This window comes from Cyprinodon tularosa, unplaced genomic scaffold (genome assembly GCF_016077235.1).
Source record: "Cyprinodon tularosa strain WSP-4 unplaced genomic scaffold, ASM1607723v1 ctg128, whole genome shotgun sequence".
In the NCBI taxonomy this organism is placed as follows: Eukaryota; Metazoa; Chordata; class Actinopteri; order Cyprinodontiformes; family Cyprinodontidae; genus Cyprinodon; species Cyprinodon tularosa.
In genome coordinates this window covers 57,182-201,360 of record NW_024038092.1, presented here as the reverse complement: position 1 = coordinate 201,360, position 144,179 = coordinate 57,182, and the positions used below count along the sequence as shown (strand labels likewise).

The 144,179-nt window shown below is 42.1% G+C and overlaps 1 protein-coding gene across 1 annotated transcript; it reads right to left on the bottom strand.

The window, feature by feature from the left end:
* Window positions 1-27,353: 27,353 nt before the first annotated feature.
* vegfc (vascular endothelial growth factor c) lies at window positions 27,354-124,568 on the bottom strand. The gene is made up of 7 exons (XM_038276829.1): window positions 124,250-124,568; window positions 79,208-79,448; window positions 77,687-77,877; window positions 54,835-54,974; window positions 40,148-40,290; window positions 29,770-30,085; window positions 27,354-27,949 (listed from the first exon to the last, which is right to left on the bottom strand). Exons 1-7 carry the CDS (start codon window positions 124,367-124,369, stop codon window positions 27,841-27,843), a joined length of 1,260 nt encoding a protein of 419 aa, XP_038132757.1. The 5' UTR covers window positions 124,370-124,568; the 3' UTR covers window positions 27,354-27,840.
* Window positions 124,569-144,179: the final 19,611 nt, after the last annotated feature.

Genomic DNA, 144,179 nt, shown 5'->3' with positions numbered 1-144,179 from the left:
TTTAATTTAACTTCAAACGTGATTGTTGCTTTTCCAAGAATGTTTTGTGGACTGGAAGACATCTTACATCAGCGTGCCGTCATGTTTTTCAAAGGCCGATCAGAGGGAAGGTGATGAAACCCGAAAGAGAAGGTAAGAAAACGATGTGTGCTCCTGTCAAAAACCTCAAAGATTTACTAAATGAAAGAGATAGACTGAGAAGCTGGGGAAGAAGAAACAAGATGACTGCACTCCTCTCTGTGTGTTTGTGTGCGCGCAGACATGCATCTGTGGGTGGCTGGTAATGTGGGGGAACTAAATATTCTGTCGGTTATTCTCCCGTAGGGGAAAGTTAAGTCTGTGAAGTGTGTAAGGTGCTGGAAGTGTGTGTCTGTGTGAGCGAGCTGGTCGTGATTGACGGGCCATGACGAGGTGCTTCTCATTCACATCTGCACACGGAGCCTCCAATCCGACAGCCCTCCAGATCAATCAAACTCTTCTGGGATGGGAACGTTGAAGGAGCAAGAAAACATGACTTGCTTTCTTGGTTTTACACCAAGCCAGACAGACGGTGAGATCGATCCGTGGCCTCATCTTCACAGCTTAAAAAATGACAATTGAACAAGTCTCCAGGGCTGAATCTCACAGAGCAACTACAGTAATAGTATCTGACAAGACTGATTGTTTTACTGTTGTTTCTTAATGGACTCATAGTCGCCCAATGTCACTTTACCTAATCCTGCTAGTTCAGGGGTCGGCAAAACATGGCTGCATGCAGCTCTTTAGCGCCCCCTTAGCGTCCTGGAACTGTTTGTTTTAATAAGGTGTGCAGGAGGTCAAAAAAACATTCATTATGTTTTCCAGTGCTGCAAAATTAGTTTAATAACTTTAAACAATAAATGTAAACATTTATTTCAACTTAAATTTGCATCATAGCCATAGAGATCATCGGTCATAACCTGCAGCAGGTTTCAGCGCGGCGCGGTGGCAGGCAGGTGGCTGCTGTAAACAAAGCGGTGGGGGGGTCTCAGGCCATGGATCCTAAAGAGGAAAAAAGGAAGATAGCTGATGAGAACAGATGATTCAAAGAAGAATGGTTGCTTTCATTACCAATGAGGAAGGATTGCCTGCATGTTTGCTTTGGAATGAGAAGTTTGTCAATTAATAAAAAGAGTCACTAGAAAAGACATTTCCAGGGAAGGTTGCTAAATATGCAGCTGATCACCAAGCTGGGAGGGAGAGAAAAAGTGTGATTACAGGATAAATTAGAGGAGAGCAAAGATAGATTTAAGAAGTGGATTGCATCTCCAAACTACTGCTGCTGCTAGTTTGGCTGCAAGCATAGAAAACCGTTCATAGATCCAACAGGTGGCGCTCTGATGCAGGGATGGGAGCTCTGCTCTGATGGATGTCAGTTCCTGCTTGGTTCCTCATGACTCCATCAGCTCCTCCCAGCAGAAACACGTCCTCCATAGAAAGATTCCTTTATCCTGTTTCTATCTGTTCATCAGTGAAACTAAACCTAAACCGCGTGCTGAAGGGCGGTGAAGCGGCGCGGTGAGAGCGTTCCCTGCTTCTCCATCAAATCATGCTACTATGTAACATTTGCTCCAGGATAAACATTTAATCATAGATGATTATTATATATCTAAGCCCACCTAGTCCTTTTCTATAGCGGGATAATACTCTTAGAGGCCGTGTTCCAATATGAGGCTGACAGAAGACTTTTACATTTTTTCAGCTCCAAAAATATTTGTTTTTTGTTTGTTTTGTCCAATATGGCTCTTTGAGCAGTTTGGATTACTGACCTCTGTGCTATTTTATATCCTGAATCTTGTACTATATAAACTTTTACTGAATTAGTTTTCATTCAATAGTTCCTGGACTGATATGAAAAGTGAAAATGAAAATCACTGCCTCTCTCATCAGTCTAGTAACGCTCATTTTTTCATTCCAACTGACTGATGTAGTTGTTCCATTGACAAAATAATCCACAGTGACCTGTTTCTGGGCAAAACGGTCCAGAAATGTTTTGCTTGGGAGAACAATCCTAGAATGATGACAGACATTAGATGTTTTGTCAAACTGCAGGCCTGGTGTCTCTCTCTCTCTCTTCTCTGCAGGGTGTGACGGGTATCTGTGGTTCATCTCTGTTCATTTGGAGCCTACTTAAGGAGCTGGAACCAGGAGGAGGGCGTCAGTTCTTTCTGGCTACCAGCATGGTATATGACCTACCAACTTGCTACTAGATACTTCTTAGCCAGCTCTAATTCTGTGTCTCTTTTACCTCCTAGTTCACCATCCAAGCCAACTGAAGCTCCAAGCCTGGACCTTCCTCATCTGTTGGATCTCTCAGGTCACATTCTGCCGCAGCCCTCATCCAGGAGCCCACCTGCCTGTCCACCATCCTACACACCATCACCTGAAAGAGAGTCTCAATCTGCACCTGGACCCAGGACACCATCCTTCCAAGCCTAAGACAACCTCAAACCCTGTGAGTTCAGCATTATCCACCTTCCCACCACCTCTGACCAGTTATTCACCATCACCCTAATCTTTTCCCCAAGCAGAACCCAGGAAGATCCTGCTAGACACTGTTTCCTGTTTACTATTGAATAAAGCTTTTCCTTAACCTAACTGACTGTCTCCGTGTTTGTCCTGATTCAGAGTCGTTCTTCTCTAATTATGACATGTTTAAGATCTGCTTGATTTTGAGGCAGCGTTGTTTAGGGGGGTTTCTGTAGGAGATGGCTGTACACTGGTTCCTCTTCTTTTTACATGTGGAACATCTTACAACTTATTAATAGTGGGTATAAGGAAATCACTTTTGGACCAATTTGGATTAACTTCTGGTTACTGCTGATTATCCGTTTAGTCTTTATTGACTTAGTACTTTAGTGCTTTGAATCTCAGTCAGCCTCGACAGACTCACACTGGGCCTGGTTCTGTTCTACTGGAGGTTTCCTCCTCACTGCAAAAAACTGAAATTAAGCAAGTTATTTTTTCTTAAAATAACTTCCTTTTTTGTTGAATTGAGGAGGTAGTGAGACACTTTGCCAATGGAAGAGGATAATTTACATCTAGAGTAAGAAAGGACAATTGCATTGTTTTATATCAAGTGCATATTATCTAATTAACTTATTAAAATACTATAAAAATACTAAATTCATTGGAAAAACATTACCTAGAAAAATTAAGGTTAAATACTTAATTTAAGACACTTATTTCTAGATTGCTTTTGCAGTGCTGTTCAAGGGAGTTTTTCCTCTCCACTGTCGCTACAAGCATGCTTAGTGTGAGGGATTGCCTTCAACTCAATGAGTCGATTTAATCAGCTGGTTTTCCTTAAATAGAAAACTTTGAACCAATCTGACTGGATGATCTGGTTGAATTGTCTCTGTAAAGTGCCTTGAGATGACATGTGCTGTGAATTGGCACTATAGAAATAAACTAAAATGGGGATCAAATTATCAAACTGTCTCTTCCAATTCAATCCAGTTCAGATTATTTATCAATGCACATCATTTTGATAATCTTTACAGAAGAAATTAAATCTAATCCAGACAGATTAGTTAAACATTTTCTTTCTAGAGATGTCCAGCTGATTGCATAGAGTCATTTACCTTGGAGGATTCATTTCTGCTGGACAAACAGTTAGGAGGGTGAATGTTTACTTGCATTGTGTCACTAAGCAAAGATCTATAATTACTGTTGCACCAAACAGACTAATCATTTATTATAATCCATCAGACTCTCTGATAGAGGTTTATATACTCAGACCTCCTAGAAATATCTGAGCTTTATCTACAATCAGCTGTCAAAGATGGTTCAGACCTGAGCTAAACAACCATACTCAGTGGATGGACATTGTAGAGAAAATATCCACTATGAAAAGAAAAGCTCAATTTAAAGAAAAATCGGTATCCTATAAATCTTCTTCGGAAACTGTCTGACCTTTTAATCATGACAACCGGTTGCTGTCTTAGGTTTGAGGGTTCATTTTATCTGTGAGGTTTTAGTCCGTGAGGCAGACACCCTGTCTACTTTTAACTTTCCTTTTTGATAAAGCTTATAGTTAGAGTGACTCAGGTTATCCTGAGCTATCTCTATAGTTATGCTGCTATAGGCTTAGACTGCTGGAGGACATAGGGACCCCTTTTTCATCATTCTGCTTCATTCTATCTCTATTCTCCCACTCTGCAGAATCTGTTAGTTCAATCTCTAACGTTCTGCTCTCTCTGCTTTTTCTCATAGTAGCTTCATCTGGTCTGTTCCTGTTTGGCTGTGACTCCATCCTGGAGAGAAATATCAGCTGTGCTGCTGCCATCAACACCTTTGTTTATAGATGTTGGAGATCGGCCTGTTTTCCAGTGTAGTCCTGTTTCTCTGACTGTGACTAACTGGATGTGCTCTCTTCATCCTCTGACATGGGAGCTGGCTCGGAGCTCGTCTGCCTGGCTGTGTGTTTCCCGGACAGGGCCGCCTGTGGAGCTGGTTGACAGTTGCCTTTTGTATCTATGCTTCTTTTTCTATCTCTGCTTCTGTCTCCTTGAACCCCAGTCGGCCTCAGCAGATGGCCGCTCACACTGAGCCTGGTTCTGCTGGAGGTTTCTTCCTATTAAAAGGGAGTTTTTCCTCTCCACTGTCGCTACAAGCATGCTTAGTGTAAGATATTGCCTTCAAGTCAATGAGTCGATGCAATCAACTAGTTTTCCTTAAATAGAAAAATTTTAATTAATCTGGCTGGATGATCTGGTGAACTGTAAAGTGTATTGAGATGACAGGTGTTGTGAATTGGTGCTATAGAAATAAACTGAATTGAATTGAAAATGTTCAGAAGGCTGAGATCAGCATATTGTATCTTCTTTTGTCAAAAACAGTAAACATAGAAGTGGAAAAAAGAGGCTGATGGCTCATTTTAATCCGTTTGCCACTCAGTAGAACAATTCTATACCATAAATGAAAGTCGGTTCTATGCAGTATATAGAGAATAATGTTCCCAAAGGTAAGGATTGGGGTCAATACTAGTTAAATGTGTCTTTATTGTTTCCTTATAAACTTGTCTCTGCATTTGGGTCCTCAAACACCTCCACCCAACCCTGACACTTATTCAATATTTACACATTTGTTCATGTATTTTGTGATAGAAAAGTAGTGCAACCCTTCAAGATGATTCATGGGAAATATTTTTACTAGAAGTTGGGAGGGAGTTTGATCCAGTCAAATGTCATGTTTTCATTCTAGGCTGGTATCAACATGTACTCTGACCTGGCCATCCATTTCACTAATGCTCACCATTATTGGCACTCAATCGCCTCCTCAGGAATGAAGCATTTGGGATGATCCCGTTCTCAGGTCAGCAGACTCTCAGCTAGATGCTGCGTGGAGCAGATGCTAGTCAGACTCCTGACAGCAAAGTGTTTAGGAGCTACTTCAGAGCTCCTGAGTGGCTGTGAGTGTGGCCATCACTGGTTGTATTATGTGCTTTTAGCTGCTTCAGTAAAACCTTCTCATGTGGCACTTACTCCCCACAGCTTCCAGCAAACACCACACACCAACAAACCTGCCTCTGTTAATTACCCCGGCAGGTCAGATGAAAAACATGTTAGCACATAAATAAATGTTGTGATACCTCCTGCTGCTTAACAGCAGACGCAGCCCTAGAAGGCCAGGGCCTCCCACACAGTATTACCTCTCATCTGCTTACATTTAGGAGGTTAATGATAAGGGTTAGATGCTCAGCTTAATGGTTCGTATTAACGTATCTGACGCAGCTGGAGCAAAATCTCCAAAACTATTATGCTATTGGAAGCAGATCATCATAAAACTGCTTATTAAACCAAAAACACTGCATATAAGCCCCATGTTAGTGAATAAATGGCTACATGGTTGTAAAGTCCATAAGTTTGCTGTTGATGAAGATACCTACTGATGTAGACTGGATAGTAAAATTTTAATCATTTTAATAATAATAATTTTAATGTCTAATGTCACGAACCAAGGACAGATGGACCCAGTATTCAAGGAGAGACAGTCAGTAGGAAAGTTCAAATCGTTTATTTAATAAACAAACAAAACAAAAGCGGAGCTGTGGCTCGCGGACACTGCAGGCGGGGGGGCGGGGCACCGCCCAATCTCAGACACTCTGTAGTGGGAAAAACACAGGTGAGTGACCACGATCATTTGACAGAAGATTATCTGAGTTTGTCACTTACCTGGTTTAACAGTCCAGACCAAGAATGTCAACAAGTGCTGCAGTCCCAGAGGACATGTTGGAAGCCGATCCTGGTCACGGATCCAGAACAGACAGGAACAGAAACAGGTGTCAGGATCTGGACCTCCAGGCATCCACAGGCTCCCAGGAGGGTTCAGAGTCTGACTGGGACCAGAAGCATGACCAGGTGGTCACGCACAGGAGCAGACAGGATCAGGTGCAGACGGGCAGGCTCAGTGGAAGAGGGTAGCCGAGACAGGACGTAGGAACCGGAACTTAAGCAAGACTTTAATCTGGTCTCCTCCCTGGAGCCAGGCTTACTTTGATAAAAACTGAACCTCCCCACATATAGAGCCAAAAACCCAGAGGGGGATGAACAGTGGACAGAGATGATATTGTACAGTAGGTACAGATAAGTACTTCAATCTGCTGGTTTTTTATTGGAGGAATCCTGGCTTCTCTTCATTGGCTTCCTGTTAAATCCAGAATAGAATTTAAAATCCTCCTTCTCACATATAAAGCCTTAAATGGCCAAGCTCCATCTGATATCAGAGATCTGATTGTTCCTTATGTTCCTAACAGAGCACTTCGCTCTCAATCTGCAGGTTTACTAGTGGTTCCTAGAATTTCTAAAAGAAGAATGGGAGGCAGATCTTTTAGTTATCAGGCTCCTCTCCTGTGGAACCAACTACCAGTTTTAGTCCGTGAGGCAGACACCCTGTCTACTTTTAAGGCTAGGCTTAAAACTTCCCGTTTTGATAAAGCTTATAGTTAGAGTGGCTCAGGTTATCCTGAGCTATCTCTATAGTTATGCTGCTATAGGCTTAGACTGCTGGAGGACATAGGGACCCCTTTTTCATCATTCTGCTTCATTCTATCTCTATTCTCCCACTCTGCAGAATCTATTAGTTCAATCTCTAACATTCTGCTCTCTCTGCTTTTTCTCATAGTAGCTTCATCTGGTCTGTTCCTGTTTGGCTGTGACTCCATCCTGGAGAGAAATATCAGCTGTGCTGCTGACATCAACACCTTTGTTTATAGATGTTGGAGCTTGGCCTGTTGTCAAGTAAAAGTATAAGTACCTCTCCAAAATATGACTTTGGTAAAAGTCCAAGTCACTGACTGAAATGTTACTTGAGTAAAAGTCTTAAAGTATCTGAAATGGCTTGTACTTAAGTATAAGAATTACTGTAAAAATAGATGTACTCAAGTAATGTAGTGAAAAGTATAAGTAAAAAGCAGTGCAGTTTAAATGACTTTTTTTTTTTTTACATTTTGGTTAACTGTGAAGGTTGACTTCACTTAAAATAATATAAATAACAAGGTATACTGTAGGATAAATTTAGACTGGCTTTGCCAAACAGGCGTATCCTATTGGTGTTGATGAACAAGCCCAGGCGAGACCCGAATTTGTAGTCAGTAGGTTGGGTCAAAACACTTGCGTTTCTCTCGCTCGTTTTTTTTTTTTTTTTTTACTTAGTAACTTAGCCAAACATTGAAAATGTTTAGGAGTAAAAGTATGCAATCAAGTTCATAAATGTAGTGAAGTAAAAGTATAAGTTCTCAAAAAAATGTATACTCTTGGAAAGTATAAAATACAGTAGTGAAGTATTTTTACTTCATTACTATACAACACTGACACTGAGCCTGGTTCTGCTGGAGGTTTCTTCCTGTTCAAAGGGAGTTTTTCCTCTCCACTGTCGCTACAAGCATGCTTAGTGTGAGGGATTGCTGAAGAGTCAATGAGTCGATGCAATCAGCTGGTTTTCCTTAGATAGAAAACTTTGAATCAATCTGACTGGATGATCTGGTGAACTGGAAAGTGCCTTGAGATGACATGATGTGAATTGGAGCTATAGAAATAAACTGAATAGAATTGCACCTCAGCCCAGAGGGGAGAAAAATGAACTCATTTAAAAGGGGTCAGATGTTGGCTGTAGTGTCTTTATTCAGAGGGAATCCAGCCCTGTGCCAAACAGGCCAGTTTACAGGTGAAGTAGCTGTAATCTATGTTTCTCTGTTTTCCTTTTCTATACTTGTTAGTGAAATGGGTCATTTTAACATGCCAGCCTTTTTCTTTGTAATCTGGATTAAACGGTAGCTTTATTCTATATGTACAGGGCACTTTCAATTACATTGAAACTTCATTAAAAAGTTGAAGTGAGACATATTTAACAGTATAAATTAATAACACATAATTATGTTTTAAAGCTCTTTTTGTTCTGTTTTAAGATAATGAAAACTTAAGTCTAATAATTTATATTTTATATTACATCAGACCAGAGATGGGAAGTAACGAAGTACAAATACTTTGTTACTGTACTCAAGTAGATTTTTCTGATATTTTTACTTTACTTTACTACTTATTTTTATGGCGACTTTTTACTTCTACTCCTTACATTTTTACACAAATATCTGTACTTTCTACTCCTTACATTTTTAAAAATTGGCTCGTTACTTTAGTTTTGAATCATTTCAATGGAGTTACCGTTATTATTTTTCACGTCATCAATACCAAATTCAATCTAACTGGATGGGAATCTACGTTGCATTTGACGCACCACTACAAGATGAATCGACAGATTTGGCGGTATTCATTCACGGCAAATCATTGCAGCTTGGTGGCGGTGGCGTTAGCATAGTAGCATGGACGACGAGATGATTGAAAATGAACACAACGGAGATCTAGTCCTATTGGCAGACATCCATTTAAAATGTAGGCAACGGCATGAAAAAAGTGGTTTCTACTTTTACTTTTATACTTTAAGTAAATTTACAAGCCTGTACTTTGTTACTTTTACTTGAGTAAAGAAGTTTAATCAGTACTTTCACTTTTACCAGAGTATTTTTTAATACAAGTATCTGTACTTTTACTCAATTACGGAAAGTGAGTACTTTTGCCATCTCTGCATCAGACCAAGACATGATATGTTTGATCAGAAATATTGTCTAAATTTAAAATATGTTTTCTTCTTCCTGAAAAGTTATTTTCTTACAACCTTTAAGCTTTAATCTGATAGAGAAACCTTATAAGAAATATTATACTTTATTGAAAATGACGGCATACAAGGCTAAAGGTTTTGGTTTGTGGTGACATCCTGTGAGGTCAGATGCTCAACGGTTCTTTGAACCTAAGTAGGTGGAGTTTACAGATGAAAACACCTTTTCAAACTACATTTTTACCTAGATATTAATTACTAGGGTTTTTTTTATATATATATTTTCGAATACTTTAACAATATCTTCAGCATATTAATTGTTATTAATACATAAGGGTTTTTTGCACTGTACAAAATATAAATCTAAATAAGTAATTTTCCTTAAAATAAGTGCATTTGTTCTTAACTTGTGGGCCTACAGTAAGTAAGACACTTTATCAATTGAACAAGATAGTTTATATTTAAAATAAGATAAAACATTTGCATTGTCTTATTAAAAGTGCATATTATCTAATTGTCTTATTTAACGTCAAAAATACTCATTCCATTGGTAGATCATCTTATTAGCCTGCTCCAATTAAGGATGAATACACTTAATTTAAGACATTTTTACTAATTTCTATATCGTTTCTGCAGTGTGTAGTTATGAATACCTCAACAAAAAGAGCATGGTTGATCTAAATGGCAGAAACCACCTGATGGACATTGCAGCCAAAGGAGCAGCTTTCCTGATTATCATCAACTGAAAGACAAGCGATGAAAATATTAATTTTGTTTTACAATCGGCAGGATGCTATGAGCGCATCTGTACCCAGAGTAAAGCAAAGTCATAGAATTGTGGCCTGTCTGCCTGAGGAAATGTTTAAAGGGAGCCTGGCTGTCTCAAAGGGAAAACCTGCAGAAGTCGCTCTCTTAGATGTTTGGTCTTCCATATTGTTTGTGACTGCTGGTAAATCCAATCGTCTGGTGGAAAAGATTTTAGGCCTACCGCTGTTCTTTGTGACTTTTTCCCAATCTGTCCAAAATACAGTAAAAAATAGAAAAGTTCAAGAGGAACTTCTTGCAGCTAACTTGAGTCCAGGCTTAATTTGTAACTATAGATGTCTCAGTAAGGTGGAGGTTTTTGAAGACCCAAATGCAGAGATCAGGAGGCAGAGGTGAGTTCTGCAGATTTAATAGGCAACTGATGTAGAAATCTAAAAATCCACAATATTGACAACCAAAAAAAAAGATTACATTGGGGGATTCCTAAAAAGTTAAAAGATAACAATCAATTGGACTTTGCCTCCAAGTTTGAAGACGTTTCTCTTCCCATCCAGGAAGCCTTTTTCAATAAGCCTTCAATGCCCCATACCTGTCTATGTATCTGAAAGGGGGTTGTTCAAGGGAATTGTTGGCGACCACCTGTTAACTGTTAACGACCCCCCTTTCAGAAACATAGACATGTATGGGTTATTACAGTCTAACAAAAGAAACCAAACGACCCACATTCCAAAGGGGTGGACCTGCTCTTCCGTTTCCATTTGCATGTTTTCTAAGCAAAAACAAGGTTCTGTTGGGCTACTATATAAAACCTGGAGGTCCAAGCTATTTCTGACATTTCGATTTGAAAAAGCTTCCTGGGTGGGAAGAGAAACAACTTCAAGCTTGGAAACAAAGTCCAGTGGATTTTTTTTTTTTTTTTTTACTTTTTAGGAATGACTACGACCTGGATTAACCAGCACATTACACCAGGGATAAACTCATAAAGGAGCAACAAACCAGCACTGAGTGACTGCAGAGGTGCTGTGTATATATGGGGGGATTACACAAAAAAAGGCTAATCAGCAGATTAGGAGCAGGTGTGGGCAGCATCAACTAGGAAGAAGCCAAGGGGAAAGGAAACAAGCACAAGGGGGCAACAGAGTGTAACTAAGGAACTCAGCACTTAAGAAATCAACAACAAAGACACAGAACACACAAAAAAACTAAAAATAAACTCAAGCAGAGGGCAGAACCCTGACAACAGATGGAGCCCAGTGTCACAGGGCCAAAGTAATCACAAACGGCTTTAATGAACCTTAACATCTGCAACTAGGAAGCTTCCTGGATCCTTAACATCTGCAACTAGGAAGCTTCCTGGATCCTTAACATCTGCAACTAGGAAGCTTCCTGGATCCTTAACATCTGCAACTAGGAAGCTTCCTGGATCCTTAACATCTGCAACTAGGAAGCTTCCTGGATCCTTAACATCTGCAACTAGGAAGCTTCCTGGATCCTTAACATCTGCAACTAGGAAGCTTCCTGGATCCTTTATCTGACCACTGCATCATGACCACACCAGGCGCAGTGAACACAACAGCTGTCATTGTTTTCTGTGAGGAGCTGATGTGTCATCTGTTGTCATTTTGGTTATTCTGTGAGATAAGGTGATTTATTTTTTCCTGTTTATCACCGCAGCCAGTTTTTCTGCAGTGACCTTATGTCTCAGGACTTCATTATAACCGTATGATCATTCTTCATGCAGACATGTTTATATGATCAGTGAGCATGGGGTCACAGAGAGCAGCAGCAGGTTTACAGCAGAGTCTGAAACTCTGTTGCTCATTTCTTCACATTTAAAACTAATCAACTGAGATAATGATCGATGCTTTGAGTCAGTAATTAGACTGAATTTAGCTATGGTGAACAACTTCACATGTTGATATTTGCCAACTTAGAGCAAAGAAAACAGAACTGCTGTCAGTCAGAGGTGGGTAGAGAAACAAAAAATGACTTGATTAGTGATTCCACGACTTTATTTCAATATCAACTCAATAATATTGCATTTTTTTCACATTCAGTAAGATAGGTTAAGTTTTCTAAGTTCTCGGCTCCTGTATGAGCAGGTATATAAAATAGATATTCGCTTGCATTGTGTCATACTGCGACAGTGGAGAGGAAAAACTCCTGATTGACATGAAGCAACTTCTAGTCGAAACAGAACCAGGCTTAGTGTGAGCTGCCTTCTGCTGAGGGTGACTGGGGGTTCAAGGAGACAGAAGAAGACACACAAAAGGAGCATAGAAACACTGATAGATTAACACCTTCTATGGGAAAAAAGAAAATGGTAATCTATCTCCACATAAGGCTCTGCTTAAGAAAGAAACAGCTAAGCAGATCAGCTCTGAGTCAGTTATCATATCACAAGGAATGAAAGAGCACATCCAGTTTGTCACAATAAAGGCTGAGCCTATAGCTACATCTAGAGGAGAAACAGGAATAACCACTGAAAAACAGGCCAAACATTATCATCTACAATCTAAGGCGCTGATGGCAGCAGCACAGCTGATGTTTCTCTCCAGGATGGAGTCACAGCCAAACAGGAACAGACCAGATGAAGCTACTCTGAGAAAAAGCAGAGAGAGCAGAACGTTAGAGATTGGACTAACAGATTCTGCAGAGTGGGAGAATAGAGACAGAAAGATGAACTAGGGGTCCCTATGTCCTCCGGCAGTCTAAGCCTATAGCAGCGTAACTATAGAGATAGATCAGGATAACCTGAGCCACTCTAACTATAAGCTTTATCAAAAATGAAAGTTTTAAGCCTAGCCTTAAAAGTAGACAGGGTGTCTGCTTCACGGACTAAAACTGGTAGTTGGTTCCACAGGAGAGGAGCCTGATAACTAAAAGATCTGCCTCCCATTCTTCTTTTAGAAATTCTAGGAACCACTAGTAAACCTGCAGATTGAGAGCGAAGTGCTCTGTTAGGAACATAAGGAACAATCAGATCTCTGATATCAGATGGAGCTTGGCCATTTAAGGCTTTATATGTAAGATGGAGGATTTTAAATTCTATTCTGGATTTAACAGGAAGCCAATGAAGAGAAGCCAGGATAGGAGAGATATGATCTCTCTTTTTCATTTTCATTAGAACTCTGGCTGCAGCATTTTGGATCAGCTGAAGGCTTTTAACTACAGTTTGTGGACTTCCTGATAGTAAAGAATTACAATAGTCCAGCCTTGAAGTAACAAATGCATGGACTAGTTTCTCAGCATCACCCCTGGACAGGAGATTTCTCATTTTTGCAATATTCTGTTATGCTGCTATAGGCTTAGACTTTTGGAGGACATAGGGACCCCCATTTCATCATTCTGCTTCATTCTCTCTCTGTTCTCCTATTCTGCAGAATCTGTTAGATCAATCTCTAACCTTCTGCTCTCTCTGCTTTTCCTCAGAGTAGCTTTGCCTCGTCTGTTCCTGTTTGGCTGTGACGTCATCCTGGAAAGAAACATCAGCTGTGCTGCTTCCATCAACACCTTTGTTTATAGATGTTGGAGATCGGCCTGTTTTCCAGTGTGGTCCTGTTTCTCTGACCGTGACTGAGTGGATGTGCTCTCTTCGTCCTCTGGAATGGGAGCTGGCTCGGAGCTTGTCTGCCTGGCTGTGTGTTTCCTGGACGGGGCCGCCTTTTACAGCTGCTTTTTGTGTCTCTGCTTCCGTCTCCTTGAACCCCAGTGGGCCTCGGCAGATGGCCGCTCACACTGAGCCTGGTTCTGCTGGAGGTTTCTTCCTGTTAAAAGGGAGTTTTTCCTCTCCACTGTCGCTACAAGCATGCTTAGTGTGAGGGATTGTATTTTAGTCAATGAGTCAATGCAATCAACTGGTTTTCCTTAGACAGAAAACTTTGAATCAATCTGACTGGATGATCTGGTTGAACTGTAAAGTGCCTTGAGATGACATGTGTTGTGAATTTGGCGCTATAGAAATAAACTGAATTGAATTGAATTGAATTGAATTCTGCAGATGAAAGAAGGACGGTCTAGTAACATGTTTAAATCATGATCAAAAATAACAACTAAATTGTAATCTGAATCATTTTAGTGCCACCCAGATGAAGTGACCGACTGATCAGCTTTAGACAATAACTTCTCCTTTTACTGCACTCTTGTTAAAGTAAAAGGTAAAAAGGAAGTCCTTTAGTTGGCATAAAATATTTGGTGAGAATGTTGCTGAGTAATCAATAATAACAATTTATTTACATATAAAAATATATATATGTCAGTAAAATTGTGTGCAAATTCTATTATTTTAAAGCCTAAAATGAAGAAATTAAAAAACACTACTTTGCAATAGTTAGGCAGATATAAATGATGTAAATTGTTTCTATATTTGTTTCTGAAATGGGCCATTTTAACATGCTGGTCTTTTTCTTTGTAATCTGGTTTAAACGGTAGCTTTATTCTACATGTACAGGGCACTTTCAGTTACATTGGAAATCTATTAAAAAGTTCAATTATTTAAGTAACTCAATTCACAAAGTGAGACAAATTTAACAGTATCAATTAATTACACAACATTATGTTTTAAACCTCTTATTGTTCCTTTTAAAGATAATGAAAACTTAACTGTAATAAGTTTATATTACGTCAGACCAATAAAAGATATGATTGATCAGAAATATTGGTTAAATTTAAAATGTGCTTGATTCTTCACACACATATACCGGTAGTTATAAACCTAATTAAAGCAACAGCTATAGTAGGTATGGTACCTTCAATGTCAGCTGTTGGCTACAGACTCAGCAGAAAGTAACATTAAAAGAAGAAATAGGAAAGCTCATTGGTTGGTTATATCTGTGCTGTCAAAACAAACTTGTTCCTTATTCTCTCTGGGTAGAGTAAAAAGTATGATGCAGTAACTAATTCAAAAGGTTACTTAATAAATGTAACAGAGTAAATGGATATAACCAAACCTTGGTATTAGTTCATTGCTTCTCATTTTTCTGCTTGATGTTTAACTGGATGTTTACAGGAAGTTGTAAGTGACAGGTTTTAGATTCATCCAACTGTGTTGTAGCTCTTTACTTTGGCCACTGGATGGAGCCATTTAGCCAGACATGAGAGACATTCCATTTAAGGCAGATGAGCAGATGTTACCATGTTTGAGTTTTTGTGTCCAAAACCGTGAGATGATCATCCTGGGAAGGATTTGTAGTTCATTTTTGAATCAATGAGAACAGTGAACCAATCCTAATAATTCAGAAATGCATGAAGGAAATCTGTCAAACTAGTCTCAGACATCTCAGGGAGTCTGGAAACATTTTAAGGTTGCTGTCCTGATGGTTCTACAGTAATCTGGTGATGGACCTCCAAGAGGTGATCACAGTAATAAAGTAACCAATGTTCTTTATGGTTTCTTGATTCTTGGACAAACTCTCTATAGAACGACCCTCTCGCTGCTTTATCTGACACTGATGTTGAATAGTTTTTAGTGTTTTGAGATCATTGGTGTTACTTGCAGACCATCTGTTTGGTAGATGTTCCTATTGCTTTCTGCAAGTCTTTCGATTCTTGAATATAACCTACTGTGGACCGTTGGTTGCTTCCTTCCTTTCAGGAGGGGATGTGAAATTAAAGCAGGGACTAGGAGGACATTTATCACAGCAGCCTTTTCAGATAAATAGACGCATTTTAGACTTGAGTTTTGATTAAAATGCTCAGTTTTAATAGAAGCACAACTTTAAATAATTATATTTCAGTTGTAATTATTGTGTTATTCCAGTAACTCCTTCCACATTCAACACTGAATCATTCCAGTGTACATTTAACACTGTTTATATTTAAATATAATTTTCTGTCATTTAAAGAGTAAAGGGACATTCTTAAGACTTACCTTCTAAAAAAATCTGTAACCACTAATAATGCATGTAGAGGGGTTAATATTTTCCTAATTTTTCTATTTTCTGGTGTCATCTCAAGGCACCTTACAGTTCACCAGATCAAAGGCTTTCAAGTGAAGCAATACCTGCACTGCAAAATATTGAAATCTAAATAGGTAGTTTTCACTTAAAATAAGTGCATTTCCTATTGAATTGAAGAGGGAAGTGAAACACTCTTAGACTTAGACCGATTTTATTTGTCATTTTATTTAAATAAGTGTAAAACAAAAAGAAATTTCATTTGGAAATAGCTCTCTGGACAATTTCATCTTTTAAAAGTGCTGCCTTGAAAAATTCTAAAAATGACTGTAAATTTACAGTTCTAACAAATGTTTTGGTGATTTTTTTATTTTTTAATGTATGAATAAATAATGATAAAATATAATAATAAAATACAATAAAATAACCCATTTCTACAAAACGTTCATCAGTCTGATGGCAGTGGGGAAGAAGCTGTTGCAGAACCTGCTGGTCCTGCATTGAATGCTGTGAAGCCTCTTCCCAGAGGGCAGCAGGGAGAACAGTCCATGGTGGGGGGGTGAGGGGTCATTGATGATGTCATGGGCTCGGGACACGCAGCGCTGGGATGAAATGTCTTTAATGGAGGGAAGAGGAGCCCCCATGATCCTCTCTGCTGTTCTCACCTTCTTCCAGTCTGAGGCGCTGCAGCCTCCACACCACACAGTGAGACAGCTGGTCAGAACGCTCTCTATGGTGCTTCTGGAGAAGGTGGGGAGGATGAGGGGGGCAGGTGGGCTCTCCTCATCCTCCACAGGAAGTCCAAGCGCTTCTGTTCCCTTCTGACCAGTGAGGTGGTGTTTCCAGTCCAGGTGAGGGTGTCTGTGATGAATTTGGTGCTGCTGACCACCTCTACAGCTGAGCTGTTGATGAGCAGTGGAGCGTGGTTAGGACGGTTCTTCCTGAAGTCCACCATGATCTCCTTCATCTTCTCCACCTTCAGGATCAGGCTGTTATCTCTGCTCCACCAGCTGCTCCACCTCCTCTCTGTAGTCCAGGTCGTTGTCGTCTCTGATGAGGCCCACCATCGTGGTGTCGTCTGCAAACTTCACCATGTGATTGGTGGTGAACCTGGGGACGCAGTCATGTGTCATCAGGGTGAGGGGAGCCTGTGCTTAGACTGATGACATCAGAGGTGTTCTGTCCGACCCGGACTGACTGAGGTCTGTTGGTGAGGAAGTCTAGCAGCCAATAGCAGAGGGGTGTATTGAATCCCAGCTGTTCCAGTTTGCCCATCAGATGCTGTGGGATGATGGTGTTGAAAGCTGAACTGAAGTCCAGGAACAGCATCCGCACCTGGGTGTTCTTCTCCTCCAGGTGTGCCAGCCTCAGGTGGAGAGCAGCAGAGATGACGTCTTTAAAGGAGCACTTTTGAACGGGATGAATGTTGGCGGCAGACTGGAGATGATGTGCTCTTTAACCAGCCTTTGGAAGCTCTTCATCGTGGTTGGAGTCTGTCATTCTGCCAATAAAACAAGACTATTTACATTTAAAATAAGAATAAATAATTACTTTGTCTTATTTCAAGTGCATAACATCATATTATAATATTTTAAGAGTTAAAAATACTCATTCCATTGGCAAATCATCTTGCTGACCTGCTCAAATTTAGGGTAAACATGCTTCATTTAAGATTTATTTACTTATTTCTGGATAATTTTTGCAGTGTGTTTACATTTCATCTCAGGATGTTCTGTCTTTTGGAAAACTTTGCAACTCTGGTTAGAAAATAAATCAAGTTGAAAACCAGAGGCTGTCTTTAAGATAATAAAAATGACTCTCTTTACATAACGCATTAACTTAGGCCATATTTACTGGGTCTAGAAATTATTGAATAATCATTTAACACTAGTTAAGATCTTTTTATGACTATTTTAGTAAATATGAGTTAATTCTAGGTCTTAAATAAACATAACATGGCTGTGGTTTTTCACTCTACATTTTTCTATCCTACACAGAGGGCTCCCCTTCCTTACTTGAGGATCAGTTTTAAATGTGTGCATTACTGTATTTTTATTTTCATTTGTTGAAAATATTGACAGCACAACTGAATAAAGCTTTCTAAATAAATAAAAAAATAGATGTAAAAACAAACAAACAGAAAAATATTGGTTTTGAATGACATTGGTTGTTTGTCCATCCTACCTTGTATATAAAAGGAAATATTTTTTCTAACTTTGAGTTGATCAAATGGTGCAAGCTCTACACTGCAAAAAATATAAATCTCAATAAGTTATTTTTTCTTAAAATAAGTGTGTTTTTCCTTGATTTGAGGAGGTAAGTAAGACACTTTGCCAATGGAACAAGACAATTTCCTTTTAAAATAAGAAAAAACTATTTTATCGTCTTATTTCAAGTAAATATTATCTAACTATCTTATTTTAAGAGTGAAAATACTCATTCCATTGGCAAATCATCTTATTTACCTGCTCAAATTAAGGCTAAATATACTTAATTTAAGCCATTTTTTACTTATTTCTGGATTGTTTTTGCAGTGTAGTTCACCGAGGGAACAGTTAAACTTTATACTTTCACTTTATTCCCAGTGAGGGATAAAGTTTCATCAAAAGTCCTGAGTTTGGATCTAACCACAGGTCTCTCTTTGGACCTTACATTTCCTTTAAATATTGAGCTTCTGAATAGAACCTGTAACTGAGGCTAATATGAGGCTAATGTTGGCTCTACCCTGTGTGTTGAGCAGCTGATTGGTTGCAGCTATCAGGTTTGGTCGTCCAGAAATAAGAATATTTAACCTTTTATAGGACAATTTACTGTTTTTGTTCACTTGCATACCCCTCACAAATGGAGTCTAGAAGCACAAGATCTATATCCAGCCATTCAGCAAAGGTACTGCTACATGGCTGTACATCTGCTTTTGGCATTTGACCAATTAGATGAGCCTTTGAATGATATATTACCTACTGGAAATTAAGCTGAAAAAAAAAGTTAACAGGAAAAAAGGTAAAAAGCTCATTGAAAAGCAAAGTTAATAAGCTAAGTTTAAAAGGTAAAAAATGTAAGTGCTTGTATCAGCATTAAAGTCTTAGGGAAGCAACCAGCCGTTGCATTTCCGAATTTTCCCAAGTGGTGCACGACTTTACACGAGCGAATAAAGTGAATGTGATTGGTCGTTTATCAAGGGGGCGGGATTGTTGTAGCAGAAGGTTCACAAGTAAGTTTGATTGTGACCGGTTTGTCGGAAGCATTGTTGCTAACCAGTTAGCATCTTAGTGCTAGTAGGTTCCCAATGGGAAATTCCATTGGGACCAAGTAGCACTAAATTGGTGACTTAGAAACGACGATGTCAAGGAACGCTATGGACAGAGGAAACATGCAAGAGGAGGAGAGTTTAGTGTCGGAGGTCGTGGATGAGTCTGGAAGAGGACGCCAGGGCGGCAGAAGCTGCCAGTTCTGTTAGCTCTACGCCTGCTGAAGACACAGGCCTAACTAACTGGCCTGCATAAGATAATGGAAAAAACAAAACCCTCCACAGATTTTAAGACAGGATTTTTTTTTATTTTATAAATTTTGGGACAATATCGTCTGATATGAGTACATTTATACAAATGTTTCGTCCAGAATGATTTGATATTTAAATATGATTTCCCATGACTTTAAATCTTTAAGGTTATGCTGTAGCTAAAATAAAATGTATTTCTTTCACTTACTAATATATTCGAGCATGTTGGCTTTCCTGTTATTACATTGACCTTAATATTTGCCATCAAAATATTAATATTTTTTAATGTAATTGTCCTCCAATAAGACTATTGGCTCTAAATTTTGATTTTCAAAGTATTTCCATGAGTTCCCTAGAAAGGTTTAAAGATATAGCTGTCAGGGTTCCTGTGAGTGAGTGAGTGAGTGAGTGAGTGAGTGAGTGAGTGAGTGAGTGAGTGAGTGAGTGAGTGAGTGAGTGAGTGAGTGAGTGAGTGAGTGAGTGAGTGAGTGAGTGAGTGAGTGAGTGAGTGAGTGAGTGAGCGAGACGATCTTGGTGGAGTACCTGGGCAGCCTACACAGGTGGAGCTCATCAGTCTCATCGAGTGCTGGGATTAAAAGTAGAGCAGAGCTTTCACTCAGATGATTGACGTTTACTGGTAGTCTCTCTGGCCGTCTCATGTTGTAACTTCAGTAGTTGTTTGCTATCTCCTGTGGTTTTGCCAGAAGTAGCTCAGTCCTTGAGGTTGGTGTCTCTAGGTTCCTCTGATTCCTCTCCTGTGGATTTACCTGCAAGTTCAATCTAAAAAACTCAGAAAGAAAGAAAAGACAATTAGAAGAATATTGTGATACAATTCATTTTGTCTTTGGCGCTCAGACCTCGGCAGGAAGGTCAGGGACCTGAAGAAGAGAGTCAAGCTTGGAAAACACAGGTTTCATGAACCTGTCCATAATGAGCAAGCATGAATCGACAGTGGAGAGAGAAAACTCCCCGTTGGGAAGAAACCTCTGGCAGAACCAGGCTCAACACGGCCATCTCCTTCCGGACCGGTTGAGATGAGACAGGGAACGCAGTAAGAGTCCGAGAGGAATGATGCTCTGATGAAGCTTTAGCTACGATGGTGGGGGAGGGGATGGAGGTCCACATCTCAGTCTGCTGAGACTTGGAGACTTTTTAAGGTGAACTGTGGATGCTGATTGGCTTTCATGGAGGTATGGTTGAAAGCTGAAAGCCTGTAACAGAGACGGATAAGGCTAATTAATCATTTCTTCAGTTGAACTTCCACATAGGCTCCATTTACCTGCCTGCCCGCTCCACCGTTAATCATTTCCTGCCCGGCTCCATCAGACTCCTGGTTTTCTGTCTTACCACCAACCTCACACTATCGGAGGAATAATCATCCATCTTTTCCCACACAGGACCCTGGCCATCTTCCCTCCACGCCTCACTCAGAGTCGTTCAGAAGTAAGTTCTCTTTTATTAATCCCAAATCAAACGTTTCTGGTCACCATTAACTCCACACTCACTCCGGACTCCATCGATTAGGGAACCTCTTCCACACTTCTGAAGGATAGAGAATTTTCTCCTGCTCTCTTACTATAAATAAACCCTTTTCCCAATTTGATCTGAGTTGATTCTGCATGTGGGTCAGAAAGTTATATCGAAACATGTCAAGAGCCAAACTGAAATCAAAGCAGATTGAATTTTTTCCCTTTTGTGTGCTTTATTTATGTTTTTCCCTTCTTGGCAAGGAATAAATTCACATTGTCACGTTGTTCTGCAGTCGTGTTCTTTAAAGCTTTAGTTCATTACTTCACTGACAGCCATAATACTCCACTAAGCTCATAGCAATGAAAGTGAATCAAGATGTCAAACATGTGATACAGCAACCTCCCTGGGTCTGGACATCCCCTGAACTTCAGCAGACCCCTCTGAAAACATTATTGCAACGATGTGAGAGCTGCTCTGCTATAAATACAGCCTCATGTACATGAAGAAGCATGTCCCTCGTGAGGTTAGGAGGCAGAAACAACAACCTATACACAATGTTTTTTTTTAACAACGTAATATTAGCTAGATCAAGTGTCTGCCAATGCTGGCATCTACCATGTTTTCATTACCAGAGGAGAGGAGCTGTAACTCTGCCTTTCAATATAGTCTCTCTTGCAGCAGCCAAAACACACACCAACATGCACACATTATGTCCCACTAAAGTTCCTATAAGTCCCCACAGTTTAGCATTTCCGTGGAAATTTGGCTTAACATTGGTCATATTTGGCCACACACACACACACACACACACACACACACACACACAGTGCTACATAAAAAGAAAAAAAAAGAAAAGAGGTTTGCTGATGGAAATCACCTGTGACGGCCATCCTGAGGGTAAGTGGGGGCTCCATCCAGTGGAGTTTTACCCCAACAGGGTCAGACACCTACTGAACCAGTTCCACCCAGAGCTCCTACTCATTTAAAAAGTCTGCTGCTGCAGAGAGATCAGATCCATGATTTGATGCAGTATTTTATGTAGTAGATATATTTTTTCCTTCGTTAGATTACCTTGCGGGTTCAAAATGGTTACTTTTTAAGGAATAGTTTTTTTTTTCCTGTTCCAGGTGCAGAGTTACCATTTGGCAGAACTAGATGGGTAGGGCCCCAAGTTCCTCAGAGCCTCATAGACATTCCTCATACTCATGAGGTTAACACAGTTTTTACTTCCATCCATCCATTTTCTGTCACACTTATCCCAGCCGGTGTCTATCTCCAGCTGTCTACGGGCGAGAGGCGGGTCCACCCTTGACAGTTCGCCAGTTCATCGCAGGGCAACACAGAGCCAGTTACCCTAACAGTCATGTTTTTGGACTGTGGGAGGAAGCAGGAGTACCCGGAGAGAACCCACATATGCTCAGGGAGAACATGCTAACTCCATGCAGAAAGACCCTGAGAATCAAACCCGGAACCTTCTTGCTGCAAGGCTGCAGTGCTACCCACTGCTCCACTGAGCAACCCCAGTTTTTACTTATCTGCACAAATGAATTATGTTTTGTGTATATTTTTGATGAGATCCTTTGTCTAAAATGACATAAGAAAGTGTTTCTTCAGTCTCCAATACTTTGGTTCCGTCCCTCTTACTACATGTATGTCAGAAAAATGGTCTGTCATGTGGAGGTGAACTACAGTAGCAGCCTTTCAAAATGGCCCTTCCCAGTCAAACGAAAGGCAGCCCACTTTCCTGCAACTCTCAGCAAAATCCCCTCCAACTTCCAGCCATTGGCCTTCTCCTGGGCATTGCATATTTTTTTCTCCAACTCCAGCCTTTCACTGAATTACAGGGTCTGTCCAGGAGGTGGTGCTTCTCTTTAGATCTTAATGTCCACAAATCATGACAGAAAGAATATTTTAGTACAAAGATTGATGCTTAAAAAGGAATTGTAGGGGACCAGTCAAGGAACAGTCAAGGAACAGCCAAGGACAATCAAGGAAAGTAGGGAAATTTTGAATGGCTACTACTGTAGTAGTGAAGATCGAAACTGTTGAAGGGGAGATCCCCCCCATGTGATAAGTGTTTACTGAACCATTAAAGACAGGGAGGGTTGATGGGTCATTTTGAAGTAAGCTTCTTTTTTTTCCTATGAAGGATGACTAAAAGGTAGCGCTATAGGGAACCGCCTCACCTTTGGGCCCTTGGCAGACATAAGTACGCGCCAAAGGCAGCTTTTGTCAAGACTCAGAAACAAGATTTTACTGAGAAAATGGACAAAAAGGTACCAAAAAAATGGGGGAAAAGGAAATAAAAGTGGAGTAAAATGGACAGAAGAAAAAACAACAACGACAAAAAAGTGGGAAATATAAAAATTGAGAAAAGGGAACATAGTGAGAACAGGAAAAAACAAGAGGAAAAAGTAAGCAGATGTGCTGCTGCTGCATGAACTGCAGGATGATCCAAGTTTAAAGGACTAATTAAATCCAATCTTGTGTGGAACTAATAGAAAAAGTGCAGCATGTGACTTTATGTTGTTTAATAGTCTGTCATTTAAAAAATGAGTCACTGTGGCTGATGACATGCTGTGTTGGAGATGGTATTTTTTTAGCTGCTAGTAAGAACTACGTTTTGCCAAATGGTTCTCATAATGGTACATGATAGAAATTGGTAATTTTGGAGTGGAGGAAAGACTACTTGAAGATTTGGAAATCCTTCAAGGTTATTTTTCTAATTCCATTCATGTTTGGTCGGAGCAAATGGGGTGACAGGTAGGTAACAGTACAGAAGCTGCAGAAAGGTGTGATAAGTTATGATTAAACATCCAGGTTTGGACTCTTGGCTGTCAGAGTTTTGGAAGACAGATACATTTGGCCAGATCTTTAGAAAGAAGAGCTGCACCATCCAAGGTGGGATGAGTGTCGTCTCACTGAATCAGACATGATCATTTAACCAAAACTGCTTAAAACAATAATAATTTTGTTTAAGTAATTCAAGCAATTGATTAAAAATGTATTTTATATATATATTTGTTGTTATTGTTTTAATTGCATCTAGGTATTAGGTAGAAAACTGAATCCAGAATAAAATGACACTTTATTGTAGAAACTAAACCTACATTTCAAATTTGCAGTCAAAATAAACAGCACTAAAAACATCCTTGGAGTCTGATTTATTCCCAATGGAAATTGTTAAGAAGCCATTTCCTTTGTAAACGCACACAATCTGTGTGTTTCATTGTATTGTTATCTAAGCAACTGGCTCTCCCAGTGCCCCCCCACTTCCTTCCAACATGGTCGTATTTTGCATGAACATTTGCTTTCTCCTTCTCATGGGCACACACACACACACACACACACACACACACACTTTCACCCCACCTACCCCCCCACACACACATAGGTCATAAGTCAAAAGGATTTGAATGGCAGGAAGGGAGTTGGGTTGTTCATAGAGAGCTTTATTGAAGTGCATGGTGTGAATTTGTTTCTGTTGTACTAAACTTTCTAATCACCTTGTTCTTCATCGTTATCAGTTCAAATGTTGCACAACATTCATTCAACTTATTCTAAATGTAGTGTTGCTAAAGCTCCTGTGCAAATTCAGCAAATTAAAAACATGTGAAGCCCCAGAGAACAATTTAAAGTTATTTAAAAGTATGAAACTGTTGTGTAAGTATCACAAACAATCACATGAATTGAAGACAATATAGGGGGGGACACAATTTGGGTAATTATGTTATTTCAAGCAAAAAACGATGTAGCCCCCTCAAACGAGTCTGATGAAAATAATTTGTGGGGACTTGGACATCTTAAAGCTTTTAGAATAAATCAACCATTAAATCAGTTTGTGAGTTTTGTTCCCTGAGCATTGATGCACTTGCCCCTCCTTTAACCTCCTAAAAAAATCGTAAACTCTACCTAATACCCTTAGTAGGGGACTAAAAATATAAGGGTAGACATAATCCTCGAAAACCTGTGACGTCAGCCAGTGTTTCAGTCACATACTGTCCAGTCTACAGCTAAACCCGAGAGTGCAAGACCAAAACTATCAGGTTGGGAGGCGGTTTTAAGGACCCAAATGCAGAGATGAGTTCTGACGATTTAATTGATATTCCAAAGGAAATAGAGGCAAAAAAATAAAAAAAATACTGAGAACTAAAAAATCCAAATGGAAAACACACGTTGGGAGCAAGAGACGAGGAAGCAAAAAAACAGCACTAAGTGAAGGCTGTGCTGCTCTTTTAAACCCAGAACTCTCATGAGATGCCTCACAAAATCTGTCTTAGCTGCACAGGTTTACTTAAAGCCTTTACCTCATTTTAAGTGTTCCAGATCCTCAGTTTTTTTAGACGGATGTTGGACAGAAGGATGCTCCTCTCATAACATTTGGGTTTGATTACATGAGTGGTTGTTCAAATACGGTGGAGGTGAAGATATTGCATGACACAGAGGTATCTGGGTCCATATTGGAGTCTGCTTTGCTACTTTCTGCATATTTATTCAGGTCATAGTGAGCAGGGGTGTACTTGACTCCTTTTTTTGACCAAAGCCAAACAGGTTCAGAAGCTCTCCACATAGTGACAGGGATACTGTTGGTCCAGTTGACCAAGTCCTAGTGACATTTAGGAATCTGGTCCTAAGAACTGCTCATGAAGAAAATTCTAGCCATCTAGATGTAAATAAAACTTATTAAGGAGTATTGTGTTATTTTTAGTCACTTACATCTACAATAGGGTGGCACTTATTTGTCACTCTTGACAGGTTTTAGGATTGCACTGCAAGACCAATCTAGAAATAAGTCAACATTTCTTAATTTCAGTGTATTTACCTTTAATTTGAGCAGGTAAATAAGATGATCTGCCAATGGAATGAACATTTTTACTCTTAAAATAATATAATTACATAATATGCACTTGAAATAAGACAATGCAATTGTTTTTTCTTATGTTAAATGTAAATTGTCTTGTTCCATTGATAAAGAGTCTCACTTAACTCCTCAGTTCAAGAATAAATTCACTTATTTTAAGAAAAGATGACTTAGAAAGATTTTGATTTTTTTTCAGTGACAATATCTGCTGGAGCAGAGACACATTTAAAGCATGCAGGATGGAGGGTCCAGAGGACCAAATATGGTCTAAAGACAAACTTGTTTCAGCTGAAAACATATTTCTGCTTTAGCCACAAACTAGGAAAGGATTCTGATATGGACAATTGGAGTAAAGATACTGATCAACTCCGCCCCACTGCAAAAAACTGAAATCTAAGTTAGTCAATTCTTCTTAAAATAAGTGCATTTCTTTTCTTGAATTAAGCAGGGAAGTAAGACACTTTACCAATGGATTAAGGCAATATGTATTTAGAATAAGAAAAAACAACAGCAATTACTTATTTAAAGTGCATAATATAAAATTAATTTATTTTAAAGATAAAAATACAAATTCAACTGGCAGATAATCTTATTTAGTATATCAAATGAAAACGCAAAAGCATTTATTTTAAGAAACTTTTACAATTTTTAGATCTTTTTTGCAGTGCCCCCGTTCTGCACTATAGGGTCATTCTGCAGTATCTAAATGCTGTCTTGTAAATGAATAACTGCTGGCGTAAGTATTAACCTTTGTGGAACATTTTAAATTGCTGCTTTCAGGCATCCTCCAGAATCCTTTCTAGAAAAGGTGACGCCAAAACACAAAACCTTTTACATGAAATATTGGAGCGCCTTGGAGAAATGTTTTAAAAATGAGGAAAGAAGAACAGATAGAACAGTTCACTATAATGATTAATGAAAGCAAAGACCTTAACAAAATTTAAATGTCATTGGACATCAGAAATTAGTGAAGAGGTGCCTGAAATATCGCTAGCGGCATAGTTCAAGCAGAGCTGCTGGAAAACATGGGCTGAAATATCCAAACCAGCAGGTTGATCCATGCTACAATGATATATATGATGTCATCTGTGGCATCTCCAAGGTAATATGGCTCACTGCTAATTAAAATCAATATAGTTGATTTAGCCCCTTAGATATACAAATATTCCCTAAACTACTTGCCCTTGTTTTAAAGAGGTAAGAGTAGTTTATGAAAACTCCACCTTCAAGCTCAAGATTTAGATCAACAACACACAGGAAACCCTCCATAAAAGTTTTTTTTTTAAATCCGCTGGACTTTGTTTCCAAGTTTGAAGACGTTTCTCTTCCCATCCAGGAAGCTTTTTCAATTCAAAATGTCAGAAATAGCGTTGAGTTCCAGGTTTTATACAGTAGCCCAAAGAAGCCTTGTTTTTGTTTAGAAAACATGCAAATTGAAACTTATGAATGGGTCCATCCCTTTGGAATTGAGGTAGTTAAGCTTCAATGTTAGCCTGTAATGCCCCATACCTGTCTATGTCTCTGAAAGGGGGGTCTTTAGAGGGAATTGTTCAATTTGCAGCAATCATTCTTCAGGTGCAATTTGCATATTGTCTAAGCAAAAACAAGGTTTTGTTGGGCTACTGTATAAAGCTTCCTAGATGGGAAGAGGAACGTCTTCAAACTTGGGAACTAAGTTTAGACCTGGATGACTGAGAATCTTCACCAACACACAGAAAACAGTAGAGAACATCCAAGATACTTTATTTTACACACATATACTTGACATACATGATACAAAAATAATGATCACAGTGTATTTTTATAAAAAAATACGGAAAAAAATGCAATACACGAAGGATGAAATACCATTTAATAAATAATATAATGAATTATTCACATCAGAATACTAAGACATCAATAATTTCCAAATATTTTAAAACACATTATTAGACAAAAAGTTGAGCCTTTACTCTTTTTATCCTGCAATTTTCCCTCCTGTCTGTTCATTTATCCTCCAATTTATGTCCTTAGAAGAAAATCAGTGCATTTCTCACGTCTTCATGTCCAATTTTCCATGTTTTATTCCAATCCTAAAGGTTTCCCCAACTCCATCAGGATCCACTCACTTAGCTGCCACCATGGCTGATAAGAATCCTGTTGCGCAGCAGGTCTATATGTGATAGTTGATGTAATTGATTCTTTAAGTCTGCCTTTGATGATCACCTTTAAGAAGGGAATTAGTCCAACCGCCTCCAATGGGAAGGGACGCAGCGACAGACCTCCTCACTGAAGAAGAAACCTGCTTCACACTTCCGTCGCCTCACCTCACATGGAGGCCTTAGACAACTGGAAGTGAAAAGAAACAGCATGAACAAATTTCAAAATGAATCAGTAAACAAAGAACAAAGATAAAAAAAAAATAGTTTTGAGGTAATGTAATCTCTGATCTTAAAGGTCGGGTCCTCTGCAAAATGGGAATCGTCTCCCCCTAGTGGTCTAGAACACTTGTTGTTCTAGGTTTGTACGCAACTTTTTTAAACTCAAAGTTGTCTTTGTTCCATTCAGCATTTTTAAAGTGCACATGTTTTTATGTTAGCTTTTTAATGTACTTGCAGTGCATTTACATTTTGCAGTTCATCTGTACTTAGCGGTCATTTAAAGTACTAAAATAGAGCAACGCACAGAAAATCAGCTACTTTGTTTTGCGTTTTCACATTGCATGTGTTGTGTGTTTATGTGCTGCTCTTATTTTATTGTATATCATCAACTTGTATTTGCAGTATGTTTTACATTTGCTGCATATTTATGTATTTCCAGTGCATTTGAAACTCTTGACCATCATATATAAACTCTTTCCTATTAAACCTATTTAAAAGTTAGTTAACAAGGGAACATGTAATTCAGAAGATTTGCTTATAAAGTTTCTTTTTGATAAAGCTTCTAGTTAGAGTGGCTCAGGTTATCCTGAGCTATCTCTATAGTTCTGCTGCTATAGGCTTAGACTGCTGGAGGACATAGGGACCCCTAGTTCATCATTCTGCTTCATTCTATCTCTATTCTCCCACTCTGCAGAATCTGTTAGTTCAATCTCTAACTTTATGCTTTTTCTCATAGTAGCTTCATCTGGTCTGTTCCTGTTTGGCTGTGACTCCATCCTGGAGAGAAATATCAGCTGTGCTGCTGCCATCAACATATTTGCCTTTTGTATCTATGCTTCTTTTTCTATGTCTGCTTCTGTTTCCTTGAACCCCAGTCGGCCTCAGCAGATGGCCGCTCACACTGAGCCTGGTTCTTCTGGAGGTTTCTTCCTGTTAAAGGGAGTTTTTCCTCTCCACTGTTGCTACAAGCATGCTTGCCTTTAAGTCAATGAGTCGATGCAATCAACTGGTTTTCCTTAAATAGAAAACTTTAAATCAATCTGACTGGATGATCTGGTGAACTTTAAAGTGCCTTGAGATGACATGTGTTGTGAATTTGGCGCTATAGAAATAAATCAAATTGAATTGCTTTTCATTTATATTGCCAGGGTATTTCCGTACCTCACCAGAAGACAATGCTAGTGAATGAAGCCTGAGAATGAAATCTAAATGGAATGAGCACTGATGCTAAAAATACCTTGGATGAAAAACTAAAATGCTTCTTTTTTTTCTCACCCATAAAATACAACTGTCAGGTTTTCCTTGCATAGCTTGTTTGAATTTTAAATAACTTCAACAGCACTTTAAGCTGATAACATTATTTAGAAGAATCTAATTGAACAAGCACCTTTTTGTCCAACACAGGTTTTAAACCCCACCAGCATGTGCCAGGTTCCAAACATTGCTACGTTCTACTCATAAATCACTCTCTAACAGGGTCACACGGGGTCAGAATTGGACAGGATGGATGGATGTAGGTGTATGTGTGTGTACTTCCCCCTCTGTGGGGAGCGGAAATAGCTAAGTGACAGCTTTGGGAGGTCATTAGCACGCTACAATCTTATATTTCACATTGAGCTCAAGGCACATTACTTTATGCTGCCCGATCATTGATTTTTTTTAGATTTACATCGAATTAATCTGAGTGTAAACTTGCATGTGTATACATTGAAGACTCAGAACGTGTGCTGCTAAGCTGATCGGAAAAGCCTTGGTAGGGGGATTAAATATCATCATTTCCCTCCTTACCTGCATGTTGCTTGGTGAAACCGCCTTCCTCTCAGGAAACACTTGTTTGGGGATTCATTACATTCACAGGAGCACTTTGTCTTGTTCAGGGGCTGGTGCCTCGGACATGTCTTATTACATGTGCACTGACAGGTCTCTTTGTTGAAGACGTGGTTCAGGGGGCAAGATGGAGCCCGCAACATGTTGCAAACGCATTTGCAAGTGTTTCTGTCCAGGTGTCGGTTAGGGCCACAGTCCTTTTTAAGGCGACATACGCATTGACAGCTTTCCACATCCAGCTCTTTATCTGCGCCACAGAAGTCTGATGAGAAGATGTCTGCCGAGATGCAAAGAGAGACACAAACAATAGCATAAGGTTCTGTTTCTCATTTATTACTGCTAATATTCACATTCTAAACTTAAAAGCATGGAAAAATAGCTGACATTTTAAAGGTAATGTGAGAAAAACGTTTTTTAAAGGGGCCCAGTAATGTAGTATGTCTTGAAGTTTCTACACCAGTTGGTTACTCTGGTGTCATAAGAGACTTTCTGCTTTAAATAGGGTGCTCTTAGGATGTATTCTATTTCATTCCTGTGTTTTACACTTTCTTTTGCTCCATAAACAGAGCAAAGTTTATTAGACTGAAGCTCTGCTGTCTAATCAAGCAGTCAGCAGCACCGAAGCACCACAGGGGGCGGTACTCTCTCCATTCCTTTTTCCCTCTATCACCTCTGACTCCCAGGACCAGACAGAGTCCTGTCATCTGCAGAAATAATGGGATGACTCTGCAGTCATTGGGAGCATCAAAGATGGAGCAGAAGCTAAGCACAGAGAGATGGAGGTCTACTTGGTGGAATGGTGTGGAAACAATCATCTGATCCTGGATGTCAACAGAACAAGGAGATGATTGGAGGTTTAAGAATAATCAGGAACAAGTTGAATCCTGTTAACATCCTGGGAGAAGAAGTGGAGGAGGAGTAGAAATACTCTGATGTTCACCTGGACAACAAACTAGACTAGAGACACAACTGTGAAGCTGTCTACAAGAAGGACAGAGCAGACTGGACTTCTAGAGGACGCATAGGTCCTTCAGATGCTGCAGATCTTCCATCAGTCTGTTGGGAGAGTCTCATCTCTTCCTCCTGGGGTTTCAGCATCAGAGCAAAAGACTGAAAGAAGCTCAACCAGCTGATAAAGAAGGTTCTCTGTTCTAGGAACAAAGAAGGATTCTTCATAAAGTTAAGAAAATCATGGACCAGTGAGCATCCTAAAAAATCTCTAGAAGATTTTTAAACAACCACAAAGTGTTTTGAGTCAGAGGCATCTCTAGATCAGCTGCAAGACAGACCTCTACAGAAGATCATTCTTACCTACAGCTATCAACAACTATAAAATAAGCTACCAGTTACTGCAACATTTATTTTTCCTTTGGGATTAATATCATATTATAGGATTTAATTGAATTTTTTAGTAGAAAAAAGATTGTTGTGCATTTTTACCGTTAGTATTGCATGTGATACGAAAAGTTGATGACTAAAGTCAGCAAAGCTCATTAAAGGAAAAGTCTGAGATAAAAAAAAAAAAGAATGCAAAGAGAGAAAAGACCTGAAAGACACTCAGAATTTGACCTGATGGATGCATGAGTAAATACTGCCAGCAGACGATGATGCTGTTCAAAGATGTTTCAGTGATCAAGACCAGAGCTGAAATTCTGTTCAGGCTCAAAAAGGACACAACAAACACCTGACGTATACTGCTTTCATTTAATAAGAATCTCTGGTTTTATGAAAGTTTTTGATAGTCATAGATTAGCCCCCATTCAAAGTCACTGATTTACATCCCTCATTTAGGCTTCTTCAAAACAGGGAGTAAAACACATTCGCTGAAGGAAATGTTTGGTTTCCATAAAAGGTGCACAAACTAGCTGCATGTTTGCAGTTCAATTTATGATTTTTGTGGATTTAATTCACAAAGAATGCTGAAAAATGTTGGTCTTGCATTGACCAAATTCAACTGACTAATGGGAGAGACCAAATTCCACAGTTTCTTTTCTTCCACCCACTACTAAACTTTCACTTAGAAAGCACTAACCTCGGTTCATCATAGCATCATTCTATTCTGAAAAAGATTGTTCCTTTACACATTCAAAGCTTCACTTTCTATAAAAATCCAATAGAGCTTCATTTTTCTTGTACACCTGATATTTCTTGGTGTTCAAGAAATTGACTAATCTGTGTAGTTTTCTTCAGACAAAGATGTCAGCAACACATAACCAACCTGATGATCAGATCATGCCAGGCTGTTGTTTGTATGACCCTGTTATACCTTTTTATATATGGCAGGTTTCTAGACCCTCTCCATCAGTTTTAGCGCTGCTGCGGTCAACAAAACATTTTCTGTTTGTTTTTGGTTGTTTGGGGGTGGGGGGATTCAGACCAGTATGCCAGGAAGTAAGTTGAAACCAAAACACAAGTAAAACTAACTGAAAATAAATGTAAAATAAAGTTAATTAATAACAAAAAGTAGAACTTTGTATACTAGTGTGTCTACTACAGTAGCAGCCATTCAAAATGGCCCTTCCCAGTCAAACGGCAGCCGGATGGCAACCAACTTTCAGCCACTGGAGTGACCCCCTCCTTATCCTAGGCTGCATATTTGTTTACTCTGACTGAATTACAGGGTCTGACCAGGAGATGGCGCTTCTCTGTAGATCTTAATGTCCACAAAACATGACAGAAGAATATTTTAGTACAAAGATCGATTGGAATCTTAGCGGACCAGCCAAGGGCCCATCAAGGAAGAGGGGAAATTTTGAATGGCTACTACTATATTTAAAGCCTCTTTCCCACTGAAAATATCAGGTTAACGAGCGTTTTTCAAACATGCGTCGACTTGCTAAACTCGACATTTGGCTCCTTTCTCACTGGCAAAAAAACTGGATCTAACTCCTCGCTGGCAGCTGTGTGGCCTGACGCCATCACACTGGGTTAGCGTTGATAATGTCACCAGTGCGACAGAAATCAGGAAAGTAAACAACGGAGAGCAACATGTTACGAAGCCAGGGCGTAGTCAGTGGCTCTATTGATTTGCACTTTTATCCCTCTCAATCTCTCCCAGCAGCGTTTTGCTGTGTTTATCGAATGTAAGCAGGGTTTCAGCTTGTTTGATCAGACGTTATTTAAGCGGTGTGTTGATGTCCATATGTTGCGCTCCACGCTATCAAACAAAATTAGTGGTCTGCGGTTCCCATTGTATGCTAATCCAGACCGGCAAAGTCGTTTCACCCAGGTTGACGCGTGTCAGTGCACTGTTCCCGCTGCAACTAAAAGCCGATTGTTTGTGGGTTTAAATGGGTTTTTCGGCCTGTGGAGAAGAGGTTAAAGATTAAGATACCTGAGAGCTGCTGGCTGCTTAGCTCTGAGTTAAGCATTCAGAATGAGCGCTCCAGTTGGGCCATGTTTATAGATAATATAGAGCTGGTATATCTCAGACACTGCTTTCTAACCGCTTAGACACAGCAGTAAAACAACAAACAGCAGAGTGAACGCTGCCCAAGACTTAATTCGAGGACACCAGGGGTCCTATTAAATGTCTTTACCAGGTGTAACGACATTTAGACGTTAAACAGCAGTGTTTGTTTAACCCGGTATGAGGCTACCACACTTCAGTTGATTCAGTTGAACACTCTGTATAATCCTTATCAATCTACCAATGCAGATGATGCCATCTACTCTATATATCAGACATCTGTTAATACTCACATGTTGTTTCTGAGTGTACGGTCCACAATGAAAGTTTATAAAAATGATTGGGTTTGTTGAATGCTGATTGCAGATGTAAATGTTGTTCACGCTCTCTCTAGCTAGTGGCTATCATCCACCGCTGCAGCAAGGAGGTCCAGTGTTAAGATTAATGGCATTTTGTCTGTGTAGAATTTGCATGTTCTCCCTGTTTATGTCTGGGTTCTCTCCAGGTACTCTGCCTTCCTTCTAGTCCCAAAATGTAATGGTTTGGATAACTGGCATCTCTTCTCTGATTGGGTGTGTTGTTTGCATGGCTTCATGTCTCTGCGATGGACTGGGGACCTGTACAGATTGTATCCCGCCGTTTGTCTACTAATCGCTGGAAAAAGGCTCCGGAAGAAGATGGATGGATTATTTTCATATTGCTATGAAGTATTACTTGGATCTTAAATGTATTTCTATTAGCAGAAAAATCATAACAATTAACAGCAATCAACTTCAATCTTTGTGTAATGAATCTATAGATCTTCACTGCGTAAAAAAAAAAAACATAAATGTAAGTATTTCTTAATGGGTTTGTATGTTGGTTACTGAGAAAACACTTCCTGGTTTGACCTCTGACCTTTGCTATGTGTCCTCCTCTCTCTCTCTACCAACCCGTTTCCTTACGGATTACAGTGAATGAAGCTGACTAACACTACTTTATCTTTTAAAAAGAAACTATCTGAGTTATTCAGTACTGTTTGAAAACAAACACTGCTAATCTTTGATTATGATTAACAAAGGGACAAACATTAACAAACAAGGAAATTCCTGCAGCCTACTTGGATAATTGGTTTCCATCTGGCTCGATTTCACAAACAGCAGATTATCTTCTAAACAAAAGAAAATAAGAAGTACATCAAAATATGGAGAAAAGAATGGCCAACAGATCTTTAATCTGTTTAAAACACAAAGAAACAATAAATGTGGGAATATTTGTGTTTCTAAATATAAAAAAAAACATGAACTAAACAGAAACACTATCTGCTGACAAAGAGCTACATATTCCACTCCCTGTTGGCTCTGAATCCCTCTCCCTGCACTGACGTTCAGTGGAGTAAAAGTCTGTCAGACTGAGAACAACACCCCCACCTCCACATATTGAGAAGTGAAAGGCATATTGACTCATTGACTCCCAACACTGGGGTGAGGGTTAATGAGAGGGATAGATCCCTGCAATTGGAGCTGTTGGTTCCTTATGTTCCTCTCGCCAGAGGCTGATGAACCACTGAGCAAGACATTTTTCCCAACGTTATAGTTTGCAACCTTAGTACACTGGAGAGAAAAACAACTAATTTAATCTGAAAAAGCATTGTCTCCAGTAGTACAGTAGTAGCCATTCAAAATGTCCCCACTGTGCTTTGCTGGCCCTCGGCTGGTCCTCGGCTGGTCCTTGGTTGGCTCTTGGCTGGTCCTTGGCTGGTCCTTCGTTGGCTCTTGGCTGGTCCTTGGTTGGCTCTTGGCTGGTCCTTGGCTGGTCCTTCGTTGGCTCTTGGCTGGTCCTTGGTTGGCTCTTGGCTGGTCCTTGGTTGGCCCTTGATTGGTCCTTAGCTGGTCCTTAGCTGGTCCTTGGCTGGCCCTTGGCTGGCCCTTGGCTGGTCCTTGGCTGGCCCTTGGCTGGTCCTTGGTTGGCCCTTGGTTGGTCCTTGGCTGGCCCTTGGTTGGTCCTTGGCTGGCCCTTGGCTGGTCCTTGGTTGGCCCTTGGTTGGTCGTTGGCTGGCCCTTGGCTGGTCCTTGGCTGGTCCTTGGCTTGTCCTTGGTTGGCCCTTGGTTGGTCCTTGGTTGTACTCAACTTTGTACTAAAATATCCTTTTGGTCATGATTTGTGGACATTAAGATCTAAAGAGAAGCACCATCTTCTGGTCAGACCCTGTAATTCAGTGAAGGGTGGAGTCAGAGTAAAAAAATATCCATGCCCAGGAGAAGGCCAGTGGCTGGAAGTTAGAGGGGATTTTGCTGGGAATCGCAGGGGAGTGGGCTGCCATTTGGGTGGAGTTTGACTGGGAAGGGCCTTGAATGGCTGCTACTGTATGAAAGACCCTCTTCTATCTATCTAGAGCCCCATAATTTATTTCATGACAGAAGAGAATAGGAACAACCCAGGTTTCTATTAGATACAGCTGCCAAACAGCTGCCAACAGAATTGTATCTCTGTTGGCCTAGTGCTCTGTTCAGCTTTGACACCATCCTGGAGCGAGGGGTCAGCCTGCCCATGACCTCATTATTTGACTCAGGTGAGTAGAACTAGCGACGTGCCTAAAAGGGCACAAGGGCCTTTAACCCCATTACAGATTACAGAACTGGGCCTGTTTTCCAGTGTTTAGTCCAGTTCGTAGCCATTGGCTGGTTTTTTAATGTGACATGGTTGGTTTATGCTTTGCAAATCTACATTCTGCACAAACTGAGACACACGGTTCAGGCCACTCACACTCGGTCTGGTTCTGTTGGAGGTTTTTCTTCCCCACTGTAGCCACATGCATGTTCAGTGTGACAGATTGCTCCAGAATCAACAACACAATGCAAAGGGATGTCTACTGTCCATCTGCTCACCCAGGAGGACACAATCCTGCAAGTCAATGACTGAATGCAATCAGGTGGTTTAACTTAGATAGAAAACATTGAAGTAATCTGACTGGAGGATCTGGTTGAAATGTCTGTGTAAAAGTGCTTTAAAATGCTGTGATGCGAGTATAAATACAATGAATTATGTTGATTATGAAATGAAAATGGGGGCCTGGGATGCTGCCTCTAAGCAAAAAGAACCTGGGTTAGGATCCGGGTCCGGTTCTCACTATGCGTAGTTTGCATGTTCCCCCTTAGTGTGAGCATCAAGTTCACTTCCAGGAAGTGATAATTATAATATTGGACATAATTGTAGATTAGAACAATATTCATCACTTTCATGTAAGTCATCCCCTTGGTTAGCAGTTAGCAGCAATTGTGAAGCACCCAGGAAGCATTGTGGGGATAAGAATTTGAACCGTTATTTAAATGCTATGCACACTTACCATAGAATGCAGAATGATTGTAGCTCCTCCATCTGATGGCAGAAAGAGTTGATTTTGCACAAAATGTTTAAACTAATGTAAGAAAGGTCTTGAAACAGCCCATCATACATTGCCAAACAAGAAACAATGTGACAGCAGCTCTGAATGTGATCTTTTCTGTAAACATCTGATTCCCTCCAATAATTATTTTTCCAATCAATCTGTGAGTCAGACTCTGTGTGTTCTTTGTTGGATGTGGTCACTGAAGTCTCTGCATTCCTCTGCTTTTATTTGTTTAAATGGGGTCCACACACAGTCTTATCAGGGCCAAACATGAAGTAAAATGAGGATCCTGTAGACACTCATAAAGACATCTCTCACTATCGCTGTGAGGCTTTTCCATTGACTTGCATTAATTTCTACATTAATTCATTTCTTGATGTTTAAAAAGGAATTCTAGGGGACAATCCAAGGACCATCCAAGGATCAGCCAAGGGCCCTTTAAAGAAAGTGGGGAACTTTTAAATGGCTACTACTGTAGAAATATATATACTATTTATTTTGTATAATATTAGCAAATATTTATATAAAACTCTGTGTTTATTATTTTACTATTTAATTGCAAAATATTTAACTGTATGTATATTTTTCATCCAGTTTGATTTCTGTTTAAAGAGTTTTTAATCTGAATGAATTTGTAATATTTGTTTTGGTCTTTAAAGGGTTAATATTGAAGTTAGTGCTTCAATATTATCCTCAACTTCTCTTCCATGTGATTAAAACAAGATCTGAGGCTCCTCCTATTCATTCTGACAGCAGCTGTCGGAACTGTGGTCTGACCCAAGATGGCCGTCCCAAAAGACACGTCGGCCTCACTGCTGAAAGCATCCAATGAGGCGTCTACGTAGTAATATCATGGATCTGACCCTCTGAAGTTACATAGGAGGGTTCTGATGAGAACATTCCTCACAGAGCACTGATGTGGACCAGGGAATCACTTATATGACAAACATCATTTAGAAGATGGCCGCTAAAGTGAATGAACAAATTCCTACACAGGCAACAAAAACAAACTCTTTGTTTTACCTTCATAATCAAACTATAACCTTGGATTCAGTGAAGGGATGGAAGATTCTAGTCATCATGGGACATGTGTCCTGAATGTTTTTACTTTTCTCTGCATCAAAGCGATGAAATGAATTGATCAACAGAAGACAAACTGAGGAAACAGGTGAGCTGTTTGACTGCTGGATGGTTGGACACATGTCTGTGGTCTACTTAGACGTCTAAAACAAAGAGGGAGGAGGAATTTCTGAAAACATAAACCTAAATCTCTAAGAAGAAAAACAATGAAATTGGTGCCAAATCTATGGTATGACAAAGAGCCTCAACAAGCGGAGGCAGTATTCAGTAATTATCAGCACAAAGTTTAACAGGCTAAAACTTTCACACAAAAAACATCTGCAGATCCCATAAAACAATAAGAACCCCTTCCCTCCCAATCTTACTGCTTTAAGCCATGATACTTCACCTCAGCTGCAACTGATCGCCTCGTCAGTCCAGCAAGCGAGCAGCGTCATCTTGAACTGACATTTAGAGCCAAACAACATTTCAAGGAAACTAGGTGCAGATGGACTTTAAGTTTCACTGACACGACATCCTCAAAGTTTCTTCAACGTCTAAGCAGCTGCATCAGTTACTGCTCAGTTAATGCTGGTGAAAAACCGTAACAAACACTGATTATGAGGATTAAGGTGAGTCAGAAAGCCACAGCAGTGGGCAGATTTGAACAGGATAATGATCTCACACATCCATGAGTGTTTTAGAAGAATATGAAAAAAAAAAAAAACAGGAATCCCTACAGGGTCTGTTTATCAGGTTTCTAGACTAAAACTTCTGTTTTTCTTTCTCACAGCAAACATCAGTGTTTTAATCTCCACTTTAATCTGTTTTATGTTAAATTGACTGAACCTTGTTTCCAATGTGTTAGCTGGCAGCTCAGGTAGAGTGCCATGTTAAAGGTCTGTTTGACAGGTAAGGCAGCCAGAATTAAACTTGCAACTTTACAACAGTAAGACATTCTTCCCAATAAACACCAAGCTGAGAATTTAGCTAGCCCTACTTTTGTCTCAGGACACCAACATGTTTGTTTTGAGCCCAAAAACATCTTTTTTTCTACTTACAAAGGAGATCTGGAGGTGGAAATTGTGCTTGATTCAGTTTAACTTAATTAATTCAGATGTCACCAATTCCCAACATGTTATCAAGGATTTTTACAGACACAACTGAATCAAATCCTCCAGACAGATTGGTTGAAAGTTTTCAATCTAAGGACATCCAGCTGACTGTCTTATAGGAATGGATCCTCCTGGGTGAGCAGCTAGCAACAGTCAACAGTTACTTGCATTGTGCCGTTGACCCCTCGGGCAATCCCTAACACAAAGCATGCATGCAGCGAGCGTGGAGAGAAAAAACCCTTTTAAACTCTCTTTTGAGAGATTGAATTGAATCAGGGTTGCCTCCAGCATAAAAGGTCTCTGCTCCCTGTCAGTAGGTTTGCTATGGAGATTAGGAAGCTAAATTTGAATATCATCGCCAGATATGGCCCACATATACAGTAATGACTTGTATATGGGTGCCTCTGATTGAAGCCTGTTTTCTGATGCTGACATAATGCCACCTTTGTAGAATGGAATATGCTGGTAAAGATTCTCTGTCATCCAGGTCATAGTAATTCCAAAAAGTTAAATATAAAAACAATCCACTGGACTTTGTTTCCAAGTTTGAAGACGTTTCTCTTCCATCCAGGAAGCTTTTTCAATTCAGAACGTCAGAAAGAGCGTTGAGTTCCAGATTTTATACAGCACCCCAACAAAGCCTTGTTTTTGTTTAGAAAACACGTAAATTGAACTGGACGAACGGGTCCACCCCTTTGGAATGTGGGTCGATTGGCTTCTTAGCCTGCAATGGCCCATACCTGCCTGTGGCTTTTAAAAGGCGGGACGTTACAGGCAATTGTTGGCCTGGATGAACAGGCGAGGTCTTCTGTCCCCTGCAAAGGAGTTGGGGTTGTGATGATAGTAGGAATTAATCAACCCAATTGCTTCATTTTAGGTTTTTAAAAGCTGACCTCCTCGGCACAAGACTCGGTGGTACAGCTACACCTTATGGACGAAAGACATTCGTTTGAGGACCAGAATGTTCACATTTTGGACAAAGAAAATAGGTGGTATGAGAGGGGCGTGAAGGAAGCCATCTATGTTAAGAAAAACCAACTAAACAGAGGGGGTGGAATCAGATTTCAGCTTTCCTTTCTGCCCATCATCACAACCCAAACCCCTTTACAGGCGAACAGAACACCCCCCCTATTCAGTCAGGCTAACAATTCCCTCTAACAACCCCCCTTTCAGAGACATAGACAGGTATGGGGCATTTCAGGCTATCAAAAGAAGCCCAATACCAATATTTTAACTTTTTTGGAATTAGAATGGAATGACAATATTTTGAAGGTGTCCCAGCCAGAGTCCAGACTTTAATCTGACCAAGGAACAACGGTTAGCATGATTTTATAGATCGAAAAAACGAGCAATATAAGTTGAACCTAACTTTAAAACAGTAACACCTACCATGGTGCTGCTGCGGTGGTCTTAGAGGAGGCAGCGGTGGAGGAGAGGACTTAGTTTGTCCAACGGAAGCCATGCTGACACACTGACACTGCTTGATGTTCCACGTCTGACCAGGAGGACACGTCCTGTTGACTATTGGACATCTGCAGAAAAAAAAATGTTCTTACTGCAAAAATGTCAAAAGAGGCAAAGGTTTGCGTTTACCTGAAGAGCTCTCCACACCAACTGTGGTAATCAAGACTATAACACCAGACAGAGCAGAACATTCGTTGATTTTCTTCTCTGGTCTCAAATATTTGCTTTTTTTTAAGCTTAGATTCATATATAAATGGTCTGTATCGGCTAACTCATCTACTATATCAGCAATAAACAGAAGAAGCAGTGCATTAGACGACTGCTGCCAATGAAATGTCTGGCTTCTGCATTTCCTCCATCAGAGAACTGTATTTCTGACTAATTAATGCATTCTTTCTAGATATTATAACTTCAAGCTTTGAGATCAAATCTCTCTTGCACAGCTTAGGAACTGTCTATTATTTAGCTGCAGATTTGATGGTACCTTTCAAAATAGCCAACATTAATCATCTTTGCTGGCTGTAAGAATTTGATTTGGTGAAAAAGTATTCATGTGTTTGTGTGAGGACAGCTTGCCCAGTGTCAGACCATGATGACACAAACTCTTTCATTAGGGGAGGGGTCCCTGTGTTGGCAAAAACATTAGCTCTGCAGAAGCAGAAGCAGACTAACTAGGGAGAGGAAGGTCTTAGGTGACAATCTTGGACGTGTTTTCTTTGAGCTACACAAATAAATAAAAACGTGCTCACTCGCTGAAAATCAAATTGTTGATATGGTAGGGTGACCAGACATCCTCTTTTTCCCGGACATGTCCTACTTTTCATACCTAAATCTACCTCTATTCATGTTCTTGGGCCAGTGAACCAGTGGGCTGGTCTCTATGTCAATTTGATGGCATGACAAAAGTCCAGGCCAGAACCAAATAAGGCAATGTGATGGCGTTTGAACTTCTCTGTGCGTCCATTTCACCCACTGAACTATCGTTATTCATCTATGACAATGGAAATTGCATTTTATCACTCATTTAAATCTTAGTCTTTTGGCTGAGTCATATGAGTATCTTAGTAATGTTTTATCCTGTTTACTAAAAATACACAACTGACTGGGATGCAAGCTCTGCTCCATTAGCCTCTTACACCCTAAGGGGGTATAAATAAATTTCTGCCTGACAAAAACACACAAAAGTAAATAACTTATAGCCTCAAAGCTATTAGATTTAAGAAGAAACTTTTGGTACGTCTGTAAAGGTAAGATGTCATAGAATGGTTTTCTGGTGTCAGCACCATTGTAGCTTTGACCCTGCCTGAAATATTAGGGACAAAATACAAAATATTTTGCATTTTTTGAACCTCGCCAAAATTTTCTTTGAAATAAACATTGCAAAACACTACCAAAATATTATTTATAGTACAAAAAAGTAGTACAGACTTTTAAATCTAAATGTTGTGTAAAAATATACCAAATTTGGACTCAATCAGATGAATCATATTTATTTTAGAATGGTATTAGTGAGAAATTTCTTAGGTGGAGGGGCCATTTTGGCTCATTTATCCATAAATGTCACCAAACTGTGCCAAATATGTTTTTTACATCAATACTGGGGGTTTGGTAAAATTACGAGGTCACGTAGCAGCTGGACCCGCCGGTGGGTCCGTAGAGTTCTAGGGGTTAGACTGAAGGTCATTGTGTTCCTGTCTTATATCAATCCTATAACATAATGATGATTTGTCTCCAGTTTAGAAACTGGAAAATGAACATATTTAGAGTAGATGATTTGACCCAAAGTATCTATGAGCAGAAAAATGCAGAGTAATATGGTAAAAGCAGTAATTTGTTTTCTGAAAGCTGCATTAATACCAGAGTAAAAGTCAAGGTTCCTCTTCCTGCAGCTTTTTAATCATCCCTCGCCCTGCGCTAGACTGGCCACCTGTCCAGGGCGTACCCTGCCTCTCGCCCGTAGACAGCTGGTGATAGGCACCAGCACCCTTTGCCACCACAGCAGGGATAAAGCGTGACAGGAAATGGATGGATGGATACTGTATCTTCTAAAAGCCATGTTTTATCATGTCTGGTTTATCTTTACCACTTCTGCCAAATACAGATAAGATCTTCAAACTGTCTAATCTGAACAATTGATGTCTGACAGCAAACTGTTGTTGTTGATAAAAATAATGATGGTGATGATGATGATAATGATGATACTGACAGTGATGATGATGGTGATGATGATAGTGATGATGTAGGATGGTGATGATGATGTAGGATGATGGAAGAAAGCTGGATTAACCTCAACGTTTAGAATTACTTGTGGTTTATGCAGTTTTTTTTCATCTGTGAGTCTGTGTGTTGCGAGTGGAGGCACTAGGGTTGGAAGACGTGATTGAGACTTTTTTTTTTGGCTTATTCCTGGCGGCTGGTTCGCGGGACCTGGGCCCACGAGGCCCGGTTGGGGATGACCACGGGGGGCGGGGCTTCAGCATTGCGATGGATGGGGGAACTCTTCGGGGCCATCTCTCCTCCTCCCTTGGTGGGGGTGCAGATTTCCTGGGTTGGCCCCTCCTGGGCGCCTTTGCTCTGGGCCCCCCTTTGGGCATCTGGGGTTTTGGGTGCCCCAGCACTTGCCTCTGTGCTCTGGAGGGGTGCGTCTTTGGCTCTTCACAACCACTATTGAGCATTTTTCATTTGGACAAACTTTACAATGCACAAGTGCACTTTAACAAACAACTACAGGTGTTTGGTTCCAGGTACATAAAGACTTCCATACAGAAAGCCCCTATTCTTATCTTCAGGTAACACAGAATACATGCCATATTAAATAATACTTCTTATACATCAGCAATATTATCAATATGCTACTTTATTGTATCTCTTATCCTATATCCATTGGTTGTGCTGTTCTTTTATGAATCAGACAGAAGGCGTTTTATCATTGTCTCCCTTTTATCTCCTCTTTCTTTCATCTTTTCTCCTCTTTCCTGTTTTTTCTTTCCTCTTCTACTTCAACACTGCATTGTCCATATAATCTGTAATACTCTCTGCATAATCATAATAAAGCTATTTATATGGATAAATCAAGTGGAACACTAGGGCGATACACGTACTGCTTCACTTGTGAAATAAAAATCTGTTGGGGTCTTCTTTGGCATCAAAACAATTATTGTTATTGCCACATTGCCAGACAGGACACTAAAATAAATAAATAAAGATAGATAGATAGATAGATAGATAGATAGATAGATAGATAGATAGATAGATAGATAGATAGATAGATAGATAGATAGATAGATAGATAGATAGATAGATAGATAGATAGATAGATAGATAGATAGATAGATAGATAGATAGATAGATAGATAGATAGATAGATAGATAGATAGATAGATAGATAGATAGATAGATAGATAGATAGATAGATAGATAGATAGATAGATAGATAGATAGATAGATAGATAGATAGATAGATAGATAGATAGATAGATAGATAGATAGATAGATAGATAGATAGATAGATAGATAGATAGATAGATAGATAGATAGATAGATAGATAGATAGATAGATAGATAGATAGATAGATAGATAGATAGATAGATAGATAGATAGATAGATAGATAGATAGATAGATAGATAGATAGATAGATAGATAGATAGATAGATAGATAGATAGATAGATATAGAATTGCTCATTGTGTTGGAGCAAACAGAAATGAAGGTGTAACAGTGTCACATGGACCAGAACCAGGAGGGACCTGTTTTGTTTGTGTAACCTTATTAAAGCTTTGAATGAAACAAATCAGATGATGACAGCAACAGCATTAAGGACACAGTCATCGGCTCTGCACCTCCACAGAGCTTAAGGTTCATCAGGGGTTTCCATTGTAATTTTTATTTTCTGGTGTGTCCCTTCTTTTCTCTCAAACTAGCGATTATTCTGTTTCCCATTTTGGCTCCTGTGGTACCACGTTACTGCCCCCCACATGACAACTACTCTATAAAGCCAAAATAAGTCGGCCTTAAGCTTGAAAGGTTCAGTTTAGGCAGCTGGACGGGAAGTTTTCTAGAATATGCTTCTCCTCTCATTTAAGAGGCTCTGACGGTTGGGAGGACAAAGATTAATATAGTGTAGGTCTAACAAAGAATAGGGGGGGGAAAAGGTGGCTCTGATCCCTCCTTCTGGATTGACCACGGAGGTCACCTGGGGGGTGTGTTAATGGCCGTAATGGGGTTCTGAAGGGTCGTTAACTCCCTCATCAGAGTGGTTTCAGTCACGTGCCTCATTGAAGTGTGAGTCAGGTAAGGGCGGGTGAGAGCTGAATCTTCTGGGTATTGTTCCTAAAAGTGCTTTGAAACTAGGTCGTCTGCGTAGGTGTCGCAGTGGACGCAAAGACATCCCCGCCCCCTCTGAAGACACTCTGCTGCACCTCTCCCAAATTGTAGGTGAGTGCAGACAGTGTTGTTTTGCTTTTTATGACCGCAATCGCGGAAAACAGCTGGTGAAGTTGGACCTGCTAGAAGAGCGAGGTTTGCAAGAATGCTGGGACCCTTTTCCCGCCTGGATCCCCGCTCTTTTTCACCCTCATGTCCCTCAGTTGTCGGACAAACTTGCCCCAACTTCCTCTCCACCTCGGCCGTATCTAGACCCACAGCGTGTAGCACAGACCACACTCAAAATTGAGCATAAATCAAAAATGTCTGTGTCAAGCTCACTGTAACACACTGCTGCAGGAGGATAACCAGCCCTTAAGACCGCCTCCTCTGTTGAGAGAAGGTTTTTCCAGGTTAACAAAGATGGCTTCCTTAACCCCTCTTTGATCCTTCTTCCTTTGCCAGAATAAGGACCTTGTTGTCCACAAACAAGTGTCCTTTAACCTTCAGGTGTAGGTGAACCGCTGAGACCTGTTCTGAGGAATCAGCCCTCCTGTGTTGAGCCAACTCTTCCAGACAGGACTCAGCTGTTCACCTACACTGAAGGCTACAGGACGCTCGTTGAGGACCCGCTGCAGGGGTCGATTCCACTAAGTATGAACGAAGCAGGAATTAGTCCTTTAATCCTTGAGATGTTGTTCAGCCGATAGAAGGCCAACTTTGTTCCTGACTCTATGAGCCTCTGAGGGTTCAGATCTGAATCCATCACTACACCCAGATTAAGAGCCTGATGCTGAACTGAAGCTGTGGGCTAACTTTGGATAAGCTCTTCCTTTAGTCCGAAAATCATTACTTCAGTTTTGTTTAGGTTCAACTAAAGTACATATTTCCCCATCATAATTTGATTTCTTCTATTCGTTTGTGTCTATTTTTAAATCTCTGCCATGGTTCTCTTCCTATAAACCATGTATTTGTATTTACCAAATTATATAATCATTTATGCAAGTAGGGCTTGTTCTTGCCTTTGTGTAGCACCTTTTCACCAAACCAATATAGTTAAGCTACTCTCAGCCTGATTTGGATAAATGGTCTAAGGCCTTTATTATTAATGAAAACAGAGAACAGAAGTCTAAAGATTATTTTTTTTGTTTTGGTAAAACCCATCCTTGGGCTTTCAGTGAAAAAAGGATTTTTTTGCTAAAACTTCTGTTCAAAGCTGGTATTATCTCCAAATCACAGCATTTCCAAACATCTCCTCCAAAGCAGAGGTTCCTAAACGTTTAGCTTCTGGTACCAGAATCAACTTATGACCCAAACTACTACAATTCTACAGCATCAGCTAACAACAGGCAATAATTTTACAAACAGCAATACTCAGCTGAAGTAGCTTTGTAATTTTTTTGCATGACAATTTTGTATCTTTACGTATTTCAACCAAATGCTTTTTTGGTGTAATCTTTGTGGTGGATCTGAGGACCCCATACTGGTTGATAAAGGATCACAAGTGGGTCACTAAACCACATTGAATGTTGACTGATTTATGTTGCTTCAATGGTTGAACTGATTTTAAAAGCAGACAGACTGAGATAGTCAATCACTGGCCCTCGTTTTCAGACTGCTGCTCAGTCAGGCTGGTTCACAGGATGAAAGGTCACTCCTCCTGCACATAACCTTAATTGCTTTATCAGTCATTATCTTATAACCTACAATGAATCGTGAAAATAAACATTAGAAATACAGGGAAAAAAACACGCAGAACCAAAAATAAACTTAAACACAGTCGTGAAGTTGTTCATAAATCAGATAGCATGTTTGGATTTTAAAGAATGCCAAGAAAAATACTTTTCCCAAAAACACAACAGACACTGTTACACACAGACAGTCAGTTATACTAACCACCACAAAGTGAAAATAGCCTGTCTGTGTAGCAACATGTAGTGAACTGTTGACTTGGCCACAGTCACAGACAGCAGGGAGCGTGTTTGCAGACAGACAAATAGTTGAAACTTTTGAAAGCGTCTGGCGATCAAAAGAAACACAAGGTGGTTTCAATTAGAGCCGCGTAGCCTTAGACATACACAGAGAGGGGAAAGAAAAGGAGAAAAGGGAAAGTTAAATGTTGGCCGGTGGGGGAGGTTTTTCACTTCCCTTAATGTAAAACATACGCCTGCTTAAGTGTCCATCTTTACATGCCGACTGATTTGTTGGTGTGAAAATGTCTCCAAGATGTTTTCTTGCAGCTACAGTCTGATCAACTTCTCCTGCTCTCTGTGGATTAATGCTGGTTGAAGTGTGAATGGATTTTACAGTACAAACACCCACATGAAAAAAACCAACGTCGTTATTTACAGTTATCATTTCAATGGAAGCATTTTTAGCATTTTTCTAGTCTGAGATTTTAATATCCAATGGCTGTGTTTCTGTTTCTGTTATTCAAGTTTGTTTCAAACAATACTGTACATTTCCAGAGTTGCTACCTTCTGAGGTAAATCTACATATCATCCTGGTCACATTTGCTGTAAATCTTGTATACACACATTGTAAACAATCCCAAATTATTTCTAAGATACAGTTTTGTTTTTCTTTGTTTGTATTTTTTTAATGACAAAATCTTCTGAAATGATAACAGTCCTCCGGTGGGGGAGTTTTGGTCCGGATAAACGTTTCTCCTTGGCTCTACCTTGGCCATAATCTGGCTCTACCTTTCTTATACCTCATCCAAAATATTCGGGTCATCCTGAGCTATTTTCCACATTTGTGCTGCTATAACCTTAGACTGCTGGAGGACATAGGGACCCCTTTTCATCATTCTATCTCTATTCCCCCATTCTGAAGTATCTGTTAGGCATCTCTAACGTTCTGCTCTCTTTCTAATCATTTCTAATCATAGTAGCTTCATCTGGTATGTTCCTGATTGGCTGTGACTCCTGAAACTTGGGGACAAAACGCTCTGGATTTAGCCTTCTCTACCATTAAAGATGCATTCAGAGCCCCCCCCCCCCCCCCCCTCCGCTCCCACCTCGGCTTGTCCAGTCACCTTTCTGTCATGCTAATTCCTGCATACAGGCCCCAGCTAATCAGGGCAAAACAGTGAGGGAGGGCAGGGTGTGGACTAAGGCAGTCGTGGAGAAACTCCAGGACTGAGTTTTGAATGCTCTTAGTGAAACATCAAAGCTGCAGTAAGCTATGACAATGAGATAAATATAGATGAGCATGCCATGACTGCCAGCCTACATCAACAAAGGCATTGAGGATGTTTGCACCAAAAACAATATCACTACCTGGGCAAACCAATTACCCTGGATGAATGGGGACTGGCAGGTTCAGAAATCCTAGTGGTCTGGCCTAGTGGTTAGAGCAGTGTCTGTCTGTCTCGGAGAAGGTTGCAAGTACCCGGTTCAATCCCAACAGCCTCCACTCTGGGTTCCCGGGCAAAACCTTAACCCCACACTGCTCCTCTGGTGCCACACAATGGCAGCCCAGAGCTCCCCAAGGGGAAGTGTTCAATGCAGAGAGTGAATGGGACAATAAAGGGATTTACATTACATACAAATCACTAAATGCACGAAACTCAGCTTTCCAACCTGGTGATAGAGTAATAAAGAGGCAATGAGAACAGCGCACGCCGTTTTGAACCGTGCCATCAGATCAGTGAAGCAGAACCACAGCCAGAAGATCCAGGATCTCTTCCATGATGCCAGATACACCAGGTGAATGTGGCAAAGCATACAGGCGATTATTGACTACAACCCTCCCCCCGCTGGGTGCAGCTGATGCTGACTTCCTAAATGAACTAAAAAACTTCTTTGGAAGGTTTGTGGGACTAAACTGCTCATCAACAGCTCAGCTGTAGAGGTGGTCAACAGCACCAAATTCATCACAGACACCCTCACCTGGACTGGAAACACCATCTCACTGGTCCAAAAGGCACAGAAGCAGTTGGACTTCCTGTGGAGGATGAGGAGAGCCCACCCCTTTATGGAATGGAAATTTCACTGCGAAGCTGCTGATCATTTACTGCCTGAAAGCTGTACAAAATGAAATTTTGTCTAAGTCTAAATATTAAAAGGTCTAATTTAAAGTCAGACAATGGAGAAAAGCGTAGAATGTATGGAATAACCTGGTCTCATCTGTAGGTCCTCAAGTTGTCCATCAACTGGAGCTTAATGACGTTTTACTAAAACTATATAGGAAGAAAAGTCTGCTCCTTCAAATCGCCCCATAAACTAAACAGAGCAAAGACAGCTACCCAGATTCCACATCCTCTACCTGTCAGTTTCACTGAAGACCGTATCCAAAGCAAAGCCAACAATATCCGCAACATATACCTAGTTCTATGAAGGCTGAGGAGAGCATGATGAGAGGTGGAGCCAGGCGGGTCAGAAAGGAACAGGACTTTTTCAAAAATTTGACAGTGAAAGATGGAGAGAAAGTCCATGGATGGTGAGGTTGAGTCCAGAAGGAGTATGTGGAACCATTCTGATTAATTAACATAACGGCATTGATCTGTCAGGCAGGCCTGAGAAGATGTGAGCAGAGAGGAACAAAGTAGGAGGATGTTAAATCTGAGCTTTAATCCATTCAGATCAGAACATGAACCTGTTATCTTTCCTAAGCTATCAGCTCCTCATTAGATCCAATTAAAGGACAACTCACTTCAAAAATCACCTGTTTTTCCATGGATGTTTTATGGTGCTGTCTAGATGATCCAGGCATCATTGGACTTGTTTGTTGCAGTTTTAGTTTCTAAAACGACCTGTTTGGCGCCCTCCGCAGGCTTAATGATTTGACTACATCTGATTTTAATCAGTATTGGTGTTTTAAAAATCCCCCCCTTCCTCTCTTCCCACCAATATCTCTGCACTGTCATCTCTCTCCATGAGTACTCCGCTGTCAATCCATGACCAATCAAAGTAGAGTTTTGACTACGGTGATGAAATGTTGAACTACACTGCATAAAACATCTAGAAATAACAACATTTCTTAAATTAAGTTTATTTAGCCTGAATTTAAGCAGGTAAATAAGATGGTTTTCCAATGGAATGAATACTTTTACTCATCAAATAAGAAATTAGAGTAAATGGCTGCTTAGTGGAACAGTGGTCAGCACTGCTGCCTTGCAGAAAGAAGGTTGCGGGTTTGGTTCCCGGCCCGGGGTCTTTCTGCATGGAGTTTGCATGTTCTCCCTGAGCATGCATGGGTTCTCTCCGGGTACTCTGGCTTCCTCCCACAGTCCAAAAACATGACTGTTAGGTTAATTGGCTTCTCTAAATTCTCCTTAGGTGTGTGTGTGAATGGTTGTTTGTCTCTGTGATGGACTAGTGACCGGTCCAGGGTTGGACCCTGCCTCTCATCCATAGACAGGTGGAGATAGACAGCAGCACCCCTCACCACCCCAGCTGGGATAAAGCATGTCAGAAAAAAAGGAATGGATAGATAAAATGCACTTGAAATAAGAAAATGCAATAATTTTTTCTTAGTTTAAATGTAAATCGCCTTGTTCCATTGGAAAATTAATTATTTAGATTTAAAAAAATTTACAGTTTGTTGCACATACAACAGAAACATGTCAACTTTATCTAAACCCAAACCATATGTTGTGCTCATCCAGAGCGACTATCCCTCACTAAGGCACATTAGTGCTTAAATAGTGAATGGCCTGTACTTATATAGCACTTTGGTCAAGTCAGAGGACTTGACCAAAGTGCTTCAAACAACATTCAGTCATTCACACACTCATGGTGAGCTACATTGTAGCCACAGCTGCACTGGTGCTCACTGACAGAATCGAGACTGCCATACACTGGTGGCACCAGTCCCTCTGACCACCATCAGTAGGCAATGCAAGTGAAGTGTCTTTTCCAAGGAAACAACGCCACTGCCGCTAGGTTGTTGATCACAACCTAGAGTCTGAATGAAAGATTCAAACAGTTTCACAGCGCTACCATTAAAGTCTTGGGAAGCGGCTGTTCCAACCGTTGCATTTCCGAATTCTCCTGAGTGGTGCCCGACTTTACACGAGTGAATAAGATGAATGTGATTGGTCGATTATCAAGGGGGCGGGATTGTTTGGCGGAAGGTTTGCAGGCTAGTTTGATTGTGGCCGGTTAGTCTGAAGCATCTTGCTAACCAGTTAGCAACTTAGTGCTAGCAGGTTCCCAATGGGAAATTCCATTGGGACCAAGTAGCACTAAATTGGTGACTTAGAAACAACGCTGTCAAGGAACGCTATGGACAGAGGAAACACGCAAGAGGAGGAGAGTTTAGTGTCGGGGGTCGTGGATGAGTCTCCTCCGTCATCCATTTTTTATTTAGAGGAGGAAAGCGGGGACGAAGATGTTGTGGAAGAGGACGCCAGGGCGGCAGAAGCTTGGTTTGGTGTAGAAGGCTTCCAGCCGTCCATGTTTGAGCCCTTGCCTCGCAACGCTGCCAGTTCTGTTAGCTCTACGCCTGCTGAAGACACAGACGTCCATCCCCGTGAACACTGGGACGCAACTCACTGGGAAACGAAAGGATTCTGATTTCAACCGTTGCGTATATTAGCTGCGACATATCAATCAAGATGCTATGACTGAAAAAATTTGATTGACAGATGACCCATTGGCCGAATTTAGGTGTTCAAGCTGATGTATAACTAACTGACCTGCATAAGACAATGAAAAAAAAAACACGGATTTTAAGACGGGATTTTTTTTTTTTTTATAGAAATGTTCTAAATTTTGGGACAATATTGTCTGATAAAGAGTACATTTATATACATGTTTAAGGCAGAAGACATTTAAATATGACTTCCCTATGACTTTAAACAAATGACCAAACACTTCTTTAGATCAACTCCAAACCACTCACCCCATTATCATTCCATCATGCTAATTACAACATGGGTTCAGATAAAATACTCCAGAGGTGAGGCGGGTAATGTCGTATGAGAGGGATGGATGCTTCATGCATGCTGCAGGTTAAGTCCACTGAAGCCACACTAGAAGGAACTGTTGATTTTCCATTACATAGAGAGAGTCTTTACCAGAGGCAGAGGTCCCAGAGGGATCCGCTGTCACTGATTCATTCCTACCCCACACTGCTCCACTGCTCCCCGAAGGGGATGGGTTAAATGCAGTGAGTGGATTTCATTGCTCTGTAGTTGTGACAGTGGAATGATAACAAAATGCTGGGGAAAAAATGAATGAGTATTTTTACTCTTAAAACAAGATAACTGGATAATATGCATTTGAAATGAGACAATGGAATAGTTTTTTCTCATTTTTTATGTAAACTCTGTTGTTCCAAGTGTCTCACTCACCTCCTCTATTCAAGAAAAAATTCACTTATTTATGTTTGTGTTTTTTGCCTTGCGACAGTAACACTGGAGACCACCTAAATGCTGTTTTGGTTTGGTTTTTAATTACTGAACCAAATGTTATTTCTGTATACAGACATCTAGACATTTGTGCAGCCCTGCTCTGTTTTAATCCAGTCAATTAAACGCAGCCATTGTTCTGTTTTCAGAGGACTGCAGCCAAAAACTACATTAGAGAGCAGCCCCTGATGGGATCCTGACTGTTAGCCCGTCATTAATCACAGCATGCCCTGCCTAGCTACGCACACAGGAACACACACATTTCACAGAGCTGTGAAGTTAATCGAGAGATAATGTGAAACGTGTTTCCTTAAGTAACACCCACAGTGTGCGCAGAGTTAAAAGGAAGCCATCAAAGGAACAATAGCTTTTAAGACGCTGCATTTTTACATGTGTGCTGCCAGTAGGAACACCTCCGGTAGAGACGGAGGAGTCTGCCCCGACCCTGAAGGGACCGAGTGGCTCAGAGGCCACAAAGGATCCCGTTTTAGTCTAAAGACTGTTACAATAAACTTCATGCCTGAATTCAGGTGTGTTTTCATCATAAGAACTTCTTCCAGAAACAAGGCTAGTTTTCTGAGATCCACTCCCACCTCGCCCCCACCCTCTCTGTGCTTTTTCTGCATTGACCAGTTAGAAGTAATGACTGGTGTAGAAGTTTACTGCAGACAAAGAACCTGACAGGGAGGCGCAACATTTCATCCAGGAACGCTGGGATGAGGGAGGATTCTAACATTTCAAACATTATGATTTAGTTGATATAACTTATAGATTTTTAGCTTTCAGTTGTTAAAGGTAAGCTCTGTTTTTACACCTCGAAGCTTTCTCACCTAACCCTTTAAATAACACTTCATAATGATTATGTATTAAATAACCAGGAGACATGAAAACAGATTCTGATAAAAATTCTAATGTTGCTTAAAAGTCAGCTGCTTATCAACTGGGCTCACGTCTCGTGAAGTGACCCCGAATCGCAAGTTAAGAAGCATTTTATGCAACGCCACATCATCACATCATACATGTTTGTAAATGAGGAGACATCCATGGCTCCAGCCTTACCGAAATATTCCACTTTGTTCTTAGATCAAGGACGCGGCTCTCATTCCATCTCCAAATCTTTGCCACTTGCATAAGGAAGGTGATAACTGTATAGAGACAGTTCCCCTGTCTCTATACAGTTTATAGAGAGTCTATCTAGTGTCTAACTAGATAAACTACTGGGGAAACATCAGTTCTGACATGCAACAAGCAGCTAATATTAGGGTTTAACACGCTCACAGGAAGTCAGATTGACTTCATGTGACTCCGCCTCCGATGTGACCCTCTGCTGAAATGTCTGTCTCATGTTACGCGTTTTTCTTGTGCTGAGGTTTTTTTTTATATTTCAAACTATCCTGTCAAGGATAAAGAGTCAAATATTCTTTTTTTCTTGTCTCTCTCCCCAGTGTGGCTCCTATCTTTCCACAGAGATAAAGGCAGCGCTATAGGGACGCCATACGAATGCGCCAAAGGCAGCGTTCTGCGGCACGCATGGCCTCAGTAGAACCATCCCCCCTCTCAGCCCCCCCCCCCCATCCCACCCCAATGCATGTGATGAACGGTTTGTACTGAAACTGAAATCTCAATTGCAATGTAAATTGTAGTTGACAATAAAGTTGATTGATTCAACACTCCCCCATCATAATCCTAATGCAGTGAAACAGAGTTTACTAAATTTAGCCACCAGTAACAGAGAACTTCATTCTTCTTTCAAAGCACTACTATGATTAAAGCATTTGTTTAATTAAGGCCCAAAGTATGGAGCTTAAAGCCTCCTCTGGTTGTGAATGTATCATAAAATGGGACAGATAGACCCAGTATTCAAGGTGAGACAGCCAGTAAGAAAGTTCAAAATGTTTATTAATATAACAGAACTGGACAGGACAAAGGCGCGGGGCTGAGAGCTGAAGGCTCACGGCGACTGCAGGAGGGGGGCAGGTTGTCTCAGGTTGTGGGAGAAACACAGGTCAGTGACCACGATCATCTGACAGGAGATGATTATCAGAGTGAGTCACTTACGTGGTTTAACAATTCAGTCCAAACCCTGAAAGAGGTGCAATCCAGCCGCTGGACTGCCAACTGAAGCGGCGCGCATCACATAGAGTGTCGCCAGTGCTGCAGCATCGGAGGACTTGCAGGAAGCTTATCACAGCAGGCAGGAATAGTGCATGAAACCCTGATGATCTCTGCACGATCAAAGGTTCCGACCCAAACAGGAAGAGAGTCATCTGGGCTTCCAAGAATCCTCAGAGCGCTCGGGCAGGTTCAGAATCCAGAGTCAGATGGAGTCCAGAGGCGTGACCAGACAGACACGAACAGATGCAGAACAGACTCAGATGCACACGGGCAGGCTCAGTGGTCAGGGTAACAGAGACAGGACGTCAAAACCAGGATGAGCAGGACTGTAAACTGGTCTCCTCCTTGGAGCCAGGCTTACGGGGATAAAACTGATCCTCCCTGCATTCTGAGCCAAAACGCTGAGGACTCCGCGGGGAAGGATCAGGACACGATCAGGAGATGAGCTAGACACAAAACCCACTTTCCTCTGGCCGCCAGGAACCAGGATGTAAACAAGGAATAACTAGAACACACTGGACAGACTAATAGAAAACAAATAATGATCGCTCGGGCTGAACCGAATATCAGACAACAGACGCAGGTGGATAAGATGAGTGATTATTAGAAAATCTGGCAGTTAGGCAGGTGAGTGAAATGAACAATTAATGTGAGCAATCGGGCCAGATCATGACAAAATGGTCTTTCTTTAAGAACAAAGAGGTTTAAAGTTAAAATAATGTAAATTCATGAAGACATTGATTGTACTGCATGCCATGGTGAAAGAGGGATGCTTACTCTGGCAGGGATCGTCTGATGATGCTGTGGACTTGTCTGTAAATGTCCAGTTTGGACAGACAGCTGCACTGGGTGTGGTTGGCCACGCTGATGGTGACAGGTTTGGTGCCCTGGGTCAGCGGCACTGTGATCTCAAAAAGCTGCAGAGAAGCAAAGAGACGGGACAGAGATCAGCGAGGTGAAAAAGGGCTGAACAGGACTGGATGAAGGTCATCACTGCTGCTATCATTTCAACTTTGAACTAGCATTGGGTGGCCATTTCAGGGCTGTAGAGAGCTGCACCACTAGTCAAACATCGACAGAATTAAAAAAGAAAGAGTGAAAAATAACTAATAAATGTTAGGAATTTAGATGTGCAAGAAAAACACACTTTAGTGGTTACAAGCAGTATTACAACAAAATAAACACAATATTGTCAACATTGAGAAATCCCACCATTCAGAGAGTGTTTATTATAGCTTGTTCTTGGGTGATAAAAGTCTGAAAATAACAGATAGACCAATGTGTTTCGGTCTGTTTCAGTCTAACCTAAGGTTTTTGACAAGCTATTTAAAAATAACCCCAGGGAAGTTAGGTTTGATGTTGTTAGGTGTTGAGGAGAATCAGCAACAATTACAGAAAATGGTGTAACACCAGACGCTTGATCACCTGAAATAACCTAAAATAACTTAAAATAAGGACACGTGATGTGGATTTGTAATGGTTATAAAAGTTTTATTCTTAAAGGTAGGAGTACTGGGGCTGTGGCTTTAAGCAAGCACGATGACATGGGAGGTCTCCAGCATGCAGCCATCTTCCATTAGACAACAGACAGGGGTCCGTTTCATGAAGCAGGTTTAACAAAACCAGATTCAAATCTACAACTGTAAAATGATTTAGCCAAAATTCAGGAACTTTGAGTATTTCAGTTTCACAATGACTGCTATGAATTAGTTCAATCAACTCTAATTAGGTCAGTTCAGAGTTTAACACGTCAGTAGCAAATATGAAAAGCCATTATCAGTGGAGTCCCGAATCTACAAGTCACCATGACAACAGGCAACAGGAATTGCTTATTTCACCTCAATGGAACTGGAAATTTGAATGAAATTAAAAAATGTGTTTAAAGGGCAGAGAAACAGCGCTACAGCTGCAGAGGAGAGGAATATGGCGAATGAGAAGATTGTTGCTCCAATTAATACGTAAGTTTATATGAAGTTAACTATGGCAGGCTGATTTGACATTTATTAAAAGCACTCTCCTATGTTGTTCCATTTGTAGAACACTAAAATGAGATTATTCCTGATCAAAATCACACTCCTAGACTGACCTGGAATAACATATTTTCTAAATTACTTTTTTTGCAGCAGAAACTAAATTTCAGAAAGTAAAACCCCAGAAAATGATTCTTGTAAGAATTAGGCTTTATATACCTAGAAAGCAAGAATGAGAAATCTCCTGTCCAGGGGTGATGCTGAGAAACTAGTCCATGCATTTGTTACTTCAAGGCTGGACTATTGTAATTCTTTACTATCAGGAAGTCCACAAACTGTAGTTAAAAGCCTTCAGCTGATCCAAAATGCTGCAGCCAGAGTTCTGATGAAAATGAAAAAGAGAGATCATATCTCTCCTATCCTGGCTTCTCTTCATTGGCTTCCTGTTAAATCCAGAATAGAATTTAAAATCCTCCTTCTCACATATAAAGCCTTAAATGGCCAAGCTCCATCTGATATCAGAGATCTGATTGTTCCTTATGTTCCTAACAGAGCACTTGGCTCTCAATCTGCAGGTTTACTAGTGGTTCCTAGAATTTCTGAAAGTAGAATGGGAGGCAGATAACCTGAGCCACTCTTCTAGTTAGAGTGGCTCAGGTTATCCTGAGCTATCTCTATAGTTATACTGCTATGGGCTTAGACTGCTGGAGGACATAGGGACCCCTATTTCATCATTCTATCTCCAGTCTCCCACTCTGCAGAATCATTTGTCAATCTATTCTATCCAGAATCTTCAAGTGGAAAAGTTGAGTTTCACCTGGTTTGAATTCTCTGAAATATCTTATTGAAGGAACCTAACCAATCAATTAATAATATGATCATTAATCGATTAATCAAAACAATAATAAACAGTTAGCAAAATAGTGGTAAGTTGCAGACCTAATTATGACATATGTATGATACATTTTTAAATATGTTGTGTGTGGAAATGTTCTTAAATTAGTACGATCTTATATGGTCGGCTGTGTAGGTTTTTCTATCACTGCAGTGAAAGGACCTGAGAAGCAGACAGACAGAGACAGCGCTCGAGGAGCTGGGGAGGGCAGTGGATACGCTTGAACAACTTGGATAACTGTTCAAAACAGGAGATTTTATTAAGAAATAGGAGTTTTTCCAAATGTTTTGGTTTGAATCATTTCCTTTTGTACACTAGTTCTCCAGCCTGTAAGAAGACCCGCCCACTCAAGACACCAGCTGAGTCTCAGGTAGACGAGGGGCTGTTATTGTTCCTCACCTATAAATACATTACGGAACAGTGGAAGGTACAGTTTTAGACAACCCAATTTATTAACTGTAAAATATGCTGGATGTATTCCATCTTATTTCAGGGTTCCCACCAGGATTAATGAGAGGTGGATAAAGATTTTTTTTTCTTTTTACTTATAAACAGAAACACAAAAACTATGCTGGGCAGCTCAGATGAGTGGTATTAAATATCGGCAAATACAGAAATGTGATCAATTAAAAATAAGCTTCCTTCATTTTTTTCTGGCTCTGGTGGCAGATAGCCATCTATGGCTGAACTAATCATCTGATTTGCTCTCAGTGTAGTTCTATAAAATGAAAGAAGTGAGAAACATGGTGGGACATATTGTAATGGGTTCCATTTGTTGTTTTGACCCCATGAAGCGCTACTATGATGTTCTGATGGCTTCAATAAAACCAACAGCTGAAAGGTTTCATACCCTAACAGAAGATGTCTTGTTTGATACATGGGATCAGACCTAAAACAGCTGCAGGTTTAGTAAAGAGCATAAAGATACCGACGTGACAGACCACTCTACTTGAGGTCTATGTAATCCAGATGTAAAAAGCTGTTTGCCAGGTTTGTTCCTGAGATAAAATGCTTTGTTAAGCTTTTATCATCAGCCCAGAAAAATTACCATGCAAGAAAGACTGAGATGTTTATCATTCTTCTCTTTATTTCAAGTTTTAATATAAGGTTTTGATGCAGCCTATTTCAGTTAACAGCCACAAAGTGATGATAGATTAATGAGACGATTTCGGACAATTAAAAAAAGAAACAATAAAAACCCAATAATCTCCATAAAAATGTGTTTCTTCTTAATTGTTGAGATACATACTAAAGCAATATACTAGAATAAACAAATCATTGACAATGAGGGTGGTAGGACCAAGACGAGCACGGCTGATCAGAGGTCAGGGTAAATACTGAGTATTGTAGATATGCATGCCTCCCTTTAAAACTCTTTTGGAATATCACCACATGAATGTATTCAGATCTGGGACCAGATTATTATTTTCTAAGCATGTGAGGATTGCTGAAAACCTAACTGTGACTAGCGACACTGAACGCTCCAAAGACAACGACTGATGCAGGCTGTTTACCCCAGTATAAATCCTGCTGTTTAAAAACACTTTTCTAGAAGTTAGTGAATCAACTTCAGCTTTTTACTCCAGTAAAAGTCCAATTTTTAAAACTACTAACTTAAAAGTCAAAGTAATGCAGGATAATGTTAAGGCCAGAAGTTTTACTGCACTACCCTATCAAAGGAACAATTGTCTACAATTCTGGATAATAACTTCCTTATATGTCATTTTTTTTGCCCAGTTTTATAACTAATGGGAGCAGTGTCAAAGTTAACTTTGCATCATCTTGAAAAACTATTCATTTTGGTATTTGGTGAGCAACAAGTTGGGGCAGCACTGAACCCAAACAAAGAAATTAATTGTCTGGACTAAACTAATTATTTTGATGGTATTATTTTTCTTAAACACCAACAGGCCATAATGAAAATGAGGTTAAAAGAAAAAAAACTAATGTTAGGAATCCAGTGTGTGGACTGTTTGTTTTTTGTGTTCTCTCTGTCCAACACCAGGCGGCGCCCTGTTCTCGTTGGTCCTCCCACACACCTGCGGCTGGTTGTGCCCATTACTGAGGATTATTTAGCGGTGGACTGCCACTACCTCGACGCCAGAGTGTTTGCCAGTTTTAGGTACTCTGGCCAAGCTGAGTTTAGCTGAGTCAAACTGAGTCTTTGTCTCTCTGAGTTCTAACCTTGTTTTTGTCTTTGCCTTTTCAGCAGAAAGTCATCCCGCAAACTGGATTTTTGGCCTTCTCCCCCTGGAAGGATTGTTTTGAGCTTCACACTGAGCAGGGGATTAATCTCCACACGACCCGTTCAAGTTCTCCTGGAAATCTAAGTGGCAGTCCGCTCCATTGCTCCTCAAGGAACCAATAAAACCAAAAACCTGTCTGCCCTCCAACGAGCCCCCCAATCTCTAGATAAACCCACAGCGACTGGATTCTGGGAAGAGAACCTTTTTCTGGTAACGTGAGTCCCGTTCATCTCTGATTTTTGCAAGACGTTGTTCAAAGTTCCCACGGACCCTGAACTAACCTCTGAACTTCCCTTCTTGCTTCCATTTCGCCAGCTCTCTGACTTACCCTGGATCAACCTTATTGATTATTTTAATAAACCTGTTAAACTTTTACTCTGGTTCTCTGAGTGGTTTCCTGCTTGTGGGTCAGATCTCTTAAAAACATCATGGCAACTAATGCGTGTATTTTTAAAATATAAGAAGTAGAATGTAAAGATAATTGTAAAAAAAATGTTAGGAGTACAAGTAAAAATTTAAAATCACTCCAGTAAAGTACAGATTGCCAACATTTCTACCAAAGAAAGGTAAAGAAGTATTTGTACTTTGTTACTTGACACCGCTGCTTCTTTTTGGCCCATTGACTGCAGAGTTTTGTGGAAAGAGAGAGATGCAGCTCGCTCAAAGATCCATGCCAGCATATGGAAGTCAGCACTTTTTCACACAAAGGTTACAGCAAAGTCCCGCAGAAATGGACTCCAGAAACACAAGCTTCCAAGGCCAGGAAAAAAGCTAAATACTATGGCAAAACATTTATATTATTGTAGTGCAAATAAAATCGCAATATTGGTTTGATCCATCCATCCATTTTCTTCCTCTTACCCAGAGACGGGTCACTGAGGCAGCAGTCTAAGAAGAGATGCCCAGACTTCCTGATCCACACACACCTCCTTCAGCTGCTCTGGGGGGCCCTGAGGGGACACCAGGCCAGCTCAGGGACATAGTCCCTCCAGCGTGTCCTGGGCCTTCCACCAGGCCTCCTCCCAATGGGACATGCCAGGAACACCTCCAGATGCCCGAGCCACATCAGCTGGCTCCTTTTGACGTGGAGGAGCAGGGAATCTACTCTGAGCTCCTCCTGAGTAACTGAGCTCCTCTCCTTTATTGATTTAATATAGTTGCAATGTTTGTTTATGGCAAAATCGTTGAGCCCAAATGAGTACACTGATGAAGGGGTTATTTAAAACTGCAACATCAAAAACACTAACTTCTGCTCTACATTAAAAAAAAGAAAACTCTGCTTTCCTGTGTTGAGGAAAAGATTAAACCATAAAAAAACAATCCCTTAAATTATATTTAAATTATATTATTTTAATTAACAATTTATCTAAAAGTGTCCATATTTATTCCAATAAGTTTTTACAAACTATCAGAGTAAAAACCAATCAGTAAAAATGAAACAGCGCCTCACATAAAGACCCTGAACATTCACAGGTGCATTCACTGCAAACATTATTAACTCTGAGAAGTTCTATTTATTTGTTTAACACACTGATGTATCACTTCACCATTCTGATGTTTTTAGGAATCAAACAAAGAAAAAAAAAGCCTTTGAGGAGGCATGTCCAAACTTCTGACATTACTTCATATACATCATATTCTTCCAGATCTCCTGTGAACTTCCTGTGATTGTAGTATTGTGTGCCGCTGGGCGGGGACACTTACTGAGCTTCACACAGCAAAATCCTTGAGTCCAGAGGGCTCTGGTAATATCCAACTCCAGTGTTCCCACTGAGCACACTCAGCAGAGAACCAGTTAGATCACTGAGGCACATGTTTATAAATGTCCTGCTAGTGTAGAGAGACACCAGTAACTTCCACAGTAACCATCTAAATAAAATGTAAATTCTTTATTGTCCCACTATGTGGAAATTCTGCCATTGTGCGGTGCCTGGGGAGCAGTGTGGGGTTAAGGGTCTTGCTCAGGGACCCAGAGTGCAGGCTGTGGGAAGGAGTGAGACTTGAACTCAGAACCTCTGGGGCCCAAAGCTCTAACCACTCTGCCACCACTCCCCTAATCCAACCTTAAAAATCAATAAAACTGTAATATCTCTTGCATCTTAGTAATTTTGTCAGTTCAGTTCAATTCCCCAGACGTCATCTTCAGGAACTTTACAGAGGTTATTCAGTTAAATGATCCAGACCGACTGGTTAGACGTTTTCTGTCTAAAGAAACTCAGCTGATTGCATCCAGTCACTGACTTTGCAGAGTTCACTTCTCCTGGATGATCGTGTAACACTAGACATTAAGTGGCATTTCTGTCCGTGCTTCTGCAAAAATCCCTCACACCACATGCATCCCCACATCTGAATGTGCATACATGTTGTCTTAGTCACTCATCACAAGACCTGCTTTAGTTTAGTTCAACTGGAAGGATATCATCTTGTTCCAGTTCGCCTACCAATGAAACCGCTCCACTGAGGACGCCATCTCTGCTGCTCTCCACCTGAGCCTGGCACACCTGGAGGAGAAGAACACCCAGGTGCGGATGCTGTTCCTGGACTTCAGTTCAGCTTTCAACACCATCATCCCACAGCATCTGATGGGTAAACTGGAACAGCTGGGCTTCAATACACCCCTCTGCTATTGGCTGCTAGACTTCCTCACCAACAGACCTCAGTCAGTCCGGGTCGGACAGAACGCCTCTGATGTCATCAGTCTACAGCAAGCACAGGCTTGCTGTAGACTGATGACATCACATGGTGAAGTTTGCAGACGACACCACGGTGGTGGGCCTCATCAGAGACGACAACGACCTGGACTACAGAGAGGAGGTGGAGCAGCTGGTGGAGCAGAGATAACATCCTGATCCTGAACGTGGAGAAGATGAAGGAGATCATGGTGGACTTCAGGAAGAACCGTCCTAACCACGCTCCACTGCTCATCAACAGCTCAGCTGTAGAGGTGGTCAGCAGCACCACATTCATCACAGACACCCTCACCTGGACTGGAAACACCACCTCACTGGTCAAAAGGGCCCAGAAGTGCTTGGACTTCCTGAGGAGGATGAGGAGAGCCCACCTGCCTCGCCCCCCACCCATCCTCCCCATCTACTCCAGAAGCACCATAGAGAGCGTTCTGAGCAGCTGTCTCACTGTGTGGTGTGGAGGCTGCAGCGCCTCAGACTGGAAGAAGGTGAGAACAGCAGAGAGGATCATGGGGGCTCCTCTTCCCTCCATCAAAGACATTTCATCCCAGCGCTGCGTGTCCCGAGCCCGTGACATCATCAATGACCCCTCACCCCTCCACCATGGACTGTTCTCCCTGCTGCCCTCTGGGAAGAGGCTTCCCAGCATTCAATGCAGGACCAGCAGATTGTGCAACAGCTTCTTCCCCACCGCCATCACACTGATGAACTGATGAGAAAATTCTATATCATGCCAGACTCTGCATCACAGTGATAACACCAAACCAAAACACTGCATATTTGCACCATATATATTAATGCTCTCAACTTCCACATCAATGCTTTTTGCACCACGTGTTTTCTCCCACACTGTTTACATTTGATCACTGCTGAACTTTAAAAAAAATTGAGATGTCATGAAAGCTGTTATAAACACAATTTCATTTTGTATAGTCTCTGTGTATACAAAATCACAATAAAAGTTTTCTAGGTCTAAGATCTTGTGGACCAATTCCTGACTGATGGTGACCCGCCTTTGACTTAGGTTTTTTTCCAGCTGAGAAATGCATCAAATGAGGGATTGCTTTCAAGTCAATGATTCGATGCAATCAGCTGATTTTCCTTAAATAGAAAATTTTGAACAAATCTGACTGGATGATCTGATTGGGAATTGGTGGTATAGAATTAAACTGAATTGAATTAAGAGAGAAATTCCATCTCAGTCAGTCCTTAACCATCTGGCTTTGACTCTAGCTTTGGTTCCTTTTCCCCTCCATTCACTTCAGCCACAAGGAACCCAGACATGGTATTTAACACTTCCCTTTGTCATGATCTTGGCACTGATGACTGGCTTAATTACATATTCCATTCACCTGCCTAGCTCCAACCAGTTTCTAAAAACTGCGCATCTGTATCACCTGCACCAGTCTCTGTTTAGTCTGCCCGTTTCCAGTCATCAGTGCCAGATTATTCTCTAGCCAGTGGGGAGAGTTATTCAGCGTTACCTTAGAGTTTCTGAAGACTTATCTTGTTCTGTTTCTAAACCAGTGAGCCTGCTTTTTACCATCTGATCTGTTTGCCTGAACTGTCTTTGGACTCTTGCTGTGTTTTGCCTGTTTGCTGAACTTTACATGAGCTCACATTGGAGAAATATACCTCTGCATTTAACCTATCCCCTTATGGATTGGTTAAATGCAGAGACACTGCCCACTGCCATTGTGCGGTGCCCAGGGGGCAGTGTGTGGTTAAAGTTGTTGCTCAGGGACCCAGAGTGGAGGCTGTGGGGATGGAACCTGGTACTTGTAACTTTCCCAGAGCACAGAGCATTGTTCTAACCACTAGGTGAACACTCCCCATGAACCTGGAGCTGCACCCTGTCTCCATGCCGGATTTCCCTCTGGAACCTCCTCTGACTTCTAATCTCCTGGTTCTGTATCCTGAGCACGACCTTGACCCCGGCTTTGGCTTTGCTCTGTGGATTTTCCTGCCCTCCTTAATCTGCCCGATCTGATCTCATGCTTGTTCTACATCTGTAGCATCTGGGACTTTATCAGTGTATTCCACCATGTCTTGTCGTCAGTCAACCGGCTGGAATCAACCATGTTCTCTGGGCACAGACTGAACTATAAAACCAGGTTAGTGGCTCAAGTTCATAATCCTCCTCTGCCAGATTTCCATGGTCACTAAACTGGGTTTTCTTTCTGCAGAGGTTCCTGCATTAGATGCCGTAGCCGTAGCAACTGCAGAGCCGTTTTTAAATGAACGCTTTTTGAGTAATTGTCTGTCTGCCTTGAAAACTGGGTCCTCTGTTCTGAGCAGTGACACCCTTCGGCTTGACAGAGATTAAATCACTGTTTTTCTGGCAAATTCCTGCCTTTGTTGGCTCAAATCTGGACTATTGTAAAGCCCTGTATACTAGAACCATTCTGTCCCTCCAATACCCTCCAACTAGTAAAAAAAGTTCCTGCCCAACTTCCCTAATATCAATATAATATGCATATTACCTGTGATTCCTAGAATTTCTAAAAGTAGAATGGGAGGCTGATCTGTTAGTTATCAGTACACTACATTCAGTCATTTATCCATTCACACACTGATGGTGGTGAGCTACACTGTAGCCACAGCTTCTCAGGGGCTCCCTGGAAGAAGCCAGGCTGCTATACACAGGCGTCACCATCAGCAGGCAATGCTCAGGGACACTATGACATTGAAAGCGGGAGCTTGAACCGACAACCCTTTGCTTGCAGGGCTAACCCCTGCATCCGATGCCACTGTCGCCACACAAAGAGCAGGAATTATCAGGCACTGCCTTCCCTGATCAGAGAAAGCAGGCATGTTGTTTTCTTTGCAGGCGCAGTGTGGTTAAGGTAGGTGCTTCCCAGCGGGAGCCGCTAATCACTGCTCTATATACAGCAGTGATGGTTACTTGTTTTACTAGCACCAGGAGGGGGCTGCTGAATTCATTAGGAGAGAGTTGAATATGTGTGTTATAGCCAATTTTAACTTTCATTCCATTAAGATCCATGCTAGTGTTTACAAATATACAAGCACATCTGCATGTGATTGTGAAAATAGTTAGGCAGAGAAAACAGTCACAAAACAAAAAAACAAAGAGTTCCATTAGCTACTGCCTCCTGCCACGTGACTAACAGGCTAATTATCCCATGAGAGCGTGGGGGTGCAGCCCTGTTCTCTAACATCAGCTTTAGGAGAAGTAATGAACACTGACTATGGCGTGTGTGTGGATTATTTCGTTTATTCACCACTTTCTGAAACTTCTTGGCAAACCTAGATGCCAACATATGCAGGGAAATTACACTGGACATAAATTAACCCACAGAAAACATGTATCTACAGAGTAGAACATTGTGTATTACAAAGTGTAGTCTACAGTATCTAATTACCACTGTGCTAATCAGGTCCTACTCAACACCTAAACCAAGCAGGGAAGAAAAAGCTCTTTTTGCATGCAATAAAACACCTAGGAGGCAATAGGTAAAGCATTTAGACTTATTAAGGAAGCACGAAAAACAATGACAATACCAGGAGGCTTTGGAGAAAAGTCCAAGAGAACAAAAATTAAGCATCAATTTAAGGAGCTGCAGAACAAAAATAAACGTTTTTGCACAGAACCACTGGAGACACAGAAAAACGGTTAACGATGCTTAAAGTCAAAAAGTAAATTATACTTTGTATGGTTATATTGCTTTCTACGTTTCTTCAAAGTCAGCCAGCTGCTTCAAGGCAATGCCAAAGCAATCATCCAATTGAGTACTTCATGATGACGAAAGTAACCACAGAATGCTCTTTGCAGTAACAGTTATTTCACCCTTCACCTTTCCATATGTACGTTTTAAGGCCAGTCGTTTCAAAGTCACATTAAAAAGCTCATTAGGATTCCACTGAACTCTATCTAGTCACGTGTAATTTGGATGATGTGCTACATAACGGATATAAGTATCCAAACTTTAGCGACCTGTCTGAGATTACCGCCAACAAAAACAGTTTGGAAAGAATAAGAGAGGGGGAATGTCTTCTGAAACCTCAGAGATTATGGCTCAGCACTCACAGCTCTGCATCGCCTGCCAGAAGGAAAGCTGCTCATTGTTGGCCGTCTGCTGAAAGTTAGATGTATATATCCAAAATAAATAAATAAAACTTAACTTGATTATTCATTTTAATATCTGAAATAAGTATAGATTTGTTGATTTGTGATCTGTAACGGTCTGAATAATGTGCTGTGTGACCTACCAAGCTCTCACACCATTATAAGAACTTTACTGTCATAGAAAAAAATAAATACATAAAACAAAATTGAGATGAAATCCTTGGTGCAAATGATGCAAAAAGGCACACAACCACAAAGCAATAAATAGCATGCAGTAACTTCAATTTCATTCTTATTGCATAAATAAAATCTAAATAATAGTTACACAGATCAAAATCTAATAACTTGGTAAAAAACATCTTCCTTCCTGACATGTCTTTTAGTTCAATAGATTCTGCCTTATCCTGATCTATCTCTATAGTGATGCTGTTACAGGTGTAGACTGCTGGAGGACATAGGGACCCCTTTTTCATCATTCTGCTTCATTCTATCTCTATTCTCCCACTCTGCAGAATCTGTTAGTTCAATCTCTAACGTTCTGCTCTCTCTGCTTTTTCTCATAGTAGCTTAATCTGGTCTGTTCCTGTTTGGCTGTGACTCCATCCTGGAGAGAAATATCAGCTGTGCTGCTGCCATCAACACCTTTGTTTATAGATGTTGGAGCTTGGCCTGTTTTTCAGTGTAGTCCTGTTTCTCCGACTGTGACAAACTGGATGTGCTCTCTTCTTCCTCTGACATGGGAGCTGGCTCGGAGCTCGTCTGCCTGGCTGTGTGTTTCCTGGACGGGGCCGCCTGTGGAGCTGGTTGACAGTTGCCTTTTGTATCTATGCTTCTTTTTCTATGTCTGCTTCTGTCTCCTTGAACCCCAGTGGGCCTCAGCAGATGGCCGCTCACACTGAGCCTGGTTCTGCTGGAGGTTTCTTCCTGTTCAAAGGGAGTTTTTCCTCTCCACTGTCGCTACAAGCATGCTTAGTGTGAGGGATTGCATTCAAGTTTTCCTTAGATAAAAAACTTTGAATCAACCTGACTCTGGTAAACTGTAAAGTGCCTTGAGCTGACTTGAATTGGTGCTATAGAAATAAATAGAGTTGAAGGCTCAGATTGCACAAAGATTTAGCTAAATATCCAAAAATTATGAAATGATGTGCATATTTATCACCATAGGACCAGCTTCTAGAAAGTCTGCTCTGCCTTTGGTGAATTATTTAGAAATGAAAGATGTGCATGGTCAGTTTTCTGCTGGAGCAGTCTCATCTAAGTACTTTGACTCCTGACTAGTTGCAGCAGAATTGCATTTTGGCTAATGATGACTACTTCCATTCGGCGGCGCTCTCTGGAGGTATTATGGACACTTTGACTGACTATGAATGGGACAGATTTATCGCAAAATTGTACCAGAAAACCTACATAGAGCGAGTAGAGGGCTACACTCCCTTTAGTGGAGACCAGATTGACGTTTTTTGTCTCTGCCTTGTCTTAATCTTTTGTGGATAAAGAAGTATTCACAGAAAGGAAACCTTAAAGTTATAGAGGACCATCTTTTATTTCCAGGTGGATCATCTAAATAAGTGGTCTAAATAAGTGCTAATTGTCAATTGTAACGCCCTCCTATGTGCTCGTCCTGTAAGTTATCTTTTTCTGCGCATGTGCACTTTCAGGCGTATATCTATGGTGAGCTATGGTTTCAGGGCTACGGTCATTGATGCTCACCTCTCTCACCGCGCCTCTTTGAAATTTGCTGAGGGTCATAAGAAAAAAGGTGTCCACGAGTGTATGAGAAGAAAAGAAAGGCAGATAGAAGAGGCAGGTATATCCCATAATTCTTTGTGAAGAGAGCTCTACCAGCAAAGCATTATAAGATTTGCTGTCACAGCGGTGCGCTGTCGCCATAGGCTGCTGCTACCCGACAGAGGCGACTAATAACAAAGGTGGCGCAGGCACCACGCGGTGGAGGAATTACGTGTTCAAACGGTCAGTTAACCGAGTTCACTTTAAAGTTCCCTTTATAGTCCCCACTGTATGTGGAAACAGTAGGTTTGTATGAGAACAGCACATTTTAAACATGGCGTGCACAAGGAGAAATGGGTTCATGCATGCTCTTGCACGCACATTTTTTTTTAAAGTGGAGAGGGCGGGTCTTTTAAAAAATCCTCAACAATACCTTTAATATCTTTTAACACAATGAAACATCTCGTGAGAAATTCCTTTAGACTGATTAGTTCCCCTGGATTATGTGGGTTCATGCAACAGTTTTGCACGTTTTCATGTTGGAGAAAGCTGGACAATGTTAATTTAATACAATAAATATTTGAATACAGTGTTAACAGCTTTTACCACTCTGTCTGGATGTTCTGATTGAACTGTCTGTGTAACGTGCCTGGAGATGAAATGTGTAAATTGGCCAGTGGTTGGCTGTGACAGCCTTGAGCCTTCTCTGATGGCCTGAAATCAATCAGAAAAACTAACCTACATTCATAACCTTAATTTTAATTTTCTTCTATCCAACTGTGTAAATTTATTCCGAACAATCCGTTCTCTTTATTTCGTAGCGTTTCTCTTTGCTTCCATTGCATTTATGTAGTTGCTATATTTTTTATGTCAATCAAATCTGCCCAGGGCCTTCAATTTTACCTAAACAATGTTAGTGAGGGATGTTTTCTTTAACCTATCACATTTCAGATTTAGAGGGCCCACCCTAGCTACAGCCTTTTCTGTCCTCTGATTGGTCAGTTAAAGCAAAAATGTTTACAATCTGCATTTTAGATTCTCTTTTGTTAAAATGTATTTGGCCTCAATGGCTGATAATAATTGGAGATACTGAGACTTCAAACACAAAGACAGAAGGATGGATTTAGTTTATAAATAATCAGCATCTCTGGTGAGTGGTATATATTTTATTTTCATGCTTTTACTCCATTGTATGTGGTAATTGGATGCTAATAGAATGAGAACAGCTACTGATGATGTAAATGTGGCGGAAATATAGTTTTAGACGTGACGGGGGGGGGGGTGTTCTGGATTTACTATTAGGCAATACTAGGCAGTTGCCTAGGGCAGGCATCCCCAACCTCGGTCCTCGAGGCCCGCTGTCCTGCAGGTTTTAGAGGTTTCCTTGCTCCAGCACAGCTGATTTTAATTGAAAGCTGATTAACAGGCTTTTGGTCAACTGCAATCATTATAAAAAGCTGTACTAAAGAGCAGGGAAATGTCTAAAACCTGCAGGACAGCGGGCCTCGAGGACCGAGTTTGGGGATGCCTGGCCTAGGGGCCCCTAGTTCCTGGGGGCCCCATAAATCTCTGTTTACATGTATGGTTAATTAAACTATTCCTTATTTGTGCACATAATGAATCCTTTGGCTAAAATGCCATCAGAACACTTATATTTAGTGTGTCTCAGCCCCCCCTTCAGTGTCCATCATATTGGATCAGTCCATTTGCTGCTCATGTTCAGAAAGGTCCAAACAGACAGCAGCAAACCATTTGAAAACAAACCATGCAAAGACCAGTGTTGCTAACTTAGCGCTTTAGTCGCTATATTTAGCCACTTTTCAGACCCCTCTAGAACTTTGATTTCTGAAAAGCACCTAGCGCCAAATCTAGAGACTTTTTTCTGCTACCGGAGACTTTGGAGACAACATCTAAAAGCAGCGAACTCTGCTCTCCAGAGCAAGTAGATTGGTAACCCCGCCTCCTGCTCTCCTCTATCTTGTCTGCTGTCATGATTCCTGCAGCTATTATTTCATCCAAATGAAAAATGGAGAACAGAGAAGCAGATCATGGCTTGTCTACAGTGAAAAGAAGGACTGGGTTATTTACTTTGGCCTTTTTGGAAACACAGGAAGGAGCAATCAGCTAAGTGAGCTTAGTGCTTGGAAAAAATCTTTCATTCCTTTAGAGACAGCATGAAAAGTCAGCTGAGTACAAAACATATAGAGGAAAACAAGAAGAAAAGGGACAAGAAGAGAGGGACACAACCTAGAACAGATAATGGATGTCTATTCTATTAACATTTCTATATCTGTATAAAGGGTCTGTTCTATGTGTTGTCTCCTCAATTCTTTGCCAAGGCCCCAAATTTCCTGAATCTGCCCCTGGTTATAGAGTATATTGTTAATACAGTAGCTGACTGGTACACAGGACCAGTGGGGATTTCCCTGCTGGGCAAGCAAGAGCACCAACCCTGAAGATAAAGCCAGGCCAAGAAAAACAAAAAGCCTTTATGCTGCTTTTAGGTCACCATCAGGAAAGTCCTATTAAGGCCCCGTCCACACGAAGTCAAAACGAACACGAAACATTAATATTCTCCAGAACGTTTGTCGTAAAGATGGAGACGTAAAATAAATGTGATCGACCACACGAATGCATGACAACGCTGCAAAATGTATGCCAGGCCTGTAAGTGGCGCTGTGGTGCCAAAGCAAAAATAGGCGAAAACAGGCAACGAAATGTTGGGCATGCGCACTAATATTTATACAACAACCAAACCGGAAAACCGGAAAATGACCCTGCGGGTCCATTTTGGTGGTTAAGTCAAATTCAGGTGCTGAACTATGTGGTCGATATTGCTCTGTTCTTCCTGGAGATATTCCAGAAGAAGAAGATTCTGTTGTAAGCCCGACAGCAGTGTGAGTAGCATGAGCAGCAACCATTCAACACAGTACGGCGCCATTGTTGTTGTGATACTGTGTCGCGCATGCGTGTTTAGAGGCGACGCTGACGCATGCGTGTAAGAAAAAAGATGCGGTTAGAGCTTAAAGATGGAAAAGGGAAAACGGCGTTTCAAAATCTTCCCACTCTGAAGGCTGAATAAAAAAAAGATCGTTTACAGACCCCCGAAACGCCGGCTTCGTATGGATGAGAGGCTGGTTTGGTGAAAAATTTGTGCGTTTAGGCCAGGGTTTGACTTCGTGTGGACGGGGCCTAAATGTCCCAGTTTATCTCACATCCACCAGAGATGTGCAGAGCTGAAGGCCTAGCATGTTGAGCAACATTCAACAGTCTGAATTAGTCGCTGAAAGGTTGAGAGATAAAAAGGAAGCCTTCCGGGAATGCCTGTCCTCCCAAAGATGTGAGAAATACAGTAAGCTTGTAAGTGTGCCAAAGGTCATCCCACCTTAATCCAAAATAAGTTTGCATTATACTGCCTTACTTCCCCCCTTTCTTAACTCAGTACAGAAATAAGTTTAATTACACTGGTGAACATAGTGAACTGTGTCGTATGGGCAGATGACAGAAAATGAAATAAATACAGACAGAGAAACATTCGTCCAGCGCTCTGGCTAATTCAACTTCCTCTGCTGATTGGATCCGGTTTAACAGTTCATATAACAAAGGAGTCGTTCGCTCAAAGTGCTACTGCCAGTTCATTCAATTGCTACTTAGGAAATGACAAGCAGAGCTGAGCTAAAACAATGAGCCATTACATACTGCTGGGGTCACTCCATGATCAACATCTATGTGGAAATGAGCAACCCAGCTGAGAGGATTTACCTCATTCTAAGGCAGCCCTGATAGTCCAGAAAGGCAAGGTGTTTGTACATAGAGAGGTAAGAACACTTCCTTTCAATGCAAAGTGAAAGAAGATCTTTCACCCTAACTAAAGCTTTAAATTCAATCATTAAAGACAGAGCAGTTTCTGGGCTTGGACCAAACCATGGCGAGAACCAGCCGTCCCTTTTCCCACACAGCTGCTGACCGCATCTAGATTCCTTGCAGTGGAAGCATTTCAGATGGAGCTGCACCACCAACCCACAGACCATTGACCCGGAGCACAGCCACCAGACTTTATGGCATGAACCTATTTTTAGATCAATCAGGTTTGACAGATTCCCATAAACTGCAGCAGAGCCTGACACCATCAAAGCACTATTTGCAGCAATAACTGGCTTTCCTGATGCACTTAGAACTATGAACTCTACACAGATTAAGGGTGTCAGTGCATGAATACATATGGCTTATTGTTCCATAAGAATAATTTGCTTTGTCACTCTAATGGTAAATTACAACAAAATGTATCCTTTGCATTAAACCTATGTTGGAGATCTGAGCAGCTTCCTGCACCTGGGAGGCAGTTAGTGGCTAAGAGTCTCTGTCAAGAGGCAGACTTTAGGGTTTAAACTTTCTCTGCTAGATACTAGACCACTACTAGCATATTTATATGAAAGTTATTTTTTTCTTAAAACTGTTCAGTGCGTGATGCAAAAATGCAACTAGTAACATTCAGCCTCTAAGACATGATTTATTTCTGTAAAAGGTTTGGTTGTTCACAGCCTCCGTCTGCATTGCTAGTTACCAGCTAATTGGCTTCTAAGTTAGTTATTTATCTTAATTAGTAGTTGGACTAGGGATGTTAAACAATTGACCTAAAATTAATGTTTGATGAATAAAATTTGCTCCATCCAAGGAATCAATAAAGTTTGCTTAAAATAAATGTATTTTTTTTTTTCAATGTTTTAATATTACCACTGCCCACTACAGGATACTTTAATGCGCCAAAGCGGAGGGAGGCATGCTAAGAAAAAAACATAGATCAAATCAAACAAGTCTGCTTAAAATGATGTACAAAGAGGCTGCAGAACAAATACCATGTGCTTCTGTTTGTAATAATAAACACTGCATAAACTGCTTAAGTTATCACCTTCAGTAACGTGTCATGGAGCAGCAGAATATCATTTTCTCCAATCAGCAAAAAAGGTGCACCAAACATCTGAGACTCATTTGATTCTATTCAGTTTATTTCTATAGCACCAATTCACAACACGTCATCTCAAGGCACTTTCCAGTTCACCAGATCATCCAGTCAGATTGATTCAAAGTTTTCTATCTAAGGAAAACCAGTCAGAGACTTTAGAACATTTATTAAAGGATCGATGTAAAATTTGAGAGCTTTATTTTTCTGGCTCCTTAAAAAACTTAAAACTCCACCAATTTATGCTTTTTAATCAGAAACACTGCAGCCTGGTCAGGATGTTAACGAGTATGTGGTCTTTATCAATTTTTTTGACTAAGATAAAAATAATAGCTGCATGAATCATGATTTTCTAAACAATATTAGTGACAGTGGAGAGGAAAACCCTTTGAACAGGAAGAAACCTCCAGCAGAACCAGGCTCAGTGTGAGCGGCCATCTGCTGAGGCCGACTGGGGTTCAAGGAGACTGAAGCAGACATAGAAAAAGATGCATAGATACAAAAGGCAACTGTCAACCAGCTCCACAGGCGGCCCCGTCCAGGAAACACACAGCCAGGCCGACGAGCACTGAGCCAGCTCCCATGTAAGAGGATGAAGAGAGCACATCCAGTTAGTCACAGTCAGAGAAACAGGACTACACTGGAAAACAACATCTATAAACAAATGTGTTGATGGCAGCAGCACAGCTATTATTTCTCTCCAGGGTGGTGTCACAGTCAAACAGGAACAGACGAGAGAACATAACGTTAGAGATTCTTCAGACTCTGAGAACAGAAGTGGAATGAAGTAGAACAATGAAAAGGGGTCCCTATGTCCTCCAGCAGTCTAAGCCTATAGCAGCATAACTACAGAGATAGCTCAGGATAACCTGAGCCACTCTAACTAGAAGCTTTATCAAAAAGGAAAGTTTTAAGCCTAGTCTTAAAAGTAGACAGGGTGTCTGCTTCACGGACTAAAACTGGTAGTTGGTTCCACAGGAGAGGAGCCTGATAACTAAAAGATCTGCCTCCCATTCTACTTTTAGAAATTCTAGGAACCACTAGTAAACCTGCAGATTGAGAGTGAAGTGCTCTGTTAGGAACATAAGGAACAATCAGATCTCTGATATCAGATGGAGCTTGGCCATTTAAGGCTTTATATGTGAGAAGGAGGATTTAAGCTCTGGTAATGGGTTAAGCTTTTAATGATTTAATAGAGTTGAGATTTAACGTTCCACAAAGAGAAACCAAAAGAAGCTGGAACCACCAAAAAGTCTCTCCCAGTAGATTGTGGCATTACCAGAAGCAGAGATCTATATCCCAGTTAGCGTCCACTTTAGTCTCACAGCGCGTCAGAGTGACATACCCTGCGTTTAATGATCATTTTCCATCAATGAACACTGGAAAGCAAACATTGTTCATGTTCTGTTCTGTTCAGTCTTACAAGTTTAACCCTTTATAGGGCACTCCAAGAAATACTTTGAAAATCAAAATTTCAAGCCAACAGTGTCATTGGAATCCAGAACAAGACCTTTTTACCTCTGTAGCATTAAAAAAATATGGATATTTTCATGGCAAATATTAATGTCAATGTAAGAACAAGAAACGCCAACTTGAAACTTGACTTTGAATTTCCCCCTGGAAATTTTTTTAGGTATGAAAAGTAGGACAAGAGGCCATCTGGTCACCCTACCATATCAACAATTTGATGTTTCAGTGAGTGAGTGCTTGTTGCTATGATGCGTCTTTGCTCAGCAGCTTCGCTCGTTGTAAACCAACCAATCAGAGCACAGCTCATCTAAATATTCATGATCATACCATAAAAGGAAGAAAACCTGTCGTTTCTTTCTAGGGCTTTTAACCAGGCTTGCATTTGTGTCATTATTATTATTAGTTCTGTTTTTGTTTTATAAAACTGAGAAGTGAACCGACATTGTGAATAAAATGAATGGATTTTGATTTTATCATGTTTTCACATTTTTTATTACTATCAAAATTTTGAGTTTTTCTAAAATCTCTTGACTTGGGCAAGAAGACGGACTGAAAGGACTCAGCATTTACACATCTGGAGCAGCTCTTGCCTTCTGGATTTTCTCCTTTTCTCACAGACAATTCAGACATAGAATAATAATTGTTACATGTTGTTAAACCGATTCGTTCTCTTCAGTACGGATGAGGATGGAGATTTGCCATGTTGTATTTTTGTAGTTTTATCGCTCTTGCCTCCTCTCATCGTTTGAATCAATATTTCCAGATGTTCTCTGTAACATTGATAATATGTGAGGCTGCTCTCTTTTCCTGCTCCAATCCAAATACAGGAAGATGTCACTTGGGCTGATATTCCTCTTCAGGAAGTCTTTATGGAAAACATGTGTTGTGATCTTTATCAATTCCAAGTTCTTCGAAATTAATGTTCAGGACGACAGCAGGCAGCAGCGTTTACTGTCCACCAAAGGACACATAAGGACTTTATCTGAGATATCCACATCAAACGGTTTCTTATGTGCCCCAGAAAGACCCTTAACCCCACTCTGCTCCCCCAGGAGCTGCACAATGGCAGCCCATGCTCCCCAAAGGGATGGGTTAAATGCAGAGTACATTTCGTCGCTCTGTACTTGTGACAGTGGAATGACAACAAATGCTGGAAAAAAAGACAGGATCTCTCTTTCTCAGCTGTGTCCAAGGACGTATAATGTAAACAGCATCCCTGAATGTTTATGTTAAAGAAAAGAAATCATCAGTTTTAAGAAATCAGTTGTAAAAACAATTATTCTTTCACAACAAAAATGAAAAAAAAAAAAACACAAAAAAACCTTCCAATCATTTGTTTTGTAAAGACTTTAAAATGTGAAAACCCCGTTTGGCAGCATGCTAAGTTACTGTGAGCTATCAGCCTAGGCTTTCTGCCATAACGCTCCGCAGCAAAGACTCAACAAGGCTCAGGAAACATTCTTCTGAGATGGTAGTCTGTACTGAGATAAATTATTGTTGCTAACGACAACATGACAACCATCACCAAGACTGGCTTTGGTAACCAATCAAATAATAATAGTAAGACGGGAAACGTTAGCCTTTAGATGCATAATCCCATCATCCATCCATCTTCTGATAAGCTTAATCCCAAGTGGGATCGTGAGGGGTGCTGGTGCCTATATCCAGCTGTCTACTGGTGAGAGGCAGGGTCCACACAGGGCAACACAGAGACAAACAGGACAAACAACCATTCACACACACTAAGAGAATTCCCCGGACCGGGAATCAAACTCACAACCTTGTTGCTGCAAGGCAGCAGTGCCACCCACCGCTCCACTGAGCAACCCGAACTGCAACATATTTTTGCAAAATATTCAAACATAAATTCTCCAAATAAAAGAGGAACATCATAGTTTGGTTTAAAGAAAGAATTTTTGTTTCATTATAATTTAGTTTGTTGCAAGGATTTTACAGTTTGAAGAAATAGAAAATGACACCATATGCCAACCGTCACAGGGATGTGCTATATATACTGCATGCATCATTTAGGTAGTTAATATTGGATTACTTCTAGAGCTCCTTGAGTTATTTAATGTCATACGTAGGAGCTTCGGCCGGAGAGAAGGTGTTGTGGCCGGTATGATTTAAGGAGGGCTGGACCTCGCATGTTGAAATTAGGACCGGCCCACCGTGCATATGCCCGCTATCATAGATTACCAGTCTAAGCCTGCTCCCTAACACTCCCTATACTGGTATTGATCATTCATTCACTCGTGGTAGGGAGCTGCATCACAACCACAGCTGCCTGGGCAACGCTGACAGAAGGCAGACTGCCAGCAGGTCTTCTGATCACCATCAGCAGCCAGCAGGGGGCACATTGCCTGAGATAGACTGAGCTGGGATTTGAACCAGCAACCCCCCAGTTGAAGGAAAAAACATCTGCAACTAACACCACTACTCTGAAGTCCACCTTTGTTGTCACTGGATATGATTTAAGGTGGAGCTCACCCATGGGTTTGAATTCTGGGTAAAATTAGTGGCTTGAATTTGACTTAGTCTCTATGGAGGAATTAACTAATGCTGTACTTTCAATATGTGACACCAACCCTGGAAGTTTAACTCATGTTCATGAAACTAATTTCAGATGATTGAGCTTGGTATCAGAAACCAATCATTTCAATTCCTCCGCTGGTAGCTTGAACTATTGTATCAGTTTGTTTCCAAAGTGTCAAATTCAAAATCTAGGGCTACGTTCAAACTGCAGCCTGAAGTCACCCAAATCTGATTTTTTTGCTGATATGCGACCTGGATCTGATCTTTTCATGACTGTCTAAACAACACAGATCTGATTCTTTCCAATGCAACCCAGGCCACTTGGCTCTGCGGTCCTGAATCCGATACGAATCTGATCTTTTCAAATGAAACCTGTGGCTGAACGGCCAGGTAGCATTCATCCAACCTGAACGCCATTAATACTCAAAGGTCTTGCTACGCAGAAGAGGCAAGAAAACCAACAGCCATGGTGGACGATAATGCAGAGAGCAGTCTTTATTTTCAACCATCTTGGAAAGATTGTTGATGCACTGGCTGAGGTTGGGAAAGAAATGAAAGATGGCTAGATGCGCTCCAGAGCTACCGTCCATGTTTACTTCCGTAAACACAGAGCACGCATTCTGCTCGTGACGTCATTGCGTCCTCTACTGCGCATGCGAGACATTTGCGTTGTATCAGATACAAGTCGCATATATTTGGGTGTGTGAACGACCACACAGAAGAATGGGATTTGAGCATCAATGCCTGCAGTGTGAACGTAGCCTCAGTGAATCCAATGTTTGTTTTGATCAACCAACCAACTCAGCTAGAGAGAAGCCAAGATTTTCAAATGTTGGTGTCCAGCTTTCAAAGTGATGCTTCGGAAACAGGAGGGCAACATGGAACAGATCTGCTGGAAGCAGGGGAACCCAGAGTCCATAAAGCTCTTAGATCAGATTCAATGCATGTTAATGCATTGATGTAAATGTCATCTTGCAGTTCCTCTTTCATTTGAATTTACCACAGAAAACAGCATCAGTGTAAATCTTTAGTGTGAATGTGGTTTACTTACGGTTTTGCTGAGGTAACCGGTGGAGATATTTCGGCATTGCTTGTCCTCGGAGGGGCAGCATCCTCCACACCTATATACAGACACACACGGTGGCTTATAGAAGACGTTGGTGGGAGCCCCGAACTCCCTGCCCACATCAACACACACTTCTCTGGGCATGCATTGAGTTTTCCTCCACTCCAACTCTATACCTGCACACAAAAAAGGCGGCTGTTTGCAACATGTCTTTATGTGTCCCCTTTTCAGATTCCAGTCATCACTGTGAGATTTATCACCAGAGACTAATGACTGTTGACAGAACATTAGGGATTAATCAACTAAACTGCTGCACTCCAGTTCTACCAGATAACTGGTTATCAACTTGTTAGGTCAACTAAAGGTTCCTACCTCTGGCTGCACAGATTTGTCCAGAAGTTCAAATATTCTGAAACAATCTGATTTATTTTGCAATCTTTCTGTTATGAACAATTGGAGCGTGTTACAGGAACTCATGACTGGAGCCATTTGGATTTAGATTGTAAGAATAATAGAAAACACTGACCTGAATGACCCTGATCAAAGGGTAACGATGCCTTTTTACTGTCACTGACATCTAACAGTGTTATGTGGCAATTCTAGGAGTTATTTTCTTTACCCATAAATCTGCCTAATCTTCCTGGAACAAAGCCTCCAGTTCCTGTAAAGTTTTGCAAAGAATGTCAAAATAATGGCGGACCCAAAACTCTCAATGTTAAAAATCCAGAAACATTTTGTTTTGTGAAATCTTCACTTTTTTTGCCAAACTTGAAACAGAACAGAAAATATGCGGGAGAAAAGCAGCCTGATGTCTGTAGGAAGGAAGCTGTAAATCAGCGTACGATGTTGCAGGTTTCCATTGTTTTTAAAGGAGAAAGTCCTGCATGTAGATTGTTTGATCTTATCTTTATCTGAACTATTTCTGCTTGACAAGGAACAAGAAGAACTGATATGTTGTCCTTCAGAAACTCTTGCTTTATTTACTAAATAGACCCCAGTTTACTTTAAAGGAGAAGACACACTAATCTAGGCCTAGAGCTCTCACATCAGGACGGCTTCCTTTAGGAGCCATTAACACCCATGTTCATGTTGTCAGACCAGAACTTATGCTGCGTTCACTCCAAAGCCATTATGTGCATCAAAAGTGCTTAAATGCAGAAATTTGGACGCTGGATCAAACCGTATTCAAGTTGCATTGAAGCTCTGTTCTGCTCCGTTCTGTAGCTTTAAGCTAGAGAGCAGCTTGGCTTTATTTACTTTATAAGTTGGAAAAATTGTTTTAACATGTTTTTAAGGCGTTGGACACTTGGATGCTCAGACGCTCTGACGCAGTGCTTTGCATGTAAATCAGACGCTGACACCCAGAACGCGCCCAGAGGTAACGCACCATTACAGGTCATATAAGCATAGCACTGCATGACATAGATGTTCATTATGGTAAAATTCACCTGGAAATAAAGGATTTATGCTTCAAAAATATAAGTAAGGGAAATAAAGGAAACCTACTTTTAAGGACGTCCAAGTTGAGGTAGGCAGCTGCGTATATCGGCTCCTCTGCGTCTGCTGGTGGCCGCAGCCGCTGAGTCTGTGAGCGCTGAGTGAATTTGGAAGCTGGGGAGGCAGCAGCAGAAAGTTTGGATCTGCACTTCAGGGCAGCCCAGTAAGAGGGATAGATCAGACTCATCAATTCATCTACAGTGGAGGCTGAACGCAGCTTCTGCTCCATGTCTGGCTTTGGTAAAGGCTCCTGTGATTAACAAGAAACACCTTCACTTAGAGAGACTCCAGCATACAGTCAAACAATTCCAATAAATCAGGGGTGGGCAATTCCGGTTGCTGAGGGCCGGGATCCTGCAACTTTTAGATAAGCCTTTGGTTCAACACACCTGGATCAAATAATTAGATGATACAGAGGACTGTGGAGGAAGCGACTGCGTACAGAGGAGGTAATTCAGCCATTTGATTCAGGTGTGTTGGACCAAGGATGGATCTAAAAGTTTCAGGATATCAGCCCCCAGGAACTGGAATTTCCCACCCCGGCAATAACTGATTATGACAGCAACATTTTTCACAAAGCGAGTTTTTACAATTCTGTGGAGAACTATTCATGCCCTCACATCTGCATGTTTTCTATCCTTATATTCACAGCCTGATTTATTCTAAATGAAATGTTTTAATATAACCATGTTTTAGGATGTCAGACAAAGTTAATCAGTTTTTAAACAATAGTTCTTTTTAGAAAAAAAAACAATTTTACAATAGTTTCAGATAATGCTCCAGTATTCCAAAAATGTTAAAAAGCAATCCACTGGACTTTGTTTTCAAGACTGAAAACGTTTCTCTTCCCATCCAGGAAGCTTTTTCAATCCAAAATGTGAGAAATACCGTTGAGTTCGAGGTTTTATACAGTAGCTGAATAGGCGAGGTCTTCTGTTCCCCTGTAAAAGGGTTACGGATGTAATGATAGCAGGAAGGAATCAGCTCTATTGCTGCATTGTAGAGTTTTGAAAGTTGAAATCTGCATCCACCTCCTCTGTTCAAAGAGAAAACAACCTTCCTGATGACTGAGAATCTTCACCAGCATAATGCCCCAGTATTTTCATCCGGTTGAAATCACATTTTTGACTAGGCCGCCCCACTTTCTGAGCCTTTCAAAGGCGGAGCTTCACTGTGCATCATGGTCCTGCAGATAATCCAACGCCAAGAATCCCAAACTGATGGCTTGACATTCTCTGCTGGTGTCCTCAGATCCAGAGCAGAATGATTGCTTCCAGCTCCACACACTGCCACCATTAGTGGGAATAGTGTCCCCTTCACTGTAATGCTGTTTAATGAAGTAAAAGCAGAAGCAGACCTTTCCAAACACTCCACTATTGTCCTGTCAGACCACAGAATATTCCCCCCCATGTCTTGGGACTCATCAAGTTGTGGGTTTCTTTGCTAAATGTTTGACAGACTGCTGCATGCCCGCCAACAGGGCGGGACACACGGGTCAATTGTCCCAGGCCGGGAACAGAGGGGGGGTCTAAACTAGACAGTCTGACAATTAAAAATACAGGCAGAAGTAATATTTCAGAAAATATTTGTGATAAAAATATTTAATATTAGAGTAACTTAAGTCAATTGCTGCAAACTAAGAATGTCAGGATCTCAGTAGTCCGACATACAGATTAGAAAAGTGGGAAAATGGGAAGATGACACCAAAAGCAAGAGTGATTTTAGGAGGAAATATTAAAAATAAAAAGAGGATGAGTCAGGAACGGGTCCAGGAATGGAATATCAGAAGAATGATGCCCATTCAGAGCCAGTTAAGAAGCAATGCGTTTATCAATGTGATTTTAAAGTATAGAATCTGCTAGCTAGTATAAGGGGGAAACACATTTCCTTTTAAATCTCTACCGATAACAGATAGTGCAGGTGGAGGGTCTTACTGCCAGAGTCTGAGCAAAGTTGCTCAGAGATGGATCATGCCGTTAATTTCAATGATCCTGCATTATGGCCAACAATAATGACTGATTCTGATAGAGTCAATGTTTGAAAAGGCAAAAAGGAAGCCTTTCTTAATAGATGGCAAATGAACTGCCAGCAGATTCACAGGGCAGAGAATTTTTAAAGTATCTAACCTATTCTAGCTCCTAGAGGACTGACTGATATACAGCAGGTCAAAAAAGGCCATATTGCCTGCCATGCTTGCTGTTCTCTTATGAAGAAGAGAAAAGATCAACAAGTGCACTAAATTTAATAGATGGGATGAAAATATCTAACATAAAATACAGAAATCATTATGGAAGATTTCCAGGTCATCAGAGAAACTCCACACACAAACACATCCAGCCTACGTACCCCAGAGTAATGTTGGTAAGAAGGCTCCTATTCCATGTTTCCTCCACTTGTAAAGGAATCATCAACTATACCTGTGTTCCATCTGAGCTTCTATTGTTGTGGTGCGTTCAATGACTGAGTCAAACAGGCTGTTATCTGAGCCACCTGGATTCGAATCATTTTATTTCCTCATTCTATACTCTGTTCAATCTCAGTTAGCGTGTGGCGTTGGAGTACGGACCTCTGCGTCTGTAAACTCACTCAGTATCTGCTAAACTAATGGCCAAAGTTAAACAGACAGGAAATCAAGCTTCCCTCGGCTAACCTAGTGCGCACCAAGAAAAGCAATTCAATAAGTGTTACTGTACAGAAAATAACGAGGATTTCACCTGATTTGTTTGATCATGCCTGAACTGAGAGTCCTGAACCTACTGTATGGGTCAAACAGAGCTAAGGAGTGATTTCCACTGATCCACTAACCTGCCTGGTGGAGGAATCAGAAGGTGATCAAGCTGAAACTGAGCCCATTATCATGTGAATGAAACACTGTATCCTACTGAGAGCGGCACTGTGTTATTCACTCAGAAATTACAAGATAGTTTGATATGGAATAGATACTAGATTTATATAATACAGGTTCTTAAAAAGGTGTGATAGAATGATTCTATAGGGTATCTGGTCCTTAAGGTCTCTGAATAGGGTGTGTAACATTGGTTGGGCTAAAAATGGCATATTTTCTGTTCTATGAGCCCTAATGCAGCCTGGTTAAAAGCCCTACAATGAAACGACAGGTTTTCTTCCTTTTATGGTCTGATGTGTGCTGATTGGTTGGTTTAACATGAGCAAAGCTGCTGTGCAAAGACGCATCATAGCAACAAGCACTCACTCACTGAAACATCTAATTGTTGATATGGTAGGGTGACCAGACGGCCTCTTTTTCCCGACATGTCCTACTTTCCGTACCTAAAAAAAATGTTGGGGGGAATTTCAAAATCATTCGGGATTTTGGTCGACTACAGTGCAGCAGAACTGAGCCGTCAGCTCCGGGCCTTGTCCGGGAACCCCGGCGGACGGGGGCAGGGAGCCAGCGGGGGATGGAGCGACCAAACCTGACCTGGTTGACGGTAGCCAGGAGTCAGGACACTGGCGGCCATTTGCTTCGCCCCCCGTCTGCATTACCAAGAACCAGAAACATCTTCCTGATCCTTTCGATCTATTTTAAAATAACATCAATGGAAGTTAAACTTTTCTGAGTACAACACTGAATGTTTTTATTTTTAATGTAAATGAAAAGGAAATACAGCTATAGCTCATTATTTACAGAGAAGCAACGCTTTTTTTTACTCATTCTAACTGCATATGAACCAGAAATTTAGTTGGATGAACTGAGTGAGCAAAATAATTTAATAGAACTGATCAAAATGTTTCAGTACAGCATGAAGATTCATGCATCCATTTCATTTCAAGTTTTTAATCATATTTTTTATGCTCTTGGAGAACATTAATTGAGATTTCTGTGCAAACCAAGAATGATTATTAATATTAATCAAACATGTTGTTTTTCTCTGGTTTTACAACTAGATTCTGCTGGTGGTCAGAAATCATGTTGTACTAAAAAAAAGTAGTGAATTTATTTTGGAACTGAAATAAAACCTTAAGCATCTGCAGTTTGACAAATTCATAAATAGTCTGTATGAATGTTATCTCATTTCCTGACCTTCATTGCAGTTATTAGTAAGCTATTGTACTATTTATGATAATGATCAATTTAACATTCACACAATCAGAAACAATACGTTTTCTGCAACCAAGGCCATATCAAACACTAGCATACACACTCGCCTTTGTATTAGAGGCCTTTCAGACAGACACTGAAGCAAACACTCAATTTCCCACTTGTAATGTTTCCCTTTAGAAGAATGTGCTTATTTATGAGAGTCCACCAATTTACACACAGAGCAGCTGTCCTTTAGCATGGGAAAAAAGCTGCCCCTCCGGGTTTGGAAACGAAACAATTGAGAACATTTAAACCAAACTGTCACCTGGCAGATTCTGCTTCCTGTTCTGAATCTCCAAAAGGCAGCAGTTACGTCATAGCATGACATCACAACAATCCCTATTTTAATCTTTCCTGTTGCTCCCTGGATTTTTACTGAGCCGGCAATTTAGAAAGCCTCTTGAATGAAAGGCCGGCTGAGATAGCAGAGCTTCTAAAACCAAGCAAAGCATTTGGATTGCAGCTAAAATACACTTCAATGTCAGCCTCTTGGGCAGATTTTACTAAATTCATCTTTAATTAATCTAATGATTGACACTAGAGGCCTGATCTGCAGAGGTTTGTGCAACTTTAAACAGGTGCTATATACTTTTTTCTCCATCGATTAAATAAATCATTTAATACTGTTTTACTGCTTCAGATCACCAGTGATCTATGCTTTATTATCTGGGAAGCTGTTCTGGTAGGGATGGTGTTTTCTACACAGGCGCTGATGTAGTCAGTCTCACTCAGTCATTGCTTTGATGTCCTCTCCATGTGGCTGACACAGAGCATCCCAGTCTGTAGCCTCAGAACAACCTTGCAGGGCTTCTTCAGCTTCCTGTGTCCATCTCCTTACTGTTCTTTTTAATGCAGGTTGTCTCTTATAAAGTGGTTTATAATCTGAACAGAGAAAAACAAGATGCTGATCTAATTTCCCAGGAGGAGGTTCAATCCATAATCCATCCATCCATCAATCATCCATTCATCAGCCATCTATCACAAATGATTTTTACTTAATTTTTTTTTTTAACAGTGTCCTGTCTGGCGTTGTGGCAATAACAATAATTGTCTTGATGTCAAAAAGAGCCCGACTAGCTTTATCATGATTCATGCAGGGATTACGATTAACACAATAGGTAAACCTGAACTCCAAATTGGGGGGGGACTGCCGGGGACGGGGCCAACATGTCCCACACAGACCACCCAACCAGAGCCTACACCAACCCCGAAATAATTCACCTGGCCACTTCCTACCCCTCAATACCCCAGTCACCCCTCCCTCCACCCCCCCTTTGGGGAGAGCAGAAATGACAGCCCTGGCACCTGCAGGCCACTCAGACCCTGCAGCAGCCCCCCGCCAAGACCTCGGACCAGGCGACCCAATCTCCCTCAAGGCCCCAGACTCCAGGCGGCAGCCGGGGAACAGGGGTTTGAGAAGACCCCGATCCTCCCTGCGCCCACTCAAATGTTGTGTTGTTGCATGTTGCCCTCAGGTGTAGTTAAAACTGGGAGTACCAAAGGGGGTGCCTGGCACAGTCAACCACCAACACCCATCATCCATCCATCCATCCATTCATTGATCCATCATCCATCCATCTATCATTGATCCATCATTGATCCATCATCCATCCATCCATCATTGATCCATCATTGAGCCATTATCCATCAATCCATCATCCCAATGCAAATCATGTTTCCCTAGTTTTAACAGGATGACCCAATAGGTGAACTTTGACTCTTTCAACGGTATAATGCAGTTCCTACATCACAACCAGGCAACAAAAAAAGAACAGTTTTGGAACAATCATTAAACTACTTAGACTACTTAAATAATGTTTTTAAGTAGTCAAATCTCTGATTTCATTTCAGTGCTGAGAATTAAGAGTTCAACTATTTAAATCATGCATTTTAAGGCAACCGACTGAAGAAGCTAAATCAAGTAATATGAGATGATTGAAGGGTAGAATATATATTTCTAATCTGAAGTATTTACTCAGCTCACATCAGGATCACTGCACTAAGTTGCTCTTTGAACATTGATGTTATGCTGATTGCTAAAGCATTGCAGAGCGACCTTCCTGTTATCCCACCCTGCCGTCTTTACTTTTGGTACAGCTGTGCAGGATATCAGCGTATCGTCTTGTGATTTATGAACGGACAAAGGGAGCTCAAAAGGCAGCTTGTCTTGGTAAGTTTATGATGGAAATGGTATGTGAATACAGCCAGAGATATCTAAAAAAAAAAAAAGAAAAATACACATTTAATACTTTAAACTATTCAGTTAATAAGTAAACCAATGACAGGGAACTGTCCCTGGAGAGAAAAATATATGACTTCGCTTACCTTTTACCTTAAACATTCAAAATCAATGAACCCCTGAAATATAACCTGTTGGAAAACAAGAAATAGGCTAAAAGATTCTAACAAATAACACCTACTGTTACTGTATGTGAACTGTTAAAACCTACAGTCAGATTACACTGACTTCAGGGAGACGGAAGCGCTCCAAGAGATCATCAAAAACTTTAACAGAAAGTTAAAAGAAATGAACTAAGAATGTTCATAAAGACCAACAGACTTCAGGTTGAACCCAACAACTGACCAAAATATCTCGTTTTACATTTAACAAAAACCATCATAATGATCCCCAAGATGTTTGGATGAGATTCTCTAGACTGACAAGGCATGAGCAGAACATTTTAACTTGCAACTCCTCTATCTGTCATAGTGTAAAAGGAAAATTCAGAAAAGCATCATCATGTCAGGGTTGGTGGATGTTGTGGTGCAGAGTAGAATAGGCAGAGATGAATACTTGCTAAATTGAATGAAGAAATAAAATTACAGAATCCATAGTCCAGAACCGATTGACAAGAAAACTCAAGAAGCAAAAAACTAGTAGACACTAGAGAAGAATAAAGCTGAAGATTGATGAGGATCCAGCAATGAGGAACTGAATAGAAGGTGTTTATATGCGAGACAGGAACAATGGGAGAACTAATTAGCTGATAGGGAGCAGGTGTGGACAGAGTAGCTAGAAGGAGCTAACTGAAAGGAAAGGACATTAGAGGGGCAACAAAGAATAACCACGGAGAAACAACAGGATCTAAAAGTAACTAGAAAAGAATCAACCCATCATTGACTCTGGTTTAAAAGTTCAGTCCATTCTCCAGTCCATGGAAGGCAGGATCCATCCGATGGACTAATGAACGGGATTTAGCGCAGAACCCTCCAGGGTGTCCCCTATCAATGCAGCCACCACAAAGAGCTGACAGGAGACCGATCCAATTCAGAACCGGACCGTTCTGAGATCCAGGAGTCCTCAACTCAATTAGGAGTTCCGACCCACACATGAACAGACATAAGCGGGAAGGTTAAAGGGGAATAAAACTAATGTCTACAAAGTAAGGAATGACCAAAGGGGGAAAAAAAGAGGACAAGAGAAGGAATGGGAGATAACTGAAGCCATGGAAAACCTCACCTAAAGATAAGAGAAAGAACAACTATAACTAAAACTAGACCAAGGAATAAGTAATATCAAGAAATGTTAATGAAAAGAGAAAACCACGAAGAGCAAAACTAGAACATAAAAATGACCTAAATCTAGAGAACAACACAGAACAAAACAAAGCAAACTTGAGAACCCCAAAAAATAAAAACCTAAACAGAAACAAAAGGTCAAAAATGTAAGATCATAACACATCAGTCCTACAATCAAACGTATAGCTGGCAGTGTGACGGTCTAAGGCTGCTTGGCTCCTCAATACCTTCAATACCTGTTATACTTAATAGAACCATGATATACCTTTTCTACCATTATACCCTGAGGAACAAAGCCAAGCCATCAGGTAATTACCTCAACATTAAGCACACTGGGGTGATGCAACTGTCATGGAACGGAACAGATGGACCCAGGATTCAAGGTGAGACAGTCAGTGCGAACGTTTAAAACATTTATTAAAACAAAAACAAACTGAAGCACAGGGCGGTGGATCTGCGACTACAGCTACTGCAGGGACGGGGCGCAACCCATCATTGACTCTGGTTTAAAAGTTCAGTCCATTCTCTGCGTGGAAGGCAGGATCCATCCGATGGACTAATGAACGGGATCCAGGGCAGTCCCCGATCAATGCAGCCACCACAGAGAGCTGACAGGAGACCGATCCAATTCAGTACCGAACCGTTCTGAGATCCAGGAGTCCTCAGCTCAATTAGGAGTCCTGACCCACACATGAACAGACATAAACAGGGTTCCAGGAATCCACAGAGCACCCAGGCCAGTTCAGAGTTCCAGAGAGTCCAGAAGCGTGCCCAGACGGACACGCACAGATGCAGACAGGCAGGCTGAGTGGCAGAGACAAGACGTGGCACCAGGATTTCTGCAAAACTTTAACTTGGTCTCCAGGCTTACAGGAATAAAAGAAACCCTCCCCACGTTCCGAGCCAAAACCCCGAGGGCTCCAATGAGAAGGGCCAGAACAGACAAGACAAACACAAAACCTATCAACCCACTGGCACTCATGAACCAGGACATGAACCTTGAAACTGAACTAAAAATGACCAGACAGAACACAATTCACAAATGATCTGGCCCCGGTCGCTCAGGCTGAACCGCATATATAGCACAGACGCAGGTGGATGAATTGAGAGATAATTAGAAAACCAGGCAAAGTTAGGCAGGTAAGTGAAATGAACATAAGGTGAGCAATCAGGCCAGATCATGACAGCCACAGTAGAAATCCCCAAAGCAGATCAACAGTGAAAACTATGAAAAGCTTTAGAGTGGCCTACAGTTAAAGAAAGAAATTAAATTAAGATTCTGTGTATTTACTTTAGAGAGACTGATAATTGTTAAATTAAAACAGGTCTGCAAAATATGGCGTCTGTCAGTCTGCCCCAGATCAGCTGTAGCTACAGTGTAGCTTTCCACCATCAGTGGGTGGATATGTGAATAAATGTAGTGCAAAGCACTCTAAAAAGATACCATGCATTTATTTATTTAATGTCAGGTTTGTTAAACAACCTTTAATGATAGTAACTGGCATTACATCTAATAAAACTGCATTTTCCCTCTATTCAGGTTATCTGTACCATGACAATTAGCATAATAACCGAAAAATGCTAGTGTGCCAAAAAAGACAATGACAATCAATGGACAGGACAGAGCCTGAAAGGTTGGCTTGGAATGAGGAAAAAGAAGGATAAAGCCAAAATGATGCCTCAACCAGTAGATGGAGCATGGTAATATGAAAAACACTTCAAATTATTAAAAAAGTCAGATGATATGTGGTTATATGTCTGCCGGTTAGTCCTGGGTTTGAATGTCTGGAAACAGGGCTACAGTAAACCTTTAAAAACATTTTTTCATACGACTGTATCAATAATAAGAAGTGAGTTTATAAAACATATATCACTTACATGATATTGACATATTTTATTGAAAGTATAGAGAAATATGAGCCTCAAGGTCAAACTGATGCACACGAGATTATAATATGTTTCTCAAAAAAGCCCGAGAGCTTCATCATTTGTTTATAAAAAGTTTTCTGAAGTGGTGTCACAAATCGTGAAGGTGTTTATGGATCACAGGAATATAACTCTGGACACACAAAAAAAAAATCAATGAATAAAATTACCCAACAGGCTCCTTCGCTGCAGGACTGACAGCTAACACAAACAGCCAAGAAGCTGGATTTTCCAAAGACGAGGCAGAGCCAACAAAACACTGATGGAGAGCTAAAACCTAAAGAACAGATGGTAAAACACTCAGACACACACACGCACAGCCCAAGTGGAAAAGCCCTGTCAGATACACAACCACACACTGAACATCAAAGAAAGGACGGTTAATGTGCCATTTAGACCAAAATACAAAGAAAATGTTCAATTTGCTGCTCATACCCGACTTTTTATAAAAGACTGGATAGATGATGTGATGAGTTGAATTCAGTCTCCAAAATATATATTATATTATATTATATCAAATACATTAGTTCCAAAACAATAAAGCAATTATTAAAGTCAGTTTAATGACTTCAACTGTGAGCTGGACCTTTATTGTTAGTGTAGAGTTAAAGATCTGGAGATATTTAACTTGCTAGTAGAAAATCGAATTGTTTTCAGTAACACAACCTTAATAACAATAAAATCAGCTATGAAAAACAACATCCTCTGCGGTAGATCGCCTGTTTTTAACCTAACTATATTAAGGAACATAACTCCTTAAACTGGAGGAGAAAATTAAACTCCGACCATTAAATAATTTAATGGCAGATGATGAGCAAGAATTAAAGCTAATTAAAAATGATCCCAATCCAGGTTTTTTTTTGTTTGTTATCAGAGTATTAAGTAAAGGAAATAATATTTTTCATGCATTAGGGATGGAACGGTTTATGAAAACCGTCCCAACCGTTCGGTTCGACTGTCTCGGTTCGGTTCGCGTGTGTTGCGCTCGGTTCATGCGCTGCTCCTTTTTCTCATAGGCGAAGCGTTTACACTCCAGAGCAGAAGGTGGCGGTACTGTGACCAAAGCCAATCACCAGTAGTAAACAAGAAGAAGAAGCGAAGCAGCGTAGCCGGGTGTAGCAGAAAAAAATCAGTTGTTGTGGAGAATTGTGTGGGTATGGCGAGTGGGAAAGAACAGGAGTTGGAAGACGCGCCAGCAGCACTTTATAGGTCTGCTGTATGGGACCACTTTGCATTTAGAGTGACCTACGATGACGGCGGAAAGAAAGTTGTGGATAAAAGTGCAACAGTGTGCAAGCATTGTGCAACACGTTTTGTTTATGCTAACAGCAACACGACCAACATGTCAGCTTAGAGATTTTCCAAACAATCAACATATACCGAACCAAAAACCGTGACCACGAAACTGTGAACCGAACCGCACCGTGGATTTTGTGAACCGCTCCACCCCTATCATGCATCACAGACATTGGATAAATATAATAATTTCAAACCAAAGTTGATTATAAATCACTGCCAACACAGCCAATGTCCACTGTTATAGAAACTTTATCTTCAAGAACCACAGACTAACAACCAAAACCTTGAACTATAGACAAAGAACCAGATACCACAATACATAGACAAAGAACCAGAGACCAACAACCAGAAACCCAGAACTATAGACAAAGAACCAGATACCATGATACATAGACAAAGAACCAGAGACTAACAACCAAAACCTTGAACTATAGACAAAGAACCATATACCATGATACACAGACAAAGAACCAGAGACCAACAACCAGAAACCCAGAACTATAGACAAAGAACCAGATACCATGATACATAGACAAAGAACCAGAGACCAACAACCAAAACCTTGAACTATAGACAAAGAACCAGATACCACAATACATAGACAAAGAACCAGAGACCAACAACCAGAAACCCAGAACTATAGACAAAGAACCATATACCATGATACACAGACAAAGAACCAGAGACCAACAACCAGAATCCCAGAACTATAGACAAAGAACCCAGATACCACGATGCATAGACAAAGAACCAGAGACCAACAACCAGAAACCCAGAACTATAGACAAAGAACCAGATACCATGAAACATAGACAAAGAACCAGAGACCAACAACCAGAAACCCAGAACTATAGACAAAGAACCAGATACCATGAAACATAGACAAAGAACCAGAGACTAACAACCAAAACCTTGAACTATAGACAAAGAACTATATACATGATACCTGCGAGAGTCCTTCCTAGTCTGGAAAAATGGTTTACTGCTGTATAAGAGGACCCTTTGTAAAGCAAGAGCAGCATACTTCTCCTCATTAATAGAGGAGAATAAGAATAATCCTAGATTTCTTTTTAATACAGTTGCCAAACTCACCCAGAGCCATAGCTCTGTTGAACCGTCCATTCCACCTGCTCTTAGCAGCAATGATTTTATGGGATTCTTTATAAATAAGATTGATCTTATTAAAAATAAGATCATAAGCACTCCTCTATCCGCGATTGTACCTGAGGTAGTCATGGAATCTGAACCGGGTTTAGACTGCTTTGATCCAGTTGAACTCTCTGAATTAGCAAAATTATTGTCTTCATCTAAGCCTTCAACTTGTATGTTAGATCCAGTTCCAACCAGGTTATTTAAGGAGGTATTCCCTTTGATCTCCTCCTCCATTTTAGATGTGATTAATCTATCTCTGTTACAGGGATATGTACCTAAAGCTTTTAAGGTTGCTGTAATTAAACCTCTGCTTAAGAAACCGTCTCTTGACCCAGATGACTTGGTCAATTATAGACCTATATCCAATCTTCCTTTCTTATCCAAAATTCTTGAGAAAGTAGTTGCCAAACAAGTTTGCGATCACTTCCACCATAATGAACTTTTTGAAGAGTTTCAGTCTGGCTTTAGAGCTCATCATAGCACTGAAACAGCTCTGGTGAAAGTCACTAATGATATTCTCATGGCCTCAGATAATGGACTTGTATCTGTGCTTGTCCTGTTGGATCTTAGTGCTGCATTTGATACAGTTGACCATAATATTCTTTTAGAAAGACTTGAATATTTTGTTGGAATTAAAGGAACAGCACTAGACTGGTTTAAATCTTATCTATCTGATCGAATTCAGTTTGTTCATGTTAATGATAGATCTTCAACACGCTCAAAGGTTACCTGTGGAGTACCACAGGGATCAGTGCTAGGACCAATTCTCTTTACTTTATACATGCTCCCAATTGGTAGAATTATTAGACAGCATGGGATTAATTTCCACTGTTATGCTGATGATACCCAGCTATATCTGTCTATAAATCCAGATGAAGCTAACCCATTACATAGATTACAGGCATGTCTTGAAGACATAAAAACCTGGATGACTCTTAAATTTCTGCTTCTGAATGCAGACAAAACAGAAGTTATAGTTTTTGGACCAGAGTCTCTGAAAAAGAAACTGATTAGCCAGTCACTTCATTTGGATGGGATTAAACTGATTTCAGATAATAAAGTAAAAAATCTTGGTGTTATTTTTGATCAGGACCTGTCATTTAAATCCCATATCAAAGAGGTTTCTAGAATTTCCTTCTTTCATCTGAGGAATACTGCAAAAATTAGAAATATCCTGTCCAGGGGTGATGCTGAGAAACTAGTCCATGCATTTGTTACTTCAAGGCTGGACTATTGTAATTCTTTACTATCAGGAAGTCCACAAACTGTAGTTAAAAGCCTTCAGCTGATCCAAAATGCTGCAGCCAGAGTTCTAATGAAAATTAAAAAGAGAGATCATATCTCGCCTATCCTGGCTTCTCTTCATTGGCTTCCTGTTAAATCAAGAATAGAATTTAAAATCATCCTTCTCACATATAAAGCCTTAAATGGCCAAGCTCCATCTTATATCAGAGATCTGATTGTTCCTTATGTTCCTAACAGAGCACTTCGCTCTCAATCTGCAGGTTTACTAGTGGTTCCTAGAATTTCTAAAAGTAGAATGGGAGGCAGATCTTTTAGTTATCAGGCTCCTCTCCTGTGGAACCAACTACCAGTTTTAGTCCGTGAGGCAGACACCCTGTCTACTTTTAAGGCTAGGCTTAAAACTTTCATTTTTGATAAAGCTTATAGTTAGGGTGGCTCAGGTTATCCTGAGCTATCCCTATAGTTATGCTGCTATAGGCTTAGACTTTTGGAGGACATAGGGACCCCCATTTCATCATTCTGCTTCATTCTCTCTCTGTTCTCCTATTCTGCAGAATCTGTTAGTTCAATCTCTAACCTTCTGCTCTCTCTGCTTTTCCTCAGAGTAGCTTTGCCTCGTCTGTTCCTGTTTGGCTGTGACGTCATCCTGGAAAGAAACATCAGCTGTGCTGCTTCTATCAACACCCTTGTTTATAGATGTTGGAGATCGGCCTGTTTTCCAGTGTGGTCCTGTTTCTCTGACCGTGACTGAGTGGATGTGCTCTCTTCATCCTCTGGCATGGGAGCTGCCTTGGAGCTCGTCTGCCTGGCTGTGTGTTTCCTGGACGGGGCCGCCTTTTACAGCTGCTTTTTGTATCTCTGCTTCTGTCTCCTTGAACCCCAGTCGGCCTCGGCAGATGGCCGCTCACACTGAGCGCTGGTTCTGCTGGAGGTTTCTTCCTGTTAAAAGGGAGTTTTTCCTCTCCACTGTCGCTACAAGCATGCTTAGTGTGGGGGATTGTATTTGAGTCAATGAGTCAATGCAATCAACTGGTTTTCCTTAGATAGAAAACTTTGTATCAATTTGACTGTATGATCTGGTTGAACTGTAAAGTGCCTTGAGATGACATGTGTTGTGAATTTGGCGCTATATAAATAAACTGAATTGAATTGAATTGAACATAGACAAAGAACCAGAGACCAACAACCAGAAACCAAGGACTATAGACAAAGAACCAGATACCATGATACATAGACCAAGAACCAGAGCCCAACATGCAAAGACCAAGAACCATAGACGAATAACCAGAGACCTCGATCCACAGACTAAGAGTCAGTGACCTAGAATCAGAGACCAAGAGGCATAGGTAAAGAAGCAAGAACCAGACACCAGGGACCAAAAACCAAGAACCACACACCAAGAACTAGAGACAAAGCACAATCTGTGGGGAGAAGCAGCATTGTCCTTCCATGACAGTTACAGAGCCGAGGACTATCAGAGGTACCACCTACAGAGAACTTGTTTTCTTTCCAGCTGCCCACACCAATCACTACTTATTATGTTTACTGCCAACTGGAAACCCCTCAATTTCCTTGAAAAGGAGAATAATAAGAGGTACCAGGTCTGGCAGGGATAACAAACACAGACAACTTTCTAACTTTTCAAACTCTGTGTCAATAGGTGCATGAGCTGTAGCACGGCCAAATACACTGACCAGATTTATAAAGTAACACAAATATACACCTAAAGGTAAGTTCTTTCAGGTTCATAAACTTCCAGGTACTCAAGAAAAAACAATTCACTTCAGTTTATTTCTATATTACTGAGTCATAACACGTTATTTCAAGACACTCTACAGAGACAAGTCAATCAGATCATCCAGTCAGATTGGTTTAAAGTTTTCCTATCTAAGGAAATCCAGCTGATTGCAGAGGGTCCTTGACTTGCAGGACACACTCCACCTGGATTAACACACAAACATCAGCATGCAAAGCATGCAAGAAGAGAATCACAACCGGAGGGTTGCATGAAGAACGGTAGGTGATACTTTTCTTTACTTTAGCTGACTATTTAACTTTAGCTGCATTTTTAATTTGCAAATAGTATGTGTACATTTAACACAGATTCCAAAAAAGACCAGGGTCACTTTTTTATTCAAATTATAACTTAATTTTCTTCAAAGCAACTTGAAAGCAACTGAAATTTAAAATTTCAGGCTAGGGACCTGAATGGAGACCGAACTCAGACTTGACTACCTACTGGGAAACACCCAGTCCTGTCTTATTATGGGACTACTGCTTAGTAACACAGTGTAACTAAGCAGGGAAACATGGATAAATAAACACTAGATAATGGTCAGGTAATTATTAGTTAACAGCAACTACTTGATATGCTTGACTTAAAAAAGTCAATAAAATAATAGCTAGGCAATAATTTGGTACTCAGTGAAGTACAGTTTCATCAGTTGTGACTTCACAGTTATAGAACTCAACTAAATGTTTCTACTTGCATTTTACACCATATTTTTCTGATCATTCACTGTTGAAAAGCTGTATGCATCACATTTTTGTTTAGTATAGACTCTGTGTATACAAAATGACAATAGTCGAAGTGTAGGGTTTATTCTGAACCAACAATGAGAATTTATACTCGAATTCCTGAGTAACGAACCATTAGTTCCCTAAAAAGTACAGATCGATTACCCTTTACTTCCTGATTACTTGCTTTTTGTTTCCTTGGTAACTAAACATTATTTCCTGATCAGATACTCTTTGTTTCCTTGGTAACTACAGATTATTTGCTGATCAGATACTCTTTGTTTCCTTGGTAACTACACATTATTTCCTGACTCATTATTCTGTGTTTCCTGAATATAAGCAGCAGTCCCATAATAAGGCTCGGCTGGGTGTGTCTCAGTAACCGGGTAAACTTTTGATTTCTCCTTAGTCCTCTAGGTGTTAATCCAATGTTGTGTACCTTCTTATCCATTTAAAGCTGTTTCCTAATCATGCTATTCATTTTCTAAAGTACCACAGTCCCCTCCTGCTGCTGTTAATATGTCCCCCTGAAGGCAGCTGCGCCTCGGAACTTCCCTACCGGTTCTTAACTCAAACTGGGTCAAACCATATAAAAAAGGACTATAAAAACAGGAGTAAAAAAGTAACAGAGTTTATTCCAGATCAGGTCATTACAGGACAGAGAAATTGCTTAGGGTTGGCACAGCTGTGGGATAAAAAAAACATCAGCGAGCGTCTGGCAAAGATTGAGCAAAGATTGAGCCCCGAACAAGGTCATCTCCTTCTTCTTATACCTCATGAGTCCATGTGTTGCATCAGGAAGCTCAGCTGTCCGTATCAGAAACTGACACGCCATCCATGCCCTGACCTGTATGCATCTTGCCTCTATGCCCAAGAATTACAAATAGCTCTCCTTTATCAGACCTGCTCCAAGATGCGCCCATGTCCTTTGTATTTCTAAAGACACGAAGGCTGACTGATTAGATGACCTCCATACACGCAGTGACATCCACAATGTGAAGGAAAGCCTTCTACTCTGTCTAATCCGGCTAACAGAATAACAATACACATGATGTATAAATAATAAACCTAACACTGCAAAATACCCAAAAGATGGATGGATGGATGGATGGATGGATGGATGGATGGATGGATGGATGGATGGATGGATGGATGGATGGATGGATGGATGGATGGATGGATGGATGGATGGATGGATGGATGGATGGATGGATGGATGGATGGATGGATGGATGGAGAGGCTGACAGGTGGCTCATATATTAGACCACTGCTCCAGACTTCTGAGCAAAGCCCTGAACTCCACAATGCTGTTCATTGTTCCCTAAGGGAGGGCTTAAACACTGTGCTGAGAAGTTTAGCATTTAATGTAAACTTATTATCCTGTATATTGCCAACTTAAATTAACTAAATGCCAGAATTATTATTCTAGCTTTAACAAACAGGAATAAGTTGGTGTGCATCTGATTTAATGTCAGATAGAAAAAACAGCAGTTTTTCAGAATGACCTTTTTTTTACTTTAGGAAAACATATGCAACAAAACCTTTGCTTGAATAATCTTATTCTGGATTACAGCCAATAACTTTCTCTTCACACAAAAAAATAGCTAATATCAAAGTCTTGTTTTGTTTTTTATTATTTCCCTTTAGTTAGTAATAGTGTTAGTTTAGAATCCATCCTGGCTATATTTGTATTATAGTCACTGCTGGATCATTTCCTAATGAGTAAACACACATGTCCAAACAAGTGCTTTAGTGTGACTAAAATCTCTCAGTAGTGAAAACATTTATTCAAACACTGAGTGATGCAGATAAGGAGAGTGGAGATAAATCTTCACAGATTTTTCATAAATTAAAACCCAGTGTTTGGATTCTTCCTCTTTGTGACATAAATTTACTTTTAATGTGTCAAACAGTTTAATGTACAACTGATCTATTTTTTTTTTATCTGCAATAAACAATTAGTTGTTGGTTGAAGATTTATTTGATCATAACTTGGCTAATTTCAGAAAAAAGTAAATGTGAACACATCCAGTGAGCGTGTCCATCCCTTTCATCACCACAGTGCGGCAGGACGCCGTCTCTGAACACACAACATGGGGAACCTTACAGCAGCAGAGGACTACACTGGCTGCCATTTATAGCCAGTACTCTAGTTGGGGGGGGGGTTAGCTTCCCCCTACTTAAACGCCCATCCCTCATAAACATCCTCTGTGACATTTTATCACTAAATGTGTACATTTCTATTATATATTAACAGTAATGGCAATAATATTACCCTTTCAGCATTTGGCAGCCTGTGCGCTTACGAGTAGCCTGACCAAATTACGGTGGCCCAGAGGGCACATGCTGTTTCATTCTCAACCTTAGTGGCGCAACCAGTGGAGCAGGTGAAAACCCAATTTGAGGGAATGTGAAAATAAGGAGGGGAAGGAATCCTCGGCAGGTTCCAGGTTCTAAGTTTAACAAATTAAGTGTCAGAAATGATCTAGAATGGTGTTGATGGGCAAATGGGGAGATGGCATCTACTGAGCAGATAATCTATTCATCGCACACTGACTGAAGCACAGCGACTGAAACGTGTCTCCATACAAGTATAATCCTATTAATTCTAATTTATCTGTCCACCAAAACTATAAATTTTAAGGCATCCATGTATAAGAAATATGAAAATATTAAGAAAATGTTTAAAATTTCCCTTTTCGATCAGATTTCAATGCTTCCAAAAAAAAAATTCCTTCTTTTTTTTTTTTTTTACTTGACTACTGTTTATAGCTCATAGTTAGGTAACACTTCACACAGGTTCACCAAAACAGGGCAAGAGGTTACTGGATGGTTTAATAGAAAATAACATGAAAGCTACGATCCATCCTGTTTGATAGTAACAGTTCTGACAGCTGGTGGTTGGGATGTTTTTAAGGGAGTGTGGATGTTTTCCTTGGCACCTCTGTGCCTCTTAAGTAAGCATCCTTTTAACAACACATCCTATCTGAAGCTGAGCATGTCCATCCCACCACACTGCACCCATCTTCTGATGACTTCTCCCAGCAGGATACTTCACCATGGCAAACAATTTAATACACAATTAGTAAAAAACAGAACAATGCAGCCTCAAAGGGGCACAATGTCCTCTATTCTACTTATGCTGGCCCAGATGAATGCAGAGGGCTGTGTCAGGAAGGGCATCCTGTGTAACCCGCTCCATCAGCAGTGACCGACAGGGCACCCATGGAAAGGGGGCTACTGCTGGCCAGCAAAGAAGAATATGAAGAGGAGGAAGATGTAGATGAGGGGAGGCAAAATAGAGACTGAATGTTTGGATTATAGCTGTTCAGTGCAGCAGTGGGTAGCACTCCTGCCTTGGAAGAAGGTTCTGGGTTCAATTCCCGGCCTGGGGTCTTTCTGCATGGTGTTTGCATGTTCTCCCTGAGCTAGCGTGGGTTCTCTCCTGGTACCCCAGTTTCCTCCCACAGTCCAAAAACATGACTGTTAGGTTAAGAGGCTTCTCTAAATCCTCCTTAGTGTGTGTGAATGGTTGTTCGTCCTGTTTGTCTCTGTGTTGCCCTGCGGTAGAATGGCGACCTGTCCAGGGTAGACTGCTGGAGTTGGGCACCAGCACCCCTCGCCACCCAGCTTGGGATAAGTGTGATGGAAAATGGATAGATGGATGTTTGGATGGAAAGCTAACAAGGCTAAAGCATATGGTAGAGGAGAGGCCAACGTGCTGGAAGCTGCTGAAAGTAAAAAGGTTGTGCAGCTTTTGGCAATGAGTTAAGACAGCATCTTGGTGGAAAGGTTGTCATTCCAGATGACTGGACAACTGACAGGTACACTATATTGCCAAAAGTATTTGCTCACCTGCCTTGACTCACATATGAGCTTAAGTGACATCCCGTTCCTAATCCATAGGGTTCAATATGACGTCGGTCCACCCTTTGCAGCTAGAACAGCTTCAACTCTTCTGGGAAGGCTGTCCACAAGGTTTAGGAGTGTGTTTATGGGAATTTTTGACCATTCTTCCAGAAGCGCATTTGTGAGGTCGCACACTGATGTTGGACGAGAAGGCCTGGCTCTCAGTCTCCGCTCTAATTCATCCCAAAGGTGTTCTATCGGGTTGAGGTCAGGACTCTGTGCAGGCCAGTCAAGTTCATCCACACCAGACTCTGTCATCCATGTCTTTATGGACCTTGCTTTGTGCACTGGTGCACAGTCATGTTGGAAGAGGAAGGGGCCAGCTCCAAACTGTTCCCACAAAGTTGGGAGCATGGAATTGTCCAAAATGTCTTGGTATGCTGAAGCATTCAGAGTTCCTTTCACTGGAACTAAGGGGCCAAGCCCAGCTCCTGAAAAACAACCTCACACCATAATCCCCCCTCCACCAAACTTTACACTTGGCACAATGCAGTCAGACAAGTACCGTTCTCCTGGCAACCGCCAAACCCAGACCCGTCCATCAGATTGCCAGATGGAGAAGCGCGATTCGTCACTCCAGAGAACGCGTCTCCACTGCTCTAGAGTCCAGTGGCGGCGTGCTTTACACCACCGCATCCGACGCTTTGCATTGCACTTGGTGATGTATGGCTTGGATGCAGCTGCTCGACCATGGAAACCCATTCCATGAAGCTCTCTGCGCACTGTTCTTGAGCTAATCTGAAGGCCACATGAAGTTTGGAGGTCTGTAGTGATTGACTCTGCAGAAAGTTGGCGACCTCTTCGCACTATGCGCGTCAGCATCCGCTGACCCCGCTCCGTCAGTTTACGTGGCCTACCTCTTCGTGGCTGAGTTGCTGTCGTTCCCAAACACTTCCATTTTCTTATAATACAGCTGACAGTTGACTGTGGAATATTTAGGAGCGAGGAAATTTCACGACTGGATTTGTTGCACAGGTGGCATCCTATCACAGTTCCACGCTGGAATTCACTGAGCTCCTGAGAGCGACCCATTCTTTCACAAATGTTTGTAAAAACAGTCTGCATGCCTAGGTGCTTGAATTTATACACCTGTGGCCATGGAAGTGATTGGAACACCTGATTCCAATAATTTGGATGGGTGAGCAAATACTTTTGGCAATATAGTGTATCTACTGAAGGAAAGTTGACATAAGACTTGCTCCAACTGGCCCCAGCTCATACAGAGGTTGATATAAAAAAAAAGAGATCAACGAAAAAGGTTTGGACACTGAGAGGACTGAATAAAGTTGGCAGAGAGAGGATTTAGCAAAGTGAATGAAGAGGTAGCTAAGGCCATACAGTGACTCGTGCAACAGATTGGTCAAAATGAGGGGAAGGATATACGAGGTTAGCTAGGCGGACGGGCTAATGTTCGATTTCAGTGTCTGCATCCTCAAAGGACCCGGTCTACCACGACTAGTTCCTTCTAGGTCCATGAAAATAAGGAGGCCTGAAGAGTTTTGGCTGTTAAATTTAAACAGGTCCGGCTTTCACTGTGCGTAGGCTCTGTCGCCTAGCAACAATTACAGCTGACACACAAAGCAGGACAAAGAATGGACGCTGAACTTCTCACTACTGTTCTGGCTGCTAATAACAATTTTGAGGAGCTTTAGCAGCAGCAATGTCTTCACGAATATCAGATTTATAGTCACCATACTACAGAGATGTATTCACATACATGTATTATATTAAACTACACTTTCAATATTCACCACTATTTGTCCCCATTTCCCTCTTTCTTCTGAGCACGGAGCAGCCAGCTTGCTTAGAGTCGCAATGAATCATGGGATACCTAAGGCTACGGAGGATACACCGGACCCATCCTTCAAAATGGGCAGAAAGAAGCTTGCATTTCTTGGCTGCCTAACAAGGAGTGTTCCAATCCAAACAGACCTCGGCGCCGCGCTATGACTACATTGTCCTACGAATCAGACCTTCAGAGGACGCAGCCCCTGCATTGGAACACAGCATAAGATTGATAGGATGTTCAGCACATTAGGGTGATGAAGGACCATAGTGGAAATGTTCTTACAGCTGCAACATCTATGAGAGTAGTCCAGGGGCCGGTGTCCCGTAGGACTTGTGATGGCTCATTATGGCCCATGTTCTGACAACATAACACTAAATCAATGTCTTATTAACATATGCTCTAAAAGTAGAGACCGTAGGCGATTGATCCCTTGGGCCAATATATTATTGTATGTTTATGTACTTTTTCTATTCTATTTCAACAATTATTTAGATATTAAGGTGTTTCACTAAGCTCCAGCAGAATTTATAATGGATCACAGTTTTTTATCTGTTAGATTAGAGGCCTGCAGCTTTGGATTTGATATACTAAACCATGTTTACTGCCTGGGTTGTTTTTGTGTGCTATTTTTCCTTGTTACGTGCCCCCTATGAATAAGCACTGGCCCCACGCTGCGTTGCCTGGTAAATTTGATCTAGAATCACCACTAGGAAGACACAGTGAGTGCTTTGAAGAACTGATGAATGGGAACAATTTAAGTCAAAAAGATTAGACATAATAAAGTAAAGAAGGTTTTAATAAAGACCGAGAGTTTAAAGGCAGCTGATGTGGATGATGTAGAAGTGTCAATTTTAAAGACATGTTTGACCAGGCTGTTCAGTGAGATCTTAGAATAGAATAGAATAGAATAGAATAGAATACAATAGAATACAATAGAATAGAATAGAAAATCCCTTTATTTTCCCACAATGGAGAAAGTCTGGTGTTTACAGCAGCAAAAACATTATAGAAAAAATTGTCACACAAATGTGGACTTTAGAAAAATTTATAAGAATAACATTGAAGAGTTAAAAAATAAACAAAACAATAAACTATTGTATTGTAAAGTGTTTTAACAATGTAAAACTTTTCACCTGGAGAATAAATAACCAATATGCAGCTATGGACATTTTTCCAGTAAAGGATATTTGAAAATAGCAGCAACATCAGAGATGTGCAGAATGACAGCAGCAGGTTATTTAACTGACTATGGTAGAAACTGTGCGAAATCAGCATGAAGGGAACAACTGATTGAGGACGTTGGGAACAGTGATGGTTCTAGAGTCTTCCAGCTGCTGGGAGGAAGAATCTGTGATAACGGTCCATGGAGCATTTAGGGTGCAGCAGTCTGTCACTGAAGGAGCTCTCCAGTTCAGCACCAGCTTCATGTATGGGGTGGGAAACATTATTCAACAGAGATGATCATTTAGTTAGGATCCTTTTGTTTCCCACCTCCTGCACTGAGTCCAGAGGGAATCCAATCACAGAGCTGGCCTTCCTGATCAGCTGATCAGTCGCTTTTTCTCAGCTACAGATAAGCCGCTGCTTCAACAGACAGCTCCATAGAAGATGGCTGATGCCACAGTCATAGAAGGTCATTAGGAGCGCCCCCTGCACTCCAGAACACCTCAGTCTCCTCAGCAGGAAGAGTCTGCTCTGACCCTTCTTGTAGAGAGCCTCAGTGATAAAGTGAAAGCATGCTGAGAAATTGAGAAGTGTGCTGTAACAGATTTCTAAGAACACACAAACTTAATATTATAAGCATTCTGATGGCATTTTAGCCAAAGGATTTTTATCAAAAACATAGTTAATGTGCACAAATAAGGAATAGTTGTATTAACCATACATGTAAACAGAGTTTTATGGGGCCACCAGGAACTTGGGGCCCTAAGCAACTGCCTAGAATTGCCTAATGATTAAATCCCCCCCTGCATAAGACCAGCAAGCCGGAGGTAGAGGTAGAAGAGATTAAGATTTTAAGGGTCTTTTCTGAGTGATAAAGATGGACACATCCAGGAATGAGTACATCAAAGGGCCAGCTTGTCCTAGTGATTAGGTTAGGAGGCAGAATGTCAGCAGCCATTAAAATAACTTAACTATTGGGTAAAAATAAAAAAATTATTACACTTAATATTAACACAGCATCTTTTTACTCAAAGTATACACATATTAAGAAGAACAAGACCTTCAACCAAGCCAGCTTTGAAAATCTGTGCCCCCATTATGGCCTGAAAGTAGAATAATAGCTTTTCTTCTTTTCTTCCTTTTTACCCCCATTCAGAGCTTCTCCACACCTCCTATTCAGTCCCACATATAACAAAAACAAGAGAGGTCTGTAGGTCAGTCTTCGGAAGGTCCAAGACCAATGGTTGAGTTTCCCATGTCAAAAATGGATGAATGAGCTTTGTCAGTCACTGGCCTCTGTTCCAGGTCTGCTTTACCACCACAACTGAGAGGAGTTGCAGCTCATTAACCAGTGCATAATACTGGTGCTGCAGTGTAGTGCTGATGATCGGAGGCCTTTAGCACCAAACAGGATTACTGGGTTAGCAGAACAACTTCAGCTTTAACCCTGACTCTACCAGGAAGCTGGGTTCCTTCTTGGTTAGGCTAGTCACCATGGCAACTCATTCCAAAGGCAAACCTCAGAGGCAGGCTAGAATCCTAGAAAACGCTCCAGCCAGCAGCCAATCAGTTGTTCTGGAAACAATGACGAGTCTGTTCAGTGAAGACCTGATTTAATTCAGAGGGAAAAAGAATTTAAAGAAAACGTCATAATAAAATAACTTGAAAACTTAAAAGCAGTTAGAAAAGACAATATGTTCTTGACAAATTTAATGGTTATTAAGTTTATTTATTTATTTATATTTTTCATCCTTTTTGACGTGCCAACCTTTTAGTAATCTGTACTTTTTTCCATGTATAATGTTCTCATACACCACTGGCATTCACTGGTTACTGTATAACTAACATATGAAGCTAAAGTTGAAATAATAACAAAAAAAAAGATTGGAACACAAATTGGGAGAAGATCCTTTGGGTCGCACTACTACTAGTAATTACTTTATAGGATTTCCAGGGCCAGACTGGCATATATAGCAGATCCCAGAAGCATGTGTTGGCAGGAATACAGAAAGAAGCCAAAGTAAAACATTTCTCCTTTTCAACTTCGTCATACGACATTGTTACGCCACAATTAGATTCATCACCTCATCGTTATTCCTCTTTCAAACAGCCACTGGAAACTGAAAAAAAGTTAAATCCAACTGCAGGCAACCAGGAGATCAGGATTTTACCACACTATGGTCTTTACCACAATGGTCCTCAGGGGAAATGTCTTCCTTCAGGCAATACAATACAGCTTCTGTCCACTAGAAGCTGTCGACCAATTAATATCTATATAGATATCTATAGATATGTATATATTAGGGCATTAACTAGGGGGTTGGGAAAAAATCCCTTTTTTCGGGTGTTCAATATAATATCGATCTTTTAGTTCTTAATATCTATTTTGAAAACAGAACATTTTGACCTAAATCAATGAGGGAAAATGAGCTACCTCTGCACCCCCACTGTGGCAGACGGCCCTGTGGAACCTTTTTGCTGTGCGGCGCGGCGCCATATCTGTAGATGACGCAGACCAGGTAGAAAATGTGGACTGACTCAAACCCCAAACAACACTAATACAAAAATAACTAAATGACCAAGATCTAGCTTTTTCTGTCAATACATCAATATAATTACAAAAACATATAATTTTAATAGTTTGAATACTTCTTGGTAATCTCTCTAATATAATGCTTAAAGAAACCTGAATGAATGACAAAAGTTCTATATAAAGTTGAACGTACTGGCAACAAAGTCACACAAAAATCCTCAATTTAATTAAATGTAGGCCTGGAGTTGAAATCACACACAAAATTAAAGTGGAAAACATACTACAGGCTGAAAAACCTTTTCCTACTTAAAACAGATCAGAATGAGGCTGAGTATTGTGTGTGGCCTCCTTGGGCCTGTATGACCTCCCTACAACACCTGGGCTACTCCTGATGAGGTGGCAGATGGTCTCCTAAGGGATCTCCTCCCAGACCTGGACTAAAGCATCCTCCAAGACCTGGACAGGCTGCACTGCAACATGACATTGGTGGATGGAGGGAAACATGATGTCACAGTTCAATTCAATTGAATTCAGTTTATTTCTATAGCACCAATTCACAACACATGTCATCTCAAGGCACTTTCCAGTTCACCAGATCATCCAGTCCGATTGATTCAAAGTTTTCTATCTAAGGAAAACCAGGTGATTGCATTAACTCATTGACTCTTCAGCAATCTCTCACACTAAGCATGCTTGTAGCAACAGTGGAGAGGAAAAACTCCCTTTGAACAGGAATAAACCTCCAGTAGAACCAGGCTCAGTGTGAGCGGCCATCTGCTGAGGCCCACTGGGGTTCAACAGACAGAGATAGAAAAGCCAACAGTAAAAGTCCGCCCCGTCCAGGAAACACACATCCAGCCAGTCGCAGTCAGAGAAACAGGACCACACTGAAAAAAAAACTGTTGTGCCAAATCGGATTCAGGTCTGGGGAAAGGGCCGGCCACACCCTACTTCAATGCCTTCATCCTGTAAGAGCTGCTGAAACACTCCAACCCCATGTCTAGCATTGTCTATCATTAGAAAGAACCCAGGGCCAACTGCACCAGCATATGGTCTTACACCAACACTTGCTAAAGGTTGCTGCAGGTAAGTCAGAGTGAAACCTGGAATCAAAGCTCAACCTGAAGCGTGCACTTTGATAGCTAACACAGTAACATAAAGATATTTGGTTTGTGTCGGTGTTTTGTTGTTACTGAAAGCCTAGTTTTTGCTAATATTAATCTCCATTTTCTCTTAAGACGCTGTATTCAAGTCATTTATCACAACAACAACCAAAGTTGATGAATACATTTTAGAGTACTTGAAGTATGGGAGGCATATCCCAGCAGGGGGGAATGAGCTGCCATCGTGGGTTATTAGGCAAGACCCTTCATGCTAATGCCTGCTTTGGTGAGTGGCGGCCTAGTGGTTAGGGCACTGCGCTCCCACAGACTGCTACTCTGGCTCCCTGAGCAAGACCCTTAACCCCCAGACTGCACAATCCCAGCCCACTGCTCCCCAAGGGGATGGGTTAAATGCAGAGTTCATTCTGTTGCTCTGTACTTGTGACAGTGTAATAACAATAAAACGCTAGAATAAGGAATTTTGGGTTTAGATTGCATGCTTTCTTTTGTTAAGTGTTTAAATATAATGTTTTTTAGGGCTTTTGTAACTTTTAAGTGCTTCAGAAGATGCAGCCTTAAAAGCACAGATTAATTCAGTTACAAGAAGGAGAAGCAGAAATGGCTAAGATTACCATTCTATGTGTAATGTTGTCCATATGTCTGGGCCATTTCCTATTTTTACTGTCTAAGATAAAAGTTCTACCTTAATGAAATGTCTTTTTTTATCTTTCTGTCTGGGATTGGATTCTTCCTGGCTGACTGTGTGTGCTGCGAACATAAGATGTAGATGAAATAATTTATCAAACAAAACAATAATTTATATTTCTTGTCTAGGAAAGAAAGAATTATCTGCATTTAGAGAGACTTTAATTTTATATAGTGAGATACATCAGTTAAAAATATTGTGAACTTGGTTTAAATACAAAACAAAGATTTTATATTCTGCTTTGAAATGATACAAGTTAAGCATCAAGTTATTTTGAAATGTTCTCAGTGATTAGATTTCTAAAATCTAACCCAAAATCATTATTGATTTAATGTTGGCAAAATCACCTATGTTGAGAAATATGACATAAAAATCACGTTGCATTTCAACATTGATTAGGTTTGCAATGTCTAAACAAAATCCAAAGCAGCCATGATATTTATTCAACAATGACATGACGTCAAAATGCCAGCTGGGAGCATGGTGGTACCGCTGAACCTGATGACCAATGTTGTGGACTGGTTAAACTGGATGGACTGGAGGTAATCCCACTAGGATGAGTTATCCTCATGGTGCTGTGCTCTGTGCTGTTTGATGTGCTTTTATTGTGAGGTAGAGGATCCATCTAAAAAGCAAGTGTATCCTGACCACAGGGGAAGCAGGTAGTTGTTCTCTGCCATCGTTGTTCTTTTCTCTTGTTTGATGGTCAGACAGGGACGCATTGAATGCTTTAGGTGTTTTTTATAGTGAGAGCTGTATTTTAGGTCATTGAGAGGGTTTTTGTTTTTTTCTGACTAGGAGACAGTAAAGCTGTCTGCTTTTATATCACTTCCTGTACAGTAGCAGCCATTCAAAATGGCCTTCCAAATGGCAGCCCACTTCCCTGTGACTACCAGCAAAATCCCCTCCAACTTCCAGGCACTGAAGTAACCCCCTCCTTCTCCTGGACATGCATATTTTTTTAACTCTGACTCCACCCTTTCACTGAATTACAGGGTCTGACCAGGGGATTGTGCTTCTCTTTAGATCTTAATGGCCACAAATCATGACAGGATAGAAAGAATATTTTAGTACAAAGATTGATGTTTAAAAAGGAATTGTAGGGAACCAGCCAAGGAAAATACAAGGACCAACCAAGGACCAGCCAAGGACCAACCTAAGACCAGCCAAGGACCAACCTAAGACCAGCCAAGGACCAGCCAAAGTCCAGCCATGGACAAGCCAATGGCCCATCAAGGAAAACGGGGGAATTTCGAATGGCTACTACTCTAGTTAGTCTGACTGTAACTTAAATGCCTCTTTTTCTATTTGTATTACATGAACAGTTTCTACTGTAATTCACCCTGTGTCACTGTGTTTACGAGACTGTAACAGAATTTAAAAGAAATCAAAAGTCAGAAGCATATTTGGAAAACTAGGTGGCTGGATGCGTTCCTGGGGAGCAGATATTAGGTTTTAGCTATTTGCTCTATATTTGCTCCAGATGTCATACCATTTTCTTTCCCAAATAGGCTCATTTCACAATGATTACACCAATCTTATTACAGATGCACACAGAGGGGCTGGAGTTACACAATGCAGAGAAAAAGTAGAGAAATGGACAGAGAGGGAGACAAAAGATGTTAGTTTAAATCTTAACTGGTTCTATAAAAGGAAACTGGGAAGCCTTTCCACCAGCTGAGAGCCAAGTCTGAACCATATCATCATGTCATTAGAAACATGGAGATAAAAGGGAAAACAGATGCACTAATCACAACTTTCACATTAACGGCTGTTTTAATCTACAAAAAGTATTTAAGAACAATCCTATTATCTGATCTCTCACCTGCATTGGCAGAACAGAGATTCATCCACACAAGCTGATGCTGGTGAAGATTCTCAGTCATCCAGGTCATAGTCATACCAACAAGGTTAAAAAAACAATCCACTGCACTTTGTTTCCAAGTTTACAGACATTTTGCTTCCCATCCAGGAAGCTTTTTAATTCAAAATGTTGGAATTGGCCTTGTATTAGCGTTGAATTAGCGAAGCTTTATAAAGTAGCCCAAAAAACATGTAAACTGAACCAGAAGAACAGAATAGAATAGAACAGAATAGAATAGAATAGAATAGAATAGAATAGAATAGAATAGAATAGAATAGAATAGAATAGAATAGAAAATCCCTTTATTTTCCACAATGGGTAAATTCTAGTGTTTACAGCAGCAATAGGATTATAGAAAAAACTGTCCCTCATTAGTCTGCAATGCCCGATAACTCTGAAAGGGGGGTATTTAGGGGCAATTGTTGGCTTGGCTGCCCAGGCAAGATGTTTTGTCCCCTGCATGGTGATGGGGGGTTGAAATGATAGCGGAAAGGAATCAACTCAATTACCGTATTTTAGGTTTTTGAAACCTGAAACCTGAGTCCACCCTCTCTGTTTAAGGTTGTTTGTTCTTTCTTTCCATAAATGGCTTCCTTTACACCCCTTTCAAACCACCTGTCTACTTTGTCCAAAATATGAACATTCTGGTCCTCAAATGAGTGTCTCTTGTCTTTAAGGTGCAAGTGGACAGCTGATGATATTTACAGTGTAACAAATTTGAAAAAGTGAGCTGGAAATGGCTTCAGAAGAAGATAATAACCAAGCACTGAACTCTGTTAAAACTGTGATGGGAAAGAAAAGAGACAGTCGCCCTTTTCTCATTGTTTTGTTCATTCTGGATTTTTTTCAGAATGTGTTTTCCATTTTCTTCAATTTGCTATTTTGCAGCTGCAATCCCAGTGTTTAGCCTTTACACTACTGAAAATCCTGCACCTAGCATCTGTTCTTTCCAGAAAAAGTTCCAGAAAACTAATTTTTAACAAGTTTGACTAATAACACACAAAACTAGCTGAGATTCATCATTTTTTTGTTTACACAGCAGGTCTTGATTTTCAAATCTGTTTTTTGTGCTGTGATCCAATATCTTTGAGTGATGATTAATCCTTAATAAGTGTGAACCCCAGACTTCTGCCGCCCATGTTCTCACTAGAACTATGAAAGTAGAGGACATCAGCCCGGTTCTGATGTCCTTCCACTGGCTCCCTGTAGCTCCGAGAATGGACATTAAAATCATTATGTCAGTCTAGAAATCACCCAATAGATCAGCACCTCAATCCATAGTAGATCAGTTGTCAGTAGATCAACCTCCCAGACGAGGAGGCTAATGCCTCCTCGTCTGGGAGGTTGATCGAAGCAGGCATTACCATGAAGGGTCTTGCCCAAGGACCCACACTGGTTGCTCATTCCCCCAGCTGGGATACAAACCCAGGCTTCCTGTTTGGAGGATGGCTGACTTGGCACTTGAGCTAGCCAGCCAAAACAAAGGACCACAGGCCAGGGTCAAACTGGTTTGGCCACGTCAAAGACAAAGGCCTCTCTACATGGATGGTATGTGCCAACCACTTTGCAATCAAAGCAGTCTCTGATTGAATAGTTCCAGCCTACTCTGCCCACCCAAAACTAGAACCAAACATGGAGAATCAGCATCCATGCTCCACTGATCTGGAATAAACTCCAAGAAGACTGGAAAAGAGCTAAAAGCCTGAGTTCTTTGAGGTCAAAGTTAAAAAGCCTTAGTTTAGAGCTGACTTTGACTGCTGAAGTTAATCTGCTAACTGAGATATTAGTTTAGTTTGTGTTCCAGCTGTTTTATTTGTTTTTCTGACTGTTTATATCATATTTTCTATCTTTACTTGTTTTTATTTTATTTCTATTTTATTATTCAATGAATGCAAAGCACATTGTGTTGTAACTATTTAAATAAATTAGCCTTGGTTTTTGTAATATGGATGCTATATATTGCTAAATGAAACAGAGGCGCAGTGTTTACAGAAGTTATATCAAACCATATTGTTATTGCATTTTTACTATGATTTTAGTTAGCACTATCTACAACAATGTAAAGGTGTCACTACTTCTAAACAAAAACAAGGCTTTGTTGGGCTACTGTATAAAGCCTCGAACTCAACTCAAAAGCTTCCTGGATGGGAAGAGAAACATCTCCAGACTTGGAAACAAAGTCCAGTGGATTGTTTTTTTACCATGTTGGAGTTTCACTACAGGGTTTCATCGTTTTCATGACCTTGAAAGCTTTACTGTCACTGTTGTGTGGAAAAGTGCTCACTTCCACTCACAGGCATGGATCTAAATGCTAATTAAATGCATATTACCTCCAATGGCTGGGGGGGAGAAAGACAATGTCTTACTCTTATTAAATGTTACATGTTAAAACCAAGTGGTTCTGCAATTTCAAGATTGTGTTTTGTTAAACTGTTATTTTATTGCGATGTAATCCTGCACCAGGTCTGGTACCCATATAAAACGTACATCTAGAGGTAAGAAAAAAACATTAATTGTGCTGGTACTGGCACAGGTATAAATGAACAAAGTGCGGGTATCACAGAGTTAAGGCATGAATGAAACTTATTTATATTTTCTTATCTATTAACTCTACATCTTAAAAAATACATTGATTCAAGAATATAACAGAAAACAGATAACAATATTTACAATTTACAGCTGTAATTCTGTGAGAGCAGCTCGCTGGACGTGAGCTTGAGGCAATGTTCTTTACTGTCTCTCGGCTCTGTGTGTTACAATTAAGAACAGAAGGACCCAGTATACAGGCTAAGCGGTAACGACCAAAGCCCCTCCAAGGAAGAGTCTGTGTTTGCTGGCCAATCAGACTACCTGCTGCTTACAGTTCACAGGAGCTGAACTTAGCTTCTTGTTTTTCCTACATTTCAAACCAAGCTGAATGCAATGCTTTGTGAACCAGCTGAAGCAGATGAGAACCTCTCCTCTTCTGGTCGACCCACAGAGTAGCAGGGCCCCATGCTGTTCCCCGAGGAGCCGCTAGAAGCCGGGTGAGCCATCCCCCACTGGTCCTGAGCCGCTGCCTGGAACTTTGAACCCACCAGACCATGCCCCACTGTTTCTTAGCCAGCGGATCATTCCCCATTGGTTCTGAGCCACAAGACCATCCCCCACTGGTTCTGAGCCACTGGACCATCCCCCACTGGTCCTGAGCCACTGGACCGTCCCCCCACTGGTTCTGATCCAGCGGGCATCCCCCATTGGTTCTGAGCCACTGGACCATCCCCGACTGGTCCTGAGCCACTGGACCGTCCCCCACTCGTCCTGAGCCACTGGACCGTCCCCCACTGGTCCTGAGCCACTGGACCATCCCCCACTGGTCCTGAGCCACTGGACCATCCCCCACTGGTCCTGAGCCACTGGACCGTCCCCCACTCATCCTGAGCCACTGGACCATCCCCCACTGGTTCTGATCCAGAGGGCATCCCCCATTGGTTCTGAGCCACTGGACCATCCCCCACTGGTCCTGAGCCACTGGACCGTCCCCCCACTGGTTCTGATCCAGCGGGCATCCCCCATTGGTTCTGAGCCACTGGACCGTCCCCCACTCATCCTGAGCCACTGGACCATCCCCCACTGGTTCTGATCCAGAGGGCATCCCCCATTGGTTCTGAGCCACTGGACCGTCCCCCACTGGTCCTGAGCCACTGGACCGTCCCCCACTGGTTCTGATCCAGCGGGCATCCCCCACTGGTCCTGAGCCACTGGACCGTCCCCCACTCGTCCTGAGCCACTGGACCGTCCCCCACTGGTCCTGAGCCACTGGACCATCCCCCACTGGTCCTGAGCCACTGGACCATCCCCCACTGGTCCTGAGCCACTGGACCATCCCCCACTGGTCCTGAGCCACTGGACCGTCCCCCCACTGGTTCTGATCCAGCGGGCATCCCCCATTGGTTCTGAGCCACTGGACCGTCCCCCACTCATCCTGAGCCACTGGACCATCCCCCACTGGTTCTGATCCAGAGGGCATCCCCCATTGGTTCTGAGCCACTGGACCATCCCCCACTGGTCCTGAGCCACTGGACCGTCCCCCACTGGTTCTGATCCAGCGGGCATCCCCCACTGGTCCTGAGCCACTGGACCGTCCCCCACTCGTCCTGAGCCACTGGACCGTCCCCCACTGGTCCTGAGCCACTGGACCATCCCCCACTGGTCCTGAGCCACTGGACCATCCCCCACTGGTCCTGAGCCACTGGACCATCCCCCACTGGTCCTGAGCCACTGGACCGTCCCCCACTCATCCTGAGCCACTGGACCATCCCCCACTGGTTCTGATCCAGAGGGCATCCCCCATTGGTTCTGAGCCACTGGACCGTCCCCCCACTGGTTCTGATCCAGCGGGCATCCCCCATTGGTTCTGAGCCACTGGACCGTCCCCCACTCATCCTGAGCCACTGGACCGTCCCCCACTGGTCCTGAGCCACTGGACCATCCCCCACTGGTTCTCATCCAGAGGGCATCCCCCATTGGTTCTAAGCCACAAGACCATCCTCAGCTAGTCCTGACCCACTGGACCGTTCCCCACTGGTTCTGATCCAGCGGGCATCCCCCATTGGTTCTGAGCATCTGGACGCTTCCCAACTGGTCCTGAATTGTGTAAGTGGAGGTCAATGACAGTTAATCAACAAACCGAAGCACCACTACCAATCAAAGAAACAGCTAAAAACAAATCTGACAGCCTCCACATGAGGCTATAAAAACCCAACAAGGAATTAATTCCATCTACTGTCCATCAGTAAAGCACTTATGTACCTTTAGGACTTTTAATTTTGTGGTTCGTATTTGTAAGTTTAAAAATTCCACAGACTACTTTTTGTACAAGGAAAGCAAAGGAGTTCTGGCATAATAATAGTGTTTAACATTATGGATAAAATATCCCGCTTTCCTGGCAACTACAAGTTTGAAATGTGTCCCACAACTGAAAGCACCAAGGTTAAGGGTTCTGACCAAAAGCTTAAACAAAATAAATATGTCTTAGACTGAATGATATATGACATTATTTGTCAGTATCACCCTAGTAATGTAAAACAGAGCTTTGAAAGTCATGTCCAGCCAATCTCTAAGGCAGAACGAGGTAATTGGTTAAATAAATGCAGCCAAAAAGGAAAATACAGTAGTTCAAAGGAAGCAGATAAGAACAGCAGTGAAATATTTGGCATAAAACGTCCCGAAAAATGTGTCCAAAAGGCAAATCTGAGGCCAAATCAGAGCTTAAAGGGCAGCAGCTTGGCAGAGCTGATTCACACATTCTTCTAAAAATACAGTCACAAGTAAGCAATTAGCATTTTGAAGGTCTCATCAGAGCACCAAAAGTCAGACTTAAATGTGCATCAGTATCTACCAGCTATGCAGCACTTGTCAGATCAGGACTCCTACTGGAAGGAGATCAAAGATGGAGCAGCAAGGTTTAAATTCTGACCTGACGTTCATTCATCAAATAAAACACATAGAACTTGTCCACAGTAAAACATTTTCAAATAATCATCTGTTCTTACTGAAATAGATCAATCTAGAGTCCATCTAGAAAATATTACTGCAGATTATTGTCAAAATTATAAAGGAAATGTTTTCTGCTCAACATGAGAGGCAGAGGACACATGATGTGATAAATGGTCCTCACAGATTCTCTAAGAGTAGGTTGTGATTTCAGACTTTAGGTGGGTTTGTTGCCACACAGAAAGACAGAGAGAATTGCAGCTAGCAGCAGATCCATGCATGCATGTAGAACTGAACACCTTTTTAACACAATGGTTACACTGAAGTCCTCTAACAATGGTCTCTGGGAAAGCAAGCTTTCAAAAACTAAAAGCCTGGAGTAAAACATCTATGAGCTGGGGTTTAGTGGAAAGGAAAATCAAAATAAAATCACAATCGCTATTTTGATTAAAAATCATCACAATTTAGATTTTTGGTTAAATCATTCAGCTAAAGACAGTAAAAAAGGTGCAGTTGATTGTGAGAGTTTGGACTGAGTATGTGAGCCTTTCTTTTAGGGCTGAACGATTTTGGAAAATAATCTAATTGCAATTTTTTTCTTTATATTGCGATTTAATGCATTTTCCCCCAGTTTAATTGGTCATGTCTTTTTTTAAACATATACAAACAACAAATCAATCTGTTTCATCGCTGTGCAGATTAGGTGCTAAAAGACACGCTGTGTCCTAATTAATGATCGCGTTCTGCCTACGATATATTTCAACCAAAATTGCAATTTAATTTTGACTTTTCTCTACATAACCACAAGCAACAAAAATAGCCTCTAAATAAAGACAATTGTAAACAAGGACTATTTAAATCAAGAACTTTTAATGTTTTTATTAATCAGAATATTATTCAAGAGAACAGCTTTTAACTGATTTGGACATCAGTCCTTGTTGAACATGAAGTCCAAAGTGCAACCAACAAACCCGTCTATGTATTAAACTGATTAACTGGTACTTAGTGCTATGTATGAATATATAAACTCTAAAACAAGTAATAAAATTAGATTATCTCACTGCTGCAACTGTCTTCCCTTCCATGTGGAAGCAAATCCACTTTAAACATTTTACTGACACCTAAAGAACGCGTCTGATTCACTAATTGTTACATAGCCAAAAATTGCAGACATCCGCGATTTGGAAATTGCATTTTTTTTTATCGCGATTATATTGAAAATGCGATTAATTGTTCAGCCCTACTTTCTTTAGGTTCAATGTTGACTCTTATCCAAAATGTAATTTCTATCTGATCAGACAGCAGTATGATATTTGGACTGGCCCACAGACACAGACATTAGGAACCAATTAGAATATACAGCTTTATTCAATGTGGAAACCTTTTTATCCAAACTGTCCACTTGTCTGTCCAACCTCCTCTTCTTTCTGGTCCTTATTTAAACTGTTTGGTTACTGGTTTAGTTTTGCATATCAGAGAATCTCTCTTGTTTTATTTTGATCTCTACATAACTTGTAAGTTAATAGTTGATATTATCCCAGACCTCTATGCACTGCAAAAAATGATCTAAAAACAAGTTCTTAGATTAAGTGTATTTACCCTTAATTTCAGTAAACAAATAAAATTTGAATATGGAATTAGTATTGTTACTTAATTATATTAAATGTTTTATCTTATTTTAAATTAAATTATCTTGTTGCATTAGCAAAGTGTCCCACTTACCTCCTCAATTCAACAATAAATTACATTAACATTTCGTTTTTTTTGCACAGTGATGCCACAGGTGTCCTTGTGTCCTGCCCACTCTTTTTTATTGGCTGTTGGCAACATACACTGGCAGCTGGGTCTGGACACACAACCCCACATAAACTCACTGACTACTTAATTAGGTGTGTTTGCTTAGATGCTTGTTAACTAGGGCTGCTAATGATGATTATTTTGCAAATCAATTAATCTGTCCATTATTTTTTTAATCAGTAGTGAAAGGTTCCTAGAAGTATTTTACAAAATTAAACCAGGCCAAACTTAAACGTTTCTACTTGACGAGTTCTGGATATAGCAGACTGACAGACGGAAAAAAAAAAAAAACTGATCCTAAAAGCAAAATGTATATATATATTTTTTCACCATATTGGTATAATTCCTGCTGTAAGTGGATCGCTCCGTCAGCTATGGGAATGTTTTACAATCTCTACATTCTAGTTAACGTTGTAGGGAAATCATATTTAAATGTCAAATCATTCTGGCTTAAACATGGATATAAATATATTCTTTATCAGACTATATTTCCTGCTTGTGAACCTTCTGCCACAACAATCCCGCCCTCTTGATAATCGACCAATCACATTCACTTTATTCATTCATGTAAAGCCGGGCACCACTCGGGAGAATTCGGAAATGCAACGGTTGGAATGGCCGCTTCCCTATGACTTTAAGGATTAATCAATTACTAAATTAGTTGATAATTATTTCAATAAGTAATTAATCATGATTATTCTGATTCCTTGTTTCAGTCCTATCGTTCAATCAAGCATCTGACGCCAGTGTTGTCTCTGGCAGCCATCTTAGATTTAGTCTTCAGGATAAAAACTATTATTAGTTTTAGTAGCATTTTAGTCGTTATGATATGTGATAGTTTTAGTCAGTTTTATGTTGAACTTCATAGAACAGGTAACCTTTACAACTTAGAATAAGAACCAGATTCTTTCCCAGACTGACAGCTCTATCCTAGATGCTACATTAGCTGGGTATAGAATGCTGCCGTGCAGATCATCATTGCTGTTGGACAGAAAACTTTGATTTAGAGAATTCAAATAAACTTTTTTAATAAATTAATGCCCTACTTTATAAAAAAGTGTCACACAAAAGCTGTGAAAATAGCAGATCTAGTTCAACACATCATATTGGTTAATATAGCAGACAGATAAGCAAACAAAATGTCCAATAAAGGAAGTTTTAGACAAACAAGGTTTCAATCCCAAAGCAAACACTTCCTGATCTACTATGAATTATTTATTACACACAATCAATAAAATCTGAATTACTCCTAAAAAAAGCAAAGAACAAAAACATTCTGCTTTGGCAATTTTGGCTTTATTTACCCCTCGGTTACTACTGCTCAGGGGTGAAAGTAGATTTAAATTCAAAGGGTTTTGATATAAAATAAAATACAGAGATAAACTACATAATTGCCTTGTAATGCCATGGCAACCCAGACCTAAATAGAATGAAAATGTGAACTAAAACGTTAAAATGTTTAATGGAAACAGAGAACAAGTTTTAATGACAATATGGACAGAGAATGGTCTGAACAGGAGAACTAAATCTGTGAATGGATTTTGTTCAGACTGCAGAGTGAGACGGTCTGCAGCACAGGGTCTTCCTGCATGGAGTTTGCATGTTCTCTTTGTGCACTGGTATATCTAAAAGAACATTTTTAGAGTAAAGACCAGAAAAGCATTCAACGTTTCTGCTGACTTTCAGCTGCTGCAGGTGGATCAATAATTCTTCTTGAGAATCATTATTGATGATCACGATCCTTCACTTAAAACCACAGCGTTCCCACCAAACCAATACCTCCAGCAGTATTACACACCGTATCAAAGAGCTCAGATTCTCCCACACCTGTTCCTTGAACAGGAGGAACGGTCCACTTTACTCTAATGGACGCCATCGTCTCCAGATCTTAATACGGCAATTTGGGGATAGGAGCAGGAAACCATCATGCTGAACATCTTCTTAGCAAAAAGGTGCATTCAAAACACTTTAGATATATTTTAGCAAAGGACTATTAAACTCCAGTCTGTGCATATTGACAATGTGTTGTTGCTATCTTAACGTACAGCAACTCCTCTGCTTTACAGATGTTAATATCTTAATATCTCTAGAGCAGGGGTCCAGTCCTCAAGAGCTACTATCCTGCAACTTTTTGATGCACCCCATTTTTAACACACCTGAATAGGATGAGTGTCTCATTACCATGGCCTCTGCTGAGCCAAATGAGGGGAATTGAGCCTTTCACTTTAGGTATGTTAGGCTACGTTCCCACTGCAGGCCTTGATCCACAATTCCAATTTTTTTGTGAAATCAGATTTTTTTTTGCATTGCCGTTCAGATTTCCAAATAAATGCGACTTGTATGTGATCTCCTGTGTGAGCTGAAGTCATACAACCCAAGTGCAGTAGAGGACACAATGACGTCACAGGCCAGAGTGCTCTGTGTTTACGGAAGTAAACATGAATGGTAGTGCTGGATCGCATCTAGAGATCTTTCCCAACCATAAAAACACTATCTTTTCAAAATTTTTAAACATAAATACTGCTCTCCGCATCATCGTCCGCCATGGTTGTTTTACTTGTCGCTTCTTCATAGCAAGACACAGAATAGTGACCTTTGTCGGGTATTAACGATGTTCAGATCGAATGAATGCGACCTGGCCGTTCACACACAGGTGGCATTTGAAAAGATCAGATTCGTATCGGATTCAGGACCACATAGCCAAGCGGAAAAAATCGAATCTGTGTTGTTCAGACTTTCATGAAAGGATCAGATCCAGGTCGCATATGGGCCAAAAAAATCGGATTTGGGTCACTTCAGCCTGCTGTGTGAACGTAGCCTTAAGGCTGATTTATACTTCAAAACTAGGTCGTCTGCATAGGTGTCGCAGTAAAGACGTCCCTGCTGGAGGTTTCTTCCTGTTTTTCATCTCCACTGTCGCTACAAGCATGCTTGGTGTGAGGGATTGCTGATGGATTGTCAATGAGTCGATGCAATCAACTGGTTTTCCTTATAGAAAACTTTGAACCAATGTGACTGGATGATCTGGTGAACTGGAAAGTGCCTTGATATGACATGTGTTGTGAATTGGTGCTATATAAATAAATTGAATTGAAAATGGAAATTAAACCAATAAGCTAGAAAACACAGAAATACAAGAATCAAAATATAACTGAAAACTAAAAAAATCTTAAATAGAGCCAAAATGTGCAGAGACATGACTAAAGCTAAATGTCAGCATGGTAACTGTGAGGACCAACAACCAGTCCTCAGTTTGTGGGTAAAATCAGAAAGACAGGAACTGGCAGCTGCTTGCAGAAAGTCTCCTCCTGACACCAGGGATGAGCTGGAGGAATTTCTCAGTGGTGAGAACTTTGAAGTTGGAGGGAAACTCATCATCCCAATTACGGAACTGCTGAGATCAAACAGAAACACCGGGCTGCTTCACACTCATCTTCCTCTGACCTGCTCTGCCTTGCTGGAAAACCCACGCACACGTGTCTTTGCTGGCGCTAATTAGAGACCAGCCCTCCCTAAACCTGCACAGCCCAAAGCCCACCCAGCCACTCCCCTCCCTCCCAAGATAGACCCTGCTCTCCAAGCTCTGTCCTCCCCGTCATGTAGGTCGATTAAAACTGCAATTCAATTCAGTTTATTTCTATAGAATCAATTCACAACACATGTCATCTCAAGGCACTTTCCAGTTTACCAGATAATCCAGTCAGATTGATTCAAAGATTTCTATTTAAGGAAAACCAGCTGATTGCATCGACTCAGTGACTCTTCAGCAAATCCTCACACTAAGCATGCTTGTAGCGACAGTGGAGAGGAAAAACTGCCTTATCCTTTGATATTTATGATTAAAACTGTTAGAAATTAATTAAAGGAAATATTTTCAAAACAATTCAATTCAGTTTATTTCTATAGCGCCAATTTACACCACATGTCATCTCAAGGCACTTTAATTAATATCTAACATTTTTAATTATAAATATCAAAAGATAGTTTGTAACAAAATAAAAGATAATGGTATAAAATGATTAAAAGATAAATATCAGATGCAGAGTTGACAGGTAACTTGATCCACTGATTTCTTGAAATATCTATTTCCGTTTTTTAAACTTAACTCAGAAAATTTGGCTTGAGAAAGTTTCTGGTTAAAGCTCTAAACTTCAAGTATATTAACTTTACTGTCATGGTTTTGATTCTGTTCAAGTTTCTGAGTTTCTCTGAGTTTTTTTTTATATTTGAGTTCTTAGGTATTCCGTGGTTGCCCTCTTGTGTCAGTCTCCTTTTCCCTAGCTCCCTTCTAGCCTCCTCTGTTCACACCTGCTCCCAATCTGCTAACTAGCCTGGTTTCTCTCTCCCATATATTCTCCTCCTGTTCAGTCACTCTTCGCTGGTTTGTCATCATTTCTTTCCCCACTTCTCGGGAGTAGTTCCTGGTTCTCAGCTCTTGTGGATTTATGTTTTGGATTTTTCCTTCTGTTGAACTTTTGGTTAATTAAATCTCCAAGAAACCACTTCAGCTTCAGTCTGCATTTGGGTCCTCCTCTCAAACCTCCACCCCACCTTGACATTTACATTGCAAAGAAGCCTGAATTAAATGCTGATCATCAACAATATCATTATTACAAAATAATCCCAGAACAGGAAGATCAGGAAGAACTTCTAACACAAACTCAAAGACAAGAACAGCACATCCAACCCTTTATTTTTTTATTTTCCAGTGTTATGTCATTACACTGTCACAAGAACAGAGCAACAAAACTCACTCTCTGCATTTAACCAATCCTCTTGGGGAGCCGTGGGCTGCCATTGTGCGGCGCCCTGGGAGCAGTGCTTTTCAGGGACTCAGAGTGCAGGCTAAGGGAATGGGACTAGAACTCAGAACTTCTGGATTCCAAGCTCCATGCCCAAACCACTAGGCCGCCACTCCCCCAAACCTGACCATCATACCAAACCAAAAAACAAAAACCAGAAACGTGAAGAACTGTGAAAAAGTTTTTTACTTCATTGTCTGGCTTTGTTGCATAATGATGTTACTGCATGCTTGGCTAAAGCAGCCGGGGGGGCTACAGCGCCCCTGTGTGGTGAATAAAGGATACAACTCAACTACCTCCTTTACAAAACATCAATGAAAAGTTTTCTTTTAGTTCTTTAGCAACAAATCATCAGTAGTGAATTTAAATTGTCCACCGCTCAACGAGCAGCAGGCTGTGAATAATGGAGGTGATGATTTCTTTTTTTTTCTTTTTCTAACATCATGGTTCAACTTGAGTTTCTAGACTTTGACCCAACCTGAAGACACCAGAGCTTATCGCCCTTATTTAGTTGATGAAGGTTCTCAGTCATCCAGGTCATAGTCATTCCGTAAAAGTTCCAAAAAACAATCCACTGGACTTGGTTGCCAATATTTGAAGACATTTCTTCACCTCTCCAGGAAGCTTTCTCAATTCAAATGTCTGGATCTGCAGTGAGTTTGAGTCTTTAAATAGACAAGGCCTTGTATTTCTTGGAAACATGCAAATTGAAACTGATGAGTGGGTCGTTTGGTCCCATTGTTAGCCTTTTGGGCCCTATGTATATATAATGCATTAAAAGGCATCTCTCTAAGCATCTATAAATATAAATATCAGTGTATTCTGTTCTCTTAAAGAAAGCATTCAATAAATATATGTTTGATCTCATTTTTGGAAGATAGAAAAACCTAATGAAAGCATTCGTGTCGAGTAACTGTAGGTTTATCAGCCCCCAGCCGAGTGACCCGCCAACTTTCATCACAAAGCTACACATTTGGATGAAGTGTGTAAAAAAGAAACGGCTTTAATATCGCTGTGGTGATGATGATGATGATGATGATGATGATGATGATGATATCACCTGAGAAGGAGCTACATTTTCCACAGTCCTCTCTTTCCATGACATCCACTACACTCTTTGAGCTATAAAGTTCACCAAATTCGCCAAATGTTCTCTACTGGCAGTCAGATCCTGAAAGTAAAACCTCTGAAAGGTCATTGCCTCCATTTCCCTTCATCCCAGCAGCCTTTGCCATCGCAGTCATCGCACACATCCAAACTGCGCTGATGATTGCCACGCCATGTGTTGTGCAGCTCCAGACCGATTTAGTCTAGATTTGAGTAAAAGTTGAACTGAAATTATGTTTATAACCTAAACTAATGGGTAAATCAATAACTGAGACTGGAATGGACAGAAGCTAAACTTTATGGCTTAAAAAATCAGTAATAATAGATGTTAAAGCTACAGTGTGTAATTTTCAGCGACATCTAGCGGTCAGACTGCAGACCGCAGCAACATGAACATCTGCCCCCCACCGCTTCTCCCCCCCAACAGTACGGCGAGCGTTACGGGACAAAATGTCTTCCACGACGTCCGCATCACCTACCTTCTCAAGTGATGAGGTTTGTTTACATAGATAATTTTACAGATAGTATTTCATTGGTCTGTGTAGGGTATAGATTTCATGTAGACTTAAGATAATAAATATACCCGTTATTTTTTCTACATCGTTGTGACGTTTTGGTGAGCTGCTTTGCATGGTGATATAAACAGACGAAGTAATTGTAGTCATTAGTTTAACAGCGAGATTGTGTTCGCTGGAAGAATATATATTCCCCGTTTACAGAGTCCAAGTCATTTTGGTGGCACGGGGGTTACAACGCGAGGAAGAGGGAGAGGACGAGGGCGAGGGCAGGGAGGCCGTGCAGCTAGGGCCAGGCGAGAGAGGGGAGCCAGCGGGGTGAGAGCAGAGGAGGAAAGGCTTGAAGATCTCCAAAGGAGCCGGAGAGAAGTAACCGAGGTATATATCCAGAAAATTATTTTACAGAAAATTACTGAATCATTACCTGTGAAACGTCAGGGACGTTGCTGAATAAGTATACTGGAGAGTAACAGCATCATCACGCAGCATGTTATTGTTTTAGACAGGTCTGAGCATCCTGTACTCCAAAAACTGCAGTGATATTAGACAATTGTGTGTGTAGGATTAATTACCTGTCCAAGAGAAAACTGGCAACTTGAGCGTCACTTTGAAAACCTTTTTCCTCCATCAGTGACTTCCATCGTGTAAATGCCGTGCCAATGTTGATCCGTGTTTTTTGTCGTTTCTTGTCACTCTTGCGTTTATTCTCGTCGTGTTTCCGCTTCTTAGATGACGGGGGTTCGGTGTCCGCCGCTTTTCGTTGTGATACAGAGTAGGCATGATCCTCCATTCGTCTGATGTTTGGCCACACAGTGCCAAACAGTTTGCAAAGTCACTCACGCCTGCCGCCTTGTTCACCTTTCTTGTTACTGAGGCGCAGTATACCTGCTTCTTCTTCTTCTTTGGTTTCAGGCAGACTAAATGCTTCTCAGGCATAATACTGCCATCTACTGTTCAGTACCGTCTCAGTCCATCTCTCTCAACTTGCCGTAGTTATTTTCGAGCGTCAAGGGAGATCTCGCAATCGCTAGTTTGTTGGCTCTGCGCTGCCGTAGCGCAAAGATGTCTGCCTCTATGGCTGCGAGACCCGCTCCTATGTAATTATAAATAACGAATTCTAAGGCAACGCAAATATTATGGTTAAAAGGCTGAGCTCATAGGTGATGATAAATAACATAGTTATGTATAATATATTAAATTTCTGACTTTATATGCCTGTAATTATTACACACTGTAGCTTTAAATCCCAGGTAAGGACAGACTGCAGCAGCAGCCATCTGTTGGTGTAATGTGGTACAGAGAAAAAAGCAAAAACAGATTTTAACGCATTATGGTAAAAACACAAACAATTGAAATAACCAGATTGTTGATTAAAATAATAAACTCATATTTTACTTTCAGTTAGTTTTTTTTTCAAGGTCTACCTGAGTGAAACATATAGTAGTAGCCAGGGCGGATTAAGGAAATTTGGGGCCCTAGGCAAAGACAGGCAGGGGCCCCTCTGAATTAAGAAGACAACACATAAAACAGACCCATTATCCAGATAGAGAAATGTTAATAGAATAGACATCCATTATCTGTTCTAGGTTTTGTCCCTCTCTTCTTGTCCCTTTTCTTCTTGTTTTCCTCTCAGCTGACTTTTCATGCTGTCTCTAAAGGAATGATGGATGGAAAGTGGATTTCACTTTCTTTTAAATTAGGAGAAGAAAACAGCAACAATTTCAAAGGATGTCTGATTGGACATGGTTTACTTTACATATTTAAAAATATTAAAAAAAAAAACTTCCTCTGACAATGTGAATTAGTATTGTTATCTGAAACTATTCATTTCTAAACCTGGTGTAACAAAGTCAGACTTCCTGCCCTGACATCAACCCATGGCAGCATAGAGAGCTTTACATGATAAAGACAGACATCCCCTTCACTATGGGATCCAGATTAACTTTGCAGGAAGAAATGCAATAATATTAGCAAAAGGTGAGTTCGCTTTGCTTTTGACTCCAGATCATTATTTTAAAATAATCTGTTTTTAAAAGGAAACTGAAAACAGCTTTTACCTTAAAGGTGTAATTTTAACATGAAATCAGGGATCAGCTTGTTTGTTTTTGTTGTTTTCTTGGTTCCTGGTGATACATTTTTTTAAAGCACCAGAGAGCCACAGTTCCTGTTCCTACTAACTACTTGGACAGTTGAGACAGTTGAGAGATGATCCCTGTCAGCATCACTTCACTGAACCCACCTCATTGTGATGATTATCTGCTCCTTTAGCTGACTGCATCTGCTTTTAGAAAACAGGCTTTTTCTCTCTTATCACCTGCTTTAAATCAACCCGTTTCCAGTTTTAATGAAGCTCAGAGTTTAAGTTATAAATCAGCAGAAACTGAAAAGCTTCCCTCTCCCTCCACACAGAAACGCTCCCGGATTATGAGTGGGCACATGATGGAGCGTGGGGGTCCACAGTGGGCCGACTCTCTCTCTAACTTTTACGCACAGACAAACAAGTTAGTCCTGCGATAAAAGACTCACCGGCTGGTCCATCGGCTCCAGGTCCGAGGGCTCCTCATAGTAATCTGTGTGGCTGAAGTCGCTGGCCAGGTTAGAGTACAGCAGATACGCTAGAAACACGCAGATCCCCCAAAGGCGCATGGTTGTGTTTGCTCCTCAGCGCTGTATGATCCGCTGGAGAGGCGCTGCTTTATGCAGTTGGCCCCTGTCTTTCCTTCCTCTCTCACTGTCAGGGTCCGCGTCTGGCTCCTTGGAGGGACCGCAGCATGTGTATGCAGCCCGGTCATATGGAAACACATCAATCCGGAGGGTCAGCGGAGGCTGCCGCGTCAATTAATCCCAGGAAAACCCACCACAAGCGCTTTCAAAATAAGAGCCTCGAGGGGCCCCTCAGTGCAGCTGGATGGAGGAAAAGATAAACTGCCTGGAACATGATTGGTTTGGTTTCATTAACTTTATTATTATAACGCCAATTCAAAACTATTTCAGCTCTAAAACTATTTACACAAACATCAAGGCAAACAGATTCCCATATACAAACATTATCCAATTTATTTATCCAATTTATCCCAGCAGCATAAAAACACCACAACCAGAGTTAGTCCAAGACTTACCTCCACTGCCTTCTGCTCCCCTTCCACCTGTTAGGAGTTCCTTGGGTTTTATTAGTGCTGAAACTAACCCTTCTTTTGCAAATTGATTAATCTGCCCATTATTTGTTTGATTATTCATTAATAATCAGATAGCCAAAGGTTCCTTAAAGAAGACTTTCTATTAAATTAAACAGGCAGAAACTAACACTTTTTCACTTGAGGAGTTCTAGATCGAGCAGACTGACAGAAAAAAACTGGTTTAAATCTCACATATCTGGGACTTTCAATTTCTTATTTAATCAGATATTATTTCAGCTGTTATATACTGTTTATGACACACAGTCCTACTAACTGTGTGTTAGAACAATAGATGAAAGAGTGATTGGAGCACTAATCATGGTCAAACAGTTATTTCTGCACATACATGGAATAAATTCACCACAACTTCTGTTCAAAATATGAGTTTATTAACAAAAATCATTCAGCTCCAAGTCAAACGTATTTCAGTTTAACACTCAACTAAATCTAGTGAAACTAAACTAAACTAATATGTACAAAGAGGAAGGGAGACATGGTTGAAAAACATATTACTGTTTAAGATGGATTCTGTGTTTGAAACCAGTTTATCTGGAAGAATTTGGGATATGATCAAATTAGCTTTTCACTAATTTAGAGAAATTGGAATGTTTTCAGACCAATTCACAATGCAAATCCATGAGGTGAATAAAACATTATTTGGCCAAATAATGCTTTATTAAACGATTTGCTTAATCAAGAACCAATAACCTTTAGCTAAATGATTCTTTACCCTCTTTGAAATAGCTAGCAGCGAATGGACATCAGGATTCCACTAAATGACTCTTGGTCATACTTTGTAATGGAAATGTAATGAGCATCTGAGGAACACATGAACACTAATGTTACATCAGTGTTTAAATCCTTAGTGAATAAAGCTTGTCTAAGCTTTAGCAACAGCTCAACACATGTTTCCGTATAGCATATCGTAGCATGCATTCCATCCTGTTAGCTTTGTCTTTACTCATCAGTAAACAAAGGAAATGATCAACATCATCAAAAGACATATTGTTTGTTCTGTCCCTAATTATGCCAGACCTGCAAACCCTTTGTCCATGTCCATTTGGAAGGTTGAGTTCCATCCAGCAGATTAGCAGGCAGACTACCAGCAAAGCAGTCTCTCTCTGTCTCAGTGGCTCATAGTAGGGGTCCTCTTTGTCTCAGTGCAAATTCTCAGGCAGCCCTCATCGTCCAGTCTGGCTCTATACGTTCTGAAACTCAAGAAATGTGTTGCAAAAGGTCTTTTTTGCAGCAGTTTGGTTCTAAGATATTGATGAGATCTGGGTCTTTTTCTTGCTCCTTTCTTGCTGGAGATCCTGCCGAAGCAAGTTATCTGATTTCTCTGTGGTTTTGTTCTGTCCTCACACAGAGGGGGTTGGTTGGTCACACCTCTGTGACTTGCCTGTGACTGCTTTGGCTGAAAAGGGGGGGTCGCAGAGGTCCCCCAGCTGCTATTCACCAAAGCTGCGTCCTTTTCTCTGGTCATCATGTCAAGATGAAATATGGACACTGGTTCCCAATGTCCAAAAACCATGATCATGGCATATGGCCCAACATCAGCTATATCTGTATATCAGCTATATATAAATAAAATATTTTAAAGGATCTTGGTGTCATCTTTGATCAATATTTGTCATTTACATGAGTGGCTCAGGTTATCCTGAGCTGTCTCTATAGTTATGCTGCTATAGGCTTAGACTGCTGGAGAACCCAGCCGACTGCAGGAAACGCAGGTTCACGCTAAGATAGTTTAACATTAGCCTCTCTAACAGAGAAATTGCCTGTATGTTCCTTTTGTGTGTCTGCCTCTGTCCTCTCAAATCCCCAGCCAGTTGCAGTGGAAGGACGCTCTCCCAAGCCTGGTTCTGCTAATGGTTTTCTTCCTGTCCTTGAATGTTCCCTCTGTTTGTGACATTGCTGCGACGACACAATGCATATTGACGTGACTTGGTCGGGCTCTGGATGGGTTGTGTTGAGTTATGTGGTTTGGTGTTTCTCTATTACAAAGCTTTAGCTTTCCCTGAAAGATGGAGCTGAGCTTCTGGGACTGAAGTTAAATTGACTGCATGTCATTTGACAACTAAGTGCCAAATTTAACCCCACCTTTTCTAACATAGAAAGTATTTATGGACCAGGGCTTCTATGCTCCTCTTGTATGTCTGATCGGTCTCCTTGAATCCCCTGTTGGTCTTAGCAGAACCCTGCTCATACTGAGACTGCTCCTGCTTGATGCATCTTCCTCTGAAAGGGAGCATTTTCTCTTCACTTATTGCTGCATGCATGCAAATATCTGCTCTCGCCAAATGCTCATCCATGTGGATGAACACCTCCTAGAGTGGTTACCAATAGATTTTAAAATTTGGTTTAAAGCTCTGGTCCTTACATATAGGGCTCTTAATGACAAGTATTTTTGAAAGCATTTGATGAAACAAGTTGCTCTTTTATTCTAAGCTTAGATCTCCTGGCCCTTTCAAGACTAAAACCAAATAGGACTTGGCTTTTCATTTCTAAATTGTGGAGCAGTTGACTCCTGCAACTTTGCTTTGCTGGCTCAGTTAACAGTTTTACACAATAAATGAAAACAGATTTATTTTTTATTTTTTTTGGGCGGGGGGATTACTTTATATTTTTATTTACCGTATTTTCACGACTATAAGGCGCACTTAAACGTCTTTTTTTTCCCTCAAAATGTGCGGTGCGCCCTATGGTGCGGTGCGCCCTATGTGTGTGGTAACTGCGACTTTTGAGACCACCTCATTGAGGAGATGATGAAAGAGTGGCTGAATGTAAGGAGACCAGGTGTTTTTTTTCCACCCCTCACCATTGCTGTTAATATGTAACTCCATGCGTGCCCATCTCACAGCTGATGTGAAAAACATGGGGAAACAAATTAACGCTGTGCTCGCTGTTCAACCGCTCGACATCGGTGTGAACCGGACCCAGCAGGTGCAGCAGAAGCAGCGAGTTTACATGCAAAGTCAATGGTTGACGCGCGTATAGGTGCAGCAAAAGGTCCCGCAGCGCGTTTTGGTGCAGCACGTCGGGAGCGTTTAAGCATCTGACGCACCGCCAACGCGCTGCTGCTCAGATGGAAAAATTGAAGTTTTGCTGCTGGACGCGCCGCATCAACCAATCAGAGAAGCTGATCTGGGAGCTGACAGCGAGACAGACACAGCGCTCTGATGACATATGATATTAACGCAAATGAAAAGGCTGGGTGGATGCGTGGCTGAGACAGGTGTATGTGAGAAGACTAGGGGGGTTTTTTCCACGCATCACCATCGCTGCATGCCCATCTCACAGCTGATGTGAAAAAAAGATGATTCAAATGAACGCTGTGCTCGCCGTTATTCCGGGGGGTCTGACAAAGGAACTTCCACCGCTCGACATCGGTGTGGAGCGGCCGTTCACAGTAAGGCTGCGAGCGGCGTGGGAGCGATGGATGACAGACAGAGACCACAGTTTCAGGATAAGTGGAAGGCAGCGCCGTGCAAGTTACGCCACCGTTTGCGGATGGATTGTAGATGGACTGTGTCTGCTGGCTCTGTTGTTCAAGCTTTCGCAAAAGCCAGCATTATTTCTGAGGAGCTGCGCTGCACGGAAAGTGACTCTGACAGCGAAGAAGGGGAAATTGGCATGTCTGATTTAGCGCAGCTGTTTTATTCAGAGGAATGCTGAGGATAACAGAGGATGATGACTTTGATGGGTTTGATTAATACTTTGTAATAAATACATGAATAAAGCACAATCATACTCAGTTTTGCTCCCGCTGTATTTTTCTCCCTGAAAACTTAATTCAACAGCAGCCTCTGGGCCGGGTCTCCTCCTCTTCAGCGCGGTGGCTGGCAGGTGTTTTTTCATCTAAATAATCTAAATCTTGCAGCTATATTTGTTGTGATCAGTTGGAATAAAGTAGTTTTAATATGTTTTTAAGTGAGAAAGGCCACCTGAAAACTTAATAATTGCAGTCAGTTCATCCAGATTATCTATTTCTGTCGGAGGCGCTCAGACCCCCACATACCAGCGGTGCGCCGACAGGAGAAATCCTTTCGTTCACCGCGGCGGCTGGCAGGTGTTTTTCATCTAAATAATTTTAGCTGCAGGCACCAGGATACCGGTAATAAAAGCGAACATATTCCGTCGGCAGGTTTCAGGATTTTAAGTTAATTTAGGAGTGATCACAGCGCTGTGTCATCTGTGATGTGTCTGTCTCACGGCCAGCTGCCAGGTTTGATTAATACTTTGTAATAAATACATGAATAAAGCACAGTCATACTCAGTTTTGCCCCCGCTGTATTTTTAAATACGCAGTAGAGGTATTTAAAGGTAGTAGAGGACATGTACCTGTATATAAAAAACGCGCCCTCTAGTCCGGTGCGCCTTATGTGTGTGTTAAATACAGAAATGGGACACATAACTGAGAGTGCGCCTTTTAGTCCGGTGCGCCTTATGGTCGTGAAAATACGGTAGTTTTTACTCATGTTTTCATACAGTGTCTAACTCAAATAGCACAAATATTTCACTGTATCTTTGACAGACACTTTTCTGAGAGCAGTTCAAAGGGTAACAGTTCAAGGATTAAAAATTTGATACACCTTTCTTAGTGGCACTCTCTAGTTCACTGTGGATGTGGATCGAGAATGTTCTATCTTATGGTGTCTTGAGAGTCCCAATTTATCCTCCAAATGGGAGGTGCAACAACCTCAGCTGACTATTTTGGGTGCACAACTGATCTTCTGTTTCTAGACAAAGTCTCCTATTCCACCTGCTTACAATACATTGAAGGGAAGTCATTAAGTTATACAAAGAACTTTGATTCTGATGAACCAGAAGCATGTTAACCTAACCCTACAAACATCAATGTATTTATGGATCAATGCTTGAGGTTCCCATTGTCACACTGACAGGGCTTTTTTGCCTAATCTAAAATAGTTGGTTATCCTAAAGGACATAGGGACCACTTTTCATCATCGTACTCCGTCTTTATTGTTACATTCTGCAGTATTTGTTAAGCTCCACCTCTAACGTTCTGCTCTCTCTGCTTTTTCTCATAGTAGCTTCATCTGGTCTGTTCCTGTTTGGCTGTGACTCCATCCTGGAGAGAAATATCAGCTGTGCTGCTGCCATCAACACCTTTGTTTCTAGATGTTGGAGCTTGGTCTGTTTTCCAGTGTAGTCCTGTTTCTCTGACTGTGACTAACTGGATGTTCTCTCCTCATCCTCTGACATGGGAGCTGGCTCGGAGCTCGTCTGCCTGGCTGTGTGTTTCCTGGACGGGGGCCGCCTGTGGAGCTGGTTGACAGTTGCCTTTTATATCTATGCTTCTTTTTCTATGTCTGCTTCTGTCTTGAATCCCAGTGGGCCTCAGCAGATGGCCGCTCACACTGAGCCTGGTTCTGCTGAAGGTTTCTTCCTGTTAAAAAAGAGTTTTTCTCCACTGTCGCTATATGCATGCTTGTGGTGACGGATTGCTGGAGAGTCTACAACAAAAAGAAAATCCTTGCCTCAAGCTCAACTGGTTTTCCGTGATAGTAAAGTTTGAAGAGTTCTTATTGTTTTATCTCTGCCTTGAGATGACATATATGACATGAATAGAATGGAACTGAAGTAAATTGAAAGGACAGTGCATGACATCTACTCTTCCTATTAAAACACATACACCACTGAGGTAAATTTCTTAGGTTTAGTGGCTTAGATTAACTGGTGTAAGGATTACACAACACTGTGCTTTGGCTTTGGCTTTGGTATTGAGACCAGAACTAAATCACAAAATTAAATATTCTTGGGTCTTGGCACATAGAAAACCTGTCCATTAAGGCTATGAAGAGGACCCATGACAGAGTCCAACTTGCACCCAGAAAAACTTCTGACTGACGCCACCAATGTAGATTGGTCTCCTTTTCTCCTAGTGAAGGGCCCATATGTAAGGTGTTCAGAACGTACAATACGACCCAGAGTTCAAGAAAATAGATCAGGGTGATTTCAATACAAGTGTTTATTAAAGAGTAAAGGGCTGGTTACCCTCCTGCAGCAGTGTGTGGCAGTGAGCTTGTCGCAGACATTTTTCATATATGCTCAATATTGAAGCGTGGTCTGAGCTATGTTATTTCATGCCACAATGCAAGAGGAATGATCTCTAACTAGCTGTGGGTCTAGATACGGCCGAGGCGGTGAGGAAGTGGGGGCGTATAGGAGGGACATGAGGGCGAAAAAGAGTGGGGATCCAGGTGCAGCTTGCTCTTCTAACTGGTCCATTATCATAAGTTGTTTTCCACAATGGCAGTCATACAAACAAAACAAGCCAGTGAGGTACAAACAGGAAATACGCATCATGTAGAGCAGATGTAGATTTGACCAATCAGAGGCGTCCTGTCTGCGACACTGTCTGTGGTCACCTACAATTTTGGAGAGGTGTAGTAGAGTGTCTGTGGCAGGGCCGGAGGCACATTTGCATTCACTGCAACACACAAGGACACAACCTGGTTTCTGAGTATAAATCAGCCTTAAGCGTGCAGTTGCTCGTCACCTGGGACAAGTTTACTGGATACTCTGTAGAGACGGGAACTCAGGTTAGTGACTTCACAGCTCAGACGGGAAATGATAATGAGCATGTGAGTCACTAATCAGGTAAAGTTCAGTCTGAGCCCAGAAAAAGGAGTGAAGTCCGGAGGAATGGTTTCTCCGTAGTTTGCGGCAGAGCCGCTTCCAGAGTTCCAGGAGAGAAGTGGAGCAATGATTAGAAGAAACTAGAACACACAAATGAGTAGAAGAATCCAGAGGGACTATCCAAGGGAGATTAGAAGCAGGAACAGGTTTGCAGGCCAGAAGATCAAGTCTGAAGAATTGCTGAATGGATTTCCAAGCCGGAGTCAGAAGACAGGTCCAAGTCATTAACAGGTAGCTAGAATCCAGGTAACAGTCTGGAAACAGATCAGGCCACAGAGCATAACAGGGGCAACCGAAACTCAGAAGTCCCAGGACAAAAAACTAAACAGGACTAATAAACTAGCACCAATGGCTGGGAACAGGCAGCTTAAATAGAAAGCAGGGGCAGGTGGATCTGATGAGCGACAACGAACGCTTAGGAGCTCAGCAGATGGGGAAAGCAGTCAAATCCAGCCATCAGTGCCAAGATCATGACACCATGGCTGTTTACTCCTGGACATCTGCAAAATAAGGTTAAGATACTGTTGGAGGTTTTTCAGCAGCCTAGTCAGGATAGAGGACAAGAAGAATGCAGCGATGTACCGGTGAAGATTCTCCGTCATCCAGGTCATAGTAATTCCAAAAAAGTTAAAAAACAATCCGCTGGACTTTGTTTTCCAAGTTTAAAGATGCTTCTCTTCCCATCCAGGAAGCTTTTTCAGATGAAAATGCAGCAATGTACAAAGACAAAGACTGGATGAGAACCTGACCCGGAACACTCTGGACCTCAGACTGGGACAATGACCCAGCGTGATCATCAGGACTGGCTGTAAAACAGTCTGGTAAGGCTCAGACTCTCTAATCTTAAACAGACTGGACCAGTAACAGGAAGGAAGGCAGGTCTTTACACTTTCACTTTTAGCAGTAGAGTATCTATGAGACAGGAGACATTATTCTCTGCTTAGGTGGTTGCCACACTGCCCTGCAACGGCCGAACACTCCAGTGCAGAGAGGCGCCGCCTTTGTTTTCTGCAAAACAAAAAGTGTAACCATATGAAAAACAAATGAGTGTCGACCAAAAACCACTGCAGTAGTAGACATCGTACTCAACACCAGTTTCATACTTAGGCTTATTTATTTATTTATCTTCTTGCGGTATCAGGCATTGTTTATTTATTGTGAATGTAAATAAAAACATTTTAGAGGATGAAATTTGGCAGAAATACAAGAAAGCTTTTGATTTATTGACTGTCTGGTGTGTTCCACCATAAAAAGTTTATGCTCTTTCTGTAAAAGTACAATTTCACACCAAATCAGGAACATTTCCAAACCGGCACATCAAAAAACATGGAAAGGAAATAAACCAAATGTTGCAAAGTCTATGTAATCCAAGTCTTCTTCCGTTCATTTACCCGAGCTTGGTATTGTTAAGTCTTTGAGTTTTTTTTGCTTTTCATTTATGTTTTCAAGATGCTTACGTTTTACTTCTTTTGTTTTAAGGTTTCTTCTTCATTCTTATTTTATTTTATTATTGACTGTTCCATTTCTTCCGTGTGTTTCTTTCTGTTTGCTCCTGTTCATTTATTTTCCTCCCTCAGCTTTCTCCATTCGTTCGTCTCAGCTTTTCCTCATTTGTCTTCCCGATTAACCTTAAATGTCTGGTTTTTTTCCACTGTATATAGGCTCCCTGGCTGTCATACATCAATTACTGGTTTTTCCGTTACTCTGCCTCATTTTCCATTGGACTTCCTCATTTTCATTGGCCTCCATTTCTTGACTTCATGTTGAAGCTGTTATCAGGCCCAGCTCACCATGGAGGGTTCTGAGTATTTGCAGCAGATTACATTGGAAAGCTGCATGAGTGGTTTCCTTATCTCCCTCAAATTTGCCTGACAAGTTCCGGAGGATATGGCTGACGCTTTCATCACTGTCTCCAACGTCTGACATATTTCAGTTGCTTAGTTTCACCAGTAGTTCTTCAGGCCTTTCCACTGGTCTGACTTAGAGCTCCAGGTCCTGCTCCCCCAATCCACCTGAGAACCCCTGAAGCCATTGCTGATGTCCCTCCCAGCTCATTCATCTACAATGCCTCCAGTCTGACGCTAGCATCTGCTTCTCCTCTCGGCAACCTCATTTTCTTTATATGTACCCATAGATCCATCATCATCCAAATCATCTTCATCTTTTACTCTGCTATCATCACCATCAGCATCTGTTCACCTAACTCTGTCATCATCGAAACACACAACTTTAATATTTTTAGAATAGCTCCCCAATGATCAGGTCTACATGAAACCATTTGCTTGTCGTGGAAATGTACGAGATACAATATTAGTCTTCAAATGAAACCACTCCTACACCTACTGTTATGTCGGATGTATTGTTTTTTTTTTACTCAAGCTCCTACACTTCTTAATGGGTCTCAAGCTGCATCGCCTCTCCATAGACCCCTATGCCACAGTCACCGGTCCCCGAAGCTCCTGTAACGCAGTCAGCATTAGACGTCGGCCTCCAAGGTTCCTGCTGCAGAGACGTCGGCCTCCAAGGTTCCTGCTGCAGAGACGTCAGCCTCCAAGATTCCTGCTGCAGAGACGTCGGCCTCCAAGGTTCCTGCTGCAGAGACGTCAGCCTCCAAGGTTCCTGCTGCAGAGACGTCAGCCTCCAAGGTTCCTGCTGCAGAGACGTCGGCCTCCAAGGTTCCTGCTGCAGAGACGTCGGCCTCCAAGGTTCCTGCTGCAGAGACGTCAGCCTCCAAGGTTCCTGCTGCAGAGACGTCGGCCTCCAAGGTTCCTGCTGCAGAGACGTCGGCCTCCAAGGTTCCTGCTGCAGAGACGCTGGCCTCCAAGGTTCCTGCTGCAGAGACGTCGGCCTCCAAGGTTCCTGCTGCAGAGACGTCGGCCTCCAAGGTTCCTGCTGCAGAGACGTCGGCCTCCAAGATTCCTGCTGCAGAGACGTCGGCCTCCAAGATTCCTGCTGCAGAGACGTCGGCCTCCAAGGTTCCTGCTGCAGAGACGTCGGCCTCCAAGGTTCCTGCTGCAGAGACGTCGGCCTCCAAGGTTCCTGCTGCAGAGACGCTGGCCTCCAAGGTTCCTGCTGCAGAGACGTCAGCCTCCAAGGTTCCTGCTGCAGAGACGTCGGCCTCCAAGGTTCCTGCTGCAGAGACGTCGGCCTCCAAGGTTCCTGCTGCAGAGACGTCGGCCTCCAAGATTCCTGCTGCAGAGACGTCGGCCTCCAAGGTTCCTGCTGCAGAGACGTCAGCCTCCAAGGTTCCTGCTTGCACCCCCCCCCCCCCCCCCCCCCCCCCCCCCCCCCCCCCCCCCCCCCCCCCCCCCCCCCCCCCCCCCCCCCCCCCCCCCCCCCCCCCCCCCCCCCCCCCCCCCCCCCCCCCCCCCCCCCCCCCCCCCCCCCCCCCCCCCCCCCCCCCCCCCCCCCCCCCCCCCCCCCCCCCCCCCCCCCCCCCCCCCCCCCCCCCCCCCCCCCCCCCCCCCCCCCCCCCCCCCCCCCCCCCCCCCCCCCCCCCCCCCCCCGGGGGGGGGGGGGGGGGGGGGGGGGGGGGGGGGGGGGGGGGGGGGGGGGGGGGGGGGGGGGGGGGGGGGGGGGGGGGGGGGGGGGGGGGGGGGGGGGGGGGGGGGGGGGGGGGGGGGGGGGGGGGGGGGGGGGGGGGGGGGGGGGGGGGGGGGGGGGGGGGGGGGGGGGGGGGGGGGGGGGGGGGGGGGGGGGGGGGGGGGGGGGGGGGGTTCCTGCTCAGAGACTTTTCGCCGCCCCAAGGTTCCTCCCTAAGAGGACGTCCGCCTCCAAGGTTCCTGTTTGCAAACGTCGGCCTCCAAGGTTTCCTGCTGCAAGAACGTCTGCCTCCAAGTTCCTGCTCAGAGACCGCTGGCCCCCAGGTTCCTGCTTCAGGACGCTGGCCTCCAAGGTTCCCTGCGGGGAACTAGCCCTCCCAAGGTTCCTGCTGCGAGACTCGGCCTTCCAAGTTCCTGCTGCAGAGACGCTGGCCTCCCAAGGTTCCTGCTGCAGAGAACTTGGCCTCCAAGGTTTCCCTGCAAACGTGGCCTCCAAGGTTCCTGCTCAGAGGACGTTCGCCTTCCAAGTCCCCCTCTGCAGAGACGCTTGGGCCTCCAAGGCTCCTGCGGGCGAGAGTTTGGCCTCCAAAGGTTCCTGCTGCAGAGACGCTGGCCTCCAAGTTATCCCCTGCAGAGACTCTTGCCTCCAAGGTTCCTGCTGCAGAGACGTCGGCCTCCAAGGTTCCTGCTGCAGAGACGTCGGCCTCCAAGGTTCCTGCTGCAGAGACGTCGGCCTCCAAGGTTCCTGCTGCAGAGACGTCAGCCTCCAAGATTCCTGCTGCAGAGACGTCGGCCTCCAAGGTTCCTGCTGCAGAGACGTCGGCCTCCAAGATTCCTGCTGCAGAGACGTCGGCCTCCAAGGTTCCTGCTGCAGAGACGTCGGCCTCCAAGGTTCCTGCTGCAGAGACGTCAGCCTCCAAGATTCCTGCTGCAGAGACGTTAGCCTCCAAGGTTCCTGCTGCAGAGACGCTGGCCTCCAAGGTTCCTGCTGCAGAGACGTCGGCCTCCAAGGTTCCTGCTGCAGAGACGTCAGCCTCCAAGGTTCCTGCTGCAGAGACGCTGGCCTCCAAGGTTCCTGCTGCAGAGACGTCAGCCTCCAAGGTTCCTGCTGCAGAGACGTCGGCCTCCAAGGTTCCTGCTGCAGAGACGTCGGCCTCCAAGGTTCCTGCTGCAGAGACGTCAGCCTCCAAGGTTCCTGCTGCAGAGACGCTGGCCTCCAAGGTTCCTGCTGCAGAGACGCTGGCCTCCAAGGTTCCTGCTGCAGAGACGTCGGCCTCCAAGGTTCCTGCTGCAGAGACGCTGGCCTCCAAGGTTCCTGCTGCAGAGACGCTGGCCTCCAAGGTTCCTGCTGCAGAGACGTCGGCCTCCAAGGTTCCTGCTGCAGAGACGCTGGCCTCCAAGGTTCCTGCTGCAGAGACGCTGGCCTCCAAGGTTCCTGCTGCAGAGACGTCGGCCTCCAAGGTTCCTGCTGCAGAGACGTCGGCCTCCAAGGTTCCTGCTGCAGAGACGTCGGCCTCCAAGGTTCCTGCTGCAGAGACGTCAGCCTCCAAGGTTCCTGCTGCAGAGACGTCAGCCTCCAAGGTTCCTGCTGCAGAGACGTCGGCCTCCAAGGTTCCTGCTGCAGAGACGTCGGCCTCCAAGGTTCCTGCTGCAGAGACGCTGGCCTCCAAGGTTCCTGCTGCAGAGACGTCGGCCTCCAAGGTTCCTGCTGCAGAGACGTCGGCCTCCAAGGTTCCTGCTGCAGAGACGCTGGCCTCCAAGGTTCCTGCTGCAGAGACGCTGGCCTCCAAGGTTCCTGCTGCAGAGACGTCGGCCTCCAAGGTTCCTGCTGCAGAGACGCTGGCCTCCAAGGTTCCTGCTGCAGAGACGTCGGCCTCCAAGGTTCCTGCTGCAGAGACGTCGGCCTCCAAGGTTCCTGCTGCAGAGACGCTGGCCTCCAAGGTTCCTGCTGCAGAGACGTCGGCCTCCAAGGTTCCTGCTGCAGAGACGTCGGCCTCCAAGGTTCCTGCTGCAGAGACGTCGGCCTCCAAGGTTCCTGCTGCAGAGACGTCGGCCTCCAAGGTTCCTGCTGCAGAGACGTCGGCCTCCAAGGTTCCTGCTGCAGAGACGTCGGCCTCCAAGGTTCCTGCTGCAGAGACGTCGGCCTCCAAGATTCCTGCTGCAGAGACGTCGGCCTCCAAGGTTCCTGCTGCAGAGACGTCGGCCTCCAAGGTTCCTGCTGCAGAGACGTCAGCCTCCAAGGTTCCTGCTGCAGAGACGTCGGCCTCCAAGGTTCCTGCTGCAGAGACGTCGGCCTCCAAGGTTCCTGCTGCAGAGACGTCGGCCTCCAAGGTTCCTGCTGCAGAGACGTCGGCCTCCAAGGTTCCTGCTGCAGAGACGTCGGCCTCCAAGGTTCCTGCTGCAGAGACGTCGGCCTCCAAGGTTCCTGCTGCAGAGACGTCGGCCTCCAAGGTTCCTGCTGCAGAGACGTCGGCCTCCAAGGTTCCTGCTGCAGAGACGTCGGCCTCCAAGGTTCCTGCTGCAGAGACGTCGGCCTCCAAGGTTCCTGCTGCAGAGACGTCGGCCTCCAAGGTTCCTGCTGCAGAGACGTCGGCCTCCAAGGTTCCTGCTGCAGAGACGTCGGCCTCCAAGGTTCCTGCTGCAGAGACGTCGGCCTCCAAGGTTCCTGCTGCAGAGACGTCGGCCTCCAAGGTTCCTGCTGCAGAGACGTCGGCCTCCAAGGTTCCTGCTGCAGAGACGTCAGCCTCCAAGGTTCCTGCTGCAGAGACGTCGGCCTCCAAGGTTCCTGCTGCAGAGACGTCGGCCTCCAAGGTTCCTGCTGCAGAGACGTCGGCCTCCAAGGTTCCTGCTGCAGAGACGTCAGCCTCCAAGGTTCCTGCTGCAGAGACGTCGGCCTCCAAGGTTCCTGCTGCAGAGACGTCGGCCTCCAAGGTTCCTGCTGCAGAGACGTCGGCCTCCAAGATTCCTGCTGCAGAGACGTCGGCCTCCAAGGTTCCTGCTGCAGAGACGTCGGCCTCCAAGGTTCCTGCTACAGAGACGCTGGCCTCCAAGGTTCCTGCTGCAGAGACGTTAGACTCAAAGGCTCCTGCTGCAGAGATGCTGGCCTCCAAGGTTCCTGCTGCAGAGACGCTGGCCTCCAAGGTTCCTGCTGCAGAGACATTAGACTCAAAGGCCTCCAAGGTTCCTGCTGCAGAGATGCTGGTCTCCAAGGTTCCTGCTGCAAAGGCGCTGGCCTCCAAGGTTCCTGCTGCAGAGACATTGGCCTCCAAGGCTCCTGCTGCAGAGACGCTGGCCTCCAAGGTTCCTGCTGCAGAGACGCTGGCCTCCAAGGTTCCTGCTGCAGAGACGTCGGCCTCCAAGGCTCCTGCTGCAGAGACGCTGGCCTCCAAGGTTCCTGCTGCAGAGACGCTGGCCTCCAAGGTTCCTGCTGCAGAGACGTTAGCCTCCAAGGCTCCTGCTGCAGAGACGCTGGCCTCCAAGGTTCCTGCTGCAGAGACGTCGGCCTCCAAGGTTCCTGCTGCAGAGACGCTGGCCTCCAAGGTTCCTGCTGCAGAGACGCTGGCCTCCAAGGTTCCTGCTGCAGAGACGTCGGCCTCCAAGGTTCCTGCTGCAGAGACGTCGGCCTCCAAGGTTCCTGCTGCAGAGACGTCGGCCTCCAAGGTTCCTGCTGCAGAGACGTCGGCCTCCAAGGTTCCTGCTGCAGAGACGTTAGACTCAAAGGCTCCTGCTGCAGAGATGCTGGCCTCCAAGGTTCCTGCTGCAGAGACGTCGGCCTCCAAGGTTCCTGCTGCAGAGACGCTGGCCTCCAAGGTTCCTGCTGCAGAGACGCTGGCCTCCAAGGTTCCTGCTGCAGAGACGTCAGCCTCCAAGGTTCCTGCTGCAGAGACGTCGGCCTCCAAGGTTCCTGCTGCAGAGACGTCGGCCTCCAAGGTTCCTGCTGCAGAGACGTCAGCCTCCAAGGTTCCTGCTGCAGAGACGTTAGCCTCCAAGGTTCCTGCTGCAGAGACGTCAGCCTCCAAGGTTCCTGCTGCAGAGACGTCAGCCTCCAAGGTTCCTGCTGCAGAGACGTCGGCCTCCAAGGTTCCTGCTGCAGAGACATCAGCCTCCAAGGTTCCTGCTGCAGAGACGTCGGCCTCCCAGGTTCCTGCTGCAGAGGGTGGCCTCCAAGGTTCCTGCTGCAGAGACGTCGGCCTCCAAGGTTCCTGCTGAAGAGACATCAGCCTCCAAGGTTCCTGCTGCAGAGACGTCGGCCTCCAAGGTTCCTGCTGCAGAGACATCAGCCTCCAAGGTTCCTGCTGCAGAGACGTCGGCCTCCAAGGTTCCTGCTGAAGAGACATCAGCCTCCAAGGTTCCTGCTGCAGAGACGCTGGCCTCCCAGGTTCCTGCTGCAGAGGGTGGCCTCCAAGGTTCCTGCTGCAGAGACGTCGGCCTCCAAGGTTCCTGCTGAAGAGACATCAGCCTCCAAGGTTCCTGCTGCAGAGACGTCAGCCTCCAAGGTTCCTGCTGCAGAGGGTGGCCTCCAAGGTTCCTGCTGCAGAGACGTCGGCCTCCAAGGTTCCTGCTGAAGAGACATCAGCCTCCAAGGTTCCTGCTGCAGAGACGCTGGCCTCCCAGGTTCCTGCTGCAGAGGGTGGCCTCCAAGGTTCCTGCTGCAGAGACGTCGGCCTCCAAGGTTCCTGCTGAAGAGACATCAGCCTCCAAGGTTCCTGCTGAAGAGACATCAGCCTCCAAGGTTCCTGCTGCAGAGACGCTGGCCTCCAAGGTTCCTGTTGCAGAGATGCTGGCCTCCAAGGTTCCTGCTACAGAGACGCTGGCCTCCAAGGCTCCTGCTGCAAAGACGCTGGCCTCCAAGGTTCCTGCTACAGAGACGCTGGCCTCCAAGGTTCCTGTTGCAGAGATGCTGGCCTCCAAGGTTCCTGCTGCAGAGACGCTGGCCTCCATGGTTCCTGCTGCAGAGACGCTGGCCTCCATGGTTCCTGCTGCAGAGACGTCGGCCTCCAAGGTTCCTGCTGCAGAGACGCTGGCCTCCATGGTTCCTGCTGCAGAGACGTCAGCCTCCAAGATTCCTACTGCAGAGACGTTAGACTCAAAGGCTCCTGCTGCAGAGATGCTGGTCTCCAAGGTTCCTGCTGCAAAGGCGCTGGCCTCCAAGGTTCCTGCTACAGAGATGCTGGTCTCCAAGGTTCCTGCTGCAAAGGCGCTGGCCTCCAAGGTTCCTGCTACAGAGACGCTGGCCTCCAAGGTTCCTGCTGCAGAGACGTCGGCCTCCAAGGTTCCTGCTACAGAGACGTCGGCCTCCAAGGCTCCTGCTGCAGAGACGCTGGCCTCCAAGGTTCCTGCTACAGAGACGCTGGCCTCCATGGTTCCTGCTGCAGAGACGCTGGCCTCCAAGGTTCCTGCTACAGAGACGCTGGCCTCCAAGGTTCCTGTTGCAGAGACGCTGGCCTCCATGGTTCCTGCTGCAGAGACGCTGGCCTCCATGGTTCCTGCTGCAGAGACGCTGGCCTCCAAGGTTCCTGCTGCAGAGACGCTGGCCTCCAAGGCTCCTGCTGCAGAGACGCTGGCCTCCAAGGCTCCTGCTGCAGAGACGCTGGCCTCCATGGTTCCTGCTGCAGAGACGTCGGCCTCCAAGGTTCCTGCTGCAGAGACGTCGGCCTCCAAGGTTCCTGCTGCAGAGACGTCGGCCTCCAAGGTTCCTGCTGCAGAGACGCTGGCCTCCAAGGTTCCTAATGCAGAGACGCTGGCCTCCAAGGTTCCTGCTGCAGAGACGTCGGCCTCCAAGGTTCCTGCTGCAGAGACGTCGGCCTCCAAGGTTCCTAATGCAGAGACGCTGGCCTCCAAGGTTCCTGCTGCAGAGACGTCGGCCTCCAAGGTTCCTAATGCAGAGACGCTGGCCTCCAAGGTTCCTAATGCAGAGACGCTGGCCTCCAAGGTTCCTGCTGCAGAGACGTCGGCCTCCAAGGTTCCTGCTGCAGAGACGTCGGCCTCCAAGGTTCCTAATGCAGAGACGCTGGCCTCCAAGGTTCCTGCTGCAGAGACCTAAATTAAATCAGCTAAACTTATCTCTGCCTCCTCATCTCTGCATTGGGTCCTCTAAAACCTCAACACAACCTGCCAACTTGATAGAGCCTTCAATTGCATCTTCTGTGTTTGAAATGCTGTAAAACCAACAGTAAAAAAGCAATGGCTAGCCACCTGTTTTAAAGCATTCAAGCCTTCAAGGGATTTTCAGAAAAACATAATTGTAGCATATTTGAACTTTAATAGAGGGGAAATGTGGGCATCACCCTCCATCATCAAACATCTTCAGTCCCCCTCCTGCTTTAAGCTGCTGTTCCAGTGGTTCAGAGGGTTTGTGATGAACTGCCTCACATTCCAGATTCCCAGATCTCTGAGGGGTTTGAGGAGGTTCAGCCTATTGTTGCCGTTTCAGAAGGATTCAAGCTGCCTCATGGTTCTGTTCCCACATGTTCTCAGCCATTGAAGGAAAAACTAACTGATGATCCTGCTCCAGAGGCCTCAGGAGGTTTGAGGAGAAACTCATGTACCTGCTTCTGAAATCTTTACATTTAATAACTGGATAAGTTGTCAGATTTTGGATTGTTTTTTTGTTTTGTTTTTTATATTGTTGTGGAAAATGGTGAATTACTCGGATAAGTTTGTATCATTACTACAGATATTAAATGAGTTCATGGTGTTCCACAGTTATAGAAAAAAAACACAACTAAGGTTTGCATTTTCTCCCGCTCTCTATCATTCCAGATCCCAGTTATATAAACAGCAAGGCCCTGGCTGAACAATGACCTCTTGGTTAGACAATTAATAGAGCACCCATGCACCCAGAACATCCAAACACTAATAGCTCAGACCCCCCAGAAACAGCAGGTCAAGGTCCGGTGCACGGACAGCTAATCTGGCTCTCCTTCTGACGATGTGTGTGTGTGTGTGTGTGTGTGTGTGTGTGTGTGTGTGTGTGTGTGTGTGTGGGTGTGTGTGTGTGGGTGTGTGTGTGTGTGTGTGTGTGTGTGTGTGTGTGTGTGTGTGTGTGTGTGTGGGTGTGTGGGTTTCTTCTGTGCGTTTCTGAGCTGGAATGTCGGGCCTTGTGTCATGCAATCACAGACTCTTGTGGAATTTGAACTGATATGGAAATAATTGCTTCACTTTGGCTTAGTGAGATGTTGTAATGAGTGCTGTATTTTTACAGAGTCAAAAACAGAACACAGTTTTCAACATTTATCACTTTATGGCCTAAAGTCATATGCTTTATTTTACAGTGAGGTGAAACTACTTTCTGTTAAATGTTTTTTTTTTTTTTTTTTTTTTGATAGCAGAAATTATTTGGTTTTGCTTGTTGGTATAAATGTGTCTTAAAGTTGATCACCCGAGAAGAAGAGAAGTCATGTTTGAAGTAGAAAGTCAGAGGCTGACTGGGGTTTAAGGAGACAGAAGCAGACATAGAAAAAGTAGCATAGATACAAAAGGCAACTGTCAACCAGCTCCACAGGCGGCCCCGTCCAGGAAACACACAGCCAGGCAGACGAGCTCCGTGCCAGCTCCCATGTCAGAGGATGAAGAGAGCACATCCAGTTAGTCACAGTCAGAGAAACAGGACTACACTGGAAAACAGGCCAATCTCAAATGTCTATAAACAAAGGTGTTGATGGCAGGGAGAACAAACCTCACCTCACTAGGTTAGAAATAACTGAGTGAGGTGAGATCTGAGGAGTTTTCGTTGTTCTTTGTTTATGTGTATCCTGCTAGATGAGCTGCACATCTACTTTTGGAGTAATTCTGATGGGAAGTTTTAAAATTGTTCCCTGTTTGCTGAGTTTATGGAGTCTGAGGATCTAAAATTAAAGATATATATGAGTTAATTCCACACAGAGTGGTGTTTTAAAATGGTGTTTGTTTATTTTAATCAAAACATCTAAGATTATGCTATTACATAAGACCAATTTAAAAAAACTGTATTTCTGTTCAATCTAAAATACTTTATTGATGCAGGTGGGATATAGAATGTTGTTGAAACTCGTTGTGGATGTTGGGAGGTAGGATCTCCTGTAGTGGTCTGTCAGTCAGAGGATCTCTGTAAGCCTTGGAACATGTTGGCTTAAGGAAAATCATTTCTACCAACTACGGTACTTAAAAGTTCATCTTTCCAAAAGGTATCTTTAATCTGAAAAACAGCCTCCTTAGGTTACATACTCTAACTTAGTGCATATTATTGCATATATATAACATACTTCAAGCAGTTATTGGTAGCTGCTTTATTGTATAACATACGCAGAGCAAACCTGATGCGTGTGAGAGACATTGGTTAAACACTATATTCAGAGGTTAGTTTAGTTTTGTAACCATAAATGCTTCTGCAATGTTCTGCATTCATCTGAATTGAAGGATTGCTTCATAAATGGGTGAATGTCACAGAAATGTGGTAGGCTTTCACAAGAAATAGAGCCAGAAAAGAAACATGACCTTTAACCAAAGATAAAATGTCTATGGCTCATTAGAGCTTTGATGCACGGTTCATTAAGATTTTTAGGTAAATAGAAATGCACTACGAGGTTCCACGTCAATGGATGAAATTGAAATAGAGAACACAAGGAACTGTGACAGTTCTGCTGCCAAGTATATTTTTTATGCTGAAATCCCTTAGAGGAAGCAAATTACTTCACCCTGTATGATCTACGATGAAGTAAAAGAGTAGCACTCAATACATGCCTGATTCCAAAAGAGGTCCTCAGCTGCACTAAATCAGTACTGAGCAGTTTGGTTTAAAATAGCAGCTCAATACAAATGAAGGTTAGTTCCTACTTCACCTCATGCAGAAACAAACTCTTCTAAAATAACCTTTAGTTGAGAAAGATGAACGCTGGAGAGTTACATAAACCAGAAGGTAATGGTTTATTGAAGACAGAAAGAGAATATAGACAAACTGCTCTCATTGTTGGGGTGACCTTCAGCATGTAACATTTCAAATGAAGTTTTCTGCCCAGGTCTTATAAACTTTTAGACCTGAACTATTCCATAGTTCTGCTGCTATAGGCTTAGACTGCTGGAGGACATAGGGACCCC

Bases quoted from the DNA above. Each gene is read 5' to 3' on its own strand.
- vegfc (XM_038276829.1), bottom strand. From the start codon at position 124,369: ATGCGCCTTTGGGGGATCTGCGTGTTTCTAGCGTATCTGCTGTACTCT. The intron at 79,449-124,249 runs GTGAGTCTTTTA...TGTTAATCACAG, and splicing joins TGGAGCCGATGGACCAGCCG to GAGCCTTTACCAAAGCCAGA. The intron at 77,878-79,207 runs GTAGGTTTCCTT...TTTTGTGTGCAG, and splicing joins CAACTTGGACGTCCTTAAAA to GTATAGAGTTGGAGTGGAGG.